At 39.4% G+C, this 113,720-nt stretch overlaps 1 protein-coding gene across 4 annotated transcripts; it reads right to left on the bottom strand.

The window, feature by feature from the left end:
* Positions 1 to 18,394: 18,394 nt before the first annotated feature.
* On the bottom strand, positions 18,395 to 98,100 carry FBXW11 (F-box and WD repeat domain containing 11). 4 transcript variants are annotated; one of them, XM_032213100.1, is made up of 15 exons: positions 97,014 to 98,099; positions 83,549 to 83,628; positions 73,452 to 73,553; positions 53,359 to 53,421; positions 50,041 to 50,266; positions 33,567 to 33,753; positions 32,690 to 32,780; positions 28,849 to 28,986; positions 27,512 to 27,630; positions 26,536 to 26,785; positions 25,091 to 25,209; positions 23,836 to 23,946; positions 23,651 to 23,729; positions 23,008 to 23,195; positions 18,395 to 20,811 (listed from the first exon to the last, which is right to left on the bottom strand). In XM_032213100.1, the coding sequence occupies exons 3-14, from the start codon at positions 73,500 to 73,502 to the stop codon at positions 23,034 to 23,036; spliced, it is 1,596 nt and encodes a 531-aa protein (XP_032068991.1). In that variant the 5' UTR covers positions 73,503 to 73,553; positions 83,549 to 83,628; positions 97,014 to 98,099; the 3' UTR covers positions 18,395 to 20,811; positions 23,008 to 23,033. The 4 variants fall into 4 exon arrangements, with proteins under 4 accessions (XP_032068991.1, XP_032068989.1, XP_032068992.1 ...); XM_032213098.1 differs by lacking the exon at positions 83,549 to 83,628 and having other exon boundaries at positions 97,014 to 98,100; XM_032213101.1 differs by lacking the exon at positions 73,452 to 73,553 and having other exon boundaries at positions 97,014 to 98,098.
* Positions 98,101 to 113,720: the final 15,620 nt, after the last annotated feature.

Below are 113,720 nucleotides of genomic sequence, written 5' to 3'. Positions count from 1 at the left end.
TAGATAGATGATAGATAGATAGATAGATAGATAGATAGATAGATAGATAGATAGATAGATAGATGATAGATATGCATTGCTAATAGTCACCTAAAACAATGGCTCTCAACCTGTGGTCTGGATTTCTGTGGAGGAGGCTGCGATGTCGCAGGGGGGCTGCAAAGGGCTTGACGAAATGTTATTATTTCAAACTTGAGTTAAATCTTGGGGGATCCATAGTGAAGAAAAGGTTTTATTTTATTTATTTTGTCAAGCATGTATAAGATAACAGATCAGAGGTGGGTCGCTTCCCGGTTCAGGCCAGATTGGCCGAACCCATAGTGGTGGTGGCGGGAGGCTGCGCCCACCCATCCGGATGCTTCTGCGCATGCACAGAAGCATCACACGGCCGCTCACACAAGCACAAACGAAACGGTAGCGCTGGATTTTGAAGCCCACCCCTGTAACAGATATAAGTATAAACATGATTATGAATACAGGAAATGGATACGAATAAGTGAATACAGGAAAGTGATACAAATAAGTGTATTTGGGTGTAGGGCAGGGGCAGTAGAGACATTGGTGCCTAGAAGACCTAGAAGATCACCCCCATCATACTGTCAGGAAGCTGAACATTCCTTTATATTCCTTTTATCTCAGAAGTCTTTTATAAAGACACGTAGGGAATGTAGACTGACTGTAAAGTCTGCCCCAGCCACTGGCTCTCATGAAGCCAGTTACCCTCCCACAGCCTTTCTTACTTCACAGGATGGTGGTTGTAGAGAAGAGTGGAAGAGGACATGCCATATATCAGTGTTTCTCAACCTTGGCAACTTGAAGATGTCCGGACTTCAACTCCCAGAATTCCCCAGCCAGCGAATGCTGGCTGGGGAATTCTGGGAGTTGAAGTCCGGACATCTTCAAGTTGCCAAGGTTGAGAAACACTGCTATACATAATACCTTGAATTCCTGGAGGAAAGGCAGGGTATACATTTAACAAAGTAAAATACAATTCAATTGCGGTTCACTTCCAACTGGATTGCTAATATTCAGAAAATTCTAAAAATCAAAAAAATAAATTGAAATTTCTATTAGGTATAATTCCAGAAAATATAATTGAAAAATAACCCTATTTAGTAAGGTATGTGCTGGCAACTACAAGGACAAATTTGGTGGGAGGAAAAAAAAACTTTCCACAATAGTAGAGAGAGCCAAATTGGAGAATATGTATACAGTATGTCCATAATCCTGTAAAAGCTAACCATATTTAAGCAGAAATGGTTCCCTTATGTATTACATATCAATATAGCAAGGCATAAATAGACATTTGGAATGTAGTATTAAGGAAAAGGTTGTAAGAGCCTGATCAAAAATACCCAGTGAAATAACATGAACTAATATCAATAATAGCCACATTTATTTAATACAACACATTAATTTTTGGCTGTATAAAATAGCTCAGTAATTTTTGATCATCAGTGAGATTTCCAATAGGGAACCTGTTTGAATTTCCTTCTCATGGAGGCAGTTTGGAATTGACGCTTAGACATCAGACTAAATTTTTACTACATACAGTAGAACCTCTGGTCACAAACGTAATCCATTCCATAATTTTGGTCGCAAACTGATTTGGCCGTGACCCGAACCTAATTTTGGAAATTTGGCACTTACAAAAAAAAAAATGGTGCAGAAGGGAAAATCAGCCGTGGGAAAAAAATTGTGAATTTTTTGGTCAGAACCCGATTTGATCGTGGTTAGAAGCGTTCGTGACCAGAGGTTCTACTGTACCTATTTCAAAAACCTTCACAGGCATTCTAGCTGCATCTTGATCCTTCTTCCTTGCTTCCTTTCAAGTGGTGCTTTTAAATTTTGTTTTACTGCATTCATGGCTATTTCAGTGTGACTTTGGACCCCATGTATACATTCAGAAGTTATGGTGAAATGAGTTCAAAGAGATTTTCCTCTGGAAGACACTGCAATAAAATAAAACGGACTTCTCCGTTTTATTTTATTGTGACCTTTCAGCAGTGACATGCGGTGAGGTTTATGGCTGATGAGGCAGCAATTTTTTTAGACTTGTGGACTTCAACTCCCAGAATTCCACAACCAGACATGCTCAGTTCCAATTGAAAGCGACAGCATTTGTTTTACTCCTTTGCTAAATAAGTTTCCTTCTTTCTTTTACTTTTTCTTCTCCCTTCCCCTCCTTCCTCCCTCTCTCCCTCCCACCTCTCTCAAACACACACACACACACACACACACACACACACACACACACACAGAGTTGCACCAGGAGGATGAAGTTGAATTCCTCCCCCTCCCTCTGACCCACACGTACCTTTTCCAGCTGTTTCAGAGAGGATTTCAACTCTGCTGGTGCCTCATCTACGTCAGGAATTTTTCGGCTTTTAACCCTTGCTTAACTCTGCTCAAGTGATCATAAAAAGTCAGACTAGATGAGGCACGTCGTTCTCCTGCCGCCTCCTGTAGAAGGCCCTTTTTTAGAGGCTTTTTAAAACAGTTAAGCACTAAGCAGAGTCATCCATGGTGACTCTGGCAGCAACTAGCGCAGCCTGACCTCAGCTCTTGCCTTTTTCCTTTTACATTTTTTTTTCATGATGACAGTGGTTAGGCTCTGCCTCCCCTGCCTCCCCTGACTACACGTCCCTGCCTTTCAGATGTATCCTGAAGGGCCAGATTGGCAACTTTGCCCATAGTTAGCTAAGCTGACAGCTTTACTAAGATTGCCAAAATGGAGCACAGGGTCTCCTTAACTACCCTTCCACATATGAGGGAAGATCCTTCATCTTTTTGTGAAGTTGCTGCATTTGGGATGAGTGCAGGAGCACTTAACCAGGACTCTTCCTGAATAATGAGGACACATGAAACTCAATACATTCTCGGCAACCCCAAGCAGCATGGATACGCATATAAATGTTGGGAGTTGTAGTTTAATCACACATAAAGAACTCCGGGTCCCTTCCTCTGTCCGGTCTTATAATTCTGAAAGTAAATGGCCTAAGCAAAGTTCCTGAAGGAAGGGGAATGGTTCTCCCATTCTGCCCTAAAGCAGCTGCAGGCACAAGGAAAGGGCTGTTCTGCCTCTGTAAATCAAATTCCTGGATTGGGAGTAAAAATATGGAAGAAGACAAATTTGACTTCCTAGTCACAACCCTACAGCAGAATCACCAGGTGAAAATCCTGATGCCAGTTTTATAGCAGAAGAGATGTTCTTGTTTTTTTTTTGAACAGGTAAAGGTTCCCCTCGCACATATGTGCTACTCGTTCCTGACTCTAGGGGGTGGTGCTCATTTCTATTTCAAAGCCGAAGAGCCAGCACTATCTGAAGATGTCTTCGTGATCATGTGGCTGGCATGACTAAATGCCGAAGGCGCACAGAATGCTGTTACCTTCCCACCAAAGGTGGTTCCTATCAGGACCCGGATTGTTGTTGGGGGCAATATGCTGACTGTAAACCGCTTAGAGAGGGCTGAAAGCCCTATGAAGCGGTATATAAATCTAACTGCTATTGCTATTGCTATTGCTATTTTTTTCTACTTGCATTTTTTTACATGCTTTCGAACTGCTAGGTTGGCAGAAGTTGGGACAAGTAACGGGAGATTACTCCATTACGTGGCACTAGGGATTCGAACTGCTGAACTGCCAACCTTCTGATTGACAAGCTCAGTGTCTTAGCCACTGAGCCACCACTTCCCTTTTTTTTTAACCTTACTGCTTACCTTATACTCTCTTAAACAAGCCCAAAGCCAGAACAAATGGAAACCAAATAAACATTTCATTAACTATATTCCAAAGGTACTAATGACAGATAAGGGAGCTATTTGTTTAGGATGGGTAGGAGCTGGAATAGAGAAACACAAGCAATCCAGGGATGGCTTCCAGCAGGCACTACTGCCAATTCGCTTGCACGCGCACTGTGCACATGCACTTGATGTGTGCTGCCCGCGCATGCGCAGTACAATTAAAACTGTTCCAGGCAGGTGCAGAACTGAAAAATAAGATGGTGCCGCCTATGGCACCGCCCAGGGAACCAGTTCAGGGGCGTAGCAGGCCTGGGTCACTGCTGGTTCCAGCATCCCAGGTCACCAAACCACTACTGGTTCAGCTGAACTGGTCCAAAGTGGTAGGAACCCACCACTGAAGCAATCCATGACCTGCTGAAAATATTTAGTGATGTAAAGGTTTATTTTTTGCATAGCCTGGTTTACTCTAAAAAGATGATCACCAACAACGAACATTTTATCCATGGACAGTGATAGGATACTATCTGGTTATTTCTGTTTTCAAATGTGTTTTCTGTCAGAGCTTAAGAAACACTGTGTTCCTTTAACAGTAGAGAAAAAGCAGAGAAGGTGGGAGGGAGGGAGGGAGGGAGGGAGGGAGGGAGGGAGGCTGATTTTAAAATTGCAATTTGGCTGAAAGGATTTGCTGTTTCTGTTTGCTTTCACTATTATATTTACACGCTCATAACACAATGTCATCATAAGCCTTCAGAGTTGTGTCCTTCAAAGAATCCAAAAACAATAGCATTTCTTCTACATTATTTGCGGAGAGCACATAATGCAAATCTTGTACAATAGCAGAGTTGGAAGGGACCTTGGAGGTCTTCTAGTCCAACCCCCTGCCTAGGCAGGAAACCCTACACCACTTCAGAAAAATAGCTATCCAACATCTTCTTAAAGACTTCCAGTGTTGGGGCATTCACAACTTCTGGAAGCAAGCTGTTCCACTGATTAATTGGTCTAACTGTCAGGAAATTTCTCCTCAGTTCTAAGTTGCTTCTCTCTTTGATTACTTTCCACCCATTGCTTCTTGTCCTGCCTTCAGGTGCCTTGGAGAATAGTTTGACTCCTTCTTCTTTGTGGCAACCCCTGAGATATTGGAACACTGCTATCATGTCTCCCCTAGTCCTTCTTTTCATTAAACTACACATACCCAGTTCCTGCAACCGTTCTTCATATGTTTTAGTCTCCAGTCCCCTAATCATCTTTGTTGCTCTTCTCTGCACTCTTTTGTTGTAGTGCAAAGCTTTCAGTCTTCCTTACCCCATCCCAATTTTTTTATATCTCTCAAATCCAATTCACAGACAGCTATTTTTCCCCTGCTGGTTCCCCACAATCTTGACTACATCTCATTTTAGCACCAATGTGTGCGTAAGGGACAGGCTACCAAGAAGCATCCATTTCTAAACATAGTAATATCAAAACAACACCAAAACACATGGTGTTATCATGTGTGACATTAGGACACAAGCTGCACAAATACATAATGAGTGGAGTTGGCATTGCAATGTATGCTTTGTCATTTGTCCTTCCCCAAGAATGCCGATGAATAACCTGTGGCTACATTGATGTGATAGCAGGGTTTTCCTCTTCATTCAGACATTATTCAAGATTGTTCAAGGTGTATAAAAGCTGTTAGGTTTTTGTTGCCAATTAATTGTGGGGGAGAGGAGTCAAGTGACTGCAGTAAAATAAAACAGAGGCAATAGAAACATTATTGTATTAGATAATTAAAATAAGGGGGTTTAGTGGCTTTCATGTTATCTCAGCTAGTTTTAAATATTCCACTACTTCCATTTAAGTCTCTGTTCCCAAGTAAAACAGTGTTTAGCTTTTGCAATCAACCTCGCCCAGACCTCTAACCATCCTGTGGCAAACTTCTGTCCAATTTCCAAGCCAAAAAAGGTTTCCAGAACAAGCCTCCAAAATGTCTGAGGTTTCCCCATCTCTGCAAAAGCATCTTTCCAAGAGCACACTCCCAGTAATTTTGCATGCAGCCTTATAAATTAACCATCATGTAGTCAGAAACATGTCTCGCTATTATATTTTATAATTAACTTCTGTGTTGTTGGGAAGTATTAAAACTGTGATGGAACAAAGCTTCAAACACATTCAGGGGTTTCTGGTTTTTTTCCTGCCTTGATCTGAAAAATTCACAAAGTGGCAGTTAGGTAGTGATTTCTTACATTCAACATGGTTTTTCAGTTGGTAAAACTGAAATACTATATTCAGGAAAATCTGTCAACGAGTCCTTTCCACATCTGGCTAGTGCCATCTCTTAAAACAGTGCAGGAGCACAAAATGCTTTCCCAGATAGACTTCTTTTTTTTAAAAAAAATATGTGAATGTGTTTTTATGTGACTTTCCATGAAATGTTCTTCCTGTAGCTTTCCAAGCATGATTTTGCGCCAGACATTGTTATTTGACCTTTGACCTTGCAGACCAAATCTAACTTTTGTTCCTGAAGAGCCTTCCATTGCAAATGTCAAAAGTGTGAGTAAAGAGATTTCATTCAAAAATTGAAATTCATTGGAGCATGGAAAGCCATACTCAACATCAAATTATGAATATCTATCCAGGACCTGTATATTTGTGTGTCTGAATCATTGTTGGAGATGAATGAACAAACCTATCTTATTCATGATTACGTACGTATTCAATGGCTTGTTTTGATTTTAAGCCATTAATAAAATGTACTGGAGACACTCGTGAAAAATCAGTTGTTTTCAGATTGAAGCGATTGAAGGTTAGGACTTAGAACAGTGGTAGTCAACCTGGTCCCTATCGCCCACTAGTGGGCATTCCAACTTCCATGGTGGGCAATAGAGGTTTGCTATAACTCTGTATTATAAATTTTATAAAGTTACTTCCCTACTTTATAAATCACCATTACTGTGGAACCGGTGGGCGATTAGAAAATTTTACTACTAACGGAGATACAAAAGTGGGCGGTAGGTATAAAAAGGTTGACTACCCCTGACTTAGAAGTTCTATTGCTATACAAATACAGTTTAATGCACTAAGGAGAGTTTTTCGAAAAAAAGAAAAATGAACATTGGAAAATCAGAACCAAACTCTTTGATGAGGATCCAGATTGTTGGGGGCAATATGCTGACTTTGTAAACCGCTTAGAGAGGGCTATAAAGTACCATGAAGCGCTATATAAGTCTAAGTACTATTGCTATTGCTATTACTATTAGAAAAGTCTTGATGCCTCTAAGAATTTGCTTTCCCTCCAATACCACTCTGACGTTCTGACAGCTCTTGTTGCTTGTATGGTTGGAAATGAAAATGGGCTATTACCCTCAGAAAGGATAATCAAGATGCATTTAAATATACCCTTTCTGGTATACTTTTATTCTTCTCTAGGGTTCACAGAGAGTCCTGTGGCTAATTATTTTCTTATTTTAGCTTCTTCACCAAATCTGTTATAGCAACTGCTGGCTTAGACATAAATGCAGCCACCAATAGTCTTGTTAAAGGATTGTGAGTGGATTACAAATCCCATTGTTCCTTGTCATTGGTCATGTTGACTGGTGTTGGTGGAATCTGCAGTGCTAAACTTTGATTGGAGATGGATATAAAGCAGATCAGGATTTAGCAACTTATCTAAGAGGGCCTGGTAAATTAAATAGAAGGAGGAGCTTCTTTGATACTGACATCTCTCATCTTACAACTCTGCCTAAAATGTCTCCCGAAACTTAGGTACCAAATAACAGACTAACAGAGTTGAAAGGGACCTTGTAGGTCATCTAGTCCAACATCCACCACCACCACCCAAGCAGGAGACCCTACACCATTTCTGACATGTGAGACTATTCATTTCAGTTGTAACATTTCCAGGGAAGATCCTGAGTTCAGAGCACAGTTATTCTTTCTGCATCTACACATAAGCGTGCTTTTTTCCAAATAAAAACTAATCTACAGATAGATATTCTTCCTATTTCAGCTAAACTATATATGGTCTAACATCTCTACTATTAGGATTGGTCGGAAGATGGACTGATACATATTGGCCTGAAACTGTTGGTGGTAACATTAATATGTCAGGAATTCAGGTGGCATTCCACAGCCTTCTGAAGCTGGTGAGGATTTATTGTTTCTCGGTGAACTCGCTCTTCTCCTGTCTGTCTCCAAAGATGGCCTAAAGGAAGGTGAAAGACAGGAGGCTTCCAAGGTCAACAGGTGGCACATTATGGAATGAATGTTGTTATGCATGTCTCTTCAGGTGAAGTTGAGGTCAATCCAGAGGGTTGTTAAATGGGTAGTGTCATATTGTTTATTTTTCTGTCAGAAGTCAGGCAAATGTTATTTGAAATTTTACAGAACTCATACTGAAATTCTCTCCCGGGAGGTGAAATATCAAGGCCAGCTTTGATGGGAAGGTTCCACTATTTTACTGAAGAATCCCAAGTTACAATCATACAACCCATATTCTTGAGTTAAATTCAAGAAGAACTGTTTACGATAGCCTTCCCTACTTTGATGCTCTGCAGATACATTATGAAAAGTTGTAGTCTGACTTACCTATAGGGAATCGGTGTGGAGAAAGCTGCATAGATTATGATTTTCCTATAGGAAATAAGCACGCAGGAAAATTGTGGTAGGAAACCTCAACCAAATGAAGAAGAATTAAATGAACAAATGTTTATAGATGTGATAATTGCCACAGGAGATGTTAACTCCCACTGGTCAAACTTTAAAAGGGTTCAGTTGGGTTATGCCTCACTATGAATATCTTCTTTCTCATCATAACATTTCCACTGCTTTTATCCCTATTCTAACTTCATCTCTACCCCTACTGAGAGGGCTATTACTAGGGCTGAGGGTGATATAGTCTGGCTTTAAGACAAGGGATATAGCCAGGGATGTGTCTTTTAAAAACTCTGCTTCTCTTCAAGGTGATGTAAATATCAATATTTAAAAGGCACTTCTAGTAATTGTTAGGACTTAGATGCAAGGCACTATCTGCTATTGGGTTGTGAGCCCAAACATTTAAAAAGGCAACCTGATGTTAGATCAATGAATACTTCCAAATACTAATCTGATTTTGTTTTAATGCTACCTAGTTCGCCAAGCGTTAAATATTACATGTCCAATCTGTCCCAAAAAGATTGTCCCTACCTTCTTTGGACTGAGAGTCAATTTATTGTTTGCCATTCAGTCTGTCTATTTCTGCATCCACACACTGATTTGGATAGAGTATATGTTGTATCTACTAGATTCAGTGCAAAAAGACAGCTCTGGGAATCATCTATCTTTTTGCCAAATTGCTAGATCAGTGTTTTTCAACCACTGTGCCGCGTCACACTAGTGTGCCGTGACATAGTGTAAGGTGTGCCGTGGGAAAAACACTTTATATATAGTCAATATAGGCACAGAGTTAAAATTTTTTAACATTTTCTAATGGTGGTGTGCCTCATGATTTTTTTCATGAAAAAAGTGTGCCTTTGCACAAAAAAGGTTGAAAAACACTGTGCTAGATAATCTCATCCAATGAAGTGCTCTAATTCAGATGCTAAATGACACAGGAAAGAGAGATGTAGGATCTTGAAGTACAATTGCCTGGAGTGAAGCAATATTTCCCCAACACAACCATATGGGCACGGCTAGTAAAAAGAGTGAAACAGGGAAACCACTTCAAAGAAATAATCCAAGCTCCGAACTGGGATAGCCTGCCCAGAAAGACATCATAATTTATCAAAGGCACCAAAAGCTGTTGAAAAGTCTAAGAGGATCAAAAGAGTCATACTTCCCTGTCCTCTTCTCTGTTCCAGAGTCAGACCTGGATCCAGATTGAAATGAGAATAGAAAATCAGCTTCCAAGAATATTTGAATTTTCCTAGAATAACCAACACAAACACCTTGCCTAAGAAGAAAAAGTAAACAAGTGCCCATAATTAAGTATGAAGAAATACAGATCACAGTATTGTGATCAAAGTATTGAAAACTTTGGGTGACATTTGATCCAACAATATTTCAAGCTTGCATTCTCATGATTCAATGTACACCATTGTTAGCATCTCAATACTGAGGTCTTTGTCCCCCCCCCCCAGGGGACGGACTTCCTCTCCAGGAGGAAGGAAGAAAGTAGAGAAGGGAAGAAGGGAGAAAAGAAAGGGGAAATAAGGTGGTGTTACAACAGGCGGAAGGGATGGTAAATAAAGCAACCCAAACTGTATATTATAACCTATTAAATGGAAAACAAATGTATAAGAATGACAAATGTAAAGAAGAATAACAATTATATGAATATATACTTACAATGGTATGTAAGAGAATAAAAAATAAAAAATGACAAAAGAAAGAAATATTTCTTCTCCCTGTTTTCCAAAATTCAGCAATTCCAGTATAGCTTCTATTGTAAAACTTGCCATATTTATGTGGGAAGGGAACTTATTTGGACAAGAAACATTTAGCAAAACGATCTTGAAAACGACCATGACTTAAAATTGGCTCTGACACTTTAGGATGGGAAGATCTGTGTGGTGATCATCAGCAACCTGTGGCTGACACGTCTTTCCTAGATCTAAAATCTCAGATTGTTATCTTCGCCTGGAGGATATTACACAAACTCCTTCCTTAAACTGAAAATTCTGCTAAAATAGTCAGGATATCCAACTGAGAGGAACAAGCATGAAAAAAAAGAAAGAGGACAGAAAGTGATTGGGCAGGTGAAACTATCAAAAAAAGGAAGGCAGGTGATTTCAGAAGGGGTTAAAAAACGGGAGAAAGCCCAGAAGTGCCGCCAAGGCTAACTTCTTGTAGGTGTCTCCATTTTTCCAAGTTTATCTTGTGATATTTTATCCACCATTAGCATAGTTCTGGAAAGGCATCTGAAGCAGAGAGGTCATTACAGATTCAGGAAATATTAAATCCAACTACTGAGGAGAAACTGTTTAATCAACAAGGGAAAAAATCCATTTGATTTATCATGTAGACGGAGCCCAGACTAAGGCATTGAGCAGTGCTATCATCTTATGTGGTCAGACATGGCCTTCTGTCTGGGCAATTACTCACAATGTTTGCTTTTCCTCCTTTGCTGCCTTACTCATTTGACCCCTCCCTTGTCATGATTGCTTTAGTCTCCTTGATAGACCATAATTTATGTGTTCTAGGGCGAGGCTTTCATGCCTTTGTCTGTAACCTGAACTAAGGAACTGGGTTATTTTTGCCTGCTGCTTCTTGCCCATCTGGTCCTCACATCAGCTGGAATCTCACCTACCTGTAGAACTTACAAACTACAAAGCCACAGCTGGTAACTAAGCAGGGGTCATTTATCAATCTGCTCAGCTTCCTTCCTTTGGCTTAATATGAACGTTGTTGGCAATGGGATCTTTTCATCGGCCTGGCTTTTTAACACCTCCACAATGAAAGGCACAACTTTTACATTTAGCTTTTCTTCTCCTCTTACCAGGGAGTTGCATCCGGATTTATCTGCAAGAATAGAACCCAATTGTGAAAGGCATGAGGCTAGAAAACAGAAGATCATGATTTCTAGTCCTGCCATAGGTAGGAAGCCAACAAGGTGAATTTGGCCCAGTCTCTCAGCCTAGGAAGCAAGCAATGGCAAACCACTGAAAATGTTACCACGAAAACTACAGGGACTTTTCCAGGCAGACACCAGGAGTCACTGTACCAAATATATTTATGTACATGACATATGATTGAATTATGTTCCCTTGCCCAGAGAGCACACTGGAATGGCATCCTCCTCCACAAACTGGACCAACATACACATTAACCCCCTCCTTGTTTATGGGGCATTTGGGATCTTATTAGAGTGGGATCCTATTAAAGTGCACAAGGATAAAAATGTATTCCTGCTCTGCCCTGCCCTGTATACAAATCCATTCTCCCATTATTTTGCATACAGGAAAGCATCCACTTTGCTGATTTTCCTGGTAGGCATTGTTACATAAAGACATTAATTTCAAAGTTTAAATTCAGCCTTAAGCTCAAGTCTGCCAAAAAAAAAAAAAGTGAAGTACAAAGAGATACGTGAAGATGTCAGTTAAGAAGAACTAGAAAGAAATGTAGTAAACCTACTTAAGATTTATAAACTTAATAAACAAAGATAAAATTTTGGAAATTCAGGGAAGTTGTAGAATAAATTCTGTAACAACACTAAGACGACAGCCAGCGGTCATAATTGCAAAATGCATATATCTTTATTCATAGATGCAGTTTAAACATAGGCCGATCATAACCCAATACTGATAAGACTAAACAGAAATTCCTTGATCAAGTAGGTGGAGACTTAATGAACAGTTAGTACTACAAGAGGCTATCAAACTGAAGTATCCTCAGAAATTGAACAGTTTTTTCTGGATTAATTTTACTTCTGGAACCTTTTAGCTGGAGTATGGGTGGCTAGTAAAACAAGCCATGAGAGATTTCTTTATCTCTCTAGCATCAAACGGGGGAAAAAAGCTTGGCAAGAGCAGAGAGATGTGTTATTAAATTATCTGAAACAATTGGGAATAAGCCATAAATTCAGACCACTTTTCAATTTAGAGCAAAACATAAAAGCAATACAAAACCACTTTCAGATTGGTTTATCTGCCAAAGCGAGAAGAAATACTGAATGGTCTTCTAGGTGCTATACTTTTATGTTAGATGGCCAAGATGCATCATTTCATATTCTGCATTTTGATCTTTTAATAAACACAAAAGCAGCATAGGTTTTGCGTGAATATGCTCTATCTCGCTCTCCAAGGCTAAGGGATGGACATCAGATAAGACAATTCCTGGAAGATAGGCAGTGAAAGCGGAAATAACCAAGTTGATACTCCAAAATAGGAGATAAAACCAGAAACATGAAATGCTGGAAGGCTTTTGAGAGAGGGGTTTCAAAACATCCAGACTTTTATTCCATATACATTAGTGTTCTGACCCCCTCCTCCGTCCAGTAACGAAAGCCGAGACAAGCTTAACTGGAATGTCCTTTAATAACAGACACTAAGACCTCGGTGGCTGAAAGCCAAGCATAACAAACAGATAAGGACCTTGGCAGCAACTCAAGACAAACTCAGGCAGCAATAAAGACAGATAAGGCTTGGCAGCAATCCAGCCTGCCAAGCTCCCAGTACTGTCCTCCGACATTCAATCCTACATTGACTTCTGCAAGAGGGCTGTGTGCACCAGCAGTCTTTTATATAGTCTGGAGAGGAGCCTAATGACCACCAACTGAGCGCAATTACCTCCTGTAATTGCGTAATTGTTCCTGATGCCTCGTTGCTCTTCGATGGCGTGCATCCAGGAACAACTCACTGCTGGCTTCTGGATCACTCTCCCTTGTCTCCTCCCCACTGGTCCAAGGCTCAGGCGCCACCTGGTGGCCAACCAGTCTCTCTGTGCCCTGTTCGGAGTCGGAACCCTGTCCAGGGTCCTCCACATCCTCCAGAGCTGACTCATAGGGCCCCTCGCTGTCGGAGTCTGGTGGCAGCTCCAACGGCTCCTGCTGGGCCACAACACATTAGTATTTAGTACAGGTTTCTGGCCATGTTTTCCATTTCTGTGAGTTTTAGCCAAGAAATATTTGTAAATGTTAGAATTTCCTTCAGTCTGTTGGTATCTCCTTCATTGTGTAGCTAGGACTATTTGGACAATCTGAAATGAATGTGTTTGTAGCTGACGTGCACAAGGCAGAATAAATCAATGGTTCTGAACAAGCAAACATGATTATCATAAGAGCTGACTTAACGTTACACACAGAAAGTCTTGGGTAGTGTTTAACTGGACTGAACAGCTAGTTGGTTAAACATTAAGGCTAGGAAAAATTAGTTGACCAATGACAAATGGCCAGGATGCTATCTTTAACACTTACAATTAAACAATATATAAAACTTCCAAAAAGATTATGGAATTATATCCCTTAACTTTTAAGTAGCACTTTTTCCCGCTCTGTGTTTGTTTGTTTTAATTCTGCACTTAAGGACACAGGGCGCATGGACAGGGGGTGCTCACCTTGCATTTTCGGGCCTCGCATAGTGCTCCCATGCCCCATTTGGCTTCCAGGTAGGTGCAGCAAGCTTTCCAGGACCAAAATGGGGCAGGGGGGTGGGGCTGCACATGCATGTGCGGAGGGGAGGGGCATGCTGGGTGTGTGTGTGTGTCAAAAGCGCATTGCATTATGACATTTTTGGCACGCGCCGACAAAAAGGTTAGCTATCACTGCAGTATAGTACAGGTAGTCCTCGACTTACAACAGTTCCATTTAGCCGTCGTTCAAAGTTACGATGACACTGAAAAAAGTGACATGACCATTTTTCACAGTTATGACCATTGCAGCATCCACATGCTCACATGATCAAAATCCGGAGGCTTTGCAACTGATTCACATGAGCAGTTGCCGTGTCCTGAGGTTATGTGATCCCCTTTTGCAAGCAAAGTCAATGGGGAAGCCAGATTCACTGTTATTATTTTAGCAAGTGCAGTGATTCATTTAACAAATGAGGCAAGAAAAGTCATAAAATGGGTCAAAACTTACTTAACAAATTTCTCACTTTGCAACATAAATTGTGGGCTCAATTGTGGTCATAAGTTGAGGACCACCTGTACTGGAGATTTATTTATTTATTTTATGCACTGGGAAAGAAAGACGCTTAGGAACAAACAGCACTTCAAAAAAAAGCTCTTTTGCAGGGTTTCATTAGAAGTTTAGTGTCCATGAGTATCACTAAGTGTTGTATGTAATGTTTTATGATGAATGTATTTTTACAATGACTATGATTATGATCTATCGCTATTGTTGTATGTACACTGAGAACTTATGCACTGGAGACAAATCCCTTGTGTGTCTAATCACACTTGCCTAAAAAAAGAGTTCTATTCTAAGTTATAGCCACTGTGCTACCATTTTCCCAAATATAAGACCTCCCCAGATAATAAGCCCAATTGGGCTTTTGAGCGCATGTGCTAAAATAAGCCCTCACCTGAAAATAAGCCCTCCCCCAAAATATTGCAACATAGGACCAGCCATGGGATGACCACGCTTGCCACCTCCTGCACCTCAAAAATAACAAGACCTCGAAAACAAGGCCATGAGCTTATTTTGGAGGTCAAAAGAAAATAAGACCTTGTCTTATTTTCGGGGAAACATGGTACTATAGCAGTCATGGGAAATTTACTCTCTAGATTGTTCGTATATGTATGTATGTATGTATGTATGTATGTACGTACAGTATGTATGTATTGTGTCACAACCCCTGGTATGGCCAAATATGGGAGGGAGCATACTGCTTCCCTTTTCTGTCTATCGGCTCACTCTGGGAGCCATCCAGGCAGAAAGCCCATTTTTTTATGTTGCCTTGTTACATTTGTGTTGCATTTGTGCTGATAAATAAATAAAGGGAGACTAATATAGATCTATTTCAAGCTATTTAGCTCTCATCAGTAAGAGTATGGCTAGCTGATGAGAGCTAAATAGCTTGAAATAGATCTATACTAGTCTCCCTTTATTTATTTATCAGCACAAATACAACACACACACACACACACACACACACACACACACAGACATTTCTGCTAGTTAGAAAGAAGAGTACATTGGAATCGCAGAAGAAAACTAACATGATACCCAGCTTCTTTGACTACGATTAGAAACAGAAGCTTAGGCTGAATGGACCCTCAATCTCGATCCAACAGAACCCATATTTAGCTTTGAATTTGACATTCCCGCGTTCATTTGTTTTTGCAACATGGTTTTACATCAGCAATATTTTATTTAATTATTTTATGCTGTTGTATGGGGGTGGGGGTGGGAGGAGTCTGAATATTTTTAAAAAGAATGCTATATATACATTTCTTAATTTGTTGGAACATTTCACTTTTAAAGACTCAAAGCCTGGTATGTGTTCTTAAAAATATTTCCATATGCTAAAGGTATGCAAGCTTTATGCCAAAAATACTGGCTATTAGAGCACCAGGCCAATGCCTGCTTTAAAAAAAAAAAGATCTGAGGAGGGGGCAACTGCTGCAGAAACTAGGTATTCACAGAGGAACTAAACTATCCTTAACTACAGTCACCTCGCAATGACCTACAACTCCTCAAATTACAAGAATGAAAAAAAAAGGTTATTAGTAAATCTGAGGCCAATTATGATAGTTTTTTTTTTTCCTGGAGACATGATGAAATTTCCTGAAACAAAACACTTTTGCAACCTCTCTAACATATTTCTAACTTTGGTGGAAAAATAAATAATCTTTTTTTTATCTTCTCATTCCTGAGGTGCAAAGCTAGCCCATGTTTATGCAGATGGAGGGGAAACACCCCAAGAAACAGCCAAACAGCAGGAGTTCCTGGCATAAACGAATTGAAATGGAAAGTTATTTTCAAGGCTGCTGATTTGTCATCGAAAGAGAGAGGGGATGGGGGTGCTGGGAGTAATGAAAACTAAAAGAAAGCTGGTTTTTGAAAAAATCCTGGATAGTTATCCGCATAAACTGTTGTATTTAGACTTTTATTTTGCTCCGTTTATCTCCCCCGACCCCTTCCCCACCAATAATCATGTAAGGAGACTTGGGAGTGTCATATAATTTCTGTGAAAATGGCAGTCTTTTATTTGCCATCAATATTTTAAAAATGAAATTGACTGTTAATTATTTTGCACAAGGGTAAGGGGGTGATCAGTTGGCATATTCTGTACAATTCTGTTCATAGCATCATTTATTGAAGGAAATGCAGACAAGGGTTTTGTAAAATGACCAGGGGTCACTCTGAAAAGTGGTGTTCAAGGGTTAGAAGATATTTATAATGTATGCTCTGGAGAAAATGGATGTATTGTTCTCCTTTATGCCCAGATGCTAACCGTGGCACGACAAAACCGCGCTCGACTAAAGTGCGCCCGATTAAACCGCGTCGCTGATGTCATCAACAGGGCGACAACAGCGAGCGCGGAGAAAGAAGGGCGCTTTAAATAGCGCTTTGAAAGCAAGCTGATTCAAGTTAAGGTAAGGGTTAGGTTAAGGGTTAGGGTTAGGTTTAGGATTATGTTAAGGGTTAGGGTTAGGTTAAGGGTTAGGATTAGGTTTAGGATTAGGTTTAGGGGGGTTAGGTTTAGGGGTTAATTTTAGGTTTAGGGGTTAATTTTAGGTTTAGCGTTTACAGCGTGCTTTTTTCTCCGCGCTGTTGTCGTGCTGTGATGACGTCAGCTACGCGGTTTCGTCGAGCGCCCTTTAGTCGAACGCGGTTTTGTGGTGGAACCGATGCTAACATCCATCATCATCCAATAGGTTAAACAATGGAATGAGTGGAGATTTCAATCCAATCCTACAGCAACCCTCTAGTTGCTAAGTAAAAGTGCCCCCAGATGTTGGAGGGATATAGAATCGGGGACCCCCCTCAGATCAACTTATACGTAACTTGTATCCAGTATGACCAAACAGTGAGGCTAAACATTGTGGTTCAGCAATATGCAGAGAGCACCACTAGCTCTCCACTATGGTCTGGCTGGAACATGATGTTATATTTAAATTACACGCCTTTCACCTAATAGCTGGTTGCTGTATGATGCTGATCTGAATTCAGTCTTTATTTTTGTTTCAGCACAACCTGGTTAACAAAGTCCTTGGTTTCTTGTTTCAACAGATATTACACTGCTGCCTGGTTTTCTACAATTCTCCTTTCTTATTGCATTTCCCACAAACCAATTCTGCCTTACAAGTACCACAGGAGAGAGACTTCTATATGCTTCTGCAGGGAACGTAAGAGCTGGGAATAGCCCTGTGGCTGATATGTTACATTAAATATGCCCACACCTCTCAATTCTTATCAATTTCATTAACAAAATTTGATGAGCAAATTTAGCAGAATCGTATTAACTATAGAAGGTAAAAATCAGAAGGGATCAGATATCACTCAGTTCATCCCACTCTCCAGCGCTATCAACTGACAAATAGCAATCCAGCCTTTGTTAAACAGCTGTTAGAATTTTTTGTTGCTATCCTACCAAAACTTAAGTCAAAACTATTTTTAATTGATTCTGAAACAATTCTGCTCAGAATTCTACATATCAGCCCTTCCGATACAATAGCACCTCAGTACACATTGTTAATTGGTTCTGGCAGGCCCAATGAGTACCAAAGGATGAGGACCGGGACAAAAATCTCACATCAAAATGCGCCAAGTACCAAATTCAATGTTTCAAAGCCGTTGCGCACCAAGGCATCATTGTACTTGAATATAGCTGCCATTCCTCCCTTGTCTTCTCCAGGCTAAACATCCTTAATGCACCCCATCGCTTCTGTTTTTTCCTTGTGAGCTCTTTATTGTTGTTTTTCCCTGGACATGCTTCAGTTTCTCAATCTCCTCCCTAAATCTCAGTGCCCAGAACTGAAACCCTATATTCCAGATATGGTCTAACCAATGAAGGTTTTTTTTTCTTTTCTTGATGGAGTCTAGGATTGCTTAGGATTATTATTATTTTTGGCTTCATTTACACTGTGTTCAATTTGGGGATTACCAAGACGTCCAGTTTTTTCCCCGTATGCGTATTTGTTGTTCCCCAAACTATACGTCATTTGTAACTTTGATAACTGTGTTTGGAAACCTCTTATCTAAGTCCTATACAAATGTGTTGAATAGCATAGGTTACATGTATAGAAAGATGTAAATTTAGAGGGTTTTTTTATTAAGCACATTCCACAGTACAAAGCCTTATATCATGAACAATATCTGTACATTTTTCAACAGTTGTCCGATAAGCTGTTCATACACAAACTTTCCAAACAGGTAACTGGCAAACATAATTACAGGTTAGAATAAGACTATCCCAGTGCTTTGAAACATTAATCTAGCAGTAACATACAGCTGTTCAGTAATGATTAGCAAAACAAAGTCCAGAGTACAGCCGATACTATCATTCATCCTAGGAGTCAAACTCCTCGGGTGTCAGTTACAAATTCCACGGCTACGTTACACCAAGCACAATCAAAAGTAGTTTAGGCTGCATCTTCAAATACCATCATTTCCCATGGAAAAACATGAATTTCATCTTACACATGCATTAAAAATGGATGGTTGTCCGTAAATACCTTTTTGTTTTCAGCGCTGCAGTATCAAGTCTTTCATGTTGCAGCTATTAGGTGACATGGGGATGGGCGGGGGGGAGGGGGGGAGACAAAACCATTTTCTGTAAAACTGTGGCCCATCTCGACATCTGATATGGGAAAGTGTCCTCTCAAGCATTTTGTAGATTGGATCAGATCCATGTAATATATCTTTTTTTCCTCCGTGTTGGGAAGAAGGACTTAGGAGCTCAACAGAGTTGACTGGGAGGTGAAGGCTGGAAACCAGAAGCAGCTCAAGTTGTACCTTTCTCAAATCCGGCATGTGCTTTCATTTTTTATTCGACAGAGAAACTAGGTGGTGTGCAAGTGAAATAGCCAACCATAAGCTGTTCCACTAAATAAGCAAAATTCATTCATTGGTCATTTATATTGGTTATGAACATTCCTTGACCCCTCAACCAAAAAAAAAAAAAGAAAAGAAAAGAAACAAGGAGGGGGGAGAAATAAGAGAGAGAGGGGATCAGCAGTGGCAGCAAAAGGAAAGCAGACAGAATACCACATGATATCACCCACATCCATGCCAACATTTGCTCCTGGACCAACCAGTATTTTTATTTATTAATATCTTCTAAAGAACATTAAGAGAAGCTATTGAACAATGTTGCTGAGCAATAATTTAAAAACATGGAGACAATAATTTCGAATGAGTTATGTTTTTTGTAATCGGGAGATACTGAATCAATAGCCATGGCCAGTCATACTTAGAAAAAAAAATCCACGGTGCCATTTGCTGCTAGGTTACTCCAAATAAATGGTAAGGTGCACCAATCATCTCCTCTAAGGTCTCAGTGGAATAGCCATTCATCTTCCAATTCAGCATACTGGCCTGGAAATCACGGACAACTCAAACAGATATTTAAAGGGTTGATGTCTCTTCAACTTTAGACAGTGGTTTCAAGATGATTTGCAAATATTGCATTGTGGAATAGTGAAAGAAAGTTTTAACTTTTTTAAAAAAATAAAAAAATGCTTCTTATGTTTAGAAGTTGACATTAAGATATGTCCTCCCAGTTAAAAAGGAAGAAGAAAATCCTAATGAATGCCAACGATCTCCCTTTCACAGAAAAATGTTTCCAATACATCCCAACTCCATATGGCGCCAGTAGTAAGAATGCCTGGGTACTTAAAAGCACCTCCCTTGGCATCTGTATACAGCATCAGAAGGCCCCGACTCCCAGCCCTTGGAGGTTACAATGTTTTATGTACATTATATCTACATGCTTATACAGGTACAGTATTGGAAAGAATGAGGCAAGCACACAGGATCTGACTATATCAAACATTAGGAGGAAGAGAAAGACAGTTGTAGTACAGAGTACAATTTAAAGAAAAGACAATGCTGTACATCTAGTTTTGATAATCTAGCCCAATTTACAATCTTTAAATTAAAGCAAATTACAGGTGCAGAAATAAGTAAATTATTGTCCAAAAGGTTACTGAACCATTCCAAAGTATTTCTACCAGTCCAACTGAGACTCTGAGCAAACACAGCAGGATCCGCATTAATCGTGAAATGTAAAAGCTGCGAGATGAGGCGACTTTGAAAGCAAAGCTCTGTACATTCTGGGTTATGCGTTTGGCACCCACGTTTCACTGAGAATGTTTTTCTTCTTCAGAGTCAGACAAAAAGTGCAAAGCAAATATAAATTAGGTCAAGTCCATCCTTGACATCTGATTTACTCCTGGAAAAACAAACCGTAAGTTCAGTGTATATGGGCAATTTACTCATGAAGCTTTGGATCTTGCACTGTGGTGAGGGAGAGGCTGAACTCAGTGAATTCCTAGTCAATTCCTTAAGAGACCACCGAGTGGAGGAGGACTGGAAAGTTACATTGAGATAAAGAATTGTGCTGCTTTACATCTACACAGCACCTAAAACCACTTCCAACTTTAGCTGTGGCTATTGTCTTCAGATGTGTGATAGCCAAATGTCCAGTAGTTCAAAGACTGTGGAATCCTACAAAAAAAATATGAAAATCACTGGTTTAAAATTAAGTTAAAACAATTATGTTTTATTGGGAGATAGAAGACTATGAATTAGCGATCTAATAACAATGGAGGACAGAGGTCATCAGCTTCCCTAACTGAACTAAGTCAGAAGGACCACTGGGACTAGAGGTCTCTTTGATGCAACCACTGGAGATACTTATCACCATTTAAAGACAACGGTTTTAAATTCAATTTGGCTTATTCTGCTATTCTGTCCACTTATAACAAATAAGATTGTTTGATTCCCTTAAATTTTGATTGAAACTTGTTTGCTGTACATCTAGTTTTGATAATCTAGCCCAATTTACAATCTTTAAATTAAAGCAAATTACAAGTGCAGAAATAAGTAAATTATTGTCCAAAAGGTTACTGAACCATTCCAAAGTAGCAATAATGTTACTGTTTAAAGTTGGGAAAATAAGATCAACATTGATGTGTTGGGGAGGCATAAGAGTTCCATACAAATAATTATTTTCTCTACCAAGATGTTCAATTTCTACTCTGAGCATGGAGTAGGAAAATCAGCCCTTCCCACATCATGCCAAAACAACTAGTTTCTTTATTAGCCTGCTAAGAGGTTTTCACCTTAAATATCTTCTTCACTCATGCAAAAGCACAAGAAACTAGCACTGTGTATAAAGCTGTCCCTTGATCATTAGTACTATTAGAATTACTTCATTGTTATTTTACATGATGTGTTATTTTACAAGTTTATAATGCCTGGCTTAATGGCAATGGTATGGTATCAGTGCATCCTTCTGACAACTAAGGCAATAGCAAAGAGTGAAGTAGCTGAAACAAAGGAAGAGTAATAAGACTATCGAAATTTATTCACTCTTCTGAACAGCTCTTCAATCAAAAGAGTTTGAATTATTGCATCCTGTCAATACTCTTGCCATTTCAACAACAATAATGATAACAACAACAACAACAACAAAGATTTTATGAACACTCTAATTGTGATTAAATAATTTGAGCATTAGGTCTGATCTATCTGGGCTGCAAAAATCACTAGATGGTGGAAAACGTCAACACTTTGCTGCCTTCTAGTAGTGATCTGGATGTTCGCCCTCTAGATATGGGGTGTCAAACTCAAGGCCCAGGGACTGGATCTGGCCCGTGGGGTCGCCCTGGAAACAGCAAAGGACTGGCGACGATGCCTCTGCCATTGAAAATGGAGCTTGGACTACAAAAACATTATAATCCTTCAAAATTAATTAGGGTCTAGGTAGGTAAAAAGATGAACTGGATCATCACTTCTACAATGCCCGATTATTATTTACATTAATCTAATCTGCTAGGAATAGTATTGATTTGCTTCACTTTGTTCATGTAAAATGGCATCCCTTGAAGGCCTTCCTTCAGAAATATTTTGATGCTGGTAAATTGAGATAGACACCATGGTACAAATCTGGAACATCCTATTTCAAAATATGTGTGTGTGTGTATGTGTGTATGTGTGTGTGTGTGTGTGTGTGTGTGTGTATATGTGTGTGTGGGGGGGTTTATTTGTGCTGATAAATAAATAAAGGGAGACTAGTATAGATCTATTTCAAGCTATTTAGCTCTCATCAGCTAGCCACACCCTTACTGGGATTTGATAGTGTGGCTAGCTGATGAAAGCTAAATAGCTTGAAATAGATCTATACTAGTCTCCCTTTATTTATTTATCAGCACAAATTTAAAAAAAAACAAAACCACAAATATAACAAAGGCAACAGTAAAAATATTGGGTTTCTGTTGTGATGGACTCTTGTGACGAGCCTAAGGACAGATGATGGAAGCAGTTAGCTTCCTCCCATAATTGGGGCTTACCAGGGGTTGTAAAAATCTAATAGATATATAAATATATATATATATATACATACATATACATATACATACATACATATATATATACACATACATATATATACATACATATGTATATGTATGTATGTATGTACGTACATATACATACATACATATATATACATACATACACACACACACATACATACAATTTGCCAATTATTGCTTTTACAATAGAACAATTCATATCTATTTTCTTCTTTTCTTTTTTGAGAAGTGAATTCACAAGTATCAATGACCATTCTTTGGGAGCGCAAGGGCCATAATCAAAAATGGAAATTGCAGCAAAAGAAAGAGCAAGATAAATGCTTACCTTGGAGAACCGTCAACTGCAGAGTGTTATCTGGAGATGTAGGTGTACGTTCTGGATGGAGAGCGGGTCTCATTTTGTGCATTGGGAGGCACATTTAAAAAATCCCAAATCAAAATGGTGTCATCGTGGGAACTACTAATAATTTGAAATTCATCAAATTGGAGTCTAAACACACGTCCAGAATGTTCCTGAAACATGCAGTGGTTTATAGTTAATAGGGCAGATACTTACTTTTGGGAATAGCTCAAAGTTTTTTTGGGTGGGGTGGGGTGGGGGGGAGCAATCATATTTGCTGCAATGTAATAGTTTACTTCACAGAAAAAGCGTAAAGAACAGATGACATAAAAGTACATTTCCTTAAGAAAAGGATACGATTTGGAAGACAGAATGCCTGGAGTAGTTCCATAACAATAACATCTTAGGACATTAAGTTCATAGGCATGGATATTAGGATACCCTACCCCCACCCCCAACACCCCCCACTCCAGTGCATAACTCTCAGGCTCTTACCACAGTAGTTTTCAAAATAAAAGGCTCAGAATTTCCACTTATATCTAGTACTTTTATAACAAAACATCCAGTACATAAATACACACTATTGTTATATAACTGTAAATGAAGTGTTTTATCAAAATCTACGTACCACCAATGTACGTAAGCACAGCGTACTTGCTGGAGCTCGAGGATCAAGAGCAGCTTGCAGATCCCAAACTTTGATTTTGCTACAAAATGAAAAAAAAATCTTATAAGGTGACTTTCTTACACATAGATACAGTCACAAACACAAAACAAAACAACAGCCTAGGAAAAAAGCTTTGAAACACATACCCATCATAGGCTCCACTTACAATCCTTTTGTTATCAAATCGTATACATCTAACCAACTCTTCATGTCCTTCTAGCACTCTTAAACACGCTCCACATTCAATATCCCAAAGTCTGGGGGAAAAGAAAAACCAAATACAGTTTGTTTTAAAAAATAGAGTGGACATATATGAAGTGTTTACTTATGTCCTGTAGAGAAGAGTTCACTCGCTACAGCTATAAGGCTAACTGCCACTTAATCAAGATGAACAAGCTACCAGCAAAGAGCTAATGTAATTCACAAAGCCCCACTTATACTAAAAGTCTGGGGGGGGGGGGGGAACCATGCAGTGGACAAATTCAATTCAATTCAATCCAATCCCATCTCAGCTTTTCCCTGAACATATTTAAACATAGCATAATATCTGAATCAACAGATAATTTGGTAGGCATTAACTTATTCTGAAAAGCTACACTTTTTACTTCTATGTTTTAGTATTTAATCAACTAAGTTGCTCTGGTATCATCATATTGGCTTGTTTCAAGTGCATTGTTACTGCACATCCTTTCCACCAAGATTCCCTTCTCTGCAATAAGATCATCTGAGAGTTTTGAATAAGACAGCCAAGGACCTATAAATAGCATAAGGGAGGACATCTAAGGAAGCATATGGGAATTATCCTGGAAGTGAGTAAAGAGCATCTGGAGGAACTGGGGTTAGAAATATGAAGGAATGATGGTTAACTCCACCCCTTCCCCTCAAAACCTGGAGAATGGTCTTTTCCATTTCTCTCAAGACTTTTCTTCATTTATTTTCTACTTAGAAGAATTGGAAAATTTGGGAACCATTGAAATGTAACGTAAGAAGTTGCATTTACTGTATATAGATTAATCTGAATTCAGTATTGGCATAACTCTATAAAATGACTGAAATCCAATATCACACAAAGATAAATCTGCTCTTCAAAATCTCCTCCCACTCCCACTGTGCAGGCCCACAAATCTGATCCTGATTTGTCTCCAGACATCTGAGCCGTGAGGGATATGTTGGAGCATCATGGGACAGGGGGAATTTCTCTGTCCTATTGTCAGAGATCCTATCAACAAAGAATGAACTACACTTCTCTAAAAATATTGCTATTTTCTTTTTACTTTTTCCTACTTTCCACATCTTTCCCCCCAATTCTCAGATATTTAGCATGTACAAAACTAAAGCTGCTCTTATGCATCAGAACATGTCCCACTTACATTGTCCAAATAAAAGAAATTTACTACCTACCTAATGGTATTGTCTGATGATCCACTCACAACAAGTCGATCCCTATACTGGAGGCAGGCAATACCCCTTTTGTGCCCATTAAGAGTGCGGACAAATTCACACGTGCTTGTACTCCAGACCTGTGAGGAAAATAAAGAGTGAGGCAATTTGGATTTTCTGTCACTTAAGGATGAAAAGCCACGGGTCAAAAATTTTGGAGAGCTTAACATGAATCCTGATGAAATTTTCATTCTGTGAATCTTAATTCTCAGTGCTGAAAACTTTCCTTAGTATATATCACTCACAAGTGCATTTTTGTTATATTAACATGAAACAGTGTCAATTGCACAACAGCATTGGACAATATCCTGCATTAAATGAGGAAGAGTATTTTTAAATAGCAGGTTCCCTCCACCCCATTCTTCCCCACAACATATGCCCGCAATCTGCTGAATATCCTTCCCAAATATCAAACAGCATTAAAATCCATTGATATGACAACTCTGGGTTGGACCTAATTATTTATTGCACCCATAGATGTTGTCTTACTGGTGAGACAGAACCTTAATGTCCTTCATCACCAACTCCGTGACACACATTCTCTCCACCACCATAACCAATATTTTGTTGGTTTGGAAGACTTTCAAAGCACGTTTTGTGATGGAGGAAGATCTAGGAATCTGTGCAAGCAGAAGTATATTTGTGTAACATTGTAAAGCATTTATTCTCTTTCGAAAATTAACCCCACTGACATCTCGCCATCTTCAAGCTTTCTAGAGACTATCATTTGGAGAAGACAAGCAATGAATCTTGACTGCACACCATTATACCACCCATAGTTTGGAAAGATTCATTTGCCAGTGGTCTTTAGCCAACTGAACTGTGACTAAAACAGAATATTATTTTTTTTAAAAAATTATAATCACAAATTAACTATGACGACGACAATGACATTTGTGTTGGTAGCACTGAAATGTTTCTGGATTGAAAAGTGACATCACCATTGCCCAGGAGACATCCAATTAGGGGCTCCTTTCATGTCCCCATTAAGTTGCCCACCAAAGTGGTGCCCATATATCTACTCTCAGTAACCCCTTTTCGAACTGCTGGGTTGGCAGGACTGGAGATGTGATGGGAGCTCACTCCATCCCGTAGTCATGAACATGAGCCTGCCAATTGTCAGCCCAGCGTCCTAACCAATGAGCCACCACGCTCCTCAAACAAATTAACCAATACAAATGTATCTTGTTTAATATGTTGGAAATATTACGTACCAATCAAAATATCCTCCAAAGACATTATGAAAACATATGATAGAAGTCTCAAGCCATAAAAATGAATTTAAAAATCTAGGTAATATTTTAAAAGCAAATGCAATTGAACAAATAGCTATAGAAATTAATTTACTAAGTTAGACGTGTGCTAAACACATTAATCACTGCTTTAGAAACATATGGCCAACTTACTTTAATGGTCCTATCTCCAGAAGCAGATACAATATATTTATCATCAAAGTCCACAACATTAACAGCAGCCCGGTGGCCAACTAATACGCGGCGCAAAGTGATGTCAGTTGCTGAAGCCATGTCCCAAACAGCAATAGAGCGGTCCTTTGAACAGGTCACCATTAAACCATTACTAAACCGCAAGTGAAGCACTGCTTCGTTATGATGAATTAAAGTGTTCAAGACTTCGCCTGTGTTCACATCCCAGACTCTGAGGAAAGAAAACTTGGGTCAAGTGCTATGAAGCTGAAAGTTAGCGGAGAGTTTTTGTTTTTTACGCTGTACCAATTTTCAGAGTGCCATGACTACTGATTAAATACTGAATGATGTACACCCACAGCCCCCAACCTTTTGGATATCAGGGACCGGTTCCGTGGAGAGAAGTTTTTCTGTGGAGTGGAGGGGATATGGCTTTGTGCGCTGCCTGCATTCAGATGGGGCTTTGCTCATTTGGGTGGCCTGGTTTCTGGCACACCACAGACCAGTGCCGATCCGGGCTCAGGGGTTGGGGACTCTGATGTACACAATTATACAAAATTTATCTATGAAATCAGATGCTACTGGGATTGGGAACAAACTTCTTGTACATCAACATTATTTCCCTTTGGTGGAGGGAGGGAAGGGGAAATATTTGTAAAATTTACTAAAACTTTTCAATTAAAAAAAAACATTATTTTCCTTTTCACGCCCAGATAGTCAATGAAACAGTTTTAACAGAAAAGGCATTCTTTGTATAATTTCGTTTTGATGATTGACTCTGGCACAAGTCAGTTTTACATAGGGCAGGATAGATCCATTTGTGCCTACAACAGTAATGAATGAAACCAAATTAATTGAAATAAAATATTAAAAGTGTTTCTTAAATATGGAAAGGCAGTCCTACGTTTTCTTTACTCCATTCCACTTTCTGCCATATTTTTGTCTATAAAATGCTCACCTGACAGTAGAGTCAGACGATCCAGTTACAATTACTCTTTCATCATACTGTAGACAAAGAACGGAGCCAGTATGTCCTGTTAATACTTTCAAACATTCCAATCCGGTTTTATCCCATATCTACCATATAACAAAATAAATAAATAAAGGAATTATTTAAATGCTGAGTTGGTGTGAGAAAGATTGTAGTTATTCTTCCAGGGTAGGACACAGACTTTTCTGACCCCACCTCCCTGTACTCTTGCAATTTTGGAATGGCATAAAAAAAACTCAAAATCTGAACAAAGATTAAAAAATATATAATTACTATATTTTTTGGAGTATAAGATGCACCTTCCCCCACTAAAAGGTGAAAATTTGGGTGCGTCTTATACACAAAATATAGCCCCGCCCACCCACATATCCTACCCTTTGGCCTCTGCCTCCTAGCAATTTACCTCCTTGCAGCAAACAGGAAAATGGGGCTTGCGGAGGCGGTAATAGGCTATGGCAATCCCTGCAGCCTGAAACAGCTGATCATCGGGAGGCCCATGCTGAAACTGAAATTGAAAGTGAAACAGGCTGTTTGCTGCAAGGAGGCAGAGGCAGATTCCCCCCCCCCCCAACCTTCTAATCAGGCAAAACTGAAACAGGCTGTTTGCTGCAAGAGGTTAAGTCAATAACTATAAAGGTCTATAGAATGTTCAAATTAATAATTTATTTTTTTAAGACTGCTTTATTATTGTTCTAGACAATTTAACAAAATGAAGAAGCTTTTTAAAATAAATGCTTAATCTGAAGATGCCCAGAGTTATTGTATCTTCTTTTAAATAGCAGAGAATAATGTATACTTCCAGAAAGCCACATCAATTTTAACAGCATCTGTACAAGTATAGTCTGAAATGTAACACCACAAACCGTGTATATTGCCTGTACTGTTTGCTACAAGGAGGAAAATTGCTGAGGCAGATTTGTTTTCCCTTGTTTTCCTCCCCAAAAGCTAGTGCATCTTATACTTCGGAGAGTCTTATACTCTGAGAAATACGGTAGATGCCTCTGTGCCACAGTCTGGCATTGAACTGAATAATTATCCTGAATGTAATGTTATAGGCTTATAAAAAGATGTTTAAATAGAAATTACACATCTCTCTCTATTGCCATGTCTCCACTAATTTAAACCCCTTTGCAGTTGGGGTGGTGGTGGATGCTTAATATTTCATTTTTTAATTTCAACTAGTCCTCTGCTTCATATATCTTTGGAGGGATATGGTAGATTCTGCAATAGGATAGCAGACTAGATAAAATGATAAAAAATTATCTACCTCTCTCATTCCTGCTAACGTCAAGAAATCCCTTTACCTTAATGGAGTTATCCCTTAGGCCGCTTATAATCTTCTCATCGTCATATTGTAGACAGTAAACACCTTTACTATTCTCAGAGCGGCATTGAATTCTTTGCAAGTTGTGCCTTCCACATCGCCAGTTAGATTCTATTGTCTGCAAGAGAGCAGAAAACATTTGGGTGATACACAATCCTACCAGATACCACTAAAATTTCATCATCGCAATGGTATTTTAAGCAAGCCTTTGTCAGCTACTCCGGATTCATTCTTGCCTCCTTCTTGTTAGAATCCTCTAAAGTGGCTCCTTCTGAAGCTGCTTTTGGAACAACATAGAACAGCCCACACATTAATATGTGGGACCCACTACTTAGAAATAACCTTTGCACCTATAGGTTTCCTGGTACAATTCAAAGTACTGGCATCATTCTATGAAGCCTTACAATGCTTGGCACCTGCAGGACTGTTTATCTTTAAAAGGCCCTACTCTTCTAGTGCACTTGTTCCAAGCACACAAGTTGCAGTTCCTGTTCTATGAGAGAGGCACAATTCATAGTGACACACTTCATCCTTAGAAACCACAGAAGAGAGCTGCCTGTGCCTTTGCTTCCAAATTTTAGAAAAGGTCTTAAAAACGGAACTATAAGGGCATAGATGCTTATGACCAGGTTTTTAATGTGGATATGCATATACTTTCTATAATTTAATTTTTTATATAAAAACATTTTGAGTCAACATTTATTTTATTCAGTTTAGAGGTTTAAAAATTCTTGCACTTACTTAAAGAGAATAGAGGGAACAACAAACATTGGCTATGGCATTTCTGTATAGAGAGTTCAGCACATTTCTGAACCAAATGATATATTTGATGACACAATTAATAATAAAGCTACACAAAATCTTCTCTGCACAGAACAGATGATTTGGATGACCCATGTCAAATGTGGTTTGACTCCATTCATGGAACAAAATGAAGCAGTTTTGAGTCAGGCAGAATTATTTTGGGGATTACAGAGAAAAACCAAGACCCTAGGTGACTAAGGGTGATAAAGGAAACAAAATACTGGGGATTGGGGGACGGGGCAGATGATTAGCAACCATGTTGTGCTGGGACATCAGCTAAAGGGAGGGAAGGCAGGTGCTGGAAAAACTGGGAGCAATGGCTGGTGGATTATGCTGAGCTGGAAGCTGCTCCAGGGAGAAAGTAAGGGAGGCATACGAGTCTTGCTCTACTCCTCTGAACAGATCATCTGAAACTCAGCACAACCAAGCTATCTAGATTTTGCTTTTGCCTGATCATGGCTCATCTGATTAAAATGGTTAGCAGAACATGACAATCTGACTTGGCTTTGAAATATAAAGTGTTTTTTCCCCCCTGTGACACACACCTCATTTACTACTGTGGCAATTTAATATTATTTGTCATTTTAAACACTGTTCACTATTTTCCTCATTTATAATTATTGCTCGCAACTGCAGATTAAGTATACATAAATCAGTAAGGCAGAGCTGAGAAATAGGTAGTTTGCTAGTTGTTTTTGGAATTTCAATTATTATCATACTTGACTATTTGTCCTACTAGCTTGGTGCATTTCTTTCTTCCGTGTATAAGATGTGAACATAGAACTAAATAGAACTTTCACAGTGTGAAGTATTGCCGTATTTTTCGGAGTATAAGACACACCTTTTTCCCTCAAAAAAGAGGCTGAAAATCTGAGTGTGTCTCATACACTGAGTACAGCATTTTTTGCCTCCCGAAACCCCACCCCCTTCACCAAAATGGCTATGCATAGCCTTATGGAGGCTTTCAGAGAGCTCCTGGGGGCTTGGGAGGGCAGAAATGAGGGCAAAAAACGGGCTATTTTGCTCAATTCCCCCCGCCCCCAGTTTCCAGGAGCACTCTATAAGCCTCCTAAAGGCTATCCATGTCCTTTTTGTTTGGAGAAAAAACGGGGCCTTTTTTGCAAAAAACGGGCCGTTTTTGGGAGGCTTGCAGTGTGCAAAAACTTTTTAAAAATTTGCCTCTTCAAAACGTTGGTGCGTCTTATACTCCGAAAAATACGGTATATGTTATATTCTGAAGTAAAAAACCCTGAATGTGGGAAACCTCATTTAATTTGCTTCCTCTCATCCCAAAATTTAAACTGATTAAATCTCTTTCTTTTAATGTCACATACATTAGATGGGTCTTTCAGGATTAAGCTGTAAGACCCCAATTAATTAATGTTTAACTTAATAAAATTTCTGTTTACAGTTCATCACATTTGTCATGTGAGCAATAGCTGAAGTGATCCAAATATTTTGGAAGGTCACTAATTCTTGAGGTGCAGCATAAGAGGTGTTCATTAATCCAAATCAATTCTATCAAAATGTTTAGAGAGAGTTTGCTTTTCAAGTGTGGATTGAACATCAAAGCAACAGGAATGTGTTATTCCTCCCTAAACCAAAGAGCTAAGAATAAAGTCTAAGCAGGTGTACCATTCCATTCTCTGGATATATGTGATTTCAGACAAACAGCAATGTGGTACTGCTACTGTGGGAAAAAATCTCATATTTTTGAGAATTTCTAAAATCTTTTTCACTGTGACAGTTTCACTGTGACTCCTTCTAACACTTTGCAGGGTATATCTTAGTAGTTATGCAGGTAAGTGCTTTCGTCTTGCAAGATTTCTTTCTATAGGCAACAAAGCAGCTACTCAGAAGTAACTGCTCTTGGTTTCTTGGACCTGACAGCAAGTTAGGAAAAAAGTTAGAATGCATGATGTTTTAATTCAATCAAGCTTTGATTTTGAAAGAGAGGAACTACGGTACCCTAAAAAGACCTGTTTTGACTTGACCTGGAGATATCAGAGAACTGAAGCCTTCAAGTTCTAAAGGTGGTGGAGTTAAGGTGTGGATGGAAATCTGTCCCTGACGAATTGAGAAGTTGAGTCAGCTTGAAATTGGGAGTTATTCCTAATAAGTGAACAAGACAAAAAGGACAGTCTAGCTGCCAAGATCACCAAAACAGGTAACAATCACCTCTAAGTGAGATGGGCAGCATACAAGTCTAATTACGAACACAAACAAACAAACAATGTTGTGGGTCACATGCTGATTTTTTATCAGAATTCCTGGGAAGTCCTTCTAAAGTTCCATGTACAACTAGGATTGGAGCAGGCTGGATATATCATTATCTGGTATTATATTTATTATTTATTAGACAAATGTATAACTATTTGGAACAAATATTTCAGGAGGCTTGACTTGTTTTTATGGCAGGTTTAGAGACTGTTGGACAACTGTTCTGCTTTACTGCAGGGAACTTTAGAAATGGCCCAGAAGGATGCATCCAGGTCTCTGGGATCTTAATATGTGGATTATTTTCCTATTACTTTAGTTCAATGGTTTATACTTATCTGTTGTTATCTTCCCAAAATGTTTATGACAATATTGGGGGGAGGGAGGGGAGGAGATATCAAACAAACAAACAAGGCGGGATCTAGTAGATACCTACGGTGCATTCAGAAAGTTTTCAGACATCCTTCAATGGTCAATTTTGTTATGCTGCATCCTGATTCTACAGTTGTTGGAATTCATGACAATGTGGTATTTCATTTTTTCCCCTTTTTAATAAATCGACAGACCTTTTAAAGTTCTGTTTTCACTTTGTGTAGATTAATGAGGAAAAAAATGAATTTCAACAACTGAAGAATGTCTCATTATCTGTATACCTCACTTTTTAGTGAATCTACATTTTAATTTTCAAAATCCTTTAACGTAAGTTGTAACTTCCAGAAACAGTGGATTTCTATTTTTTTCCTCTTGCTTTTTACAACATCAAGTACATTTTAAACAAAGTAATATCTGAAAAAACATACCTCTATATCTTGTATTATTTTTGGATACAGTGACCTATAAAATGAATTAGGAGGGCCATCTGTGGGCCTGTTTTTAAACAGGTACTGATCCCTGTAAAACAGTAAGGAGAGAGGTATAAATTTTTCATACAGAAATAAACATGTTTGAAATGATTCTATGGATATCAGCAATATCCTGATGCTGTAAAGCACCTCCAAATTCTGAATACCACTAACTTAACTAATTCTGTTACGCTGCATGAAAAATTATACACACTGACTGCCCTCCAATGAACCTACCACCAATTATAACATTCACACCTTAGAACTCCATTCTAAAAAGCAACATTGAAAGAGCCAAAGTGAGAATTCAATGATCCATACTATTCTTTTTGTTAAACCCACTCATAAAGTTAAAAATTCTACTTTTGATTCTATTCCCACACTTGTAAAAAAAAACAAAAACCTATTACTGCCCTAGAGAGAAATTGGCTTAGGTAGCTGAATGTAACCAGAGATGTATTCTCATCTTCCTGAGGCTTAGACACTAGTTTTCATGTCTTTATCACACAGAATAGTGTGGAAGGCTATGGATGTTCTTTCTGTAATTAAACACCAATAGCTTCGTTGCCTACAAAATACAAAGGCTTCCCTGAATTGATTTTATTAGCTGATCTCAATGAAATACAAACTCAAAAGGACGATCAGAGCCAATTCAAGAGGCAAAAAGATAGAGAAAGAACTGGGGTAAATAACTCTTAACTAAGAAATGCACTGCATTTTGTTCTACATTTACCACCAATACTGCCCAATCAGACCAGATGTGCTCAGTACACTAAGGGAGGTATTTCCATTCCAAAAGAGGATGAATGTTTATTCCTTTTGCACAAATACATACCAGCACCTCCTTTCTGAGAGCCCCTTCCAGAGTGGATCAGTTCGTACCATTCTCTCAATAAGCTTCTTCCAAAGCATTCCTTCTGAAATAACCCGCTGCCATTCCTTACAAACCAATTCAGCTGCGCAAAGGGATCTGGCATCTAGGTAGGAGAGGATGTTTTCTGCTATGTGATCTAAGCCTTGTTCTATTAAAAAAGAGAGAGAGAATTGTCAATCTTAGTGAAACAAACACTTTGAAACCTGCAATACTTTTCAAATTGTGAAACTGTTGAATTTAGGACTGCAGATAAATGCCGTGTAATGTGTACAAAATACTCCACAGAAAGATATGATTCAATATAAAGAACTGAAGGTGCCCCCCAAATAAGATCTTTTGGACCCCTGAACCGGGAGGCCCTCGCAACAGTCACTCGTGCCCTTGTGACCTCAAGACTGGACTACTGCAATGTGCTCTACATGGGGCAGCCCTTGAAGAGTATTCGGAGACTTCAGCTTGTCCATAATGCAGCCGTGCGAGCGATCGTGGGTGCACCTCGGTACACCCACGTTGCATCTATCCTCCGCGAGCTGCATTGGCTGCCTATTGGTCTTCGGATACGCTTCAAGGTGCTAGTCGTCACTTATAAAGCCCTACATGGTATTGGACCTGGGTACTTGAGAGACCGCCTGCTGCCAATTACCTCCAATAGACCGATTAGATCCCACAGATTAGGCCTCCTCCGAATTCCATCCATTGGCCAATGCCGACTGGCGACCACCCGGAGGAGGGCCTTCTCTGTGGCTGTTCCGACAGGCCTGGGGCTGATGAGTTCTTGTCCCCACTTGAATGGTGTGGCTGTTGATTGTTTTTAAATTGTGGTATTGTTTTGTCCATGTCTTTTTTTTCCTATTTGTATCCCCCGCCCCCCCCTGACTTGGGTTGTGAGCCGCCCTGAGTCCCTTCTGGGAATAGGGCGGCATAGAAATACAATAAATTCAATTCAATTCAATTACCCTGAAATATATGTCTAGCTGGGAACCAGAGAGCTGCTTTAAACATGATCAAAGGAAACATTTTCATTATTTTTTTCTGATTGCATTTTTCTGCACTGTCACAACAAGCCACAGCGTCTGGACATGAGCAGCCGCAGAAGTCAGGCAGCAGCGTGATAGGTGTCGGGCCATGGGAGGCCTGGCTGCAGTGGTCCTATAGTAAATGCTAAGACATCCCCCGAAAATAAGACCTGATGTTTTTTTGGTGCCCAAAAGAAAATAAGAATGGGTCTTATTTTCGGGAAAACATGGTACCAAAAATGAACCAATTATTTAGTATTAAAAAATATATCTTTATTTATAAGTAGAATAATCTGTGATCTAGACTCTTAATTTATGTTACACAAAGAAGGATTTTAGTACATCATGGTTTTCCTACAGAAATGACAATACTCTTACTTGATAACAAGCCTTTAGAACAAAATTCAAGGAATCTCTTCTACAAGGACTTGCAATGCAAATATTAACATTTCCGAGTTTCAATGGCTGTGTGTGCACACTCACTGCAACCAAGTGATTGCATTTGGAATTGCTCTGTGTGGTTCAATCCAATACTAAGCATGCAAATCTCAAATATTAATTGGGCAAGGGCACTTATCTAACAAATTGATTTGACAGAGACCATCTATTCCTAGAAATAGTAAGGCATGAGTCCAACTCCATTCAATGAAGGTATGGGTGAATGTTTGCCATACAGCATTAAGTACTATTCCCTGATCAAATTTGCCAGGACAAATGAATCCTGCCTTAGTCTTGGCCAGCATAAAACAGCTCTTGGGAACTTTGCTTCTTTTCACCTGGCTGAGAACATCATTTAAAGCAGATCAATTTGGCTGCTGGTTCAAAGGGGATTTGAAGAGGGAAAGAGGAAAGAAGTGAGAGAGCAGAGGAGGGAGAAAGAAAGTGAGAGGGAGAAAAATGGAGAGAGAGGAGAGTAAGAAAGGCGAGTGGGAAGGAGATAGGGAGAGAAAGGGGAGAAGGGGGGAGGAAGAGAAGGAAAGGAAGAAGGGGAAGAAGAAAAAGGGAGTGAGAAGGGGAAAAGAGGGAGGAAGAGAGGTGTGAGAGAGACAACTGAACTTTACTTATGAAAAGGTGTTAATTATGTCAATGGAAGAGATAGGAAACTGCATTAGTGATATATGTCAATGCGTTTTACTGAATTTTACTGTTACTATCTTCCTTCCATCGTGCAAACCGCCCAGCCACGCCCACCAAGCCACGCCCATACAACTGGTAGTAAAAAAAAATGAATTCCACCACTGGGTGGGGGGCACTGAGGATCAGTTTGTAGCATCAAGGGGGTGGTGGACTGAAAAAGTTTGGCAACCACTGATCTATAGGATGAAAAATGGAAGCCTCTAGCTTCCATTCCCATCCTCAACCACTCTCCATATTACAGTCATGATGCTTCAGGAGATATCTTCATAGTTGGAAGTATAATTTTGGCTCCCATTTCCTCAAACATCTGGAGTGGGGGACACTTTTGATACTTGTAGACTTTAGTAATAGGGTAGTAGTAGTAGGGTGACTAGGGTAAGGCTAATGTACTGTGATAGTTAAATCTCACAGTTATTGAAAAATAAGATCAGCATAGATCGAGCTCTTGTTAAAACAAAGGAGAATAGATAACAATCCAACCTGCTCAAAAACAAACCATCTATTAGATTGCGTGGGAAGAAAAAAAATGAGGTATTGAATTGAAGTTCTTGATTCAAGGTAATTGGTAAATTTCTTGGTAGTGGTTCTAACTTTCTTCCGTAAACATTACTTAGGTTCTTAAATAATTTTTATGAACTTATCTAAGAATGGTTCATTTCTTTCTCTGGTATGAAGCCTGACAGCAACTGAGCTTTTTCTCATGTTTCCACAAAATTTAGATCCCCATAACAGATCATATGCTAAGCATTTCCTTTGTACCTGCATTTGCATGTACTGTAAATTTCTCCATCCACTTTCTTCTCTCTCTTTTATCTTTCCCCCTTATTTAACACCACAGGAACTGATCATAAGAGAATGAATCACTGTACTATGGAATGTGCATACATGCATGCACACACAATTTGTTATCTCCATCCTGTATGCAGATTTGCAACCCAGTTGAAAGATTCACATATTGTAATTTGCTTTCTCCAGGAGCCACTGAAGCCCCACCGTCTTTTCTATACCTTCCCCAGAAGAGAAGGTTGACGAGCAGTAGAAAATTCAATTGCAACTTCGTGATGTGGGAGGGGAAGACCACCAGTAGGACCATCCTGGATAGTCCTTTAATGACCTTAATTGGAACTAGAATTTACATTGCTAAGTGATACATTCATTAGGCAAAACTTCATATAACTTCATCGCTTAAGAGACAGCAGTTTTGTTAGTCCTGGTAGAAGTTGTTAGGCCAGCACTATGCCAATGGGTGATGTGAATTTTAATACTGTATTTTTATTTTTTATTTCTATTTTTAAAATTTTAAATGTTTCTTGTCTGTTGTGAGCCGCAAAGAGTCCCTATGGGAGTGGGCAGCATACAAATTCTAATAAACTTGAAACTTGAAGGTTAGATGAGGACCTCATGCTTCTCCCTCCCTACCATATTTGCCTCTGCTTCAATTCCACCCTGCCATTTGTCTCTCCTCATCTCTGCCCTTCTAACCATCCTGAACTCTACTGCCTCCAGCTGACATTTACGTCTTCTTCCTCCTGCTACTGCAATACTACTGATGAGGCAATGCCCGGCCTGGCCCTCTGCAAGGGCAGTTACTGGCCATATGCAAGGCCTTCCAGACTATATCAATCTCATCACATTCATCAACCAAACGTTAACTCCACATGTTTTCCCCCCTAAATTGACAATGTGCTTACTCACATTCACCATTCATTACCTTCATTTATTAAATTATTTTATACTAGATCAACAAGGAAGAATTAGTGATCAGTTAAAACATATGACTTGATGAAAAATAATTAACAATTAAACAGCCCACACAATCATTTATGTCAATTTACATCTTTCTGATTATATAGGAAAAGACTGTGTGGAGGAAATCTGTGACTGTATTCAAATACATTGGAAAAAATAACCCCCCTCTTTCTCTGTAACCAGGAGACCAAACTTAAACTTGACACTTTTAACTCTGGGAACAGCCTTTACTCCAGCAACATCATCTAAATCATGTGACACTATAGTTTGCCTGAAGTTTGAAACAAATGCCTTCACCACTACATGCTAACCGCAACTAACTTGACAAGAACAGTCTATGCAGACTAAACATTCTACTACAATTTTTTAAAAAGTTCATATTGTAATTATCACTTTTTTCCATTAAAAAGAAGCCAGAAACCACAAATATTTTCCATTTTATGTATATGTAGACAGGTGCACATTTCAGAAAGGATGGTAGCAAGAGGAAACTAGCTGAACATTCTAAGTTTATATAAAACTATCTTTTTTCAGAACGTTTTGTTTTTTTATGTTACACTAGCCAATTATAAGATTAATTCAGAACAGCTGACAGAATAAACTGTCATGGCCATTTATGTATCTTTCAGGATTATGCAAACACCATTCCCCCCCATCCCTATTTCTTTACTGGTGAGATTTTAAAACTACATTTGAACATAACTTTTTCAATAATGATTAGTGTTTGCTATTTGAGCTAGTAACATAATGCTAAGATTACACATTTAACCAAATAAGCCACAGAAGCTCAAGCATAATGCATCTTTGTTTTGCACTGCAAATGGATTCCCTAAACAATGCACCCTTTTAATTGCTCTAGAATACAGAAAGCAAAGCTTCGGTGAAAGGCTATGCGGGTTCCGGTTATTTATTCAAAATATTTTCCATCCCCTTCCTGAAAAACCACTTAGGTGGTATGGTATGCAGGGATCCAAAAGTAAAATGGTAACAAGAAAAACACCAAGGCTTGGACTTCTGTTAATAATAGCACTACCAGGGAAACATTTCTTTCATGTAGGACCCGACTTAGCAACTTGCCGGATAGCTTCCTTGGCAGCAATACACAAGTAGTTTGCCACTCTGGTCTTCCATCCTGACCAGTAGTGGGTTGCAGGCAGTATGCCCCAGTACGGGTGTACCAGTGCCTGCCCGGAGCACCAAGTACCGTTCCAGTACGGTGCTCCGGAGGGCCCACCCGCACGCCCATCGTCCTTACCTGTCTTTAAACTCTTCAGCGCTTCCGTGCATGGCACGTACAGCGCCTGTGGGACGCTCTGCCAAGCAGCTGGAGCTTCGCGGAGGCTCACACAGGTGTTGCTGAAGGGTAGGACGCATGTGCGTGCTACGTGCATGCACTGCGCACATTCATGTGGAGGACGCAGGGCCCCGTTGCAACCATACCGGTTGCAACGGGATCCAGAACCCACCACTGATCCTGACCCAGCTTAGCTTCTGAGCCCAGCAAGGTAGTCCTGTGCTGCAATCTGTTTTAGTCACAAGCATCATTCAAACCAAAACAAACTACTTCTTGACAACTTTTCTAAAAACAGATATGTTCTACAGTTTGGGAGTAACACCGAGGAGACAATTTTTAGGGTGCCCAGTAAGGCTTTTTATATTTGCCCCAAAGGCCAAAACAAATAAAAAATAAAATAAAATCATATGAGAATGGTTAACAGAAAATGTTTGTGATCAATGTATTCCAAATACTTTAATAGAGAAATTAAACATTTAAGTAAATTAAATGATACGAACAGCAACACAGGCAAAATGGCCCCCAAACTATCAAGAGTTGACGTATATGTGTGCGTGCATGTTCTTTTCTCAATTGTTGCCTTAAATTTTCCATTGCATCTCTAGTGAAGATGTAGGAGAACAAATACATTTATGGCAATATTGGCAGAATTTCCCAGATACTCAACTTTGCATAGCTTGATTGGGTCTTGGCTTGGACTGGATTTAAAGCTCACAGACTCTGCGTGGCTGATAAAGATTCTGTGTTGCATTCTAGGTGTAAGATGCTAACACAGTTAATTTTTTCTATGTCAACATGAAGGTCCAATTCTTACTTTATATCCAGTTTAATTTCAATATTTCTTTCTTCTATTTTTCCCATCTTTTAACTGACTGTCTACAGCTACCTGAAAGAGCTGTGGTGATGTAGTGGTTAGAATATAGTATTGCAGGCTACTTCTGTTGCCTGCTGGCTGCCTGCAATTTAGCAGTTTGAATCTCAGCGGCTGAAGGTTGATGCGGCCTTGCATCCTTCCGAGGTCGGTAAAATGAGGACCCAGATTGTTGGGGGCAATATGCTGACTCTGTAAAACGGCTTAAGAGAGGGCTGTGAAGCAGTATATAAGTCTAAGGGCTATTGCTATATTTCTTTATGACTTTGTCACTTCCGGTTTGCTGGTAGGGCCGTTTTTCGGCCTCCGGAGCCTTCAGGAAAGCCTCCTAAAGGCTCCGGAGGGTGAAAAACGGCCCTATCAGCAAACTGGAAGTCTGTTCCAAAACTTCTGGTTTGCTGGTAGGGTCAGGTTTTCGCCCTCTGGAGAGTTCAAGAAAGCCTCTGGAAGGCAAAAAATGGTCTCAAAAGAAGGCTGAAGTCAGTGGCCAGCGCATGCATGCATGCTGGAGCTGACAGGGCACTGCCTCGCATGCCCTAACAAATGGCTCCATGTGCCACCTGTGGCATGCGTGCTATAGGTTCACAATCACGGCCCTAGGAGATATGGAGATGCCTGAAGCTCCTGGGTGATTTTAATTCATTGCCTGAACAAATGAGTTCTCGATGTAGGGAGGAAATCACAGTAAGGAACAAAGAAGGATTTTTTTAGGAAAAAAAAGAACTAACACTAAAATAGTGTTGAAATATTCACAAAGCAGGTCACTTAAACAGCCCTCAGGAAACCATATTCTATAGCTTTGGTGGAACGGGGAGGAACTATGGGAGATTTGTAGGTTTGTCAATCAGAGGCTTGGTGACAGATATGGTATGAGATGTAATTCTTGACTTCTACTCTGACCTGCACAAGTCATGAGAAGTATTGTAAAAGCATAGTTCCCAAGGCACAATTAGAGATATCATTTCCTTGGTTTTGGACTTACTTTTTCTTGACAAGAAGTAATAATAGTTTCTTCAGATAATCCATGGGGGTTATTATCTCTTTTTCCAAATTTCTGAATTCTTAGAAAGTATTAATTTTAACTATGGAGTATTTCAGAAAAGCTTACAGTCTGGTTTATACAAAAATGTCCTTCTGTGAAAGTTTGAATATGCAGTAATGCCTTTAGGATTGGTAAACAATTTGTCAGTCTTTGAAAGATATATTAATCATGCTTGCTATGATTTTCTGGACGAGTTGTTGATAGCATATTTAGATGGTTTGCGGATTTACTTAGAGGCTCATTCTCTCCATAATCAAGTTTGAGTGGGTTTTTAATGCCTTCATGACAACGTTCTCTATGCTAAGCTGGAGAAATATGCCTTTTGCTTATCTATATTAACTGTATTAGATATATTAGAGCTATCATTTCCCCTGGAGGTTTTTTATATAGCTAGTTAAAATATACTTAGTGTTGCCTTGGCAGTGACTCTTTATACTATCAAAGACATATAGCATTTCCTGAGATTTTCCCACATTTACCATAAGTTAATTCATTACTTTATGATTTTGACCATACTATTGGCTTTTTAATTAAAAAGAATATCCCTTTTAAGTAAGCTTTCAATCCAAACTGACAATCCATTTCAGTCCATCCTTCATCCAGTTCCTTCCTATCACTGTACAGATCCAGAAGGATAAAGCTTTCCTTTACTGTAAAGTTCTTAATATCTTAAGAAAGGTAACTCTGTATTTGATAACAATTGTAAATATTTCATAGGAATTTGGGCTCCAGGAAGGAATAAGATTATGGTCCCAATAAATATGGTATGAGTAGTAGACAGCCCATTCTCAGGACAACCAGCAAGTATAAGTTACTGCAGCATGTTAGCTAACAGGGAGATGGAAAAATTGTGTATAATATGTGATAGGAACTGAGCACAGTTGCCAATCTTCAGTTGTTTCAATTGTAATAAGGTTGACAAAGTAAATTGGAAGCATTGTCATGTGACCGGCCAGAATTGTTAAAGTATGAGAGCTGGTTATCACATCAGTAAAAGTCTAGTAGTCACTTCACACAGAGAGCAGGTGCAATCTGCCTCACCTCCATTAAAAAGCACAAACCTTATCCCATCTACCCAGAAACGGTGTAAAGAAAAATAGCACAATCTTTCTTTCTTAATCTGAGTGTGTATGTTTCTCTTTTGAAAGTAGAGTAACTTGCATGGAATTCTTCTGCTGTTCCTGTAATTTCATTCTGAATAAATCTTGCTGTTCAGAACTCAGTGAAATGTGTTCTTGGGAATAATTGCTTCCAGGCAAGGCTTGCCAGAAGAACGAACATTTAGACCTGTAGTTGTACTCTGGTACTACTAGTCTGAGTAGGCAGTGCAACTAGAACAGCGATGTCAATGTATTCTTTCTGAGTTTGGGTTCCACTTGGCTTCTACCGTATTTTCACCCATATAACCCGCCCACGCAAATAACCCGCCCACGCAAATAACCCGCGGGTTTTCGGGATCGTGTAAAATATTTTCCGTATACCCCGCCCACGCATATAACCCGCGACGAGTAAGAGAGAAGGGAAACAGCTGAGATGGGGGGGGGAAGAAACGGAGAAAGAAGCCTGCGCAAGCTGGGGAAGAGGAAAGGAACGGAGGAGAAGGAAACAGCTGAGATGGGGGGGGGAAGAAACGGAGAAAGAAGCCTGCGCAAGCTGGGGAAGAGGAAAGGAACGGAGGAGAAGGAAACAGCTGAGATCGGGGTGGGGGAAGAAACGGAGAAAGAAGCCTGTGCAAGCTGGGGAAGAGGAAAGGAACGGAGGAGAAGGAAACAGCTGAGATCGGGGTGGGGGAAGAAACGGAGAAAGAAGCCTGTGCAAGCCTCCGTCGTGTAAAATATTTTCCGTATACCCCGCCCACGCATATAACCCGCAGGGGGCGCTGTGCATCGCATATAACCCGCGGGTTATATGGGTGAAAATACGGTAGTCACCCTAGGGAGAGGGACCCTAAGGGCGGAGACTGCATTAATTTCCAACAATCCGGATCTAAAGCATTTAAGGAATCTACTGATGAAATTCACATTCCCTCAAATACTTCAGATGAGGGAAATTAGCAAGGCATCCTTGGGCAGCAGGCTCTCCTTAGTAAACATTGGCCTCATATGCAAGGCTGAAATTTCTCTCTAGCAGTGAAGTGCAACTCTGCTTGCTTCCATTTGCACAGAGTGGGTGGGGGAGGGAAAAGAAAGGAAAAGGAACCGTGCTGCTTTCCTTCCCAACTTGCAGTTTTATAAATATTTGAAAAATGTATATGGAAAAGAAAATCAAATTCTTTTTCAAAAAATGCAGATACATCATGGCTACAAAGAAACTTAAATGCATTCCATGCAAGAGATTGTGAGTATAAAACATTGTACAAGCGGAACCATTTTAAATTTAAAAAAAATAATACTGTATTGCGTTTCAAGTTTGAAACCCATTTTTCAAATTCGGAACAGTTCCTCTGCATTCGAAACAAGCTGTTTAAATAATTTTGAATGACTCCCAAGTTCGAAACAGAACCATTCTGAAGTTGAAATACTTCCAAAGTGATCAATCCCTTAGACAGCATTTTGAATTCAGGACATGCATTTTGAGTGTAAGATAAACATCAAATGGCGTGTACTTGGTATTGAATTTAAAATATTTTGTACAACCCCACCAGACAGCTAATAATACAGAGAGGAAAAAATAGAGAAGGCCAAAGAAAAGAAAAGTAAGAAGTTTAAAGACGGATAGCGAGGATGAATCTGGGGAACATCAAGCAGCAGCAAGTCAGGAAAAATGTTTAATAAAAAATTATAGACTGATGGCTCATTAAGAAAGTACTGAAAATAAAAGAAATGGCTCTCGTTCCAAGTGCACAAGGGTGGGGGAAAGAAAATTAAGAGTCAAATATTACAACAGTGAATTAGCTAGCTTATATACAGTAGGGAGAAAAAAGATAAACAAGACAAGAAGATAGCATGAAGAGACCTAAGTCAGAATCAAAAGCTAATGACAACCATCATGAAAAGCCAGCACACTAGCAGAGAGAATGAATCACTAGCAGTCTTCATCCAATTACCATTCTTATACATTTGGTTGAATATTACAGAAAGTCAATACAAACAAGATTGTCTTCAATTCTCTCACTCTTTTTGAAGCATCACTGAAGGAGTGACAATATTATTAATAAACTGATATTTCAGGGGACATAGGAAAGGCAGTTACTTAAAATCATTTCAACAAATGTAATCAAAGAATGTCAAACTGCCCTGACTGATTTGATTACATGCCATCAAGTCGGTGTTGAACCACACAGATATTCTTTAAGATGATCTGTCCCTAATCACTTGTCCTTCAGGTCTTTTGATGATGATTTTAGGATGGTTGACTCCCAAAAACAGAAATTGCCTATCATTACAATACCCTCACTGATAAATCTATGCTTGGTTGTTGTGCCTATTATGATTGAGTTTGGTTTTCTTTGTCTTTAACTTTAGTCTCATTTTACTGAACTATTGTTATGGTTCATTGCAGTCAACCAGATGTTCAGATTGCATTTGGCATTTTATCCACCTATCAAGTCCTTTCCAAAGACTTAGGATAGACAGATATGGATGTTGATGGTGTTAAGAAACATTGTCGCGGGATGTAAGCTGTTCCAAGTAAAGTTGCTTTTTACAACTGACTGATGGTGAATTTATCAGTGCTGTTGGACTTCAAGTGGTGCTTCAGTTGTTTTGGGATTGCATCCAAGGTGCCTATTTATCTGAAATGGTATAGGGTTTTCTGCTTGAGCATGGATTGGACTAGGAGAGCCCAAGGACTCTTCCAATCCTGTAATTCTGTTATTACTAGTGGTATTGCACCTTTGCTCTTTTTGCCACAATCATTCTATTTGCAGGTCTTTGTATTATTTTATTATTATACTTTATTCATTAAACATGAAACTCATGTTTCACAAATACCATTGACTGATGCTAATGGTTGATACAGGTTGCTGCCAGTGTCCTAGGTATCAACCAAGTACCTTCTTAAAATATATGATGTTCCTTTTTAAAACAGTTTTTTGCAGTTCCGCTGGTGTTATTGCAGGAAGCTGCAATTTCTCGATGTATCTTATGAAATTCTTGGACATGGTACCAAGTGCCCCGATGACAATGGGTATCATTGTTACATGTTTCATCCATAATTGCGTAGTTTCCATGGCCAGGTCGCGGCATTTCGTGATTTTTTCCAGTTTTCTTCAACTCTGGCATCTCCTGATACCGTGATGTCAATAAATTGTATGTTTAGGTTTTCGACAACTGTGATATCTGGCGTGTTATGTTCCAAATGACAATCCATCTGTATTCGAAAGTCCCACAAGATCTTCACCTTCTCATTTTTGATAACTTTTTCACTTTATGTTCCCATGACTTTCTGGATACAGATAATTCGTATTTTTTACATAATGATCAATTTAACAACTTGGTCATGTCTAGCTTTGTAATCAGTTTGTGAGATTTGCTGCATTCACATATTAAATATGAAACAGTTTCGACTTTGTTGTTGCAAAGTCAGCAGTTTGGATTGCCGGGCGATTTTTGTATCTTTGCTTTCATGGCATTACTTTGTAGTGCTTGTTCTTGAGCAGCCAGTATTAAACCTTCCGTTTCTTTCTTGATGGTTCCCATCTTAAGCCATGCCCATGTTAGGTTATCATCACATTTCCCTTCAATGTTTTTCAAGTGTGCTCCATGCAGCTTTGATTTTCCATCTATTTAATCTGTCATCCAGCTGTTTTTCCTCATATTCTGCCTTTGTTTCTAATGTTTTTATAATGTTCTCCGTTTTCACAGCCTGCAGCAATTTTTCTGTACTTTGGTTCACATAATCATTCAAACTTCATCTTTCTTCTTCTACAGTTTGATGGATTTGCAATAACCCCCTGCCCCTTATTTTTCTTGGCAGGTACAACCTATCGATAATGATTATTATTATTATTGATTTAATCTTCAATTCAATTCACAGTCTGGGACTGGTAAGAAGTCAATAAGTCCTAACCAAGGAGCTGTTAAGATAACGTCTGAGTAAGCAGGCAGTTCCAAGTAAGGTAGTTTTTTGCAAAGTCAGTATAGTCAGGTCTAATAAGTTCAAAATTTCCATATATCTAGGCAACCCTTTGGGGTATGCTCTACGGGCTCATTACTATTGGTACAACCACTGATTTCTTCCTCCACAATTGCTCAACTTCAATTTGCAATTTGCAATATTTCATTATTTTTCCCAGCTGTTTCTCTTCAATTCGTACATCACCTGGCATTGCAATATCAATGAACCAGATTTTTTCTTTTCTACAATAGTGAGGTCAGGTGTGTTGTGTGCCAGATGTTTATCTGTTTGGATTTGAAAGTTCCACAGATCTTGACCTGTTCATTTTCAAGAACTTTTTCAACTTGATGTTCCCAGTAATTTTTGCTGCATTCCAACTCAAACATATGGCAAAACTTCCAATGTATAATTTTGGCAACTCAATCATGACATTGTAGATAATCAGTCTGTGAGACTCTGCTGCAGCCACTGATAATATATCTACTGCTTCATCTTTCTCATTGCATAAGCAACATTTGTTGTTGTTACTGCTGTGTTGATTTTTTGCTTTCACAGAATTAGTCTGCAAGGCTTGTTTGTTCTTGTGCAGTCAAATTATTATTATCATTATCATTATTATTAATCATCGCGGTCAGCCAGATGTTCAGACTGGGTTTGGCATTTTTGCTACCTCTCCAATCCTTACCAAAGACCTGGGATAGGCAAATCTGGGTGCAAATCCGGTGTTACAGGTATCATCGCAGGATGGAAGCTGTTCCAAGTAAAGCCACCTTCTGCAATTGATGGATGGCAAATTTGTCAATGCCAATGATGTTCAAGTGCTGCTCCAGTTGTTTTGGGATTGCACCCAAAGCACCTATTACTATTGGTACTACTTTTGCTTGCCTTTACCATAGTCATTCTATTTCTATTTGTAGGTCTTTGTATTTTGTTACCTTCTCCAGTTCTTTCTCTTGTCTTCTACTGTCTCCAAGAACTGCCACATCCACTATCTGGACTTTCTTGTCTTTCTTATTGACAATTGTTAAGTTTGGGGTGTTATATGGCAGGTGCCTGTCTGTTTGAATTCTAAAGTCCCAGAGCAATTTAACATCTTCATTTTCTATGACTTTCTCTATTTTATGGTCCCACCTGTTCTTGCTTACAAGCAAATGGTATTTCTTGCAGATCTTCCAATGCACCATTGTTGCTACTTCGTCATGCCACTGCTTGTAGTCAATCTGTGCGATCATCTTGCAGCAGTTTACCAGGTAGTCCACTGTTTCTTCAGCTTCTTTGCATAGGCGGCACTTACTGTCTGTTGTTGTTATCATCATTGTTTTCCTCTTTGATTTGATTCACAGTCTGGTAAAAACTTAACAGTTATTATTATGTGGTTAATCTTTGGTGAGATTCACAGTCTTTGGGGCTGGTTGGTAGCTCAACAGCTCGAGTCCTAACCAAGGACTTAGGAATTGTTAAGGTAACGTCGGAGGATATAAGTTGTTCCAAGTAGGGTGGTTTTTTGTAGAATCAGAATGTTCAAGTCTGATAAATTTAAAATTTCCAAATAGCGAGGTAGCCCTTTAAGTATTGCTCCAAGGGCTCCAATTACAATCGGGACAACACACGATTTCTTTTTCCACAGTTGCTCAACTTCAATTTGCAAGTCCCTGTACTTTGTGATTTTTTCTTGCTGTTTATTTTCAATTCGTGCATCTCCAGGTATTGCAATGTCAATGAACCATACTTTTTTCTTTTCAACTACTGTTATGTCAGGTGTGTTGTGGGCCAAGTGCCTGTCAATCTGGATTCTGAAGTCCCACAAGATCTTGACTTTCTCATTCTCTAAAACCTTCTCAACCTGATGGTCCCAGTGGTTTTTGCTGTACTCAAATCCAAACTTTTGGCACAATTTCCAGTGAATAATCTTAGCAACTCCGTCACGGTGTTGTAGGTAGTCAGTTTGTGAAATTTTGCTGCACCCACAGATTAAGTGGTCGACTGTCTCATCTTTCTCATTACAGAGGCGACATTTGCTGTTGGTGGTAACAAGTTGAATTTTTGCCTTCATGTAGTTTGTGGCTAAGACTTGTTCTTTAGCTGCCAAAATAAAGCCTTCTGTTTCTTTTTTCAGTGCTCCTGATCTTAACCATTTCCAAATTAGCTTTTGGTCACCTTTGCCTTCAATACCTTTCAAGTATTGGCTATACATAGCTTTTTTTTCTAATTTTCAGCTCGTTTCTCAATTACTTCTTTCTTATATTCAGCTTTTGACTTAGTTGTCTTTAAAAGGCCTACTTTATTTACTTCCTTAATCATTGGTTCTTCACTTTTCTGGATGTAATCATTCAAGCATCATCATCATCATCATTATTATTATTATTAGTAGTAGTAATAGTAGTAGTCACCCACAGCTCACAGTTTGAGAGAACTCTATTACCAGAGCTCATAGGATCCTTGCATTTTTCAGCTACCAGAGTGGTGTCATCAATATATCACAGGATATTGATAGTTCTTCCTCCATTTTGAAAAACATGGTCATCTTCTTCCAATCTTGTTTCCCTTAACATAAATCAGCATGTGTTTAATAATTAAGGGGAGTGTATAAGTGAGAGTATGTCTCACTCCTCTGCAACCTGGAACAAGTCTGTTTCACCATATTTTGTTTGTAATGTGTCTTCCTGATTTGCTTATAGGTTTTATGAGGACAATGACATGTTTTGGGATTTCCCTTTTCTAAATATATTCCACAGCTTGACCAAGTTGGAGGGTCTACAATGAACCTATTTCTATTTAACTATTTAGAATCGGATTTTAGAGTGTTCTGGACAACTAATCCCACACAAACCATTTTTTCCTTCAAAAATGCAGAAAAGAACACTAATGACAACAGAAGTAAAATTTATTTAAAATTTATTTCATGATGCAACTTAAAAGGTGAAACTAATATATGAGATAAGACTTATTACATGCAAAGCAAGATAGCTCAAGCCGTGATTTGTCATAATTGTAATGATTATGGAATACAGCTCATGAAAACCCCAAATCCACCATCTCAGAAAATTAGAATATTACATTCAATCAATAAAACAAGGATTGTACATAGAACAATATCGGACCTCTGAAAAGTATAAGCATGCATATGTACTCAAGTACTTGGTTTGCCAAAAGCACAAAACCTGGTTCAATGACCGTGGGATTATTGTGCTTGATTGGCCTCTCCATTCTTCCTCCATACTCTGGGTCCTTGGTTTGCAAATGAGATGCAAAAGTTGCTCTCATCAGAAAAGAGGACTTTGGACCAAGGAGCAACAGGACTTTGGACCACTGTGCTTCATTAAGACCAGGGTCAACACAGCCATCTACCAGGAGATTTTAGAGCACTTCATGCTTCCTTCCACAGACGAGGTTTATGGGGATGCTGACTTCATTTTCCAGCTGCCCACACCGCCAAAAGCACCAAAACCTGGTTCAATGACCGTGGGATTACTGTGCTTGATTGGCCAGCAAACTCGACTGATCTGAACCCCATAGAAAATCTATGGGGCATAGCCAAGAGAAAGATGAGAGACATGAGACCGAATAATGCAGAAGAGTTGAAGGCTGCTACTGAAGCATTCTGGTGTTCCATAACACCTCAGCAGTGCCACAGGCTGATAGCTTCCATGCCATGCCATGCCACATTGAGACAGTAATTGCTGCAAAAGGGGCCCAAACCAAGTACTGAGTACATATGCATGCTTATTCTTTTCAGAGGTCCGATATTGTTCTATGTACAATCCTTGTTTTATTGATTGAATGTAATATTCTAATTTTCTGAGATGGTGGATTTGGGGTTTTCATGAGCTGTATGCCATAATCATCACAATTATGACAAATCACGGCTTGAACTATCTTGCTTTGCATGTAATGAGTCTATCTCGTATATTAGTTCCACCTTTTAAGTTGCATTACTGAAATAAAAGAACTTTTGCATGATATTCTAATTCTTCGAGTTTCACCTGTAAGTACAATAGAGTACAATCCTCTTTAAACCAAATCCTTTGTCAAGGTTCAAAATTAGGGAAAACCTTAATGTAGTAATTTGCAACAACTCCATTTAAAACACACAGTTCAAAATCTATTTTTAAATGGAACAATACTGGCATCCAGTGGCCATCACAATTATTCAGCTGGAGTACAAAGCATATAATAATTGCTTTAGTGATTAATAAAATTTGTTAAGTGTGTAATGTAATCTAAACGGCTTAATTTTACATTTCATTACAACATGCAACAAAACCTACCTGGTAAAGCAGTGATAAAATCCCTTTGCAGCATGGGCTTTAAGTAGGAATTAATATGTCCATGCTGATAGTGACACATTCGTGAAATGAGGTGTTCCACAAATTCAACCTGATCTGATTCAGACCACTGGTCAAAATACTTAATACACAAGTCTTTTTCCTTTTCGTAATTTCCTTCAGATGGTCGTTTCCTTGAGACTATTACAGATGAAGTTCCATTGCTTATCTGTTTTATGAAAAACACAAACAGAAAAAAATGTTTCCCCTTTAATTTTTAGAATTGTATTGCAGATATTCTATTACAGATATTAATAGCAATAGCCTAGTTATTCACATTTTGCATGTCATACATTTAGTCTAAAAAGTTTGATTCATTTCGAAGAAATACCAACTGGTATTCTCCCCCCCCAATCCTGAATGAGAAATTTCTTATCACCTGATACATTCTTTATATATTTGTTTCGATCTGGTTTTCATTAAAAAAATTAGCAATTGAAATACTGTTACTAGAATTATTCTACCCCGCTTCCCCCAAATACAGAATAAATACTTAATAAATTTCTTGACAGTCATTAAAAGCCTTATCTATTCATCACAGTAACTGTGGCTAAACAAGTTGTTACTAACATTTACCACGTACTAAAGTACAAACTTCACACATATTATGCAAAGTTTGGACACACTGTGCAAAGTTTCACACACATTATGTGAAGATGCAGCTTTCTGAAAAAGGCTCTGATGCTGAGAAATGTGGGAAGAATGCAAAGAAGAGGACAACCAACAGCAAAATAGGTGGACTCAGTGATGAAGATGAGGGCACCATTGTGAGATTTGAAAGAACTGGTTAGAGATGGCTCTGTTGGTTGCTAGTAATTGAAAACGACTTGATGGCAGATAAATCAATCATTCAAAATACAAATATTTCCCAGAATATTTTACAATTTTATACAAGCAAACTATTGTTAAGAACTGCCAGTTGTTACAAAAAAACCCTCTGATTAAAAATCCTGAATGGATTTGATCAGGGTGGTCAAACTTGCATTGTCAGCGTTGTCACCCTTTGCTAAACTAGGTGTGGGTGTGGCCAGTGCATCTGGTCTGCGGGCTGTGAGTTTGACAGCCCTGGATTAAATCATGTACAGTCTAAGAAGGCAATTCCAATCTCTACAACGTACAGTGGGGCAAAACAGTATTTAGTCAGCCACCAATTGTGCAAGTCCTCCCACTTAAAAAGATGAGAGAGGCCTGTAATTGACATCATAGGTAGACCTCAACTATGAGAGACAAAATGAGAAAACAAATCCAGACAATCACATTGTCTGATTTGGAAAGAATTTTTTTGCAAATTATGGTGGAAAATAAGTATTTGGTCACCTACAAACAAGCAAGATTTCTGGCTCTCACAGACCTGTAACTTCTTCTTTAAGAGGCTCCTCTGTCCTCCACTCATTACCTGTATTAATGGCACCTGTTTGAACTTGTTAGCAGTATAAAAAACACCTGTCCACAACCTCACACAGTCACACTCCAAACTCCATTATGGTGAAGACCAAAGAGCTATCGAAGGACACCAGAAACAAAATTGTAGACCTGCACCAGGCTGGGAAGACTGAATATGCAATAGGCAAGCAGCTTGGTGTGAAAAAATCAACTGTGGGAGCAATAATTAGAAAATGGAAGACATACAAGACCATTGATAATCTCCCTCAGTCTGGGGCTCCACGCAAGATCTCACCCCGTGGGGTCAAAATGATCACAAGAACAGTGAGCAAAAATCCCAGAACCACACGGGGGGACCTAGTGAATGACCTGTAGAGAGCTGGGACCAACGTAACAAAGGCTACCATCAGTAACACACTACGCCGCCAGGGACTCAGATCCTGCAGTGCCAGACGTGTCCCCCTGCTTAAGCCAGTACATGTCCGGGCCTGTCTGAAGTTTGCTATAGAGCATTTGGATGATCCAGAAGAGGATTGGGAGAATGCCATATGGTCAGATGAAACCAAAGTAGAACTATTTGGTAGAAACACAACTCGTCGTGTTTGGAGGAGAGAGAATGCTGAGTTGTATCCAAAGAACACCATACCTACTGTGAAGCACACAGGGGGGGGGGTGGCAATATCATGCTTTGGGGCTGTTTCTCTGCAAAGGGACCAGGACGACTGATCCATGTACAGGAAAGAATGAATGGGGCCATGTATCGTGAGATTTTGAGTGCAAACCTCCTTCCATCAGCAAGGGCATTAAAAATGACACTTGGCTGGGTCTTTCAGCATGACAATTATCCCAAAGACACCGCCCGGGCAATGAAGGAGTGGCTTCATAAGAAGCATTTCAAGGTCCTGGAGTGGCCTAGCCAATCTCCAGATCTCAACCGCATAGAAAACCTCTGGAGGGAGTTGAAAGTCCGTGTTGCCCAGCGACAGCCCCAAAATATCACTGCTCTATAAGAGAACTGCATGGAGGAACGGGCCAACATACCAGCAACAGTGTGTGCCAACCTTGTGAAGACTTACAGAAAACGTTTGACCTCTGTCATTGCCAACAAAGGATATATAACGAAGTATTGAGATGAACTTTTGATATTGACCAAATACTTATTTTCCACCATAATTTGCAAAAAAAATCTTTCCAAATCAGACAATGTCATTGTCTGGATTTGTTTTCTCTTTTTGTCTCTCATAGTTGAGGTCTACCTATGATGTCAATTACAGACCTCTCTCATCTTTTTAAGTGGGAGAACTTGCATAATTGGTGGCTGACTAAATACTTTTTTGCCCCACTGCAAATACAAAATAAAATAAAAATCAAGTGTCAAGTGAATGTTTATCTCCACCACTATTCATCTTCATGTTGCAACAGTGAATAATGGCAACAATGCTCATGGTCTCTCATATGGGCAGTACTCATCTCTATTTCTGTACCTACAGCACCATCTAGTGACTACAGAGAACTATGAGATCAGCTGCAAAAGAAAAAGGTTCAAAGAAAGTGAAGGGAATTCAGAATATGTAAGCAGAGAATCTGGAACGTAAGAAAGGTGGGCATAAAAATGAGGAACTCATAGTACGGCTCAACGTATCAGTTAGGACAACAGACTAATAAACAACTATAAAGAATTGTGGATGAGCTTCTTGGGGCCTCAGTGATCAAGCAAATATTTTTAGCAATTCTGTCTTAGCAAAGCAAAAGCTCTTACAGCTGCTCCTTATTCAATAGTACACTAAATAAAACCAGCATCAAAGGGAACACTTCTACAGTAACTGTGTAAATTATTAAAGATAATATTAAATATAAGGAAATCTGAATTAAGCCTACCTGCCACAATGTGTTTTTCTTTGGAGACTCATCTTCATTCTGATCCTCCATTACTGATGTGTTCTGGGGAAAAAGAAGAAATACAAGTATATTTTCTTCTGTGAACTTTTCAATATGTCACATTTTTTCTGAGACACACCTGCACATCATACAATCCTACTTAATAGCTACACATAGCAGCAGAATTGCTAGCCATTACTTAACTTCATCACAAATACAAGTGTTTATTAAAAGGGGGGAGGCATTTTTTAAAAATAGCTGGAATGCAGCATTTCAGTAGTCTCATCTTAAACGAGAGCCTAAAATAAAGTGATTAATGTATAATAAAAGCCATTAAATTGTTTGCCTACAGCACTATGTCATTTATCTAACCTTCTTACCAGACTTAAGACTTGAATTTCAAGTCAAACATTTCAAAATATACACTATATTGCCAAAAGTATTCGCTCACCCATCCACATAATCAGAATCAGTTGTGAGCGAATACTTTTGGCAATATAGTGTATCTACAGTAATCATTAGTACATAAAGATATACATCAAAGCAAGGAAGAAACATAATATTTCAGGAAACAAGAGAACGGGAAACACCGAAAAAGCTACAGCAGATAATAATTCAGGCATAGTTATGTGAAGAAGTAGCCCCGTGTAGTTTTTTTTTTCAAACACATGTAGATATAGTAATATTTTATCTTTATTCAAATAGTATATAAAAATAAAAGTGATGTAATTGGACAAAAAATTATGAAGAATAGATGTTGCAATCATTTATTTAAAAACAAATTAATAGACATATCATTTCCTTCTGTAGAAAAAATAAAGATACCCCTTGGCAGAAACAGGACGTGGTACTGTTCCCTTTGGCACCTCATATCTTATACCAGGGGTGGGCAATTAATTTTTCCAAGGGGCCACATAAGAAAGTGGGACTGTTGTGGAAGGGTGAACCAATAGGTCTCGGAAGGTGCATAGGCACATATACACGCACATACGTAAACTGGGGGAAAAAACAGTTGCCTTCAAAATAAAAGTAATGCAGTTGTATTGCATGCATGATATTGACTTATTTACATTTGATTTCTAACTTCCAAATAACCGCATGCAGGCAGGACATAGACAGCCAAAGGGCCAACAGGGACAACTAAAGGGCCAATGTGGCCTGGGAGCTGTAAAATGCCCAGATCTGTTTTACATTGCAACTGTCTGTCAGTCTCTTGACATTGACTAAGAGGAATTTTCCCCCCTCCACTCCAACATGTAGGATCTTTTCAGCTATGCAATCCATTTCTAGAAACCCTTCATTTCCTCCCACCCACCCCCAGCCATTTCTTGGGGAATTTACCACAGTTTAGCGGTAAATTGTTTAATAAACATATTGCAAGGTGCACTTTGTGCTGAATTTCAGTCTTCCGACAGTTGTTCTCACACTACCCTCAAGCACCCTCTGATTCAATGAAGAATTCATAGAAGTCTGTGATGGACAGATGCCCAGGTCCCAATGAAGCCAAATACCCCCAAACCATAACATCTCTACCACCATGCTTTTGGGTTGGTATCAGATACTTCTAGGGAAATGTGCTGTCTTTGGTTTTCACCAAAACTCAAAGCGTTGAGGGGCTTCAGAAGGGCAGAATGTGCTTCAGAATGTGCAGCTCCTGCATCTAACAGTGAGTGACGTCAATCTGGCCACATCTACCCCAGTCATATGACCAAGCCATGCCCACACTTGGATTTCACCACTGGTTTATTTGCTACTTTTGGGGAGGACATTTCATTAGTCTTCTATTATGCCTAAATAGCATTCTATATAGCCTTCATATAAAAATTAAACATTATTGTGTCCATCAGGTGTTCTACATCTACAAGCTCATATTGACACATAATCTATAGATGAAAAAATTGAGATGCTGATTACCAAAAACAGTGCTAAAAAGTTGCCCAATATAATCATTTTAGATGGCTCATCACTCTCCTGCTTCTTGAGCAGCATTCCCAAAATGATGATGATGTATTCATTATTTAATATGTTGCACCACACAGAAGAGTGGAATTTAAGATTTCTTCAGGTATTTGTCTGAAAGTACAAACTCTGAAAACTGAATAGAAAGAATGGACTTTCAATGGCCTCTTATTTTCCTTAGCTTCCACATAAACGGCAGAACTGCATTCACTTCCATTCAAAGAAGAATTCTGCACCTGATTCAAGATTTACTAAAGGGGGACCCTGGACCAGACTGAGAGATATATGTGAATGAGAACGGTTATTTAAGATTTTTCACATGAATGCAGTACATAAATGTTGAGAATAATAATAGATGGGATCAATGAGAATGTGCCACTTTTTACTCAATTTCAAGCCGCTACATGTTACAGGCTAATGTAAGAAGGCTAATCTAAGAAACAATGTAGCAGACACTTGAAAAACCATATTTTATCTTGAAAGAACAGGTGGACTGAAAAGAAAAAAGAGAGGGAAATGGAATACGAGTTCTAAAAGAAGCCACTGAAATATTTATAGTGACAGAATTGTTAGTTCACAATTTTTTAAAAGGGAAAGTCAAATTAAGTGTCTACTTTCATTCTCTCTGTATGTATGTATATATACATATACATACATACATACATATGTTTTATTGATTTACAATAAAATCAATTCCAGAGGCCATTATCCTATGCTGGAATACATTGGGAATGGCTATATCTACTACTGTTGTGGCAATTTACACAACCATTCGAACTAAGTCACCTGCAAAGAGAAAAAGAGACACTGAGAAATCTTAATGGCACAGGAATCATAGGTAGATGATATCTGCTCATAATAAATTGTGATATGGGAATAACCAAGACACCCTCCTCCCAACACACATACAATCTTCTATATGCTAACCTTTTTGTCACTGCGTGCCGAAAGCGCGCACACCCATAATTCAATGCGTGTCACCCCCTATCCCCCATACATGTGAGTGTGTCTCCTGCATGCACCCCTCCCCTTGCACATGTGCGGCAGAGACCCGAAAACCAACTGGCTGGCGGGAGGCAACGGTTCTGTACTAAATTCATGAGGTACTAGGAATTGTTTATCCTGCTCCCTCCATAATGACTATTATGTGCCTTACTCCGAGGGGAGGGGGAGGAATTCAGCTGTTCAATGCCTTGTTCTAAAAGGTAATAATAAAAAAGGTGCTATTTTAGTTCTGAATTTAAGGTTGAACTGGTGCTGACAAATATATTCAGAGGCCTTTAAAAAGCAATTTCAACTTCAAACAGACTTTAAGAAAAGCTCTGGACTAACCATGGCATCTTTGCACCTCAGAGAGCATTTAAGATTTCCCATCAGTCAAAACATATATCATACAAGTTCTGATATTGGAATGCTGTATATATCAGAGGCATACTATTAAAATATAAAAATCATTATTTGGTAATGTACTATGGAGACACTTATCTGAAACTGTGCAGAAAACAAAATATAGTACAGATGCCACTTCAATTAGGAGTCAATTTATCGCAGCAATGAAGATCACAACACACTAAAATAACCTCATCAGCTACAGAGAAGTTCCCCTCGTGAGAGCTCTGTGCAAGAGTAAATTACAAAGTAAACTGTTCAAAAGCAAATTAACTGAAAGAGCAATTAAAAGGATTCCCATGGTCAGGATTTGAGCACTGTGCTGAAGTACCATTTTCAAATGCATACTCTTTAGAACCCAAGTATGCACTGAGTATGTGGACATCTGCAATATTTCTAAATGATATTTTTGGAACCATGAAACAAAATGACAGGCTTTGCTGCTCTTTTTTAAAAATTAATTCATCAAATTCAAACAATAATGCTGAATACCTACAAGATTTGGGTCAAAAAATATATATGTTATGTAGTGGCATTCAACACTTTTAAATTATATTCTTTAAGCAGGTCATATATGTGTGATGTTACAATGACAATCAAGCAATTCTCCACTGAAATATAATTTCCACTTTCTGAAATATAAGCAATTGATTATGGAATGCACTACCTTTCCCCCCAAAAAATGAATGGAGGGGGGGGGAATTAAAAAGCAAGAATAGCTCCTAGCTAGCTAAAGGAAATATTTGAAGCTATTATTTTTGCCACTGGTGCTAAAAAGGATTACCTGAATGAGTGTCCAAACTACTGCATTTCCCATATTCACTGTAATGAATATAGAAAATAAACATGAACTATGCAGCCAAATTTGCAGAAAGATGTTGGGTTTAACTTGGTACCAAAGTTTCAGTTAGCTTCTGCTCTCTTAGCAGTTTATTTAAACATATCATTTGGCCAGGGATGCGTGCTTTATTTTATATAAATAAGGTTCACAGGATGGTTGTGGGAAAAATAAGAGGAGAAAAGTATGTTGGATAGGTTCACTGCCTTGAGATTTTTTGTAAAAAATGGAAAATGTGGGACACAAAAAAATAAACAAAACAAACAAACACACTCCAGATAAGCATTTTTTAAAAATTGGTTACATAAGAATATATTTGATCTAGTGGTTAAGGCATCAGGTTAGAAACCAGGGAACTGTGAGTTCTAGTCCCACCTACTGAATAAAAAACCATGCCAACAAAATTACCACGATTTTTCCAAGGAATCTCTGAGAATTGGAAACAAATGAATGGAAGGGGGGGGGGGGAATCTTTAGATAACTGGAGGTGAAGGGAAGCCCCTATAAATTGTCCGTGTTTAACAATCACAATCAGGCATAGAGCTTTGTTGTAAATCTTTTCAGTCCTTAAGTGGGTCATCAAGTGACCAGACTTGATTTTATGACAATTTTTATTTAATGGTCGTTAGGCGAACATGGTCATTAAATGAATCCAACATATCCAATGTGTGCCTTTTGCCTTTTTCTGGTGAAAAACAGCAAATCAGCACTAGAAATCATGAGTACATGGCTGCAGGATGCTGCAACTGGTCATAAATGTGGGCCAGTTGTGTCCATGGTGGGGAGGGGCAGTAATAACTCTGAGGATACGTCATAAGTAACTTTTTTCAGTTTGAATGATCGTTAAGCATCCAGTCATTAAGTGAGGATTACCTGTATAGCTTCAATTTTTTGGCTAATATCTGTTTTTTAAGCATCCACAATAATATGACATCCTTATATTTTTTTCAACATCGCCCATTTTTTATTTTTCTTTCATCAACTTTATTAAATTTCCCCCCAAAATATAAGCTACAAAAAAACCCCACAAAAAGACAAAAAATAGGGGGCAAATGGGGGGAAGAGAATGAAAAATAGAAAAAGTTAAAAAGTGACCAAAAACATTCTCCCATTTGCTTGTATTTGTGTTATAGCCCTATTATAAGAAAAGAAGCAATCTGTCCAAAAATGCAGCGGCCTGCTTCAGACTTCCAGTTTGAGATTTGGCTCCCAGAAAATCAGAGTTCCTATAGACCAGTCTCAAAGGGTAAAGTTTGCTTGTCCATCCAATATAATGTTTGCCAATTGATCAAGTGTTGCATAGGTAAAAAAAGGTACCACCAATCTTACTCAGTGAATCTAACTGTAGATTACTTAAACAATACAGAACAATAAAAGACCATGTACTATGAAATACAGCAAAAGGCAGAACTAAAAGAAAATACAAATCCTATTTCTGTGCCATCCTTACAATTTAGCCCAATCAGATTCACATATGCGGTTTTCAATTGTACTGTTTTGTTCAAATACAGAGCTGTATTTTAACGCAATAGTTAGTTTCTGACCACACAAGAAATTTGTTCTAATACTAAGGTAGTCCTTAACTTACGACTACAATTGAGCCCAAAATGTATGCTAAGTGAAAAATTTGTTAAGTGCATTTATCCAATTTTATAACTTTTCTTGCCACATTTGTAAAGTGAATGATTGCATTTGTTAAACTGATAACATGAATTGTTAAGTGAATCTGGGTTATTCACTGACTTTGCTTATCAGAAGGTCGCAAAATGACTCCTGAACATTGCAACGTCATAAATTAGTTCCATAACTTCACTGAATGAAGTGTTGTAAGTCAAAAACTATCTGTATAAGGTTCCCAATAGACACATTTACCTAATGTGTGGTCCAACATACTGTTCCCCCCCTCTTTCTTATACAGTTCATATAATTCAAATATATATACTACAGGGAGCCCCACAACGGGGATTGGTATTTGCGTCGTAAGTCGATAAAGTAAGTCATCATGTGACCAAACCTGAAGTTATGACCATTTTACTGGGTCCATTAAGTGAATCACATGGTTGTTAAGAAAATCTGGCTAGCCTAACTAACTTTGCTTGTCAGAAATTGGTTGATTATAAATTGTAATATGACTACAAGATGCTGCAAAGGTTGTAAGTGTGAGCCACATACCAGGTGTCCAAATTATGATCACATGACCATGAGAATAGTGCGACAGTTTCCATAGTATTGATTTTGCACCAATAATTGTACATCCTAATTTTAGACCAAGAACAAATTCTATTAATTCCCAATTCAGCTCCAATTGCAGCAACATAAATCTTTTTATCCACACCTAAACTACTTCTCAGATGCTGTTTGTATTTGTTTTAGTAATGTGTTCTAAACCTAAAACTCAACTCCATAGAAGGGCATAGTGGTAACCCTCCTTATAATGTCTGACAATAGTTTCCATTCATGCAGAAGAGTCAGGAAATGGAATGAAAGTCTGCATATTATTCAACAAACTCCTAACAATAATACATTTTACAGTGGAAAGAACAATTTTAACACAATTCTGGAAAATATTTAGATCTTCAAAAGTGTAAGTACCACCCACTTATTTCAGCTTCTCTCATATTAGTTCATTTTTACCTTGCAAAGTTTTGTAACCGTTAGCACCTCCTGTCACACACATTTCATACATATATATGATAGAAAGCAGAGACTAAGTGAAAATCGATTCTATTAAAGTATCAAAAGCATTGATTGGTACCTACCAGGGTTGGTGGATATGAATATACAGTTTTGAATATATTAAGGCAATGAGGTGGGTTTTTTTTTTTTAGCATATGGCTTCTGTCAGTGGTGGGATCCTACTGGTATAACAACCGGATTGGTGATCGCACTTACACAGTTTTGAGAAAAAATAATTTCCACATTACTGCTGGGGTGTTGGTCTTATCCGATACGCTCTTTCTCGGTATGCTGAGAGAGAATCCAAAGAAAGGGTTAACTCCTCCCTTCTGCCCAGACATTGAGTCCTTTTAAACTTTGCAGCCATGCCTCTCTCCAGTTTTTGATGAAGGCTTAGCAGTTGACTTGACTGATCCTGTTATCCACTCCTGGACTCTGGACAAGATGGTCACCAGGGTGGGGTTAGATTGTCTCTCAGCACATCGAGAAGGGTCGTACCAGGTAAGACCAATGCCCCTTCTGCAGTGTGCTGAGCAGAGAATCCGAAGAATGGGACATATCAAAGCCGGCTTGTCCTAAGGGTGGGTCGCGGTCTGGTCCCGAGTCTCCAGGCCCGAGTGTATCTTTTGGAGGACCAGTCTGTTGAAGGCCGCTTCAGCCAAAGTGAAATTGTCCAGCTTGTAGTGTCTGATGAACAGGGATGGTGAGGACCAAGCCCTACAGACTTCTTCTAGAGAGACCTGTGTCGCCCATGCCGCCATAGTGGCCGTACTCCTGATAGAGTGGGCCATTACTTGCCGGGGCAACAGACGAGCATGAAGCTCATACGCTTTCGATGCCGTGACCTTGCTGCCCAGCATAGAAGGCTGCATGTACATGAATAGAATTCTGTTTTTCTGAAAGAATTTGTTCTTTTGATGTAGATGCAAAGGGCCCTCCTGACATCCAAGGTATGTACCTTCTTTTCTAAGGCATGAGTTGGGCCCGGACAGAAGTCTGGCAAAATGATTTACTATGCCCTGTGGAACAAGGTATTGACCTTGGGAGGAGGGATCCAGCCGCAGAACCACTCTGTTTGAATGAAATACGCACAAGTCCCGCCTTATGGAGAGGGCTGCCAGTTCTGAAATTTGTCTAGCCAAGGTAATCGCCACAAGGAAGGCTACCTTGTAGGTGAGAAAACACAGACTGGCCATCCGTAATGGCTTGAAGGGAGCCAAAGAGAGTGCCTATAGGATCTTAGATAAATCTCAGGTGGGATACCTGTGTGCTACCAGAGGCTTTAAGTTGGTTGCTTCCTTAATGAAACTGCATACAACAGGATCTCAAATCCCCACATGACAGCACCAACGATAGAACTGCCACCTGTCTGCATATGGTGTTGGGGAATAGGCCCCTGTCCAGGCCGTCCTGGAGGAATTCTAGGATCTAGCTACAGATAGAGATGGGATTAATGTTGCCCTTGAAGGTCTTCCAAGTCGAGTCATAGATTCTGTTGGTTGATGGTCTCCTAAAGGCTTGGATCACCCTGGTAAAGAACTTGCCCTGCCTCAGAACCTTCTGCTCAAGTGCCATACACTCAGTTGAAGCCATTGTGGTTCTGGGTGGACTGGGGGCCCCTGACTGAGGGATATTTGGTCCTGATGAATCCTCCATGGCCTGGATACAGACAGACTGACCAGAATTGCAAACCAAGGTTGTTCGGGCCAGTGTGAAGCCAGGGCGATATCTCTGCCTTCTCCATCAACACCTTCCTGAACAGCCCTGAGATCAAGGGAAGGGAAGGTGTATAGGAGACCTTGAGGCCACGGAGTGCGGAATGCATCGGTCCCCTCTGCTCCCAGTGTTGAGAACCTGGAGTAAAACCTTGGCAAGTGACTGTTTGACAGGGTAGCAAACAGGTCCAGGAACGGGGTCCTGAACTGTTCTGACATTCTGACCGCGCCCTGAACAGGTCTGAATGCAGTCGCCACTCTGAGTGGTTGACTTTGGTTCTGCTGAGCTAGTCCATCTGTACATTTGTTGTCCCCGAGATGTGCTCCGTTCTGATGGACAGAAGGTCCTTCTCTGCCCAGAGCCCCAATTTCTCTGCCTCCTGCATGAAGGGTTTGGAGTAGTGCCCCCTTGACAATTGATGTGAGCCTTATCAGCTACGTTGTCCATCAGAATGAGAACGTGATGATTAGAGATCCTGTCCTGGAATGATATGAGAAGCAGATGGATTGCCCTGAGCTCCAGCCAGTTGATGTTGTTCGCCAGGTCGGCCTGTGACCACTGGTCCTGGGCCATCTGTGATTGAAAGTGAGCACCCCAGCCAAAGAGGTGGGCATCTGTGGTGATAGGTGGCTGGACTTCTTGAAGGTACATCCCTTTGTCATGAACCACTGGAAGGACTGGAGTATCTTGTGTGGGACCTGAACATTGGTGGTTGAGTTGCTATTGCCGGACTTTTGATACAGTAGGAGGAACCTCTGCAAGGTCCTGTGTGTAAACGTTCCCAGGGAATGATTGTAATGCAAGGTATCATCTTGCCCAGAAGCTGTGAGAGAAGGACCAGTGGAACTGACCGGTTCATTCAGATGCAGTTCGCCAATGTTTTTATGCTGTCTTGTCACTCCTGTGATAGGAAGACTTTGCATAATGAGGTGTCTATGATCGCCCTCAGATGTGGTAAGCGGGTGGAAGGAGTCAGATGACTCTTCTCGTAATTGATGAAAAATCTGTGATCCTGAAGGTCCCTGATTGTGTCTTGCAGATTCTCTGCCGCCCAGAGGTGGAAGACTGGATTAAGATGTCGTCCAGGTAACACTGGACAACACTGGTCGCAGATTGGGATCGCCCTGAGATGGGCTGCCAGTTCTGCTAGTAGTAGAATCGGAGGAATCGGCGATGGGATGGTAGGATAGGCACATGGAGATATGCCTCGATCAGATCTATTAATGTTAAGAAGTCACCCTCCTGGATGCTCTCCAGGATGGACTGGAGAGACTGCATCTTGAACCTCGTATATATGAGATGTTCGTTTAATCTTTTGAAGTCCAGAATCGCTCTCCATACCCACCCAAAGACTTTGGAACTACGAATAGGATGGAATAGAATCCCTGCCCGTTGGTCCGCTAGGACCAGCTGAATAGCCTCAATGTCCAACAGGTGTTGGATTGTGGCCTCCATGAGGCCCCTCTTTGTGTTGTTTCTTGATATAGGGCAACATATGAAGAATCTCGGGGGTGTGGAGAGAAATTCAAGTGTGAGGCCTAGTCTCACTGTGTTTAGAACCCAGGTGTCTGTTGTGGTTGGCTCCCACTGATTTGTGAATAGCCCTAGGTGGCCACCAATGGGAGGGTTGGATCTGGAGTCACTTGTAGAGCCGGAAGGGCCAACCTCCGGAATCACGAAATGGTCTTTTGTTCTGGAATTGTTTCTGTTTCTATCCTGAAATCCAGATCAGCTCTGTGGGGGTACATCCTCTGGGAGTAGCACACTACTCTGTCTGTTGGACGAAAAGAAGGCCTGCGAAAATAAGGTGAGGGGTGTTGTTCCGCTCACCTATATAGGGAAGGCAGGATCTTTCTCCTATCTTTGGTTTCCATCAAGATGGGCTCTATGGCCTCACCAAACAGCTTTCCCTCCTTGAAGGATGCAGAGGCCAGACTCCATTTTATTTTGCATCTGCCTGCCAGTGGCAAAGCCACAGCAGACATCAGGCCATTACCAATGATGCAATAGCCGATTGCGAATTTGGCTGCATCCAGGGTGGCATCACCTGAAAATTCCGTCACCATTATCAACTTGTTGATGTCCTGTTGGAAGTGTTGGTCATCAGGTGAATCTCTTGCTTGCATCTGCGAAGCCAGAGTAAGAAGACTCTATTGAAGAAGAAAGCAGTAGTTGTTACTTTTATTGCCCAGGTAGCCTGATCAGCCCTGCAAAGGGTCAGTTCGGTCCTTCTATCCTCTGTTTTCAGAGCATCTGCGTATCTTAAGACAGGAAAGTAGAGGATGTTAAGGCTGCCACAGGTCTGCCTACCATTGGTAATTATAGCTCCTCAGCGAATTTTGAGGCTATATTATAAAATCTCTTGTCATTCCCACTTGGATTGGCGTAGGTTCCTAGGTGAACCCATTGCCTCCGGACCACATCCTGGAACAGTTGGGGTGAAGGAACCTCCTCACTCTCCCTTGTTAGCTCAGTAAAGAGGAACTGGTTTGGGTCTGGTTATCCCAATGCTGGCTCTGATGTGCTTGGCTCAGCTCCCATGTGGGCTATGGTCTTGGCTTTAAACAGGAGGGATTTAAAGAGGTCTGGTCGAAAGAGCCCAGTGAAAGTAGGGTCATCAAATTGTTGCGGCAGCCATCTGCTCACACGAAAGCCGCGCCATTCACCGACAAACAGCTGATGGGAGCTGTTTCCCCCTCCTGCCGAACAGCTGATAGTCTAAGTGGCTGCAGCACTCATCCAAAAATTGTGGTGCTCTACGAAAACCACGCTGCTCCAAAAAAACCCTCGTTGTGCTGTAAACCGCTGAGAATCCAAAGAATTTAACTCTGCCGTTTTGCTCTGAAGAGCTCTCCTCAAAATTGTCTCTTGGGCTAAGACTGAGTAAAAAAACTGGAGAGAGGCCTGGCTGTGAAGTTTAAAAGTACTCAGTCTCTGGGCAGAAAGGCAGAGTTAACCCATTCTTTGGATTCTCTGCTCAGCACACTGGAGATCAGCTGAAGCACAGCAATACACTCTGCTGCACGACTTAGCTGAGAAGATATAGGTAAGTTAAGTGCAGGGGCGGGTGGGCAGGCCCACTTAATTGTCGTAGAAAACCGGTTCACTCCCAGCTAATGGTTGGAGCTACTGATTCGCCTGAACCGGTCCGAACCAGTAGAATCCCACCCCTGGCCTCTGTATACCACCACATTGAATTTGAAATTAAACACTCAAGATGAGAGTCAGGATTTGCAGCTTTAATACAAGGGGTTTGACAAAAGTGTGGCATTAACCATTGAGGAATTACAGTCATTTTAATACACCCACCCCCATTTTTGGTGGCTCATAAATGAGGGACAAATGGCTGACAAGATGTTTTGGGGCCAGATGCGGTCTTGCTCCCTTGTTATTATTCCATGACTAATCAAAGATAAAGATGGAGTTCCTTCTGAGTGTTTTATGTCTATAGAGATTCTCAGTAATCCAGGTCATGATTGTCCCATAGATCTTTTTTCAAGAGGCAACTGGATTTTCTTGTTGTTCTGAGTGTTCCATTTGCATTTGATAGCTGTTCACTGGAACAGTCAAAATGAAGTCCAAAGAGATTATGCATCATTAGGCTGAAAAAATAAAATATCACATCGGAAAGATAGCAAAACATTGGGAGGAGCCAAAACAACGTGGAACATTCTTAAAAAGAAAGGAATTAACTAACAGGCTCTGCAATGCCAAAAGATCTGGAAGCCCACAGAGGACAACTAAATTGATGAGCACAGAATTCTGTCATTGGTGAAGAAAATCTCTTTGACAACAGCTAGCCAAGACAAGAACACTCTTGAAAAGGTAGGCGTGTCAAAGTCTATAGTCAAAATATGGCTTCATGAATATAAATACAGAGGCTTCACAACAAGGTTCAAACTGCTGGTAACGCTCAAGAACAGAAAGACAGATTAGAACTTTGCAGAAAATACCAAAAAAGCTTGCCCAGTTCTGGAATAACCTTCTTTTGATTCATGAAACCAAGATTAACTTTTACCAGAGTGATGGGAAGAGGAAAAGTATTGACGAAGAAACAGCTCATGATCCAAAGGGTACCACATCAGTTGTCAAACATGACGGAGGCAGTGTTATGGCATGGACATGTATGGCTGCCAATGAAACCAGGTCACTGGTGTTTATTGATGACTGGCTACTGATAGAAGCAGGAGGATGAATTCTGAAGCGTAGAGGGCTATATTCAGATTCAGCATTGAATTTTCTATATTCAAATGCTATATTCAGCAGTTGGCAGATTCAGCCAAATCCTACAAAACGTATAGGACACTGCTTAATATTGCAGATGACTCAAAACATACAGCAAAAGCAACTCAAGAGTTCCTCAAGCCAAGGAAATGGGATATTCTCCACTGGTCAAGTCAGTCACCTGATCTCAATACAATAGAGGATGTTGTTCACTTATTGAAGACAAGACTAAAGGCAGAAAGACCCACAAACACATAAGAGCTAAAGGCACTTGCAGTAAAAGCAGGCAAAAGCACTGCCAAGGAAGAAGCTCAGCATTTGGTCATGTCCATGAGTTTCAGGCATGAGTTAACTGCAAAGAACTTTCATCCAAACATTAAAAACAATCCTTATATTTATAATTCTGTTAGTTTCTCCCATCATTTATGAGCCACCAAAATGGAGTTGGGTGAATTAAAATGGCTGTAATTCTTCAATGGTTAATGCCACACTTTTGTCAAATCCAATGAATTAAAGCTGAGTCTTCACTCACATTTTGAGTGTTTCAATTCAAATTCAACGTAGCGGTGTGCTGAGGCCAAATATTAAAAAAAAACTTATTTTGTCTCTGTCTGTGTGTGTGTGTCTGTCTGTCTGTCTCTCTATATATACACATACACACACCTCCCACACACACACCTGACTGTGTATTACACACATACATAGGTAGCCCTCCACTTAATCACTGCAGTCGGGATGGGCAATTACATCACTAAGTGGTGTGGTTGTTAAATGAAACATCTTAAGATAATGCTCAACTTATGTCAGTTTTGCTACCATTATTAAATAAATCATGTTTAACAACCAATCATACATCTTTTTCAGCAACATCTTAAAAGTTCAAAGTTAATGAACAAGGTAAGCAAGGACTACTTGTATATACTTAAACCCTCGTGGTAGCCCCCATCCCTTACCTGGAACTCCTGCTAATTCCTCCTTAACAACCTGTGTCTTGAGGTTATGCTGGCAACCGGGACTGCAGGGATTGTCATGGCTAAGTAAAGTGGTCATGTGATGTTGCGTATCACTTAGTGAGGGCAATCCTGGGCCCAATTGCTGTTGCAACCTGAGAAGTACTTCTATCTCTACAGGTAATCGACTTACAACAGTTCGTTTAGTGATCGTTCAAAGTTACAATGGCACTGAAACCATTTGTCACACTTACGATCATTGCAGCATCCCTATGGTCATGTGATTTACATTTGGATGCTTGACAACTGATTCATACTTATAACGGTTGCAGTGTCCTGGGTCATTGATCCCCTTTTGCTACCTTCTGACAAGCAAATTCAATGGGGAAGCCACATTCATTTAGCAACCATGTTACTAATACAACAACTGCAATGATTCAGTTAACAAATGTGGCAAGAAAAGTTGCAAAATGGGACAAAACTCAAGAAAATTCTCACTTAACAACATAAATTTTGGACTCAATATCTATAGTCCTCTATAAAATAGAGGCAGGATTATCATAAATTGTATCTTTTCAACTATAACTCGGCTATCTATATCATACTTCCCCAGGGAAGTACTTTTATACTATCTTCAACATGACAGGTAGCAGCCAACCATTTTTAGTAGGAATGTTGTTTCTCCGCATGACTTCAATTATATACTACCTTAATAATGACAATAAAGTAACTAAATACCATTTAGGAATATTTTCATTCATGCCGAGTTTGAAAACTGATCACATTTTTTTAAATTAAAAGCTATCTATGGTAGATTTTCTTGTGCTAATTGTTACACTTTCTAATTTGTCTGAATTCAGAAAACAAATCAACTTAAGAAGCAGATATAAAACTAAAGTCAGCCCTACAGAACAATCATAACCTTGCTGCTTTTGCACGGCACTGGAAACTCCTCTCAAATTCAAGTAAAAGCCTGTGAGATGGGACACGCCTGTTGTGTTATAGTCAAAATTTGGCACTGGATTCTGAAAGGGGGAAAATCCAGTTTTTGTATCTGTAGATTCTGTACTCTTTGTGTGCTGAACTATGCATTTGTAACGTTAAGAGATTACGTAAGGAAAAAAAAACACCATAGGAAGGTCCATACAAGTCTGTTCACTTTCATGTGATCTAAAGACATAGTACAGAACTAAAACAGAAGTTGACCTAGTTTTGTCACGCAATGACTATGGGCAAATGTAGGTCAGTGGAGCAACTACCAGTCATTACCCCATAATATTCTGGCAGTCATACATTTCAAACAAAGTATTTTCTTTGGATTTGATTTGCCCAATGTTGAGTTATTTAACACTTATTGCAGTGCTGGTTTATTTAGCAACATCTAAAGTCTGATTTTAAAAGAGGGAAGAAAGGAAAATTAGATCAGGAGAAAAGGTGTGAGAAAAACAAAAAAATGAAATTAATACAGTCCTGGCAATGTTGTGTACAAGGTTTTTTTTTCTAATGCTGAAATCACTTGTCTAATTTAATGTTTCATCAATATTCAGGCACCTTTCTGAATTTCCACCAATGTGCATTATCAGAGTTCAGAATATATTTCCTGTTCTAAAGTTAATTATCATGCTGGAAAAGATACCTCTTCCTCTATTCCCAATCACAAATGCAAGTATCTTCAGTTTGGACTGATGGAATATCTCAATTGTTACTCTAGTTTATTCCACTGACATTTTCAGTTACCTCACTAATCTACTTTTCTATTCTTTGATGAAAATATGGAAATTAAGATCGCTGCTGGCCATCGCTGCTGCCAACTATCATGAACGGCAGTGGTGATCCCCGCCACCTGGAACAGGTCAAAAATGGAATGCGTGGAAGCAGAAAATGGGGCATGCGGCGGCAGCAGCGGCGATGAGCAGCAGTGAACCCCGCAGCCTGGAACAGCTGATCAGTGGTATTCCGGGAGGCCGATACAACTACCAATCAGCTGCTCGTGCTAAATCAGGCTGTCCTAAAACTGTTCAGGCTGTTTGCTGCAAGGAGGCAAATTGCTGGGAGGCAGAGGCAGATTTTTTTTTCTTGTTTTCTTCCCCAAAAGCTAGGTGCGTCTTATAGTCCAGAGCATCTTATGATGTGAAAAATACAGTACCTTCTTATCATATTATCTTTCTACCAAACCAAAACAATCAGAATTTTCCAAAGGGAAAATTATTATATTAAATAACAAATTCTTATTTCAAAACCATCTGGAGCCTTAGTTCATTTTTAACTTTTGAAAATCATCACTTTAAACTTTCTATTGACGTTTACTAAAAAAAACAACCCTATTTTTCTAATTCCTTAAACTCAAATGTCAAACCTCTTTCACAAGGAGGAATTCATCCTGTGAATGCAATGAAACATGTTGTCCTGAAGTTTCTTAAGGTTTCAAAAATAGTAAAAGAATAATTTCCAATGTGATTAAGAAATGAGACTCGGTTGGAGATTTTGTACATTAAAAAGATTGTGTTATGATTGTGAGCTAACAGAGAATCCCTGACTCCTATTCACTCAGCTCAGAAGATGATTACATGATGTTCCTGCAATCTATTCACTTCTTCAATCCAGATCCTATAACCAATCACAATTTCCATTCAAGGGATTTCTAGCTTGCCATGAATCGTCATTGGAAGAGTTTTTAATCTTTCTTTATTATAATCTTAATATGCCTTCCCCACCCCATACCATTTTAAAAGCATTTAACTTTTGTAGCTGTGTGTGAGCATGCCTTTGTATAAGGCTTGACTTCTGATAGTTGCCTGGACCTGCAGTTTTGTTGACAAGATTTTCAGGATTTGGCCTGACATCCCTTAACTGAGATAACTTCCAATTTAACTGGAAGATATCATTTGACAAAAAGCTGCACTCTATGGCTTCTTTAGCACATGAAACACCACCAAGCAAAATGATCACTGGAGAAGTGATCTTACCACTAAGCCAGCTGATTATTGTCAGCCTCTAATCAACAATAGACATTACAGAGCATTTGTTCTCACTGGAGTCACCCCATTCCCTTCAGCAGTTATTGATGGTAAATATAAAAAAAAATCCCTTCCACAGCTTGGGACTCCCATGACCATCACCCATAATGTTGCCAAATTCTGTCTTGCTGCTGCAGGAGTGAAGCAACTGAAACCATATTTCTGTGATACGTTTACAACTCTTCCTCTTCCCCTTTCTAAGTTATATAACTTATTTAGATTGCTATTTTAACGTGCATTTTATTTTGTGTGTGTACACATGTTAGTCACAGATTACAAAGTTTATCATAGCTTTATTACTATCTCCATCCTAGGGCTGAGAAAGAGAAAGAAAGTCACCTAGCTGGCTTCATGCCTGAGTTGCAACTAGAACTCATAGTCTCCTAGTTTCTAGCCCATTACCTTAACCAATACACCAAACTGGCTCCCTTATTCATACTTTTCTGCATTATACAATAGATTCATTCATTTCATTTATTTAGTATCTATGGTATACACCCCATCTTTTAGTTAACAACTCTCAAATTAACTTACAAGCATATAAACAATAAACATTTTTGGAAAATAAAGCTGACTAATTTCTAGGATTCTTCTCAGAGGCTGAAAGTAGCTATGTTGTACTCAAACAAAGGATTTATGATGACTGTTACCATCCTTTCCCTATGGTGATCAATCCCTTCAGGACAATTAATAATAATATAACTTTAGGCCAATAATCAAACTCTCAAAAACTCTTTACACCAATATTGCTCTTTTACATTACCACATCACATGGAGATAAAAGTTTTGGTAAACTCTATACCAAATCCTGAGGTCTCCCTTTCACAGTTCAATTAAGAATACATTATACTTCCCCTCTCATAAATTTTAGCCAGATTAAATTAGAGAATACTAACATTTAGATTTAGGATTAACAATCCCAATCAACTGAATTTGAATTTGATTTATCCAATCAATTCTTCCCACATGTAACTTCTGAAACATATGAATTAGTCCCCAGAGTCGATCTGAAATTTGTTGGTTAGAACCACCAATCCACAAATTTCGTATTTTGAGAAGTATTTCCCCTGACTCTGAAAAACACAACCCTCAGTATCTCAGAAATGTAGCATACCAATTTAAAATGTCATTTTATTTCTGATAATTATTTGCCCAATCATTCATTTGAAGCAATTCTCCTTTGAATTTTATTTATGTCTTATTTGAAAATACTGTCCATTTTACAATTTCTGATTCTACAGTCCCTTTGTGTTTAAGCATAAAGAAGGTTGAGAAGTTTTCTGTACTATACAAAAAAAGGAGCTGTCAATGTAGTTTTTTAAAAAATAAAACTGATATTATTCTCAGACTGCTTTATCACAGAATCACATTTGTTAGGAGGTTATATTTGCTTCTGCCAATATGTCATGTGAATTTGCAAATAGTACAAGCTAAAGTTTAGCCACAAAATTAAAAAGGACAAATCGTTTATAAGCAAAACTACAGAAAATAGTTTTCATGCATATATTTTCACACTGCCAAGCCAATTCTGTTTGCCATCCACAGCATTCCAAGCATATATCACACTTCCATTGATTTAACTACACACATTTCAAGAGCAGCCTCATGCAGTATTTAGTAGTGATGGATTTTGCTCACTGTAAGAATCTATAATGTATACACTAACACAAAGCAATATGATGCAAACTTTTACAAATTGTTTTAACATGCCTTTCAAGATTGTTAAAAAATAGAATTTATTTTTCATTTAGAATCAAGAACAATATAAAAAGATATACTCGGGCTGGGCAAAAACTTATAAAGGGGCACTTAAATTACACTGACTAAACAAAATCCCTGTGCTTTAAGTGTCAAAATACCTGCATCTTTTGGAAAGTTCAAATAACTTCTTCAAAGGAATTCTTTGACTGTCTGCACACCAGTCTGCTTCTTAACTGAACAGTATTTATTACAACATTCAGGATGAGCTGCTAATATGTATCCTTTCAGATGAGAATGGAGAGTTATTAACAAGGATATAAATTCACAGAAGAAAATGAATGTTAACTGAAAGGGTTTGCTTTGGTTAAGAATAGAATTACAAATACCTGGATGAAACTGATAGATAGAAAAACTCTATTATTACTAGTCTCTTTATTATCTGCAAAAAAAAAAGTGTTATAATTTTTGAGATGAATTGTTGGGACAACTAATTCTTTTCAATAATGGAGGAAGAGGAAGGAGTTCTTTCTCAAATTTAAGCATACCTATAGGCTACATTCACAAATTCACGGTCGACTTTCAAGATTCACAATATCTTTGCCTACTTAAATAATGTTTAGTTCTTTGGCACATTGTGGAAAGACTCAAATCATTGCAGTGAAATCTCAACAAATGAATCCTATGCAATCCGCAGCAGATAATGCTTACTAGACATATTTTAAAATAGCCCATTATTACATGAAATGATCAAGCATTTTCAGTTCTTTGCAGAATTGTTTCATAAAGATCAACCATGGATGATTGTAATTAATCATGGCTTCAGTTTATTGAAACATGCCTGTAAATATATGTTTTGTATGTCTCTATTTTTTAGCTTTCCCCCTTTGTTTAGAATTTAAGGAAATTGCTGTTTTTTTATTTAGCTAATTAAAAATATTTCTATGCTCCCCTATCATTAATTCCATTGATAAAATTATGAGATGTCAAATCTGTGAATAAGACTATTTTACTAATTCAGCTTTTTATAAATAACTAACTCTATACAAACCTTAATTTGCAACTTAAAGCAAAATATCTAATAATTTTATTTAATTAAAACCAATTTCCTACTTTAAAGAAATTCAGGCCAATCAAGCATATTTCATGTTTTCATTATTTAAATGATTTAACATTTAAAAGAAAGTCACTTATTCCATTTCTTTAAAATATGTATATGTGTGTGTGTGTGTGTGTGTGTGTGTACCATTAGATAGCATATTGTTAAAAGCAGTATATATTAAATTGATTTATAGAAATAATTACCTGCTTATTTCTATGTAAGGATTTTGATACTACCTTTCATCCATTGTTCCAATAATTGCAGCATGTAACACACAAAATGAACACAGGCAACATGCATTCTTCATTTGCATTGAACAAACAGGTAGAGCAAAATGCTTACCATTTTTAGTTAAGAGTGTGTGTCATACAGAGCCTTCTTAAGGAAGACTCCTCCATAAACTAATGAGAATTATACAGAAAACATTCAGAAGACTTAATACAATTTAAATTGAATCCAGAGAGATTTTAACAATGACCACAGCATACGCATAACACATTTACAACAAGAAAGAAGAAAGGCACCTGGAGACATCTGACACTGGGCATGCTCTGCAGGCATCTCAGTGCGCACATGCTCTCTACCAGGTTGGAGCAGCCTAGCCACAAAGACCTTGGCACAGAACACTGCAGGATGACAAAAAGGAAGGAAGAGAAGAAGCAGTTAGAGGCCACAAGTTACTGAACGCAGGTAACTTATTAGTATGTTAAAATGCATACGTAATTAACCAATGGTATGCAATTGGCAACGTTACATCCCAGATTGTCAAAAGATCCTAGCCACAGAACACTGCTTCTATATTGCATGCATGAACTACACATTCCAAACCATATTCTAAGTTGGGGTTGGATTTTAAGTCTGCTACATTCTGAGATCAATATATCTTCAGTTAATCATAATTAGGGGTGTGAAAAACTATTTCTTTTTCAAGGAATGGCGATCTATTCTGAGTCTAGAATCTCTCATTCGGGGTTAAGAAATTTCATGAGAGAAAGTTCTTCATCCTTCCAGTTGTCTTGATTAGCTTTTTAAATGGACTTTGCTGGGGCTTATATCTAACTAAAACATGCTGGGAGCCTGTTTTATCTTTCTTGCCAAAATAGAAAATGCCAAACAGCAGTTTCTTAGTAAATGAGGCTCCAAGACACCTACTGTATTTTTCGGAGTATAAGACGCACCAAGGTTTTGAAGAGGCATTTTTTAAAAGTAGGTAGGTAGATAGAGGGCTAGAGAGGGAGAGAAAGAAATACAGTAGGTAGGTAGGTAGGTAGGTAGAGAGAGAGAGAGAGTAGTTAGGTAGGTAGGTAGATAAAGGGATAGAGAGAGAGAAAAAAAATAGAGAGAGATAGAGAAATACAGTAGGTAGGTAGGGAGAGAGAGTGTGTAAGTAGGTGGGTAGATAAGAGGGATAGAAAGAGAGAGAGAGAGAAATACAGTAGGTAGGTAGGGGGAGAGAGAGTAGGTAGGTAGATGTTTCCAGGTGTATTTATCCATGTGGTGGAGAAGGAAATCGCTGACAATCTGCAGCACCTAAGACTTTGTTTCTGCTGGCACAGCACTTGATCAATGTAATTCTCATCAATCAGTTAAAGAGCTTTCCAAAAGGGTGGAAAAAAAGTTTTTGCATTCTGCAAATCTCACGAAAACGTTTTTTTTAAAGGCATGAATAGCCTTGGGGGGGGGCTTGCAGAGTACTCCGGGGGGGGCAAAAATGGCCCATTTTTTGCAAAAACGGGTCCGTTTTTTATCAAAAAAAATTGCATGCATAGCCTCATGGAGGCTTATAGAGTGCTGCTGGGGGGGGGGGACCCATTTTTTGCTCATTTCTCCCCAGCCCCCAGGAGCTCTCTGAAAGCCTCCATAAGGGTATGCAGAGCCATTTTGGTGAAGGGGTGGGGCTTTGGGAGGAAAAAATGCTGTATTTGGTATATAAGACACATCCCGATTTTCAGCCCATTTTTTTGAGGAAAAAAGGTGTGTCTTATATTCCGAAAAATATAGTAATTGTTTTTCCATTGGCTTATTACCTTCAATTCATCAGCTCAAAAATGTAGTAAGTGGAATTCTAACTTTGGAAAATGGAATTCAATGCGTTCTTTTGAATTCTAATTTTTGTACCAAGTGATTGCCTCCCTTCTTCCCTTCCAATATGTCTACTTAAGGATCTGATTCAATGTTTTATTGATAAAATCTTTTTAAATTTTAATTCTAAAAATTATTTGCCAGTGAATCAAAAGTTTAGTTGAGCATGATTCTTTAACCATTTTTATTAATACATTTCAAATTTAATACACTTAATCATAAATGCTTGACTACTGCAAATATTTATGATTACTGGATCCATAGGTGCTATTCAAGGTGGCAAGATGACCTTTGGAAAAAAAAACCTTTAAATAACTCTAGTGGATATGTGGTGGTCTCATTATGAGGAAGTGGGTTTTTTTTCATTTAAAGGAAACAAGTTACTGCAACTAACAATTAGATCTGAAATATCCAGAAATATTAGCAATTTAGGTGTACTGACTTCTTATCTACTCTGTATGGACAAAACAATTTTAACGCTTTATTTTCATCTGTCGGTTTTAAATCTCTTTTGCGATTTTTAAAAAAAGGTATTTGACAAGACTTGTATTACCCAACCATCAATTCAAGTTCTACAAGCAATTTATCAAGATCATAATCTAAGATTTCAAAGCATAATAAGGTGGTTTATGGGTTTCCTAAAGGCGGCATGTGTGCAGTGATAAATAGCATGGTTCCTTAATTCCAGTTCTATGCTGAACTTTTACAAAATCTGAAATTAAGGTGATAGTAATAAAAACTATTTAAGTTTGAGTTTCTTCCCAAAACAAGTTTAAACCACTTGGGTTTCAAAAAAAAAACACCAAGTGTTTGTGCTAATGCAAGTTGCAGCTTGAGTAGCATAAACCAAAAGCTGCTTTGCAAATGAAGAGGCAAGCCTCAAAGATAATTACATTGTAATGTACAGAAACAGAACTGGAGTCAAAACTTACTGCACACAATCTTAATCTCTAGGGTTCCCCTGAGGTACATACATACCAATGCATGAAACAAAGGAAGTCACTTCCGATTTAGTTATGGGATCATTTTTTTCAGTTGAAGGACTTAGCTAAAATGCATTTCTTTTCAATATCATCCCCCAACTCAGTCCTCATATAGGTCCTAGAACTCAAATTTTTTAAAAAGGAGATTGATAGTTTGTTACTGGTAAAAATAAAAAAGGACATCCTGGGTCTGTACAGGAAATGAATGTAACTTCAGAAGTTCCATAAATGTATGCCTTAAAACAATGAAGGATGCAGTACAAATGACAAGATAATCAAGATAAAAATGAGATAGAATTAATACAGCATCAATGTTGTGTAAGGATTTTGCCTCAATAAGCCCCCCAAATATCAACAAATTGGCTCTAAAAATGCATTTCCAAAATTGTTAGTGAAAATTACCATACTGATTAAATTTATTTGAAGGTTTGATGCAACAATTTACACTTCACTGATAAAGAATATTTTCTGTATTCAGAAGATCCCAGGTTGTGATGAAAAGCCTTTCACAGATGTTTTTAGCTGTGAAAAGTTTTATTAATCAGTGTACAAAATACTAGTGAGACAGGCCAATGTTTTAAATCAGAATAAAGAAATTGTAGAGGGCCAAATTAAAACTTTTTCTTTTACAACTGGCACTGCAATTTGAATAAAAGGGATAAAAATGAAGCAATAGGTGTCCATATAGGACTGGGAGCAGGGGGAATATTTGCTGATTTCTCTTTTCCTCTCCAGTGCAACTTAATGCAGCTATTTCAAAAGGCCTCTCAAACCTTCACAGCAGGTTTAGGAGGGGGCACATGGGGAGAATGCAGGTGGCAGAAGAACTGACTGAAAGAACATATCCTTTTTCCAGTAGACATCTGGCAATCTGAATCCAATCCAATGGTTTTATGTATACATATATAACATAGTACTATCACAATCTATAGGAATGCTCGTCATGACAGTTAAATGGAAGATATCTTCATCTAAAACCAAATAATAGTTGTGCTATCACATATTCAGTTGCTACTATGTAATTGGTAATATCGAAATATTCAAGAAGCGAGAACAAAGTCTCTTTTAAATCCCAGTCCTACTTCATTCTGTCCTCAATATAAAAACAGGGATCTAAAGGAATCAAACATCTTCCCTTAAAGAGCTGCAACTGGAGCAACGTAATCTAATTATGGGAAAAAGCTCAAGTTTATCTACATAACTTTTGATACCTAAGTATCTATTTTAATTACTCTTTAAAATATTCTAGATAATTAACTGAAAATGTCTAATCCTTCTTCAATAAGGCAGAGCCAATCACCCACCTGTCTAGTCTTTCACAAATTGCTATCCTTGGTAGTATAAAACTACAATTATTTCCCCCCACACTTGAAGTATCACAGCTCTAATCCTGCCCCCCCCCAACCTAAAAAATACCAAGTTGGTGGAGCCTGCACCAATCCTTCCTTCAATTTATTCCAATCACAATGGGCCAAAAACAAAGGTAACACTTGTCAAGGTAACATAGGTCAAATACGTGCAATGAAAAGGAAGAAGGAAGCCATTATGTCTTTGCTAGTCTGACCTAGGAGAAAATTCCAGATCCAAATACAAAAACCAAACTCTGTGTGTGTGTGAGTGTACACATGTGCATACATGTGTACTTATGCTGTTAAAAATGGCAAAAAGTATCATCCCTTGATAACAATAAAGTATTCTTATAAGCACTAAAAGCATTGTTGATGAAAAAAAATAAACATATAAGTTCTAGAATCAAGCTTCCCCAATCTAATTCTACCCGGAAAAAAAATCTATAAACAGCAGATGAATGCAATAGTATCTACCTACTTATATCCTAAGGGCCAGTATAGAGAGGACAGCACGTGAAGTTCATCCTTCCCTCTGTCAAAAAAACCTCTCAATGCTGAGCTATATTATGTGTTAAGCTTTACTGCAAATAGTAAACTTACAACCATTTGTTTAGCAACTGTTCAAAGTTACAAAAGCAATGAAAACAGTGACTTATGATTAGTCCTCACACTTACAACGGTTGCACTGTCCCTGCAGTCACATGATCAAACTTTGGGCTTTTGGCAACCGGCATGCAATTACAACGATTGCAACATCCCAGAGTCATGTGATTGCCATTAGCAATCTTCCCAGTCAGCTCTGGACAACAAAAATCAATGGTGCAAGTTAGATTCATTTAACAACTGTCTGATTCACTTAACCAGGGCAAAAAAAGTCATAACATTGGGCACTACTCATTTAGCAAACACTTTGCTTAGCAATGTAAATTCTGGTCCCAACTGTGATCCTAAGTCAAGGACTACCTGTATCTAAATCTATTTGATCACTTTTTTTTGCCATGAGTTGCTAATTCCTCACTGATTTATATTTTATCTTGTTTTTAAGATTTCCCAATTGTATTATTTCCACACCTGATAACTGTTTCAGATTTCTGGTTGCTTTGGTAGCATTTTTCTGTCCCTCTTCTAGTTCTGTAACGTTTCCAGCATGGTAGTTTATTCTTTTTTTTTCCTGGATGAGAACCCATTAGTATGTTTTTTAAGGATATGCACAATGAGCAAATGTTTTTACAGGTAGTCCTCACCTTACAAGCACAATTGGGTCCAAAATTTATGTTGTTAAACAAGACATTTGTTAACTAAATTTTGCCCCATTTTACTACCTTTCTTGCTACAGTTGTTAAGTGAATCCCTGCAGTTGTTAAGTTAGTAACACAGCTGTTAAGTGAATTTGACTTCCCCATTGACTTTGCTTGTCAGGAGGTCATAAAACGGGACCACATGATCCCAGGACATTGCAACTATCGTAAGTATGAACCAGTTGCCAAGCATCGGAATTTTGATCATGGGGATGTTGAAATGGTCCCAAGTGTAAAAAATGGCCGTAAGTCACTTTTTTCAGTGCCATTATAACTTTGGTCACTAAATGACCTGTTGTAAGTTGAGGAGTACCTGTATTTAGCTATTTATCCTACCTTCCAAGTTCCTTTATCTAGTTAGCAGTTTATAAGACTGCATAACTGTTTGTGTTGCACCTACATAAGTATGTGTTTTTGCCTAAACCTGCTTATAAGGAAATGCATTTGACACTTTAATTTCATTCTCCTAGCCTGGAGAGATCATTCAGGAATAACCTATAGTCCTTTTTTATTTTAATTCTATATAATTTGGAATCAAATTCTTTGGCCATTCAACTATTCAAATAATCTACAAATTAATTTAAAAACAACATTATGATGATACAGCAGTCAACCTATAGTGTCTATAATACAAATGTTTTATGGACTGCTATGTCGTTGGGTGTACAATAATGTATATACTTTCTTTCACATTAATTAGCCAATACAACGGTTAAATGTAACTACAGTTAGTAGGAATAAGCCAATTCCAAACCATATACACAGGTTGGGCTCAGTAACCCTGATCAACTGCAGTTAATTTAAATGCAAGGTTCTGATCCACATGTGAGTTAAGGTATAGCTATATAAATCATATGCTGTGCTTTAGTGTTATTTCCAAATGCTGCTACTTTGCTCTTTTTACATACTTACATCATTAAATTTTAAAAGACACTTATACCTGCTGTCACAAATACTTCAATATGAATATTTTAGGCTATTTCCTGCAAAAAACATTTTAAGCAGTATATTTCAATATATGTCTTGGGTTTAGCTTCCAGGGTGAAAAATCCAAGTATATCTATCAATTTTAAAGTGTACTTAGACTATAAGAAAAATACATAAAGCCAACAATGTATTCTATTTTCAGTTTTCACCTAATCTAAACTTTTGCAACATGGTAGCACCTTTTGTTGACTGACAAAGGGGATTCTAGACACTTTATTTATAAAAAGGCATAAGCTTTTGTGAACTTAAATTAACTTTATCAGATGTTTTGAATGATTTTAAAGAGGCTGAGGCAAGGCCAGGGAAGAAAGCGGAATTTTGTAAATGCAGGTGACATACAATACAATACAATAGCAGAGTTGGAAAGGACCTTGGAGGTATTCTAGTCCAACCCCCTGCTTAGGCAGGAAACCTTATACCGTTTCAGACAAATGGCTATCCAACATCTTCTTAAAGACTTCCAGTGTTGGGGCATTCACAACTTCTGGAGGCAAGCTGTTCCACTGATTAATTGTTCTAACTGTCAGGAAATGTCTCATCAGTTCTAAGTTGCTTCTCTCCTTGATTAGTTTCCACCCACTGCTTCTTGTTCTGCCCTCAGGTGCGTTGGAGAATAGTTTGACTCCCGCTTCTTTGTGGCAACCCCTGAGATATTGGAACACTGCTATCATGTCTCCCCTAGTCCTTCTTTTCATTAAACTAGGCATACATGTGTCTATGTAATGTGAGATAAGATTATAAATACACCAATTAGCAACTGCAATTTGTTTAAAAGCCCATCGTTTTTCATAATTTCTACTCATTTCTTCTCACTTCCCATTGAATAACTAAGTTAACATGGTTCCCTTTAGTATAAAAACACCAGGTCTCACTAACAAAGAAATTTCTTGCAGGGTTCATGGGTCAAATTAAGCTATATTTGGTTTAAATTTTAATGTAATTTATGAAACCAGCATTTGTCAGTATCCATAATTTGTATTTAGCCAACTCACAGCCAGAGTTATGCAACTAATTACTTAAGCTTCTGAGGACCCATGTTATTTGTTCAACAAATTGTATTTTAAACAAACCACAGCTGCATATACGTGAACCTAGCCAGTGGGTTTCCAGCCCCTTTATTTGCAGTTCTTAATCAACCACTTAGCTATTTCTAAAGGAAAGGGTATGAGTATCATTCATTTGTCTAAACCAGGTTTTTATCAACTCCTCAGGAATCCAACGGCACAATTACAGCCGATCCATTTGTTTCATCAAGTCTCCTCTATCAGTATCTTTGAAATGCTATTTATTGTTGTTCACCTACTCAGTTCTCTTCTCATAGCTAAACCTTTTCAGTGTAAATGTTTCCTGAACAAAATAGTTTCCTGAACAAAATAAATAAACTGGACTGACACAAAGTTATAGGAAACTCTAACCCTATGTATGTACATACACACCAGTGGTGAGTTCGGGGTGGTACAACCCGGTACAGCTGTACCGGGAGTAGCCGGGAGTAGCGGCCACTGTACTGGCACCTTGGCTCATTTGGCCCACCCGCATTCCATAGCTGTTTATAATGCGACCAGCCAATTGCGCACGCACGCACGTGGCGCCTGCGCGACCTCCGCTGAGCATCTGGGTGTCACAGGGCGATGGTGTGCGTATGCACGCATAGCATGCATGCCCGACCAGAACACCTGGCCCCATGTGCAGCATACCGGTTGCGACGGGGTCCGGAACTCACCGCTGATACACACACACACACACACATTAATAAATACATTTGACTCTGATGGTCAGATATGTCAATACTAAGCAACAGTAAAATTTGTAGAGTTAATTTGTTGTGTGTTATCTAGATATAAACTGAATAAATTAGCATTTCAGGAAAGTTGGCCTCCATGATTTGATTTCCAATAGGCCAGGAAGGCAATAATAATCTTAGAAATTTAATTTTAAAAAAGGTATGTGAATACATTCAGGGGAAGAGTAACTGGCATTATTCAATGATTAGAATGGAAGGAGTCCTTCTGTCAACACCAATTATTCATATAGGATAAAAGTCAATTGCTGGAATACTTCTCTTAGTAGTCCAATGACATAAAGAAGGCACATCTATACAAGCAGGGGTATAGCAGAGATTGACCAAAGCACATCTTTATGACTTCAAAACCTGGCTGTCAACTGTTATACCTGAGAGAAATACTGTTCTACTAAAAGGATGACACAGCAATTTTGTTTCTTTTTAATATATCCAGTTATGAGGTATTCTTATTCAATAAACCAGTATGAGAAAAAAAATATTTTAAAATTTAATGTGTATACACTGCCTTGTTCAATTTTCCTTTCTTCAAAAAGAAATGCCTGTATTTTAGATTTAACAGTGTTCCTTATATCTCAACTAACGATCAACAAAAAAGCCATATACTATACCCATGATGGCGAACCTATTGCAGGCATGCCAGAGATGGCACACAGAGCCCTCTCTGCTGGCAGGCAGGGCCATTGCCCCAGGTCAGATCTTCGTGGCGTTTCTTTCGTGAGCTTCTGTTTCCTTGCAAGCTCACAAAAGAAAAAGATCTTACCTCTTGCTGCGCTGCAGGTGTTGGGATGCCCCGCCTCCCATTGACCAGCTGGTCTTTGGATCTCTGCTGTGCATGCCTGCATGACCGCGCCCATGTCCATGCATGCTCCCATGCATGTTCACACGTGTGTGCATGTATGGGCATGCACATTCGTGCACCTTTCAATTTGGGCATGCATGCAGGCATGCACGCATGTACACAGAGTTTGGGCACTTGGTGTCTAAAAGATTTGCCATCACTGTGCTATACTAACATCAAGACCACGTACGTAAGTAATCCAGATGATCCTTGTAAAATACTTTCAATACAGGTAGCAGTTTCTCCTGTAAGCAGTAAAATGAGATTATGAGTAAATCTTCTAAACGTTGTAACTGAGTTAGCCCATTTAAGCAAAAGAACTGTCATTTTTAAATAATGAAAAGTGCCATTTTTCTTATATATTAGAGCTCCCAATCTTTCGTTTATACCGTCTACTACATGAATATCACATAAGAACACTAACTCTGTGGACACGGAATGTATTTGACCCTCTTCTACCTACCAGAGATGAACTCCCCATGTACCTTAAAGATGTGTTTTTGATAACTGAAATTTAATGAAATCATCAATCTCTATAAGATTATAATATTTCTAAATGAAATAGTGTTTTGGAAAAATGCCAAAATGTCATGAAACAAGAAAAGTGTCAGCCCTTAAACAACTATCCAGACCATGGACTATGTGCAATGTTGAAACTACCAGTGAATACAAAACTGGTAGTAAATAAAATTTAATTATAGAGGAAAATCTTTCAAGGGAGCAGGATAATGTAAAAATGCTGTGTGCTATGAATTTTGAGGAGTTTTTTTTATACTTGTATTAAATCAGACTTGTTAATATTCACAAAATGGTGAACTGCAAATATTTATTTAAAACAAAGTCGTTGTCGTTCCCCCCCCCCCCCCCAAATTTCCTTCAGTTCCTATAGAACCATGAAATCCTGACTTGGAATTCATTCACATGTATATAAGAAAATAAAGATATACAAAGAGCACTTATTATGCACATTACGTTTGTAAATATTCTTATTCTTTTACTATAAATTCAGCTCAATTTTATACTACAAAGCCAAAATGTAGAGCTTTCTGGCAAATTTTCTTTTGATAAAAAAAGTGATATACTTTATTCAGAGCCCACAAATGAATTTTCATTCGTCAAGACATATGCTAACTGATAAACTCCACCCATGTGGAAAAGTACATACTGGGAACACCTGTCGTCATATAAGTTTTCATGTTCTGAGAACTTGATGCAGAAGAACATATTTGATTAACCAAAAAAGACATTTGTAACACTATTTAGTACAGGGAATTTCTTACCTGAAACTCTGTTTCTGTGCTTCAGATCCACCAATCCAGAATGAATGGGAAATCGAATGGGTTTTCCTTTTCACACTTGTCTGTCAAAAAAGAGCAGCCAATCATCTTCAGCTTGGTGTATCTACTTCTTTTCTTGAACGAAATCCCAATATGCACACCTAATGCTGTTAGAAAGACAAGGAAACCTGTACAGCTAGCAGGATTCCAGCAGTCATTAGATCAGCTGAAACAACGGATTGGTGGATCTAAGACAAGAAACTAAATTAAAGACAAGAAATTGCATTGCCCCATAACTGAATCAACCAATCCATCACACAAACAATTTTGTTTTTTTCCCCATCCACATGAACTGAAATAAACAACTGACAGAGTCCTAATATTTGGGCTGGTACAATAAACAAATCCAGTACTACATTTGAGACTAAAAATATACACGTAGCTCTTCAAAACCATCAGTTGGCAGTACAATAGTGGAACCATTATAGCAAATTTGTAGAACATGTCCAGGATTCAAAGAGTTAACTTGAATGTGATCATAAAGATTTTCTGAGGGAAGAAACTCTGAGTTTCAAAAGAGATCTGCTATAAATGAAAAAGCCAAGGAGGAAAGATGCTGCTTCTTGGACTCATGGAACTAATTCATATCCTTCTGAAATTTACAAAGACAGTTAACCCCCATGTGTTATAAAAGAAAGCCATTAAAAAGTCTTATTTAAATCAAGATTGGACAGTAGAGAGAACTGGAAGCTACTAGTAAAGGTCTACATAATTTACAGTAATTAACATTGTTAATTACTCCAATTTAGTAGAGATACTCTGTACACCATAGTTAAGATGGGACTGGACCTCCTAGCTAGTCTCCTGATGATCTGGAAAGTTACAAATGGCCATATACAGATGCAGAGATATCATTGGAAGCAGTACAATTATGGTTTTCAACCATTTTGGTATTTTAAAAGGTGAAATGCCAAATCACCTTTCTGTACTTAATACAATAAAAAAACACTATCTAAAATTAATCTAATTCTGATTTCAGAATGTTAGAGGGGGCATAAATTGCTCACACCTGCTATACATAATCAATAATTTGCTAAATTCTAAAGTTAGCACAGGCACAGTCCTTGCTTTCTGTTGTGACTAAAGCAATTAAGATAAATGAATGTCACAGCAAAATTTCTCATAATCTCAGCATTTGGCTCTGAGAGACAGAGTAGGAAAAAGAATGCACACAAAAAACATACTTTTCATAGATGGATTTTACTATCATTTAAATTATAGAAATATATGGACATTTTTGAAAATCTTTCTCCAGTAGGATTTATATGTAGCAGAGAAACCAGACTGCCAGATGCTTTCTTCTCATGAAACGGGTCTGTTAGCATTTGTGGAGAACTTTTAGTAATTCACAACCAGCCAGTATCTTCATGTTATTTTAAAGTAGTATTAACACACAACATAAAACTAGGATACAAGGCTACATAAATACTACTAGTGTCCAGCTCAGCCACAGCGCCTGTTCTAAACTATACTCGCTTTCTTCTTATAGGGAAGCCTATCATTTGTTTTTCAGCAGTCTTGCTCCAGAGCCTGACATTGATTTGGGCTGAGAGGAAGCGATTAGCCCAACATTATCAAGCTCCATGCCTAAGGGACGAAGCTAGAACCTCTCTGCTCTTACTCCAGCCACATAACTACTAAAGCTTGCTGGTTCTCATAGCAACAGTATAGTAAAACATCAATTTAACAGGTCTTTATTCAGCAAACAAAATCTTCAACCAGACATCTGCCTGAAATAATGTATAAGTCCTTAGTACCCAAAGTAATCCAGATGATTCATAAAAAGCAATGTTAAATTACATCGTATGTAAATACAAGTGATGTAAATTGCTGCAAATGATGTACGTTCATTGACCTTTGGGATTAATAAACAGCTCCAATCCCTACTAAATGATCCATTAAATCAAGATTTCACCATGCATGTATTACCTGGAATTCTCAAAATTAGACAATGTGCTACTGTATAACTTTTTTTCTTTCCTGCCTTACTGGGCTTTCCATGAATAAAAAGTAGGCCAAAGTTTAAAAAAAAAAGATTTTGGGGGGGCTTTATGATCTTTTTTAAACTTTTAAATTATAAGCTACCCAGATTCATTAGAAGTAAAGGTGGCCTCTAAATTTGATAAACAGATTCAAAGAAACTGAAGGAACTGGAGACCTTTTAAGAAGCAAGACAGAGGAAAAACGAAGAAACAGAACCCAGCACAAAACTTCATTTGACTTTACTTACACTTAGATAAAAATAAATACTATTAAAACAACAATTTCCTACTCATTTAATAATTACTCTTGTAGTCGCATTAAAATAGCTTTTTGCAGAGTGTTATAGAGGGCTCTATTCAATAACTTTCCTGGATGCATACAATCCAAGCACAGGTAGTCTTTAACGTATGATCACAATTGAGTCCAGAATTTAGTGAGAAATCTGTTAAGAAAGTTTTGCCCAATTTTACGACTTTTCGTGCCACGTTTGTTAAGTGAATCCCTGCAATTGTTAAGTTAGTAACAAGGCTGTTAAGTGAATCTAGCTTCTACATTGACTTCACTTGTCAGGATGCAAAAATTATCACATCATAAATATGAACCAGGTGCAAAGCATCTGAATGTAAATCATGTGATCATGGGGATGTTGCAATGGTCATAAGTGTGAAAATGGTCATAAGTCACTTTTTCCAGTGCCGTAACTTGGAACAGTCACTAAATGAACTTATGTAAGTCAAGGATTACCTATAAAGCTAATGAGAGTGCTATTTTAACTGTGCAGTGTTAAATGATCGTTGGAAAAAATTCAGAAAGAAACAGCAATATATTTCTCTCCCTTTATTTCAGACTACCAGTTTCATAATAAGGCTGCATTTAATTAAGAGCTAAATTTGCTGAACAGCAATGTTTTTATTCATTGAAGAAATATTATGGGGGGGGGGAGAAGGAAGAGGTAAAAAAAATTTTCACTTGCATAGCATTGGATATCTGCAGCATGCTTTGATATTAAGTTAAATATACACATTCAGAAGACCACTGAATCTGACAAAGCTTATCTGTATTAAAAAAGAACAAAATAACACTAAGCAGGTTTACAAAGCCACATATAAAAATTAGAGCTCTAATTCTTTTTACATGTGTAAATATTCACTTATTAATTGATTTTTCTCTCTCTCTTCACTCCCACTGCATGTCCTGCAAATATTTCCTGGAACATCCCAACAAATCAACAACTGTTTTCATTATTCTTATATAATGCGCAGTGGCCCAGTGGTTAAATGCAGCACTGCAGGCTACTTCAGCTGACTGCAGTTCTGCAGTTCGGCTGTTCAAATCTCACCGGCTCAGGGTTGACTCAGCCTTCCATCCTTCCGAGGTGGGTAAAATGAGGACCCGGATTGTTGTTGGGGGTGATATGCTGACTCTGTAAACCGCTTAGAGAGGGCTGAAAGCCCTATGAAGCGGTATATAAGTCGAACTGCTATTGCTATTGCTAATTGTTATTTATTGCTAGGTATATTTCACTGGATGAATGTGGTATACATTATAAATAAATAAAACAAATAAAGCAGATCTGGGAAACATGCAAAAGTGTAGGATTGTCCTTTCCACTGATAAGATGCAATTACAACGTTGGACATTTACTATTACTTTAATAGTAAAAAACTCTAGGAAAATAATACAAATTTAATAGCTTGCATCAAAATTAACAGGTTTGCATTTGAACCTGATAAGTAGAAATTGGCATTTCCAACCTGAATTTACAATATGTTCTTGTGGTAAAAGTAGAAGTACCTTAAATATCTGAAAGTGTTTCAAAAATATCCAGGGGTGGGCTGCTGTGGGTTCGGGCAATCCTCTAGCTAAGGATTTGCCCAGTTTGGTGAACCACGCAGCCGGTTTGGGATGCCAGGTAAGCACAGGGCCCATGCAGAGGCTCAGGGAGGGCAAAAAACAGGCCTCCAGGAAGTTCCAGAAACGGTCCTGTTTCCGGCCTCTGCAGGGCCTTCGGAGCCTGGGGAGGCAAAAAATGGGCCTCCTGGAAGTTCCGGAAGGGCCCCCGTTTCCGGCCTCCAGAACCCGGGGAGGCCGTTTTCACCCTCCCAGAGGCTTGAGTAAAGCCTCCAGAGCCTGGGGAGGGCGAAAATGACCCCCCCACACCATGGTACAGGAGGTCGACTAGGCAATTCCCACCCAGCAACTAGGCAAAAAATCCATTGCTAAAAAAAATTAAGCCCACCCCTAGAAATATCTGAAGAATTTCAGAATTATTTAATGAGAAATTCAATGGAATGAATCACAGGTTAAGAAATGAAAGGTGAAATATTGTTTTTCTTTAATGGTGAAGCATATAGAAGTTTACCAAGCCTTGCTATAATTTGTAGACTATATGTTAATCATATTTAACAGTGAACAATTCAAGTTTGAAGGGGCAAAATATTTTACAGACCTAGAATATGATCAGTAATGCTGGAAAAAATATTTAGAAATTGTTACCCTAAGTTGACACACCTAGTATACCTGATATATATTAGGTAAAAAATAAAATAAAATATGCCATGTCAGCTTAGTGTAGGCTATAAATATTTGAACATATAAAATATTTAATATGAAAGAAAAATTCAACAAATAATATTCAAAAACAGTCAATTTATATTCAACATTCCAAATACTTTTATGGAAATATTTGAAAATATTTTAAGATTTGATAATAGCAAAGGCATTTCCTACCGCTGGACTTTTAAAGGGAAAAATAAAAAGCTGTAAATCTACCACCAATATACCATACTTAAAATTCTGCATAGATTTCATAAACATACATATATACATATGTATTCATGAATTACAATTTTTATTTTAGCTAGGATATCCATCTAAATTGTCAAATTGAATAATATATCCCCAATGATAAATTAATATGCATCTATATGTAAAGTCAAATGAAAATTTCAGAAACAATACTGCAGAATTATATTTTCTATCTTATATTAGACAGTATTTGAGCAAGTAATTCTGAAAAAGTATTCCACTTGTAAGTAAATCTCACTGATTTCACAGAAATATTCATCAAAGTAAACTTATTTAAATCTGTAGGCTAAGATGATGCTTGGCTTTCCTTCTCCTACACTCCATATCACTACCAAAATCCCAAGGGCTATATTAATGTAATAAAAGGAACATTGGTCCTACCTGAACATCATTTCTCAGTATTTCGCAGGAGGGTCCAGGAATGGGATAATCATGTCCTAACCTGCCCAGAGACTGAGTCATAACTTTAGCTACACCTCTGTGACTCTTCCTCCTTGGCTCCAGTTTCGATGAGGACGCAGCCATGTAGATGTGAATTGGATGAAGCTGATGAGATCTGATGAGGAGAGAGATAAAGGGAAAGGACTCCCCCTCCCCACACCCTCATCTCATTCCCAGCGGCTTAACCAAGGACCTAGGACAGGGTTTGGACTCTCCTGCGAAATACCGACCTCCGCCCCCTCCAGCCCTATCTTTCTGAGGAACCCTGGGATCAGAGGAAGGGGAGGAAAAGCATAAAGGAGACCCTTGGGCCACTGGCAACGAAAGGCGTTGGTTTCCTCCGCCCCCTGAATTGGGAAGCAGGACAGGAACCTTGGCAGCTGAGCATTCTGTGGAGTTGCAAACAAGTCCACCTCCGGATGACTGAGCCAATCTGTCTGAACAGCTCAGGAGGCTACTCGCCATGGTCTACTGTGGCCTTGCTGAGTCAATCTGCCTGATGGGTTTGCCTGTCCCGAGATGTGTTCCAAACTGATCGAGAGGATATGTCTCTCCGCCCAGATTCCCAGCTGATGTGCTTCGAGCCATAGGGTCTTTGAGTGGGTCCCCCCTTGCCGAGTGACATGCGCTTTTGCTGCAACATTGTCCGTCAATACGAGCACATGTCAGCCTTCGATTGGAAGTGGTGAAGGGCCAGGTGGATTGCTCTCAGGTCCAGACAGATGATGTTGTGGGCTAGGTCTTTTCCTGCCCACTGTCCCTGAGCTAGTTGTGATCCCAGAAGGGCCCCCCAGCTGAACAGGCTGGCATCCGTGGTGAGGGTGAGTCTGTGTGGTTCTTTGAATGTGCAACCTTGGTTAGCAAGGGGGATGACCACCACCGGAAAGAGAGCAGCACCTGAGCCAGGACCCTTATCTCAAAGTTGGAGGCACTGGTGGCCCTCCGTTGGAAGGGGAGGAGGAACCACCGCAATTGTCTGGCATGAAGCCATGCCCATGGCACAATGCCTATGCATGAAATCATATTTCCCAGTAGTTTGGAGAGAAGAATGATTGGGACCATACGTTCCTTGTGAATCTGTGAAGCAAGCACCTGAGACTGTCTATGTGATCAGGAGGGAGATATAATTTTTCTACTTTTGTGTCTATCAGGGATCCTAAGTGAAGGATTCTAGTCGAGGGGATGAGATGGCTCTTCTCGAAGTTAACTGAGAAGCCATGCTTCTGTAGAGTTAAAAGTCTTGGACTTTTCATGCTGCCTTATCAGAATAGCTTGGCAAAGGTCCTGGGAGCCGAAGCCAAGCCAAACAGCAGGGCCCTGTATTGGTAGTGAGTTCCCCTGTAGGAGAACCGGAGGTATCTCTGATGTTCCGGAAGAATCAAGATTTGCAGGTAAGCCTCTGTCAGGTATATTAGAGGAAAATATGCAGGAAAATATCTCTAATGTTGGTAGTCTTGACCTGTGGGGCGAAAAACCTGACTCCGGAAATAAGGTGTGGGCAGACAGTCAGATCGTCTGGATAATATGGGTAGCACCTTATGTTTATCCTTATCCTCTATCAGGATAGGATTCAACGATTCACCAAACAAAGACCTGGCAGAGTAAAGGGAAGCTGCTAATCATCATTTTGACTTAGCATCCGCCTGCCAGTTACAAAGCCACAATAAATGTCTGGAAGTAACAGACAAGGCTAGGGCCCTAGATGCAAATTTGACCGCATTTAAGGTGGAGTCTGGGAAAAATTGTGTAGCTGCTAGGAGGTTATTGAGATCTTGCTGCAGCCTGACATCCTGAATGGGTATCCTTTTCTGCAATTGTTTAATCCAGAGTGTCGTGCAGTTAAAAAGGGAGGCCAAAGCTGCTGACTTAACCGCCCAGGCCGCTGACTGGAATGTTTTTCTAAGGGTCAATTCGGCCTCCTACTGTGGGTCGAGGTCCTGGCAAAATTCAGGCTCTAAATTGTAAAATTTTCTATTGTTCCCCTCCGGATTAAAGGGAAAGAACCCCATAAAGGTGTAAGGATATGGGATCAGACCCTTGTCATCTGATAGATCAGTTTCTCTGTGCTCTTCATCACCCCAAATGGATCCCTCGCTAGCAATGGATGGTAACCTAAGTCTGGATCTGTGATGTGCTAGGTTGTGCCAGGGAATGTCTAGGATTCGCTTGCGAAGGCATGGCTGGTGGCATTGGTGGATTATGTTGCTGGAGACCCAATGCAATGCCATGTCAGATGGTTTAGGAAATAATTAGTCGCAGTTGCTTAGGAACCTCTGACATGGGGCAAGGCTCAGGCCCAAGGTAAATCACTGTGGGCGCAAGAGATTGCTCATGAGTTCCTGTCATGGGGGTTGTACACTCAAAAGGGTCCCCCAAAAGTCACCTGGGTCCCCAGAAGATAAAGGAGGCGAAAGAGAGCTGTCCCTGTCAGGGGATACTTGATCTTGGTATAGAGAATCCCATGGATAAGCAGTTACATTACTGGTGGTAGTTTGAAGAGCACTAGGCCGGGCTCTGGCAACTTGTTTCTCAAGTACCTTCTGCCTCCTCCTCTCATTCTTTTCCGCAGCCCTGGAGATACGGCTGGAAGGTGCCTTGCCCTGCTGCCTTGATCGAGGTGGCCTGCTAGGACTCCTGTCTCTGGGTGCCCTAGTTGTAGCTGAAGATGAAGGGTTGCCTCCCCTGTTGGTGAGGTGTCCACCATTTTGGTCCCCTTCTACTCACAGTCTCGCGCCTGGCAAGTCTCTGATCTCTGTTCATCTCCTGAGCACTGAACTGAAACAAGAGGCTTCTTGAAGGCAAGGCTCGTGTTGTCCTGTCCTCCTGTAGTCAGTCCTTAATGTGCAGGAGTGATTTTAGCCGGATCCACCTTAGTCATGACTTTAAAATGACTGCCGTACACGCACGACTCTTTTGTATGCCGAAAAAAATCACCCTTCCACAGTGGGAAGAAGCGGTCATGCTCTGGTGTACTGTAGGACACTGTTTTGGCCTTTCCGAAGGCTGCGGGCTGTTGACGATCCTCGGGACGCTGCTAAGAGAAGCCCTGCTCCTCCAATCACCACATTGGTCAATTGGCCCAATGGAGCAGCGCCGTTGGCGCTGAGAAAAAGCAGCCGCGCTCTGGTGCACCCAGGACTGCAGTTTTCGAAGACTGCAGGCTGTTAAAGAGTCTTCGGAGCAAAGCTGAAGAAGCCCAGCTCTTCTGAGCTGCATGTGACATGACAGGCCGGCTGTAGGGGCACCGTCGGCACTCTTAACTGCTGATGGTCACAGTAACTGCCACACTCCTCAGATTGCCAATTTTCCTTATAAAGAATCAAGGTTAGGAAAGTCCAGGAAGGAAAAAATGGAAGGGAAGAAGGTTAGGACTTTTGAATCAGTAGAGCCAAGGGAAATAAGTCCTCTCTTGGGCCAGTCTGAGTCGAAACTGGAGCCAAGGAGGAAAAATCAGAGAGGCGTGGCTAAAGTTATGACACAGTCTCAAGGCAGATTAGGACATGATAATCCCATTCCTGGACTCTCCTATGATTAATACCGGAGAACAGTATCATATTTACAATTTGCTAAGGGACACACAGGTAAACCTGTTCACTTTTAGGATCATGTAACATGAAAAATTACAAATATCCCCAATTTCTGTGCCACACAAGAGCCATTGTTTCATAATTAATATATGTAATTTACCTATACAAAATGAGTACATATGAATAAAAATGTGTGTATACAGTTATAATTTTAAATATTGTATGTAGCTTCTGAAAGGATCCCAAAATGATATGAACTCATTTGCTATCTCATGAGTTGCCAGGGGCCTTTTGAACAAGCTTCTATGTGTGGTAAGAAGGAATCCCAGATAGGAACAGGGTGTGACTCATTTGCCTTAAAAGATATTTGATAAGATTGACTTCATTCCTGTTGGCGTCACCATTTCAAACTGAACTCAAAAAGTTAATGAGATTTTATCAGACAAAAACTATGCAAGACAGTTTGTAAAATTCAGGGGGAGGGGAGGAGGGGGGCTAGTCAATACTAGAATGGGATGTGATAAAAAATATCTGGGCCATTTTTTTTTATTAAGGAGCTATCTAACTAATCACACAAAATTAATGTGATCCCACTCTCCATTGGGTAAATTCCTGTAATTGTTTTAAAGAGGCAATTAAATATTCATGGATGAATGCACTGTATCTTCACATTTTCTGTATTTAGTTTGGCCAACAGCTTGGCCATCTTTCTCAGTCAACAAATATATGGGTAAAAATGGCAGCTGTATTTAAACATTTTCTTGTGTCTCCCAGCCTTTTCAGCAAAAGTTCATGTTTTCTATACTAGAAAAACCTTTTTAAGGTTTTTCCTTTATTCTTCTTGTAAAGCAGGTTTAACCAAAACAGCAAAACAACCACAATTCAAGTGTGTGTGTGTGTGTGTTTGTGTGTAAAGCAATAATCTGGTCTGATTTTGGTCTATGAAAGTAGACCAGCTTTTTCCACAACCAGCTATATTGTAGGATGCAAATACAGTGAAACAAGGGCAATCGTTATCTCCATTTTAAGGGACAATCAGCAATGGTGAATTATGTTACCTAACATCTGCTAGATCCATTCTTCTTTTCTGACTACAACTTTACACGAAGTAAACCCTGGTGGCTTTAAAGGGTAACAGAATATTCAATTATAAAACATAGTGTTTCATACTTATATAGATTTATGCCGACATCATACTAACATAAATTCTTTCACAAGCTATTTTTCATATACACAGAGCCTTCAACCGATATAAACTAATGTCCCGCGCTAAACAACAAATCTACCAAGGACTTGGGATCAAGTCAAGACTGTAAATCTAGTAGCACAGTCCATTTAAACTATTTTGACTTGGCAGTCAAAAAGAAATACAAACTAGGTATCATAGCACTATCTGTAAGTACTTTTTCCACTATGAACACTGGGCTCTTAAAATTTTCACCAAAATTATTGAAATAAATCTCATCAAAATGAAGATGTAAGAATTCACTAAGAAATCCCCCCAGATGGGAATAACATTCATAACACTTTTAGTATCCTATGAATACGAGCATAGGCCTTTATCCAAGCTGTGAAACCCAATTGTTTTGCAACTGAAATCCACAGAGCAGAAAGGAGTGTTGCATTTTATGAGAGCTATTTCTCATCTTTCAGAATTGTGTATTATAACTTAGCTCCCAAGGGGAAGGGGAAATTGAATAAAACTAGTCTCTGCAATATACATGACTGAAAAGGAGAAGGGAAGAAATCTGTTTATATCAATGACTGGTGCAGTAGTACAGCGCCTGGTGTGTCCCTCCCAATGATCCGATCACAGTCTTTTGGAAGATCCAGCAACTTTCTTCATAGCTGCTTTCTAGCAACTTTCTCAGGACTTCTATTAGTAACAGGCATTAGCTGGATTAACCTATAGTCAGAGAATCACAGGGCCGAAAGGGACCTTGGAGGTCTTCTAGTCCAACCCCCTGCTCAAGGCAGGAATCCTAATACCCTCCCAGACAAATGATGATCGAATCTTTTCTTGAAAACCTCCAGCAATAGAGCACCACAACTCCAGGAAGCAAACTGTTCCATTGATTAATTGTTCTTATTGTCAAAAAAATCCTCCTTATTTTCAGGTTGAATTGCCCTCTGACCAGCTTATCATTACTGATAAGGCAGTTTGATTAAATGCAGTTTATGAATACACTAGGGTATGCTCAATGAAAATAAAGCAAGCTATATAATAGTGTGAAAAAGTCCAATATATTTATGAATACTAAAAGCATATACTTTACTACAGACTTGTAAGTGCTACATGAATATGTTATTTGATTCATGAAACTCATACTGACCAACAATAAGAAACACAAAAATAACACAAGAGAATAAGTTGAAGTACAATGAAAAGCATTTTTGGAAAGTTCATGTTTGATAAGGTGGCAGTTTCTTTGATAGTTCAAATAATTCATAAGTAACGTCATTATCTATCAATACACATTGGCTCCAAACAACCATTCAAGGACATTTTTTACATAAAAACTATATTAAAAACATACATTTAATTTCCTGAAAATCAATACATTGAAATTTTTAACAGTAGAAAAACACCTTCAATATTTGCTATAGTGATATCACCCATTTCCATTTAATCTGTGGCCATTTTATCTACTATGGCCTCCCCAACAATATATTCAGCCATACTGCATTTCACTAACATTATACCAATGTTAGCAAACAGCTGTGCTGAACAAATTCATTATATGCAGATTAAAACAAGTATATTGTAATTAATTAATTTTATGTGCCCTTTAACTCACAAGATTGTTTTTGATCTGACATTCGCAAACTTCCAACAGAAAGGAAAATAAAGTTATGATATAATTGTTTTTATAAATAGGATCTAGCCATATTAAAACTGGAAAACTATGAAATGTGTAATATTCAGTCTTTACCCCACTGATTGCTCTAGTGCAATCCTCTACTGAAAGAAACTGAAAATGCCATCATACAATACTGCCACCTATGAATCACTGCATTTTTGGCTTCCATTACTATAATTCATGGTTTAGGGGGAAATACCATTTAAAAAAAACCAAAAGCCAGGATGATTGCAAAGAAAATGTCAGGGAGGAAATGCTGTGTGATAAAGAATATATTTTTTTTAACATTTAAATTGTTCTGTTCTAAAAGTGCCATTTAAAGTCTGTCTGAAGGAACAGTATCACAGGCATTTCATTTGATCTATTCAACACTTTAATAAAAAAATAACTGGAAACTATCATTATGATGTTTGGATATGCAAATAGAATTAATCAGGGATATTTTGAACTCTGGAAGGCTAGATACGCTTCTTTCATAGAACAGGCATTCCTTTTTCGGATCATGATATTCACACATGCATCCACAATAGATGCAATCCTCCTTATGAAGAGGTCCAAATTTCAGACGATTTGCAGGTTAATCTATTCTAAAGCATTCCCCCAAAGAAGTTAAAATGATTTTTTTTAAAAAAACCACTACTAAATCTGGGGCAAAGCAAATTTTAGCTCCCAATCGAAGCTCCAAATTTTAAACAGTTCAATCGAAAGGCAGGAGGGTTTCAGGTACCTATCACCGATATCCGAAAGGGGAACTTCTAAAAGAGGGGGAGACACGTTTGGTGAAAGAAATCACTGGAAATCAATGAACACAATAAAGCAAATTCCATCCTGAAGCAGAACATTATTTTTTTTTCTTTTGGGGGCAAGCCTGCAGGGCGCTCAGCAAGACCAAGGCCCCAAATTCTCTGCTTTTACCCAAATCTAGTAACGGACAGAAAGGGGGGGGGCGATAGAGGGGACACACACACAGACACAGAATCCGAATAGCTCCAAATGCAGTCAATGCTCGGTGACCCTGATAGGGCTCCCAGGGCTTGCAAAGAAGGATTTCAGCCCCTCCCCCCCACCCCGCCCCCACCAAACTCTTTTTGAGGAAGTGGGCGCCTCATCACGTGGTAGCTCCTCCCGCTCAAGGCATCTCTACGGGGAATGTCACCTTCAGTCCGCAGAGCGGGAAGATGGAGGGAGGGAAGGAGAGAGAGAATGATGGGGGGAGGGAGAGCGACGCCCAGCCCTCGGCACCTACAGGGGTCAGGCACCTGCACCGCTTTGTCTCGGTCGTTTAGGATGCGAGCAGGCTAACCGGAGATGAAGGAAGCCAGCGAGGCCGGACCTTCCTCTCTCCGTCTGTGGGGCCCGAGGAACAGGAAACGAGCGGGAGAAAGAGAGAGGCAGACAGAGAGAAAAGGGGAGCCGGTTCCAGCGCGGCTCCTTTATACTGTATGAGGGAAGAAGGCTCTTGTCCTTCAACCGGGTGGGGGGGGAGGGGGAGAGAGGGAGAAGTGCGCCTCAGGGCGAGACCCGCCCCCTCCCAGCCATGCAAAGAGGGAGATGGGAAAGGCCCCTCAGTCGAAATCGAGGCCTACAAAGACCATCTCCCACCGCGCCGGCGCCTCCCCTTCCTTTCTCTCCCCTTCCCCCCTCCTGCCGCCGCCGCCGCCGTTGTGGCGTCTCCCTCCCTCCCACAGCCCCCTGAGCGAAGGCCGCCCTGAGGGAAGAATAGGTGTGTGGGAAAGAGAGAGAGAGAGAGGATCCGCACCGGCTCTCCTGCGAGCCCCGCTCACTCACCATCAACTCGATGGTCTTATCCTCGATCACCGACTCCGGCTCCATCGCGCGCGGCAGCGGCGGCGGTTGTGGCGAAAACGGCTCCTCCTCGGCAAGGAGGAGAGGAAGCCCCGCAATCGACCCCCTCGGCTCGGAGAGGAGGCGGAAAAGGAGGAGAGCCGTCGCCGGCTCCGACAGATCGACCGACTGACCCGCCGTCGTCGTCGTCGTCGCCACCACCAACGCCGCCGCCTCCTCCTCCTCCTCCTGTTCCTCGGCCGCGCGCCCGGAAGAGGAAGTGAGGTAGCCGACCGACGCGGTTGCAACAGCAGCGGCAAGCACCGCGGCCCTGGTCGGCTGCGGGGATGCGACAACCCGCCGCCGCCGCAGGGGAACGAAGAACCACCGCACCCGACATGCTTTGCGGCCACCGGCGCGAAAAAAACTACAAAGGCCGACATGAAAGACCCCCCCCCCAAAAAAAACATCTGTTCTTGGATGGAGCGGCCTAAGAAAACTCCGTTTCCCAGCATGCATAGGTCTGCCTCCCTTCCCCCTCCCTCCTCCGGGGGGTTTTTCGGGGCGGGGGGGGAGTTCGGAACTTGCTGGAAGAATAAAGCACTTCCTTAGAGGGCTCCGCGGGTCCACCCTTTCCTCCCTGGAGGCCTTTCCTGGAATTGGCGGCGAGAGATGACTAGGCCGCGGCAGCTGCCACATGCTGAGTCACACTCCTCAAGCTCCGTCTCGCCTCTTAAAGGCCTCAGCCGAAGTGCCAGGCCAACGGGGCCTGGCGGGTTTCGGGCCGCGGATTCCGGGTGGTGGTGATAGTGGAAATACCTGCTGTGAGGGAGGTCTCCTTCGCATCCAAGCCGTCGGTGGAGTTCGCACCGCTTTGGCCGGCTCGGTTTAGAGCGGGTCTGTCATCGGGATCGCGAGAAGGCAGCTCCAGCTTCAGAGATTGTAACGGGCCGCACTATATAAAGATGGCCCGGTTTATAAGTCTTTGGAAATGGAGGTGCTTGCATGAAGTTCCTATGAGGATCGCTGATGTTTTGTATATATATTATATATACAAAAGATACATGTGTATGTATGTATGTTATATATGTATGTATATATGTATGTGTGTATATATATATGTATGTATAAGTGTGTGTGTATATATATATATATATATATATATATATATATATATATATATATATATATATGTATCTATTAGATTTTTTTACAACCCCTGGTAAGCCCCAATTATGGGAGGAAGCTAACTGCTTCCATCATCTGTCTATCGGCTCGTCACAAGAGTCCATCACGACAGAAACCCAATATTTTTACTGTTGCCTTTGTTATATTTGTGTTTTTTTATTATTAAATAAAGTCTCCCTTTATTTATTTATCAGCACAAATAAAATAAAAAAAACACATATATGTATATATATATATGCATATATATATATATATGCATATATATATATATATATATATATATATGCATATATATATATATATATATATATATATGTATATGCATATATATGTATGTATATAAAAACACAGCAAACACACAATTTAAAGTAAATAACAATGCCTACATTTATTTAAAGGCGCTCTAAATTTAATACTCTATAAAATTACATAGGGATGCGGTGGCTAAGACACTGAGCTTGTCGATCAGAAAGGTCAGCAGTTTGGTGGTTAGTGCTGCTGAGTGAGCTCCTGTTACTTGCCCCAGCTTCTGCCAACCTAGCAGTTTGAAAGCATGTAAAAATGCAAGTAGAAAAATAGGGACCACCTTTGGTGGGAAGGTAACAGCATTCCATGCGCCTTCGGCATTTAGTCATACTGGCCACATGACCATGGAGACATCTTTGGACAGCACTGACTCTTCGGCTTTGAAACAGAGATGAGCACCACTCCCTACAACTACCACATATGTGCAAGAGGAACCTTTACTTTTACCTTATATCATTACATAATTCAGAAAATGAATTCCCTTCCTCTGGCATTTGATAATATACAAAGATCAAATGTTTAACGTTCTTAGTGAATCAAATCATAGCCAGTATTAACTATAACTGTTTCTGAGATCTTTCTTTTTTGCTGTTGCTTTCACTTTTGGCTTGTAATCTGGGAGTTGGAGAATTGTGCCTTAGAAAGGGCTATTTGAGAAGTATTGAAAAAAATATTTTAAATGTCCTCAAATTCCAGCTAAAATGATTTCTTGGAATATGTTGAATCAAAATCAGCTGATCCCACAAGCATGTTTAAAAACATAATAAACAACAAAGTTGTCTTGGTTCCAGTTGGCTAAAGAAAATCATCTGATTATTTCCAAATAACAAAGAGTTGTTTGATGGATGGAATTGCTGGAAAACCACACTTAAAAGGGCTTCTCAAAGTGTAAATACAAAGAAGTGCTTCTGGAAATTTTGCATTTCTTGTGTGTCCAGTCTAAGGCAAACTTTATAAAAATTCATATTCATATGCTGACTATATAAGAATATAATCAGTATGAGTCAACTATTAGAAGAATTTTAACACTTATAGCATCTTCTCTGGAAATGTCTACATTTCTTCTGAGCAGCTATGGTTTCATGGGGAAGCTGCCGAAAAATTGTTTTTCTCTTTTATGAATGTTGTACCCATTAACTCTCAACTCGCTTCACTTGATCTTTTTCCAAACTTTATATTTTAAAATGGCTGCTGCTTATTGCTTGTGTGGATTGATGACAATTGGAAGGGCAAGTTTCATTTATTAAGGTAGAGTTCCATCCCTAAACAAGAGTTTTATCTTCAGTTTCAAAAGAATGTAGGTAGTACTTGACTTACGATGAAAATTGAGCCCAAAATTTCTGTTGTTAAGTGAGACATTTAAGAGAGTTTTGCCCCACTTACTTTCTTGCCACAGTTAAGTGAATCACTGCAGTTGGTAAGTTAGTAACCCAGTTATTAAGTGAATCTATCTTCCCCATTGACTTTCTTCGTCAGAAGGCCAAGCATTTGAATTTTGATAACATGATCTTGGAGATGTTGCAAATGTCATAACTGTGGAAAAGGGTCACATTTTTCAGTGCCGTTGTAACTTTGAACAGTCACTAAATGAACTCTGTAATTCAAGGATTACCTGTAGTTTAAGATAAATATTTTAAAAGGAAAAATAAAGAAGTTATAAAAGTCTAAATGCTTGAAATATCACTTTGGACATTTAAAATGCTAGGTATGGTCTTTAGTCTTTAAGAGATTTTTGTAATCATTAAAACTTGGCAACCTATTTTTAAACTCAACGTTAAATAAAAACAATTATTGTTAATAAATGTTTAGCATCTAGTCATTCTTTGTTGAATTAAACTGAGGATGTCTAATGACATAGTTTGACTTGGTGATCTACCTACCATTTGCCAATTTAAAATGTGAAATTAATGTTCATGTTTTAGAAACATACCAAAACATACCCTGCCCTGTGGGAATTCTAGAAGTACTTCTGTGTAAAATTAACCATCTGTAGAGAATTGATTGTCATGTACCTATGATTGTCTATACCTGAGGGTAACCATGTCTAAATGGCACTAGATCAATGGAATCTATCTAGAAGTTTGGGGAGTGGGGGGTTATGGAGAAGGGCTTGCTGGAAAAAAATGGTCTAAATGATTTAAGACATTAGTTTGGATTATTTTGGGATTCCCCCTATCTGGAATTACTTTAAAGATATGTTTCCAATTGTTCATCTCAATCTTTTACTTTATTTCTTTATAAAGGATATACACAGCCTTGGCTTATTACTTTTTTAATTGTTCTTATTAGGTTGAAATATTCCAGCATCAGTGTCTCAGAAAATCTGGATCTTGTTTAACATGTTTATTTTTTCATTCTTTGATCAAAGCTAGTAGGGCTTATTCTCTTGTCATTAATGAATATCATCAGTGCCAGGACAAAATATAATTTGAATTGATTACATTTAAAGCATTTGCTTTCTCTTAGTTTTGGGCCAGCACTCCTGTTTTCTTAAAAATCTTCCTGCTTTGTTAAACGTTCTTTGTCTAGTCTATTATTATAGTAAGATTCCTAGGAGTTTTGTAATATGGATCTTTGACTTTTACTCCTATGTAATGCATGAGAAATATGGAAGAGCTGAGTTTCTATAGTCAGATTTTCAGGGATTAATGTTTAGCACTTGGGAAATTAGTATCTAAACGTTATGCTCCCCATGGTTCATATTTTTAGTTTGGAGGAAAAATCATATTACATTGGAAAATGGCATTTTTAATATAAATCTTAAAATATGGGTTAATATTTCCAAACTATATTTTAAACAAATTTAGGAAATGTTGATATTCTTTTAAAATACATTCATCATATTGCTGTTTTTCTGATGAACTACTACTTCTGAAAAAAATTTCAATGATCTCTGGATAATTATATCTTAAAGAACTAATAATCATAGTTTAAATTCACTTAAAATAGGCAGTCGCCTTGTTTTTTTAGTGGTAACTTACACATGTAAACTGGATTCCAAAAGTAAACCATGGGCTATGAGCATTAATACTGTACTTCCTTTTGTCTACCCCGTGGTACTCAACCTGTGGTCCGCGGACCCTGGGAGGGGGGGCTATGATGTCATCACAGGTGGTCGTGGAGGCTTAAAGAAATGTTATGATTTAGATCTTAAGTCTTGGGGGGGGTGTCCATGGCCATGGTCCGTGACCACAAAAGGAATTTAAAGGGGACCTGTGGTGAAGAAAAAGTTGAGAACCACTGATCTATCCTATGCTAGGTGTTTAAGAAATGGTATTGTCACTTTGTGAGTAATTTCTATTTTTTCACTATAAGTTGAAACAAGCTGTACTTACGGCTGTTCTTGCCCTGGTGTATTATAAACAGTGGTATAGGCTGCAATTTTTATTTATTTTTATTCCATTTTTATTTTAATGTCCTTTTTTGTGGAGATTTCTGTAGCTCTTTTTCAAGTCTCTTGTAATCATCCTCTAATGTTTTAAGAGCTTGTCTTTTCTAGATTTTTCTTTTCCTTATGCAAGCCAATTTTTTTTTAACGAGATCCATCAGTTCTTTCATAAGACACCTTTCATGCTAGCAGTGATCATAAACTACCTGTTAAAGCCAGTGAATGAAGAAAAAGATTTGTAACATCCTGTCTTTTCTTCCTTCTCATTTGTATGTGTACAAAACATGACGTGAGACCACCTGCAACTCTGAAAACTAGAGGCTAGAATGAAATATTGTATTCTTCCTCCAAAGGAAAATGACTAATTCTGGGAGGTGACGTAGCCATTTTTCAGAAGTAAACTGAACATAAAAGTGTATTTGCTTCACAAAAATTGCCGGGGCGCTCCTGGAACAGATTGGCACATTATGGCAGGAAAATAGCATTTTCTGCAGTTCTCCAGTATAGTTTGCACATCTCATATAGCAAATAGTAAAGGTAACACATATATGTTAGTCGTTCCTGACCCTAGGGGTGGTGCTCATCTCTGTTTCAAAGCCGAAGAGCCAGCGCTGTCTGAAGACATCTCCGTGGTCATGTAGATGGCATGACTAAATGCCAAATGCGCACAGAGCGCTGTTACCTTCCCACCAAAGTGGTCCCTATTTTTCTACTTGCATTTTTATGTGCTTTAGAACTGCTAGGTTGGCAGAAGCTGGGACAAGTAATGGGAGTTCACTCAACAGCACTAGAGATTTGAACCGCCGAACTGCTGACCTTTCTGATCAACAAGCTCAGCGTCTTAGCCACTGAGCCACCATGTCCCTATATAGCAAATTCTACCATATAATTGCCAAGAAAATTACATGGACTTCCCCACATAGACACACTGGAAGCTGAGCTCAGCTTAAGGGAGTCTTTGTCTACTGTATTGCTTTCATGCATGTCTAGAGTGAGGATAATGCTGTACCCAACAAAGCTGTTCTGGGTTTCCAAATAAAACCCAAGGCCTATGTGAAACGGGGGAGTTCAGAATGATTTTTTATTCCCTTAAGGCAGATGGAATAGCTTTTAACTCATTTTGTCTCTAGTTCAAAATGTAGAGATCTGCATCTATTAAGTAGTCTTGAGAGCCAGTGCCTTAAGCCCAATGTGGCTGAAATGAATTAAAGTAATTCCTTTTGGCACTTGCTGACTTTATATCTTAAAAAGAAGAGGGGGAAATGATGTTAGATTGACAAATCAACATTTTCATCTTAAAATCAGAATCCTATTTGTAACTGGTGGCCCTAGTATGTTCAATAGTTGGTAAATGAGATGGAGAGAAAGGGCGTTGGTAATTACCTGATACGCCTCTTTTCATAGTAGGGGAGGAGTTCCAGGATGGGTTGACCTTATCCTCTCGTTGATTGGACTGAGTCAGATAAGTTCTTGGGACACGCCCCTGGTCCACCAGGCACCTCCCAGTTATCGGCAAAGAACTATCCGACCTGTTGTGCCATCCACTCCAGACCTTTGTTATGGTTTCAAACTTTTTATTGAGGTATACTTTTAACATATTAGTGCAACAACCATCATAACACATGTTACATTACTATGTCAAGGAGGATCTAGATACTCCTCTCCCACTGTGAGAAGAGGCATGTCAGGTAAGTACCAACACCCTTTCTCCATAGTGAGGGGAGGAGTATCCAGGATGGGACATACCAAAGCTTACACGTCCCTAGGGAGGGTAACATATTGAGGGAACATGGCCAAACTAAGCCTGGTGGGGTGTGTCCCCTGCCCTATGAACCACCTGTAATACCCTGCGACCAAACGAAGCCTCCGCCGAGGCAAAGGCATCCAACTTGTAGTTCCTCACGAAGGGTGAGGGGGAAGACCACGTGGCTGCCCTACATATCTCGGTCAATGACACCTGTGCTGCCCAGGCCACAGTGGTGGCCACACTTCGTGTGGAGTGTGCTGTGATAGGGCTCGGTGACTGTATGCCTTGAGACTGGTAGGCTGTAGCGATGCAGGTCCTCAACCACCTGCCTGTGGTGGTGGAGGTCACCTTTTTGCCCAGAGATCCCGGTTGGAATGAGACAAACAGGGCCTGAGACTTCCTATTCGGCCGGGTTCTTCTGAGGTAAATCCTCAGAGCCCTCCTTACATTTAAGGTGTGCCACTTCCTCTCTAGTGGACGAGAAGGGTCTGGACAAAAATTGGGCAAAATCAACTCCTGTGACCTGTGGAAGCATGAACACACCTTAGGTATGAAGGAGGAGTTCAACCGGAACACCACTCTGTCCTGTTGAAAAATGCAGGGGTCCTCCCTGGCGGACAGGGCCTGCAGTTCTGATATCAGTCTGGCGGATGTGATGGCCACCAGAAACCACCTTAAGGGTTAAAAACTTTAGTGACACTGTTCGCAATGGCTCAAATGGGCCTCCCATTAGAGCATCCAACACCTTGTGCAAGTCCCAGGAGGGGTACCTATGTACCGTGGGAGGTTTGAGGTTGGACAACCCTTTCAGAAACTGCCTGACCAAAGGGTGGTGAGTGAGTGCCTGGGCTCTGTTGTACAGAAGCACAGATGAGATGGCCGAGACTTGCCTCCTAATTGGGTTAGGAGCTAATCCTCTGTCCAGGCCCGCCTGGAGAAATTCCAGTACTAAGGGAACGGTGGCCCTCACTGGATCCTGTCCCCAGGAGCTGCAACATGTGGAAAAGGCCCACCAGTTCGCACTGTAAATGCGTTCTGTGGAGGGTCTTCGGGCAGCCTGGATGGTCTCTATTACCCTGAGGGAGAATCTTTCCTCCCTCAGGATGCTCTGCTCAACCGCCAAGAGGTCAACTGGAGCCATTGGGGTTCTGGGTGCTCCTGTGACCCCTGGCTGAGGAAGATCCTTTCCTGGGGAATCCTCCAAACTCTGCCCACCGAGAGCGATTGGAGATCAGCAAGCCATGGCCTCCTGGGCCAGTGGGAGGCAATCAGCACCACCTACGCCCCCTCCCAAAGAATTTTTTGAATGATCCTGGGAATCAGCAATGAGGTTGCACTTGTGGCTGCTGAAATGCCGCTGGAAGACCCGCATCATTAGGTCCTGAAAGTTGGGAACCCATGTGGGGGTTGCTGGCTGGTGCCCATACTCACCTGTGTAGGGGGAAAACCCAAAGGTGGTAGCTCTGTGGGCAGGGCTGAACCCAATGAAGCCGTATGTGAGGGGGGATTGCCACCCTTGAGCAGGACCCCAAAGACCTGATGTGTCAGTAGGGATCCTTGCTTGCAATGTGGGCTCCTCCCCTGTGGCCCTGCCTGTTGCAGGGACTCCAGGGGCCTTCCCCTTCTGTCCCGGGCCTGGGATGGACCACTTGCCTTCTTGTAGAGCTGCTCCAGCTTCCTCTGCCTTCGCCTTTCATACTTAGAGGTTTGGAAGGCTTGTGACAACCCTCTGCCTCTAGCTCCAGAAAGGTGCTTCTTCTTGTCTCTAGCCTTTGCTCCCCCCCCCTTCTGGGCAACCTCTTGGGTGGCCACTAACCTGGGGTGATCCTCTGCCCCTCTGCTGGAGTTGCTGGCTGTCACTGCAGGTACCTGAGTCCTGCTGGTCTCCTCGTTGCCGCTGGGTGCCACCACCTTTGAACACGTGGCTCCTCCCGGCTTCAAGATGGCGCCCGCACCAGGAAACAAAGGGCGCCACTTTTAAATTTCTCCTAGCGGCCTGTGCGCCCCAGCTGCTGGTTCTTCTGCCTCCTGCCTCTTTCCAACGACTCTGGAGGCTCGGCTCTGCCCGTGGGCCCCCTCCAACAAGTTGGGCCGTGTGGACAATGGTGCGGGCGCTCCACGGCATTTGGGGGAAGCCATGGTTCACGGCTCGATCCTGCGGGGAGCAGTGGAGCACTCCGGGACCCGGCAGAGTTTCTGCAGCAAGGCTCACCTCCTGTCCTTCACTTGCTGGTGGCCCGATTCCATGCGATCGGCTCGGGCGCTCTGTGGTGCTTGAGAAAGCCATGGCTCGCTGCTTGACCCTGTGGGGAGCGGCGTAGCGCTTCGGCGCCACTGGAGCCTCCATTGCAGGGCTTGCCTTTGGAAGGCTTGTGCCCTTTGTCTCCTGCTTGCCTGGCAGATTTCTTTTCTGAGTGATGCTTGTCTCACTCAGAGGCCTGGGCAGCGTGCCACCCCCGCGGGGGCTTTTAGCAATCCTTTCGCAGCTCAGGGAGCTGTCCAGCTCGCATGCGGCTGCTGCGGTAGGGAGACAGATTAATCTTTTTGCTTTCTTTAGATTTCTTCAAATTTATCGGAGATTCAGGATGGTAAACTGTCCAGTTGAGGGACTGAGTCGATAATTGGGCGGTGCCTGGTGGACCAGGGGCGTGTCCCAAGAACTTCTCTGACTCAGTCCAATCAATGAGAGGATAAGGTCAACCCATCCTGGATACTCCTACCTTCACTATGGAGAATAGAAAGAAATATGTGTAGCTGCTGCTCTCACATACTCAGTTGTCACCAAGGTGTCCCTGGTATGCTTTTTGTATGTGACTGCGTTCTCACCTGCAAACAGGCAGTTGGGTTTATTTTGGGTTTATTTTCAGCTTGTTTAACTTGTATTTATCAAATTTCATCTCTTTCCATTATTTTAGATAACATTTCTAGGGTTTGGAGGTAACATTCATTCATTTGTACTAGATTTTTTTAAATTTAGCTGCTAGATCCTTCTCTTAAAACTCATAATTTCGTTTTGTTTTTTAAACAAACCCTACCTCTATTCCTCATGATACTATTCTAGAGAAAAATTAACAGATCAGAGATGTGATAGTGTCAATATATGATCAGATGTCTTTAAAAGCACTACTGGGCTTACCATTTTGGGATTGTGGTAGTGCCATCATAAATTATCCAAGATAAACTTGGAAAAAAGGCTAATTTTATCCAGATAAAACCTAATTTCACGACAACCTTGCATTATATATAAAACCACCACAGACAAGCTGATGACTCAAGGTAGATGGTGTTAAGATTTGTTTTATTTAGATGGATGTTTGGAGATTTTATCTTTTAAAAAATTGTTAATATATTTAATGACTAAATGCTGTTTGTGTCCCACTTCAAAAAGATAGGAAACATTGCTGCAGCTTTGGCTCCAGGGCCACAAAAGGGACTTGCGGATTCCCCCAGGCCTCAAACGGTACTGATATCATCCTATCATCTTCACCAACCGTTCTTCCATTGTGGGTAGTAACAGATCTTTATTTTTGTTCATATAATAATCTAACTGCAATTATCTGGTACAAAAATAAAGATCCATGTTTTTTTCCCAACTGTTTGTCCATTATTCCCAAAAGAAAGACCTTTGGTCTCAGTTGTATATTAATCTTCAAAATCCCCTATGTCGGTATACTGTATGTATTTTGAATCCAGCATTTTTCAGCTTTTTTTCACTTCCACCAAACATGATATAGTAAAATGTCCCTTCTTCACCTGAATTTGAAGTGCCTTTATACATTCTTAAGGCTTTCTCTGATGATATAGCAACAGTACTATATTTTTATAAAAAAATCTCATTAAGATTATCACATAAAGTAAATAGCAATCCTTTCAGCCACATATTTTCTCTTTGTGCCATCTGCATGTTGCATATTACAACCAACATTTTAATCGAATTATATCATACATACTTTCACTTCTTCTTCAGCTTCAAATTTCAGGACAAATGTATACATTTTAGCAATCGCATGTCTATTTTTTGTACACAGTTCTATTTCAAACTCTTGCAATGTTCAAAACCACAAACTATTTTGACTACTTTAAATCTTCCTAATACTTGTAATTAGCAAGAGATTGACAACTAAAACCCCTCTGCCACCAGGCCTTCTCTTCATTTTGTTTTACATTCCCCTTGAGAAAATTACAGCATCTCTGGATAAGATTTATTATTTGTCTATAAAATACTTCTTGTGCTGACAGCCAAAGAGATGTTTTCAGGCATAACCTGGGTTTTATCTGTTCCATATTCTCAGTATGTTCCATATTCTCTTAAAATCAGCATTAACTTTTTCGTACCGTACCACAAATTTCTATGCAAACCAAATCTCACACCATTCTTTGAACTCCCAAAGCCTTCTATTTCTTAACAGCATCCGCTCTTGCATCTAAACCAAACAGCAAGCTGCAGAGTACAGTTTCTAATCAGGCAAACCCAATCCTGCCCTTTCCTTTGTGTTTTGGAACACATTATATTTTAACTTATGGTTTGTTTCTCCTGAGACACAAATTAAGATATATCTTTGTCACTGTTTAAATGATGCTTCAATTGTCAAAGCATGTATTGTCTGAAATAAAAAGATCATTCCAGGTAAGACATTCTCCCCAATAATGACCGCTGTAGTTTCACCCATCTTGACATGCCTTTTCTAATTTCATTCCATGCTTAACATAGTTATTTTGAAATAACGTACAATTTGTTTTTGTCATAGTTATGTTCCAATCTTTTACCTTCTTTTCAATCTTAAAGCCCATTTTATTGATCATTTCTTTTATCTTTTATTTTTCTACTTTTTAATTTTTTCATCTTTTGTTTATTAATCTTGAAGCCAGGTAATGCAAAAATTGTTTTAATTTGCCTGTTCATATTTCAATTCCCTTTAAAGGATCTTCCCCATCCAACACCAAGTCATCTGCAAAAGCTCTTATAAGTTTTTTTTTTTAGTCTTTACTTCCAGAATGTTTTCATCTTGTATTTCTATTCAGTATTTCAAAAACCAGAAGAAAGAAGAAAGGCGACAGTGAACTGCCCTGTCATGTTCCTTTTTGTATTTCACGGGGTTTGGTTAGATTTCCATTAACAATTATTTGTACTTTTAATATAGGCTATTTCTCAAAAACACCATGACATAGTATGTTGACAACTTTGCTGTGCTACTTTGCTCATTAAAAAGCGTTGGTTTTATAATGAATGTCATTCATATGAGTTAGCCCACTCTCTCCTCTTGGAGGCTGAATAGTCTGTTCTATGAGTAAACTAGACCACAGACTGGACAAGTTGACCACAAAACAGTATTTAGAGAGTGAGACAGTTGCCTCATGTCTAATGATAGGGCTGACCTACATTTAGCTTATGCATCTTCCTGCCTCTGGAAGCAGAAAAATACTGCTTAAAAATGTAATAAACAAACAATGGGTTCCTGGAATAATTACACCTCCCGGGAAATCCTGACATGCAAATTGACAGGAAGATAGTAATGAGACATCTCATTTGGTTTTAAGCATCAGTAAATTATACATTATCTGATAACTTTTTCAAACAACCATTAATATCCATAGCTGTGATTCTTGCTCCCAGACTAATTGTTTGGGTTTTTTTTAAATCACTTGAGTCACCTGGAAACAGATTCCACTTGCTCTTCTCAGAATATCAAAGAAAAGCTGTTGGCAGAACAGGAAAAAGAATTGGAAGCATACTCAGCGTTTTTAAAAACAACCTTCGCTAATGACATTAGCGGTTGAGTGGAAGAATCACGTTTGCGTTCCTGTTCAGACATGACCACAGATTTATTAGCTCTTACCCTAGCACCTCAGATAGGAAGTTCCTCAGAGATGTTGGTTACAAATAAAACAAATCAATAAGAATTACTTTTTTTAACCACTCTCCCTCCCTCCAAAGAGATGGTGAAAATACAGCATTTGAAGTGTGGATTTTTAATATTTCGCTCAGAAGCCCCACTGGCCTTAACTACTTGTGCCTTTTATTTTCAATCGCTTTCTCCTCCTTTTAGACTTTTAACAATGAATTCTATTATCCAATTTATGTCTCTTTATAAGGACTTGGTGGGTTCTTTAGTAGCTGCATAGTTAATTTTAAGGATAGGGGAAAGTTTATTTCCCAAACTTTCCACTGATGCATCTCTTTCCAGCCTCATATGTGCATCTCTTTCCAGCCTCTTCTGGAGAGTGGTTAAAAAAAGTAATCCTTATTGATTTGTTTTATTTGTAACCAACATCTGAGGAACTTCCTATCTGAGGTCCTAGGGTAAGAACTAATAAATCTGTGATCATGTCTGAACAGGAATGCAAACATAATTCTTCTACTCAACTGCTATGCTAATGTCATTAGCGAAGGTTTAAGTTTTTAAAAACACTGAGTAGGCTTCCAATTCTTTTTCCTGTTCTACCAACAGCTTTTTCTTTATTTTCTGAGAAGAGCAAATATTTATTTGTTTAAATAAACAAAAAGACTTCAGGAACTCACCCATTTGAGTAGTAAGAAAGAATAATACTCACCATTCTCTCCCTCACCTGATTAAAAGAGGCACCAAATATGTGTAAGAAAAGGTACCTAAATTTGACACTTGCCTTTTAAGACATACTAGAATGATTGTCCACCGTAATAGGACCGTGGCACGACAAAACCGCGGTCCACTAAAGCGCGCCCGATTAAAGCGCGTACCTGACGTCATCAGCAGCGCGACAAATACGACCGCGGAGATTTTAAAAAGCGATTTCATGTAAAGGTAAGGGTTAGGGTTAGGTTTAGGGTTACGTTAAGCGTTAGGGTTAGGTTAAGGGTTAGGTTAAGGGTTAGGTTTAGGGTTAGGTTTGGGGGGGTTAGGGTAAGGTTTTCGCTTTAATTTTAAGTTTACTGCTCACAGCGTGATGTTTTCGTCGTGCTGTGATGATGTCAGGTACGCGCTTTTGTCGAGCGCTCTAGTCTACCGCGGTTTTGTGGTGGAACCAATAGGACAACCCTACGGATTTCTAGGTCATTATCAGCACCTTGAATTGAACCCAGAAGCAAACTAGCACATGTAACTGTTTGCATCGCTGTATTTTGTACCAATTATAAGTTCCTGCTATTTGGAGTAGCCCCTTATAGAGAGCTCATTAATCAATTCAGGTGATCAGGGCATGAGAGTACAGCCTGGCAATCAAGGACTTGGCCAATTAATGCACAGCTCTAAGTTGTGCAAAGGCCCTCCTAGTCACAACTGCCACTGCTCATGAAGTTGAGCCCAGAATGCATCCACTATTGGGGGATTTTAGAGTGTTGGAAAAGAATTTGATTCTTTTTTTTTAGTTTATATGTTCTTGCTAACTTTTTCCATGCTTTGCATAGATGTTACTCTTGGCAAAGCCACTAGCACAGATAGGCTATAAAGTATCCAGGTTTCTGAATTCACTGCTTAAAAGTTTTGGATTCTCACTTGGCCTCATAATCTACTGTAGCCCAAACTTCTCAGTGCCTGCAAGCTCCAGATCAAAAGAGTTATCCTTTTGTTCCTATTGGTTGATTTGGTGATGAGTTGTTCCAAAGTATGACAAGATGTTTATACAGCATCTTGGATCTGACCAAGAAATTGGAAAAACAACAAAGAATATCTAGGCAGTCAGAGAGAATTACTCTGCCATTGTAATGTGATAGGGGGTATTTGGAATAATCACATTTGGCTCCGTTCTCTTGTGTTTTCCAGCATGTTTTATGATAGTGTCTATCCTCTTTCCTCAGAATATGGATGCTTTTTTCTGGAAAAAGATGCTTGAATTGTGCCATTTGGAAAACAGACCCAAATACTTAATTTCCATTCACCCTTCTCCCACTTAGGTTGAAATTAATGCAATGGCCTTTCTATAAAAAAAGCACTCTGGAGCTAGCTTGGTTTAGTGGTTAAAGTACAAAGCTAGAAGCTGGGAGACCAGTTCTTGTTCTGTCATAGGCACAAGGCCAAATGGGTGACTTTGGGCCCATCCCTCTGGCAAAACCACTTCTGAAAATCCTGAAACTAGTTCAGGCAATCGTCATCAGGAATCAAAGAAACAGAAAAACCGTAATATTCCTTTGGTTTGCAGTATACAAACATCTTTTTTTTGTTCCTCCAAATTACACTAGTGTATACTCTTTTAACTCAAAGGAACAGCCTTTGAGCAGCCTATTATTCCCAATGCTGTTGAATAAGTCTCTATGGATAATGCTAGAATTGCCAGCCATGCTGGAAGGCAGTATCACTTCCAGGTCTGTATGATTTTTACTGTAATATATTGCCTGGATTAAATGTAGAGACAATGACACCCTTACTCTACCCTATTGTTCCACAGCAAGTGAGGTACTGAGCAGCCTCATTTCAAGCTGCAGTTGGTAAAGGACTGGAAGTGATAGTCATGAAACCCTAACCACTACTCAGTACAGCACCAGATCCAGTCCAATTTTACTCAATGCCAGATCCAGAATGATGATGATGTGTGTGTGTGTATGTATGTATGTATGTATATACATGCATGCATGCATGCATATATATATATATATATATATATATATATATATATATATATATATATATATATATATATATATATATATATTATATATATATATATACACACACACACACATACATCATACATACATACATACATATATATATATTTAAAGTCACAACCCCTGGTATGCCCAAATATGGGAGGAAGGTCACACTTCCATTCTCTATCCTTCGGCTCGTCACAAGAGACCATCCAGACAGAAACCCAATATTTTTTACTGTTGCTTTTTTGTTACAAATATATATATCAATGAAAAAACACAAGTAGATGATGCTTAAAGCGGAAGTATAAGGAATTAACTTATTGGTACTCCTATTTATAGTGATTGAATGAATTGATAAATCTGACTACTAGCACTCACAACACATAGCTAAAAGAGCTCAGATTAGGTAGAGCACACATTTAAATGAACTCTTCAGAGTGCCACAAAGACTAGCTTTCAATCCCAAGATGTAATGACTGGGAGAACCAATGTTTTAATCACAGGGATCATTGATTTGAAAGTACACCTCTCCATGAGTGGAATTTGGGAAAGTCAAATTCCAGTAACAGCTATGTGAAGATCCAGAATCAAAATGAAGCAAGCTAAGAAACATTTGCTCTCATGAATTCCCTTGCTGCATCTTGCAAATATTTTAGTCAGATAAACATTTGTTTTTTAAATTACCTTATAAAAGAATTGTAAACTCCTCAATGATTGAAGCAGTCTAAGGAAATGTGTGTCAATATTCCGACTCTCGGCCAACGGTTTATGGCTTAGCAAGGTCAGAAGATAAAAAATATTAAAATACAACAAAATCAATGCAATAGCTCTTTATAACTAGCAGGATTACTTCAGTGTTTAAAAGACAAACAAGTAGTATCTTGCTTTTACCTGCCTGATGAACAAGCAACACAGTAGCTATCAGCCAACTCTGGAAATCTCATGAATGCTATTGATAGCTATTGCTCAGTTCTGATTCCTTGTATTCCCCCCCCCCCCTTTTGATTTTTCCAGTTGTGGCTTCTACATTGGAGGCCCCAATTTTTAATATGGTTTACACACTGTTCAAAAATGATTCAGATTGTGCACAAAGCAAGAGGCCATTTCATTTCAGACTTCTAATTTAGCCTGATTGAAGCCATAACCATTTAGATTATGAAACTTTTAAAAGCAGCTACCATTAAGTCAGATATTTATGAATAGCAAGATATGAAACAGTAATTACAAACTCGCACTCAATCCTGACAAGACCGAGCGGCTATGGATGTTGCCTCCCAAGGACAGTTCGATCAGTCCATCCTTATGCCTGGGGGGGGGAATCTACTCCCCTCAGCAAGGGCCCGCAACTTGGGAGTCCTCCTGGACCCACAGCTGACATTAGAGCATCATCTGTCGGCTGTGACCAGGGGGGGGCCTTTGCCCAGGTTCGCCTGGTGCACCAGTTGCGGCCCTACCTGGATCGGGAGGAACTTCACACGGTCACTCACGCCCTTGTTACCTCGAGGCTTGACTATT

This window comes from Thamnophis elegans, chromosome 3 (assembly GCF_009769535.1).
Source record: "Thamnophis elegans isolate rThaEle1 chromosome 3, rThaEle1.pri, whole genome shotgun sequence".
Lineage (NCBI taxonomy): Eukaryota > Metazoa > Chordata > Lepidosauria > Squamata > Colubridae > Thamnophis > Thamnophis elegans.
The sequence above is the reverse complement of the archived record's forward strand: the minus strand, read 5'-3'. Positions and strand labels throughout refer to the sequence as shown.

What these genes read in the sequence shown, in the direction of transcription:
- FBXW11 (XM_032213098.1), bottom strand. Translation starts at nt 97,709, where the DNA reads ATGTGGCAGCTGCCGCGGCCTAGTCATCTCTCGCCGCCAATTCCAGGA. An exon ending in TAAGGGATAACTCCATTAAG is followed by an intron (nt 27,631 to 28,848) that starts GTAAAGGGATTT and finishes GTTATATGGTAG; the next exon opens with ATATGGGATAAAACCGGATT. An exon ending in TCATCAGACAATACCATTAG is followed by an intron (nt 23,947 to 25,090) that starts GTAGGTAGTAAA and finishes CTTTTCCCCCAG; the next exon opens with ACTTTGGGATATTGAATGTG.